The 125,089-nt window shown below is 43.5% G+C and overlaps 4 protein-coding genes across 9 annotated transcripts; 2 read left to right on the plus strand and 2 right to left on the minus strand.

Moving 5' to 3' along the window:
- The first annotated feature begins 21,307 nt into the window (after positions 1–21,307).
- Positions 21,308–33,105, plus strand: LOC139424701 (malate dehydrogenase, cytoplasmic-like). Of its 2 annotated transcripts, none has more exons than XM_071176782.1 (9): positions 21,308–21,764; positions 25,327–25,425; positions 25,667–25,763; positions 26,718–26,893; positions 28,813–28,935; positions 29,258–29,434; positions 30,126–30,239; positions 30,630–30,719; positions 32,658–33,105. In XM_071176782.1, the coding sequence occupies exons 1-9, from the start codon at positions 21,711–21,713 to the stop codon at positions 32,778–32,780; spliced, it is 1,053 nt and encodes a 350-aa protein (XP_071032883.1). In that variant the 5' UTR covers positions 21,308–21,710; the 3' UTR covers positions 32,781–33,105. The 2 variants fall into 2 exon arrangements, with proteins under 2 accessions (XP_071032883.1, XP_071032884.1); XM_071176783.1 differs by lacking the exon at positions 21,308–21,764 and adding an exon at positions 24,180–24,433.
- Positions 33,106–37,200: 4,095 nt separating this feature from the next.
- Positions 37,201–51,536, plus strand: LOC139424700 (UTP--glucose-1-phosphate uridylyltransferase). 4 transcript variants are annotated; one of them, XM_071176781.1, is made up of 10 exons: positions 37,201–37,472; positions 38,474–38,606; positions 41,158–41,254; positions 46,101–46,286; positions 46,883–47,016; positions 47,289–47,586; positions 47,900–48,097; positions 48,344–48,586; positions 48,725–48,829; positions 50,171–51,536. In XM_071176781.1, exons 1-10 carry the CDS (start codon positions 37,457–37,459, stop codon positions 50,276–50,278), a joined length of 1,518 nt encoding a protein of 505 aa, XP_071032882.1. In that variant the 5' UTR covers positions 37,201–37,456; the 3' UTR covers positions 50,279–51,536. The 4 variants fall into 4 exon arrangements, with proteins under 4 accessions (XP_071032882.1, XP_071032881.1, XP_071032878.1 ...); XM_071176780.1 differs by lacking the exon at positions 37,201–37,472 and having other exon boundaries at positions 38,577–38,595; positions 41,146–41,254; XM_071176777.1 differs by lacking the exons at positions 37,201–37,472; positions 38,474–38,606 and adding an exon at positions 38,861–39,184 and having other exon boundaries at positions 41,146–41,254.
- Positions 51,259–69,482, minus strand: LOC139424699 (vacuolar protein sorting-associated protein 54-like). Of its 2 annotated transcripts, XM_071176775.1 has the most exons (24): positions 69,289–69,482; positions 67,485–67,656; positions 66,813–67,057; positions 66,327–66,411; positions 66,124–66,158; positions 65,755–65,886; positions 65,259–65,644; positions 64,761–64,887; positions 64,552–64,599; positions 64,012–64,119; positions 63,717–63,772; positions 59,721–59,817; positions 58,840–59,201; positions 56,806–56,935; positions 56,403–56,584; positions 56,144–56,256; positions 55,270–55,333; positions 55,039–55,144; positions 54,827–54,914; positions 53,202–53,323; positions 53,007–53,087; positions 52,781–52,888; positions 52,471–52,565; positions 51,259–52,167 (listed from the first exon to the last, which is right to left on the minus strand). In XM_071176775.1, the coding sequence occupies exons 2-24, from the start codon at positions 67,624–67,626 to the stop codon at positions 52,062–52,064; spliced, it is 3,018 nt and encodes a 1,005-aa protein (XP_071032876.1). In that variant the 5' UTR covers positions 67,627–67,656; positions 69,289–69,482; the 3' UTR covers positions 51,259–52,061. The 2 variants fall into 2 exon arrangements, with proteins under 2 accessions (XP_071032876.1, XP_071032877.1); XM_071176776.1 differs by lacking the exon at positions 64,552–64,599 and having other exon boundaries at positions 69,289–69,481.
- A 1,989-nt stretch (positions 69,483–71,471) lies between these two features.
- Positions 71,472–115,279, minus strand: LOC139423860 (E3 ubiquitin-protein ligase pellino homolog 1-like). The gene is made up of 7 exons (XM_071175500.1): positions 115,039–115,279; positions 90,319–90,569; positions 75,891–76,020; positions 75,593–75,694; positions 74,950–75,165; positions 74,529–74,717; positions 71,472–73,347 (listed from the first exon to the last, which is right to left on the minus strand). The coding sequence occupies exons 2-7, from the start codon at positions 90,402–90,404 to the stop codon at positions 72,760–72,762; spliced, it is 1,311 nt and encodes a 436-aa protein (XP_071031601.1). The 5' UTR covers positions 90,405–90,569; positions 115,039–115,279; the 3' UTR covers positions 71,472–72,759.
- Between the last annotated feature and the right edge of the window lie 9,810 nt (positions 115,280–125,089).

Below are 125,089 nucleotides of genomic sequence, written 5' to 3' on the forward strand. Positions count from 1 at the left end.
AGGTATTCAAAATACTATCAATTATTATTTTGCTGAGACCTGTATTTGAATATCAAAGAAAATACACTACATGACCAAAAGTATATGGACACCTGCTCATTGAACATCTCATTCGGCAGGGAAGCCTAGTGGTTAGAGCACTGAACTAGTATCTGAAAGGTTGCAAGTTCAAATCCCCAAGGTACAAATCTGTCATTCTGCTCCTGAACAGGCAGTTAAACCCACTGTTCCTAGGCTGTCATTGAAAATTAGAACTTGTTCTTAACTGACTTGCCTGGTTAAATAAAGTTAAAAAATTAAATTCCAAAATGATGGGCTTTAATGTGGAGTTGGTCCCCCCTTTTCTGTTATAACAGTTTCCACTCTTCTGGGAAGACTTTCCACGAGATGTTGGAACATTGTGGCAGGGACTTGCTTTCATTCAGCCACAAGAGCATTAGTGTGGTTGGGCACTGATGTTGGACGATTAGGCCTCGCTCGCAGTTGGCGTTCCCCAAAGGTGTTTGATGGGGTTGAGGTTAGGGCTCTGTGCAGGCCAGTCAAGTTCTTCCACACCGATCTCGACAAACAATTTCTGAATGGACCTTGCTTTGTGCATGGGGGCATTGTTATGCTGAAACAGGAAAGGGCTTTCCCAAAACTGTTGCCACAAAGTTGGAAGGACAGAATTGTCTAAAATGTTATTGTATGTTGTAGCGTTAAGAATCCCCTTCACTCGCACAATTGGCCTAGCGTCGCCGGGGTTAGGGAGGGCTTGGTCGGTAGGGGTGTCCTTGTCTCATCGCGCACCAGCGACTCCTGTGGCGGGCTGGGCGCAGTGTACGCTAGCCAAGGTGGCCAGGTGCACGGTGTTTCCTCCGGCGCATTGGTGCGGCTGGCTTCCGGGTTGGATGTGCGCTGTGTTAAAGAAGCAGCGGCTTGGTTGGTTTTGTATCGGAGGACGCACGACTTTCAACCTTCGTCTCTCCCGAGCCCGTACGGGAGTTGTAGCGATGAGACAAGATAGTAGCTACTACAACAATTGGATACTACGAAATTGGGGAGAAAAAGGGGTAAAATTCAAAAAATAAAATAAATAAAATAAACAAAAAAAGAATCCCCTTCACTGGAACTAAGGGGCTTAGCCCGAACCATGAAAAACAGCCTGTTTTCTCCTCCGCCAAACTTGACAGTTGGCACTATGCATTCAGGCAGGTAGCGTTCTCCTGGCATACGCCAAACCCAGATTAATCCCTCGGACTGCCAGATGGTGAAGCTTGATTCATCACTCCAGAGAACGCGTTTCCACTGCTCCAAAGTCCAATGGCGGCGAGCTTTACACCGCTCCAGCCAACGCTTGGCATTGCGCACTGAGATCTAGTCTTGTGTGCGTCTGCTCATCCATGGAAACTCATTTCATGAAGCTACCGAAGAACAGTTCTTGTGCTGACGTTGCTTCCAGAGCAGTTTGGAACTTGGTAGTAAGTGTTGCAAACGAGGACAGACAATTTTTATGAGCTACGCCCTTCAGCAATCGACGGTCCCGTTCTGTGAGTTTGTGTGGCCTACCATTTTGCGGCTGAGCCGTTGTTGCTCCTAGACGTTTCCACTTCACAATAACAACACTTACAGTTTACCGGGGCAGTTCTACCAGAAATGTTATGAACTGACTTGTTGGAAAGGTGGCATTCTATGACGGTGCCACGTTGAAAGTCACTGAGCTCTTCAGTAAGGCCATTCTACTGCCAATGTTTGTCTATGGATATTGCATGGCTGTGTGCTCGATTTCAAACACCTGGAAGCAACGGGTGTGGCTGAAATAGACAAATCCACTCATTTGAAGGTGTACCACATACATTTGTATATACAGTTGAAGTCGGAAGTTTACATACACCTTAGCCAAATGCATTTAAACTCAGTATTTCACTATTCCTGACATTAAATCCTAGTACAAATTCCCTGTCTTAGATCAGTTAGGATCCCCACTTTATTTTAAGAATGTGAAATGTCAGAATAATAGTAGAGAGAATGATTTATTTCAGCTTTTATTTCTTTAATCACATTCCCAGTGGGTCAGAAGTTTACAAACACTCAATTAGTATTTGATAGCATTGCTTTTAAATTGCTTAACTTGGGTCAAACGTTTCATGTAGCCTTCCACAAGCTTCCCACAATAAGTTGGGTGAATTTTGTCCCATTCCTCCTGATAGAGCTGGTGTAACTGAGTCTAGTTTCTAGGCCTCCTTGCTCGCACACGCTTTTTCAGTTCTGCCCACAAATTTTCTATAGGATTGAGGTCAGGGCTTTGTGATGGCCACTCCAATACCTTGACTTTGTTGTCCTTAAGCTATTTTGCCTCATCTTATGGAATTATGCTTGAGGTCGTTGTTAATTTGGAAGACCCATTTGCTACCAAGCTTCAATATATCCACATCATTTCCCTTTCTCATGATGCCATCTATTTTGTGAAGTGCACCAGTCCCTCCTGCAGCAAAGTACCCCCACAACATGATGCTGCCACCCCCGTGCTTCACGGTTGGGATGGTATTCTTCGGCTTGCAAGCCTCCCCATTTTTTCCTCCAAACATAACGATGGTCATTATGGCCAAACAGTTCTATTTTTGTTTTATCAGACCAGAGGACATTTCCAAAAAGTATGATCTTTGTCCCCATGTGCAATTGCAAACCATAGTCTGGCTTTTTTATGGCGGTTTTGGAGCAGTGGCTTCTTCCTTGTTGAGCGGCCTTTCAGGTTATGTCGATATATGACTCGTTTGACTGTGGATATAGATACTGTTGTACCTGTTTCCTCCAGTATCTTCACAAGGTCCTTTGCTGTTGTTCTGGGATTGATTTGCACTTTTCACACCAAAGTACGTTCATCTCTAGGAGACAGAACGCGTCTCCATTCTGAGCGGTATAACGGCTGTGTGGTCCCATGGTGTTTATACTTGCATACTATTGTTTGTGCACATGAACATGGTACCTTCGGGCATTTGGAAATTGCTCCCAAGGATGAACCAGACTTGTGGAGGTCTGCAATTTTCTTGGCTGATTTCTTTTGATTTTCCCATGATGTCAAGCAAAGAGGCACTGAGTTTGAAGGTCGGCCATGAAATACATCCACAGGTTCACCTCCAATTGACTCAAATGATGTAAATTAGCCTAACAGAAGCTTCTAAAGACATGACATCATTTTCAACTTAGTGTATGTAAACTTCTGACCAATGAATACAGTGAATTAGAAGTGAAATAATCTGTCTGTAAACAATTGTTGGAAAAATGATTTGTGTCATGCACAAAGTAGATGTCCTAACCGACTTACCAAAACTATAGTTTGTTAACAAGACATTTGTGGAGTGGCTGAAAAACTAGTTTTAATGATTCCAACCTAAGTGTATTTAAACTTCCGACTTAAGTGTAGTTACCTTTTGTTGAGACTCTATATAAGCTATATTCGACTACCTTCAGTATTTGAAAAGTTCTTATTTAAAAAAAAAAACTGCAAAATGCAACTATTTTCTTCCCAGGTCTTCAAGAGACACATTGTACCAAACTGCCACTCTCTTCACAACACCGTTTTAATTACTGTCTCCATACATCCCCAGGCAGAGTATTCTCTCCAAGAACACAGCAGGCGAATATGTCGTGCAGGGAAGTCGACAGGTGACTAAACTCATTCAATTCAAAATGTTGACGTGTATGAGTGTCTGTGTATGTGCCCTTTGGTCTAGTTGGCCTTCACACCTAGCCCAGGTGGATAGGTTGATCGCTGTATCACTGTGTTCCTTAGAGTCTAATGCGTGCCTGTAGTTTCATCAACATAGGTGTTGATTGACGTGAAATAACTTACATGATCATTTAAATTGACAATGCCAGAGACAAAATGTGCTGCGCTTCGCAAAGCCGTGTGATATACTTTTGGTCTATGGCAAACTCTGCAGAAAAAGGGTTAATCGGCTGTCCCCATAGGAGAGCCCTTTTTGGTTCCATGTAGCCCTTTTTTTTCTAAGGGTGCAGAGGAAAAAGCTGGCATCTAACCCCAATTTGCGTCACACTAATTCCAAGTTTTCATACTTTCTTGTTCTCTCTCTCTCTCTCTCTCTCTCTCTCTCTCTCTCTCTCTCTCTCTCTCTCTCTCTCTCTCTCTCTCTCTCTCTCTCTCTCTCTCTCTCTCTCTCTCTCTCTCTCTCTCTCTCTCTCTCTCTCTCGTCGTAGCCCTCAGGGTAGCCGCTCATTGAGAGAGGAGAAGAAAGGCGACATAAAGGAGAGAAAGTAAAGGCTGAGGAGGAGCGGAGGGGACACGATGCTCTCCAGGGGAGACAGTCACACGCTCCCATTGAGGAGGGGACAGGGACAGAGTGGCGCCAGGGCTCAGGGCGGACACATTCATAATCACACATGGCAAGAGAGAGACAAAGAGAGATAGAAAGAGAAAGTGTGTGTGTGTGTGTTAGATTAAAGGTCACAAACTAAGGTGAGCTCAAAGCAATACATTACTGTGCACATGCTTGCATGCATTCCTGCATGTCTGTGATATGTCCTCAGATTCATCACATTGAATACAACAGAAACTAAGGTGAGGTTGATTGGTGTTGGTGTGCGTGAGAGTGTGTGCACGTGTGTCAGTCTGTCCTTCACTCACGCAGTCGGGCCCCAGTCTACTTCCAACATGGCCGCAGGGCTCTTCAACAGATGGGCATGAGGTGACATGATGGCGTAGACATGAGAGACCGCCAGCCATCTTCAAAGGTCACTGAGGACCAATCCTCCACCCCATCTGATTGCTGTTGTCCCTTAGGACAGGTCCAGAGTTGAAAAGTTCACCCAGGGAGAAAGGTGAGGAAGCCAGTCATGCAAATATGAGAAGGTGACATAGGAGAGGATTAGTGAGACCAGGTGACCGAGAAAGAAACCAAGACGAACACAAAACCCTGCCCTGGGATAAGTGGCTACAGAGTAACTCTAGATGTTTTATGTATTTTTTTGTGTGAAGCTTATTATAATTTGTGAACCAAGGTAATCAGAAGTGGAGTGTGGGTTGAGGGTCATTAAAGGCCAAATGCAGCCGTTTTATCTCAATTCAATCACAATCAAGTCATTTCTTGGTAACGTTTAAGTACCTTACTGTGATTGTTTTAAAACAATTTCTCTAGGACTGCTAGGAGAGTGGTCTGAGTGGGAAGGGTAAAACTGAAAACTAGCTGTTATCGGCAGAGAGGTTCGGGAACTATAGGTATATAAAATAATTAACTAACTAACTATTTAACTATTAACTAACTATAAACTAATTTATAAACTAATGAGTTCATGGGATCAATGTTATTTGGGGTAAAAGTAAACTAAAGCCTTCCATTGTGATTCATGCATAACTACCACTCAACTTGAAAAGCCTGGTGTTGTCACCAAGCGGGCCAAAACGCAGAAATTTCAGGTGATCTTTTCAAATAAGGGCATTACTATACTTTTGACAATTTAAACAGTATTATTCCAATGTCATAGTGTGGGAATATATGCAAAACACAGGAAAATCGCGTGTTTTACTGCACTGGGCCTTTAATTCTGTTTCTAGTTATTATAAGTCTAGTTATAGTTAGAGACTGTTAAATAATGCCTAAGGCCTGTAGTTAAAGTTATCTAATAGTTATGTGTTGGCTAAAAATATGTTTATTAATGCTGAGTTACAAACTTAGTAATGGTTTAAACATGTGTTATTACAGGCTGTTGGCTGAAAAAATGTTTATTAATGCTGAGTTACAAACTTAGTAATGGTTTAAACATGTGTTATTATAGACTGTTGGCTAAATAATGGTATTATTATTAGAATGGTAAGTAATTCACACCCATTGACTTCTTCCACAAATGGATTAAATTGAGATGTTGTGTGACTGGCCTACACACAATACCAAATCATGTTAAAGTGGAATTATGTTTTTAGAAATACTTAGAAATTAATACAAAATGAAAAGCTGAAAAAAATGAAAAGCTGTATTGTTTCTGTAGAGCACTTTTTGACACCTGCTGATGTAAAAAGTGCTTTATAAATACATTTGATTGATGATTGATGTCTTGAGTCACGCCCTGACCTTAGTTATCTTTGTATTCTTTATTATTTGGTTAGGTCAGGGTGTGACAAGGGTGGTGAGTGTAGTTTTTTTTTATTGTCTAGGGGTTTTTGTATGTTTATGTTTTTTTTCTAGTCTTGGTGTTTATATGTCTATGGTTGCCTAGATTGGTTCTCAATCAGAGGCAGCTGTTTATCGTTGTCTCTGATTGGGGACCATATTTAGGTAGCCATATTCATTGGGTATTGTGTGGGTTATGGTCTATGTTTAGTTGCCTGTCTGCACTACGCATATTAGCCCCACGGTTCGTTTGTGTTGTTTTGTTAGTTTTGTTCAGTGTTCTTTCTTCTATTAAATAAGTATGTTCGCTTACCACGCTGTGCCTTGGTCTCCTCTTTATGACGACCGTTACAGAATAACCCACCAATAAAGGACCAAGCAGCGTGCCAAAGAGGAGTGGACATCTTGGACCTGGGAGAAAGAGGAGTGGAGGACATCCTGGACCTGGGAGGAGGTAATGGCGGGGGACAAGACCCTACCATGGAAGCAGGTGGAGAAAGCACAGGAGGATAGTGGAAGATATGAGGGTACACGGCTATCACGGAACACAGAGAGGCAGCCCCAAGATTGTTTTTGGAGGGGAGGCACACGAGGAGATTGGCTGAGTCAGGTAGGAGACCTGAGCCAACTCCTGGTACTTACCGTGGGGAGCGTGTAACTGGTCAGGCACCGTGTTATGCAGAGATGCGCAAGGTGTCTCCAGAATGGGCATCCAGCCAGGACGTATTGAGCAAGCTCTATGTTCTGGATCTCCAATGCGTCTCCACGGTCCAGTGTATCCTGTGCCTCCTCCCCGCACTCGCCTTGAGGTGCGTGTCCCCAGCCCAGTACCCAGTCCATAGCGTCCGGCGACAGTACCCAGTCCAGAGCGTCCGGCTACAGTACCCAGTCCAGAGCGTCCGGCGACAGTACCCAGTCCAGAGCGTCCGGCGACGGTACCCAGTCCAGAGCGTCCGGCGACAGTACCCAGTCCAGAGCGTCCGGCGACAGTACCCAGTCCAGAGCGTCCGGCGACAGTACCCAGTCCAGAGCGTCCGGCGACGGTACCCAGTCCAGAGCGTCCGGCGACAGTACCCAGTCCAGAGCGTCCGGCGACAGTACCCAGTCCAGAGCGTCCGGCTACAGTACCCAGTCCAGAGCGTCCGGCTACAGTACCCAGTCCAGAGCGTCCGGCGACAGTACCCAGTCCAGAGCGTCCGGCGACAGTACCCAGTCCAGAGCGTCCGGCGATAGTACCCAGTCCAGAGCGTCCGGCGACAGTACCCAGTCCAGAGCGTCCGGCGACAGTACCCAGTCCAGAGCGTCCGGCGACAGTACCCAGTCCAGAGCGTCCGGCGACAGTACCCAGTCCAGAGCGTCCGGCGACAGTACCCAGTCCAGAGCGTCCGGCGACAGTACCCATTCCAGAGCGTCCGGCGACAGTACCCAGTCCAGAGCGTCCGGCGACAGTACCCAGTCCAGAGCGTCCGGCGACAGTACCCAGTCCAGAGCGTCCGGCGACAGTACCCAGTCCAGAGCGTCCGGCGACGGTACCCAGTCCAGAGCGTCCGGCGACAGTACCCAGTCCAGAGCGTCCGGCGACGGTACCCAGTCCAGAGCGTCCGGCGACAGTACCCAGTCCAGAGCGTCCTGCAACAGTACCCAGTCCAGAGCGTCCGGCGAGAGTACCCAGTCCAGAGCGTCCGGCGACAGTACCCAGTCCAGAGCGTCCGGCAAAAGTACCCAGTACCCAACCTCCAACGACGGGCCACAGTCCGAAGCCTCCAACGACGGGCCACAGTCCGGAGCCTCCAACGACGGGCCACAGTCCGGAGCCTCCAACGACGGGCCACAGTCCGGAGCCTCCAACGACGGGCCACAGTCCGGAGCCTCCAACGACGGGCCACAGTCTGGAGCCTCCAACGACGGGCCACAGTCCGGGGGGGGGGAGGGGCGGGGTACTGTCACGCCCTGAACATAGTTATCTTTGTTTTCTTTATTATTTAGTTAGGTCAGGGTGTGACAAGGGTGGTTTGTGTAGTTTTTGTATTGTCTAGGGTTTTTTGTATGTTTATGAGTTTTATCTAGTCTAGGTGTTTATATGTCTATGGTTGCCTAGATTGGTTCTCAATCAGAGGCAGCTGTTTATCGTTGTCTCTGATTGGGGACCATATTTAGGTAGCCATATTCATTGGGTATTTTGATGGTTATGGTCTATGTTTAGATGCCTGTCTGCACTACGCATATTACCTTCATGGTTTGTTTTGTTCAGTGTTCGTTCTTCTATTAAATAAGTATATTCGCTTCCCACGCTGCGCCTTGGTCTCCTCTTCATGACGATCGTGACAATTATCTGTAATGTCCCTCAGTCGAGCAGTGAATTTCAAAAACAGATTAAACCACAAAGACGAGGGAAGTTTTCCAATGCCTCGCAAAGAAGAGCACCTGTTGGTAGATGGGTAAACAATTTTAAAAAGCAGACATTGAATAAGATATTAATTACACTTTGGAAATTGTATCAATACACCCAGTCACTACAAAGATACAGGCGTCCTTCCTAACTCATTTGCCGGAGAGGAAGGAAGTCACTCAGGGATTTCACCATGAGGTCAATGGTGACTTTAAAACAGTTACAGAGTTTAATGGCTGTAATAGGAGAAAAATGAGGATGGATCAACAACATTGCAGTTACTCCATATAACTAACATAAATGACAGAGTTAAAAAGAAGGAAGCCTGTAGAGAATAAAACTATCCCAAAACATGCATCCTGTCTGCAATAAGGCACTAAAGTAAAACTGCAAAACATTTGGATAAGAAATTAACTTTATTTCCTTAGTACAAAACGTTATGTTTAGGGCAAATCGAAAATAACACATCACTGAGTACCGCTCTTATGGGTATGCTTTTCATCGGCAAGGACTAGGGAGGTTTTTAGGATGAAAAGAAACGGAATAGAGCTAAGTGCAGGCAAAATCCTAAAACCTAAACCAGGAAACCCTGGTTTAGTCTGCTTTCCAACAGACACTGGGAGATAAATTCACCTATCGGCTTGAAAATCGATGGCAAGACTTGGCTGTCTAGCAATTATCAACAACCAACTTGACAGAGCTTGAATAATGTTTCATGGAATATTGTGCAAATATTATGCACTGAACAAATTATAAACGCCATTGAACAAACATACAAACGCAACATGTAAAGTGTTGGTCCTATGTTTCATGAGCTGAAATTTCTAACATTTTGTGCACAAATTTGTTTACATCCCTGTTAGTGAGCATTTCTCCTTTGCCAAGATAATCCATACACGACAGGTGTGGCTGATTAAACAGCATGATTACACAGGTGCACCTTGTGCTGGGGACAAGAAAAGTCTACTCTAAAATGTGCAGTTTTGTCACACAACACAATGCCACAGATGTTTCAAGTTTTGAGGGAGAGTGCAATTGGCATGTTGACTGCAGGAATGTTCACCAGAGCTGTTGCCAGAGAATTGAACGTTAATTCCTCTACCATAAGTTGCCTCCAACATTGTTTTAGAGAATTTGGCAGTACGTCCAACCAGCCTCATAACTGCGGACCACGTGTAACCAACAACCACACAAGCCCAGGACTTCCACATCCGGCTTCTTCACCTGTGGGATCGTCTGAGACCAGCCACCCAGACAACTGATGAAACTGAAGAATTTCTGCACAAACTGTCAGAAACCAGCTCATATGCATGCTCATCGTCCTCACCAGGGTCTTGACATGACTGCAGTTCAGCATCATAACCGACTTCAGTGGGAAAATGCCCACCTTTGATGGCCACTGGCATGCTGGAGAAGCGTGCTCTTCACGGATGAATCCTAGTTTCAAATGTACCGGGCAGAGGGCCAACAGTGCATATGGTGTTGTGTGGGCGAGTAGTTTGCTGATGTTAACATTGTGAACAGAGTGCCCCATGGTGGCGGTGTGCTTATGGTTTGGGCAGGCATAAGCTACGGACAACGAACACAAATGCATTTTATCGATGTCCATTTTAATGCACATAGATACCGTGATGAGATCCTGAGGCCCATTGTCGTGTTTCAGCAGGACAATGCATGTCCCCATGTCGCAAGGATCTTTACACAATCCTTGGAAGCTGAAAATGACCCACTTCCTCCATGGCCTGCATACTCACCAGACATGTCACCCATTGAGCATGTTTGGGATGCTCTGGATCGGCCATTGAAGAGGAGTGGGACAACATTCCACAGGCCACAATCAACAGCCTGATCAACTCTATGGGAAGGAGATGTGTCGCGCCGCATGAGGCAAATGGTGGTCACACCAGATACTGACTGGTTCTCTGATACATGCCCCTACCTTTTTTTCAGATATCTGTGACCAACAGATGCATGTCTCTATTCCCAGTCATGTTAATTCATTTATTTCAATTGACTGATTTCCTTATACGAACTGTAACTCAGTAAAATCTTTGAAATTGTTGCATGTTGCTTTTATATTTTTGTTCAGTATACAATCCAAGTGTGCAAAGCTTTTAGAGATTTACCCAGAATGACTCAGTATTGACTCAGGGGTGTGAATACTTATGTAAATGAGATATTTATGTATTTCATTTTCAATAAATGTGCAAACATAAAATTTTAAAAAAAGAACGTTTTCACTTTGTCATTATGGGGTAATGACAAAGTGAGACGAAAAAATCTATGTAATCCATTTTGAATTCATGCTGTAACACAACAAAATGTGGAATACGTCAAGGGGTATGAATACTTTTTGAAGGCACTGTGTGTACATGCATAGCAATGCTTCACTACAATGAATCGATAGGACTCATTTGTTGTTCCAGTGTCTGATTGGTTGACTATTTGAAAAGCAATTTTCCATTGAGGATTCTGTGTTCCATCATGTGGCCATTTGAATCCATTCTCAAGGGTTAAAGCAGTGACCTTAACTGACTCACAGGTTTATCCAACGATCCTCACGCCCCAGCTAGCACGGCTAACTGATCAGGGCGGACAGAGCCCAAATTCTTCACATTGTTCCATTCATCTCAGGGAACATGGTTGTTTGTCAAAGATGCTCTCTGGAGAGAAAAGCCTTGGTTTAGAAGCTGGAATCTGCCTTTCTCCCAATCCCTTACACCAATCCCCCAAACCTTATAGCCATCATACGCTATAGACAACAACCACCTTGGCTGGGAACCAGCACTTAAGGGCACTTTCTATCAGCAGGGTTCCAGGCAGATGGGGAAATGAGTGTGATTGGCAGAGAGGGGAAGAGGAAGACGAGGCGACTGACTGAGAGAATACTGTTGCCAAGGAGGGGAGGATTGGGGTGGGGGGTTGTGGGGCGTGACCGCTCTTAATTATCCGATATGGTTGCCAAGCGCTGGCACGGTGACAGGTTCAGAAATCGAGTGACAGGTTGCCAGCTCTGTGGGAGAAGAGCCGATAGGTGCATTCTTTGGGTTTCGAATGACAAACAGCAAGTGACTAATGCTTTTGGAGCATCGGGTGGGGACCTATGCGCCAGCAAACACGTACCAATGGATCTCCCCACAGTCGTCAGTCATCATCACATGCAATACAAAACAGCAGTTGAGCAACAACACCCGTCCCAGACCCGACCGATGCCAAACGTATCTGTTTGGTTGTGAGGCTTCCCTATCAGTCTGATCTGAATGGCCCCACACTTTTAATCCTTGGTTAAGATTAGTTTCCCACTCCAATCCCTTAAATCCCTCTCGGAATGTTTTCTGTTCTGCATGTTACTCTCACCGAGATATGGATCGACTGTTAGAGCGATCGGCGATTGGTCATTGACTGCAGTCACCTCATTGGAATCAGTTTCAAAACAAAACAAATCCAGCCTCCATGTTGCATGAAAGATACTGCAGGTGTGGCGCGACTACCAGGGGAGGCACCGAAATGGCAGATCAGTGTTGGGTTCATAGGGGGCAAAGAAGAGGCAGCAGTAGACACTGGCTAACCTGTCCTTTTTGCCCGGCCTTCAGGAACTACTTTCTTTCAATCACTCAGGGATGGGGGATGGGGGATGGGATGGAGATAACACGGCCATAGCAGGTGAGATCACCGACTCTGGGTTCAACTGCATGTCAGGTGAAACTCCCACAATGCCCTCTGTTTTCACAGTCCACACAAATATGGAACTCAGATCCAATCGCCCCCCTCTTTTGTTGTCTTTCAAATCTTTTCTTGTATTGTTGTGGCGTTTTGAGGCCTGAAAATATTTATAATCCCCACATAGCAGACACACAAGACATAACAAACAACCGTCGAAAGACTGCACTTGACGCCAGTAGTGCCCTAAAAAGAGTCGTTGCTTGGATTGACTTGAAAAACGACAATGTTGAGTCCATATAAGTTCAACTGGCGAGCGATGAAAGCTAGGCTAATATCCAAGCTCACCGGTTGGTCAGAAAACGGCATTCCGTACATTCCTCTCCCTGTTCGGTCAGTTTAAGCTCGGCGCTGAGAGACTTTTTCACTAGTGCCGTAATTACTGTGGACGGAAGGCAACAGGAAATTGTTATTCGCAAAACGGCTTTTTCTCTCTCACTGTCGAAGTGTGCGGAGACGCAGCCGTGGTCGGTCAGTCATCCCCCTCCTCGGGCTTGTCTCTGTGACTGACAGGGGAAGCCAGGTTTGGGCTGGTAGACATTGTGTGGTCATGAGAGATGTGATAAACAAGCTAGGCTATGCCTCTATCGCCGCTACACAGCCAGGCATTAGGTGTCAGTCATCGGGAATGGCGCTTTGTTAGCACATCAACACTTGAGAAGGGGGCCAAGAGAGGAAAGCACGTCTTATTAAAAACTATTTGTGATTCATATTTCCATGTTGCTGCTGAGTGATTGGAGAAGTGTGTGTGCCCCTGTGTGTGTGTGTGTGCCAGTGCATAATGTGTTTGCGCATGTGTGTGTGTATGCACGCGTGTGTCTGTGCGTGACTGTGTGTGTGTGTGCTTGCGTCTGTGTTTGTGCATGTGTGTGTGGACGCATGTGTGTCTGCGCGTGATTGTGTGTTTATGTGTATGTGTGTGCGCCTGTTTCAATGCGGAATGTGTAACATATTACACACACACATACGCACACACATACAGTGACTGACTGAAGCATGGCAGGTTGAAACCCGCTGAGCAAACTACTCCAGGCTGCCTAATCATGCAGAGTCTGTTGTAGATGACTTTGGAGAGGAATGAAAAAAATTTGCCTCCCTGTCTAAAGAGTCACAGTCAGTGAGGCCTAGTGGATTCACTCAGACCCTACATGTAAAAGACAAGTTGACGAGGTCACGACGACCACAGCTCCTCTTCCCTGTATGACCATCAATATCATGCCTAGTTTGTCTTTAAAAGTCATAAACACCAGTAGAAGTATCTTCACTTTACTGTATCCCTTTTGATCTGCCTTCCAAGGAATCTGTGTTCGGTCAGGATCGGTCACAAATGGATGAAAAATTGAAATGTGAATTACACACGTCCCACTTCTGACTCCAATGCACTTCTGCCCAGTGTCAAGGCATTTACGCTTATGTACGTAGGATAGGACTTAAAATGTTCTATATTTACCAATGGTAAAGTTATTGTGAAAGACGAAGTAGTGGGAATAGCAGAACACTGGCCCTCACATCTGAGGAATGCATTGCATCCCCAGCTACAGTCTATCGGTTCTCTCATGCAAGTGGCGACCTCTGGTGGTATGAGAACGAAACATCAACTTGTTTAGCTTTCTTGAAACCAATACTCTCAACATTTTCTCACATTGCACCTTCCTGAATAGACCACTGGCGCCATTAAACCTTCTTTCATCTGTAACCACAGGAGGTTGGTGGCGCCTTAATTGGGGAGGACATACTCGTGGTAATGGCTAGAGCGGAATTAGTGGGATGGAATCAAATACATCAAACACGTGGCTTCCATGTGTTTGATGCCATTCCATTTGCTCCGTTCCGGCCATTATTGTGAGCCGTCCTCCCCTCAGCAGCCTCCACTGTGTTTCCCTCTTCATGTGCCGTTATCTGGGCCCCAGCCTGTATTTTAATGTTGAAGAAGAGTATGTCACTCACTATATTGTGCAGGTAGTTAATGACAAAATAAAGAGGCACCTTTATGTTAATCGAGAATGTAAACAATCAGTGGTGATTTTAGCATGTAAATCTTGATAAGGAGGGGAAAAAAGTGGGATGCATGCCAGCAAAGCCACTACACAACACAACACTAAACAATAGATAAATTGCACTATAACGGTGACAAACGGTGCCCACAAACTGTTAGAGCCTACATAAAGCTGTCCCAACAGCAGAGTCCCAACAGCAGCCCCAACACTTTACCACTCATTTTGTTTGTCAAGCCTACTAGTGGTTTTCCCCTTGCTACTGTCTGATTCTAGTTACTGTTTTCAACTTTTCCCTGTTTGGACCATTCTGCCTGCGCTGACCCTGAGCCTGCTTTTCTGTACCTTGTCACATCATACTGGATTATTGACCTCTGCCTGCCCTGACCCTGAGACTGCCTGCCGTTGGAGTCTGATCTGGATTTACAAGCCTCTGCCTGCCCTTGACATGTCGTTTTTCCTGCCCCCTGTTCTGGTAATAAACTTAAGTTACTTTGACACTGTCTGCATCTGGGTCTTCCCTAAAATGTGATAATATAACTATGTACAGAGACAGAATTCAGACTTCAGAACATGGGCCGTTCTTACAGTATTCCCCCTGTACACCAAGTCAGAACCGTATGATAAATAAAAGGGACATATAAGCAGACAATGAAAGCTCTTACAATATTCAATGATTACATTTCTCAAAAACAGGTTATAGGCTACATGTGCACCACCAAGTCAGAACAGTAGGCAAAATTAAGAGGTGAAAATAACATTCACAACATACACTTAGTATTACTTTCTTAGCTACAGTATACATATCTCCCTGGCATATTACATAATTTATGCAGCAGCATACAAGACATTTTTGGACTCACCTTGTTGTGCTGTGCTCACTTGACAAAGTTTGATGACAAACTTCCTGTTCATCAAAGTCTGGCATTCTCTGGATTTATGGTGCTTTCAAAACAACTGGGAACTCTAAGAAAAACAAGTTGAATCATGATGACTTCAGTAATCTTCAGGTCGTAGCTCTAGAAAGAGGCCTGAGTTCCCGATTTACAATTCCGAGTTGGATGAAAGTTTTTTTTTTTAAGTAAAAAAAATATTTTCCCAGTCGTAGCTCATTTTACCCGAGTTCCTAGTTGTCTTGAACTCACTAAAGTCAGATTTTGCATTTCCGGGTTAACAGTTGTTTAGAGCGCGTCACAAATCATGCTTCATTGACAGTATGGCTAATGTTGAATATTTATAATTTTAAACTAGGAATAGAGACCCTTGTTCTTAGACTTGGGACCACACAGACACTCCACTGAATAGCAGGCTAATGAGTGCTTTGCAATGCTTGCAGTTAGCCACTGACTCTTTCCAAACCACTTATTGTTGAATTTTCAATTTCCAACTCGTGTAATGTTTTTGGCCGATGAGCACCTTTACGTTTTATCTATAATTTCAATTAATTATTTCTCTTCATATGACAAGGATTAAAAAGGATTTGCCAGTAGATTGTCGACTTGATTCATGATGATGACTGCTAGCTAAGATTCTGAATGTATGATGCTGACATGATCAGTCCAATCAAAGCTACTGTTGATATAACGTGATTTGATGTCATTTTATCTGTGGCCAATGATCTTGAGCCTTCTTGGATGGGCACTTCTAATGTAATTTTTATTTTTATTTTTTTATTTAACCTTTTATATATCTAGGCTAACTAGGTAACTCTATTGCAGCACCCAAGAGGCTTGAATTGTCAAGCTCTACCCTTAGACTTGGCGGTGACGTAGTGTCCCCATGAGTGACAGAACATTGAGCCAATCACGGCGCAACGCTCTGTATTTTCTGCTGGTTTGCCCCACCACCACAGAAAGCACTGAGCTAGGCTGAAAAACCTGCATTTTGGAGCTCACTTACTCAAGAAAACAAAGAAGAGACCATGTTTGTATGCGGCTTTCTTAACTCAATTGTTGTTTTTTTTTACATTGTTTGCAAACTGATATGTGACACATATTAATACCAAAATAACATGCAAAACAGGCAAGACCCATTTTTGGCTAAGAATGTGGGGCTCTAAACAGGTGGGGCTCTGCATTATTATTTAATGCAATTACATGAATTGTTATGATTGAAACACGTGCAATATAATGTGCAATTTATGCATCATACATGCAATATAGCCTACAGACCAGTAGATGCATAGGCTAGCATATACAGCATAGCAGCAGCAAAAATGCATACTCCTGCTGTATACAGTTGAAGTCGGAAGTTTACATCCACTTAGGTTGGAGTCATTAAAACTAATTTTTCAACCACTCCACAAATTTCTTGTTAACAAACTATAGTTTGGCAAGTCGGTTAGGACGTCTACTTTGTACATGACAAGTAATTTCCCAACAATTGTTTAGAGACAGATTATTTCACTTATAGTTCACTGTATCACAATTCCAGTGGGTCAGAAGTGTACATACACTAAGTTGGCTGTGCCTTTAAACAGCTTGGAAAATTCCAGAAAACTATGTCATGGCTTTAGAAGCTTCTGATATGCTAATTGACATCATTTGAGTCAATTGGAGGTGTACCTGTGGATGTATTTCAAGGCCTACCTTCAAACTCAGTGCCTCTTTGCTTGACATCATGGGAAAATACAAAGATATCAGCCAAAGCCTCAAAAAAGATGTGTAGACCTCCACAAGTCTGGTTCATCCTTGGGAGCAATTTCCAAACGCCTGAAGGTACCACGTTCATCTGTACAAACAATAGTACGCAAGTAATAATGCCAATGGGACCACACCGCCGTCACACCACTCAGGAAAGAGACACGTTCTGTCTCCTAGAGACGAACGTACTTTGGTGCGAAAAGTGCAAATCAATCCCAGAACAAAAGCAAAGGACCTTGTGAAGATGCTGGAGGAAACTGGTACAAAAGTATTTACAGTGCCTTGCGAAATTATTCGGCCCCCTTGAACTTTGCGACCTTTTGCCACATTTCAGGCTTCAAACATAAAGATATAAAACTGTATTTTTTTGTGAAGAATCAACAACAAGTGGGACACAATCATGAAGTGGAACGACATTTATTGGATATTTCAAACTTTTTTAACAAATCAAAAACTGAAAAATTGGGCGTGCAAAATTATTCAGCCCCTTTACTTTCAGTGCAGCAAACTCTCTCCAGAAGTTCAGTGAGGATCTCTGAATGATCCAATGTTGACCTAAATGACTAATGATGATAAATACAATCCACCTGTGTGTAATCAAGTCTCCGTATAAATGCACCTGCACTGTGATAGTCTCAGAGGTCCGTTAAAAGCGCAGAGAGCATCATGAAGAACAAGGAACACACCAGGAAGGTCCGAGATACTGTTGTGAAGAAGTTTAAAGCCGGATTTGGATACAAAAAGATTTCCCAAGCTTTAAACATCCCAAGGAGCACTGTGCAAGCGATAATATTGAAATGGAAGGAGTATCAGACCACTGCAAATCTACCAAGACCTGGCCGTCCCTCTAAACTTTCAGCTCATACAAGGAGAAGACTGATCAGAGATGCAGCCAAGAGGCCCATGATCACTCTGGATGAACTGCAGAGATCTACAGCTGAGGTGGGAGACTCTGTCCATAGGACAACAATCAGTTGTATATTGCACAAATCTGGCCTTTATGGAAGAGTGGCAAGAAGAAAGCCATTTCTTAAAGATATCCATAAAAAGTGTTGTTTAAAGTTTGCCACAAGCCACCTGGGAGACACACCAAACATGTGGAAGAAGGTGCTCTGGTCAGATGAAACCAAAATGTAACTTTTTGGCAACAATGCAAAACGTTATGTTTGGCGTAAAAGCAACACAGCTGAACACACCATCCCCACTGTCAAACATGGTGGTGGCAGCATCATGGTTTGGGCCTGCTTTTCTTCAGCAGGGACAGGGAAGATGGTTAAAATTGATGGGAAGATGGATGGAGCCAAATACAGGACCATTCTGGAAGAAAACCTGATGGAGTCTGCAAAAGACCTGAGACTGGGATGGAGATTTGTCTTCCAACAAGACAATGATCCAAAACATAAAGCAAAATCTACAATGGAATGGTTCAAAAATAAACATATCCAGGTGTTAGAATGGCCAAGTCAAAGTCCAGACCTGAATCCAATCGAGAATCTGTGGAAAGAACTGAAAACTGCTCTTCACAAATGCTCTCCATCCAACCTCACTGAGCTCGAGCTGTTTTGCAAGGAGGAATGGGAAAAAATTTCAGTCTCTCGATGTGCAAAACTGATAGAGACATACCCCAAGCGACTTACAGCTGTAATCACAGCAAAAGGTGGCGCTACAAAGTATTAACTTAAGGGGGCTGAATAATTTTGCACGCCCAATTTTTCAGTTTTTGATTTGTTAAAAAAGTTTGAAATATCCAATAAATGTCGTTCCACTTCATGATTGTGTCCCACTTGTTGTTGATTCTTCACAAAAAAATACAGTTTTATATCTTTATGTTTGAAGCCTGAAATGTGGCAAAAGGTCGCAACGTTCAAGGGGGCCGAATACTTTCGCAAGGCACTGTATATTCACAGTTAAATAAGTCCTATATTGACACAGCCTGGAAGGCCACTCAGCAAGGAAAAAGCCACTGCTCCAAAACCGCACTAAAAAAGTCAGACTACGACTTGCACATGGGGACAAAGATTGTACTTTTTGGAGAAATGTCCTCTGTTCTGATGAAACAAAACTATAACTGTGTGGCCATAATGGCCATCGATCGTTATGTTTGGAGGACAAATCGGGAGGCTTGCAAGCCGAAGAATACCATCCAAACCTTAAAGCACGGGGGTGGTAGCATCATGTTGTGGGGGTGCTTTGCTGCAGGAGGGAATGGTGCACTTCACAAAATAGATGACATCATGAGAAAGGAAAATTATGTGGATATATTGAAGCAACATCTCAAGACATCAGTCAGGAAGTTAAAGCTTGGTCGCAAATGGGTCTTCCAAATTGATAATGACCCCAAGCATACTTCCAAAGTTGTGTCAAAATTGCTTAAGGACAACAAAGTCAAGGTATTGGAGTGGCCATCACAAAGCCCTGACCTCAATCCTATAGAAAATTTGTGAGCAGAACTGAAAAAACGTGTGCGAGCAAGGAGGGCTACAAACCTGACTCAGTTACACCAGCTCTGTCAGGAGGAATGGGCCAAAATTCCCCCAACTTATTGTGGGAAGCTTGTGGAAGGCTCTCCGAAATGTTTGACCCAAGTTAAATCATTTAAAGGCAATGCTACCAAATACTAATTGAATGTATGTAAACGTCTGACCCAGTGAGAATGTGATGAATGAAATAAAAGCTGAAATAAATCACTCTCTACTATTATTCTGACATTTCACATTCTTAAAATAAAGTGGTGATCCTACCTGACCTGAGAAAGGGAATCCTTTTTACTAGGATTAAATGTCAGGAATTGTGAAAAACTGAGTTTAAATGTATTTGGCTAAGGTGTATGTAAAGTTTCGACTATATACAGTACCAGTCAAAAGTTTCGGACACATCTACTAATTTCAAGGTTTTTATTTATTTGTACTGTTTTCTACATTGTAGAATAATATTGAAGACGTCAAAACTATGAAATAACACCTATGGAATCATGTAGTAACCATAAAAGTGTTAATCAAATCAAATATATTTATATTTGAGATTCTTCAAAGTACAGCTTTGCACACTCTTGGCATTCTCTCAACCAGCTTCATGAGGTAGTCACCTTGAATGCATTTAAATTAATATGTGTGCCTTGTTAATTTGTGGAATTTCTTTATTTCTTAATGTGTTTGAGCCAATCAGTTGTAATGTGACAAGGTAGGGATGGTATACAGAAGATAGCCCTATTTGGAAAAAGACCAGATCCATATTAAGGCAAGAACAGCTCAAATAAGAAAAGAGAAGTGACAGTCCATTATTACTTTAAGATATGAAAGTCAGTCATATCAAAGTCAGTCAAATGTCAAGAACTTTGACATTTTCTTCAAGTGCAGTCGCAAAAACCATCACGCGCTATTATGAAACCGGCTCTCATGAGAACCGCCACAGGAAAGGAAGGCCCACAGTGACCTCTGCTGCAGAGGATAAGTTCAGTAGAGTTAACTGCACCTTGGATTGCAGCCCAAATAAATGCTTCACAGAGTTCAAGTAACAGACACATCTCAACATCAACTGTTCAGAGGAGTCTGCGTGAATCAGGCCTTCATGGTCTAATTGCTGCAAAGAAACAACTACTTAAGGACACCAATAAGAAGAAGAGACTTGGGCCAAGAAACATGAGCAATGGACAATAAACCGGTGGAAATCTGTCCTTTGGTCTGAGTCCAAATTTTAGATTTTAGATTCCAACCGCCGTGTCTTTGTGAGACGCAGAGTAGGTGAATGGATGATCTCCGCATGTGTGGTTCCCACCGTGAAGCATGGAGGAGGAGGAGGTGTGATGGTGTGGGAGTGCTTTGCTGGTGACACTGTCAGTGATTTATTTAGAATTCAAGGCACACTTAACCAGCATGGCTACCACAGCCTTCTGTAGCAATACGCCATCCCATCTGGTTTGCACTTAGTGGGACTATCATTTGTTTTTAACAGGACAATGACCTTACACACCTACAGGCTGTGTAAGAGCTATTTGACCAAGGAGAGTGATGGAGTGCTGCATCAGATGACCTGGCCTCCACAATCACCTGACCTCAACCTAATTATGATGGTGTGGGATGAGTCGTACCGCAGAGTGAAAAACAGCCAACAAGTGCTCAGCATATGTGGGAACTTCTTCAAGACTGTTGGAAAAGCATTCCAGGTGAAGCTGGTTGAGAGAATGTCAAGAGTGTGCAAAGCTGTCGTCAAGGCAAAGGGTGGCTACTTTGAATAATCTCAAATATAAAATAGATTTTGATTTGTTTAACACTTTTTTGGTTAAGATATCATTCCATATGTTTTATTTCTTAGTTTTGATGTCTTCACTATTATTCTACAATGTAGTAAATAGTAAAACATAAACAAAAACCTTTGCATGAGTAGGTGTGTCCAAACTTTTGACTGATACTGTACATTATGGCGTCCTTATGTGACCCCCTCAAAACACACCACACCTCTGCGGTTCTCAATTGTAGGCTAGTGATGTCATCAACCAAACCCCCGTCTCACACCAGACTTGATTATTAGGATAGACTACACTTTATGCAACAGTACTCATTATTAATGGGCAAAAGATTACGGCGCAGTCAATCTATTTTAGTCTACTAAAGCTTATTAGCGGACTAGACTGTAGTGCAAGAGAGTGGGGGTGACTCCTGGGTGAGACTGATAGATAGCGGATCCGAGTTAACTGCATAGCGGAGCGCGTTTCTGTCCTAAGGGCTCGCGTTTCCCCGAGGTTGTTGCACCGCTCTCTAGGTCCTTCTCTCCCCGACTATCTCGCCCTAAACTCTTTTCGCCTGGACTCGCAAAGACAGACGGGTGGACATACTGTAGCGAGGGGGACGGATCCGGGTTCACCATGTTGACTTTGTTGACAGCGATGTACATAGTGGTGCGGGCGGCATCGTCGGAGGTAAGACTCTTGTCCTTGACCGCACCAGCCACCAGCATACCAGAGGGGCTCTCAAACGAAATATTAAGGCTTCCTTTGAATTAACTACAGTTGCCAATTCGACATTGACTCTCCTCCCTATAGCCTATGTCTTGTTGAATTACCGTGATAAGCTCTTACAAACCTAATCCTATAGGGTAGCCTGGTGAAATATTGGTTTATTCGGGTCCCCGTTAGTTTTTGCCGAAGCTTCATCTATTCTTTCTGGGTAGTAGACACTGTCGACTAGAAAATGATAGGCCCATAAGCTACTATTTGGGGGTACCTATCCTCAGTCGACAAGACATTCGAATTGAGTAGACTACTGTGAGGCCTACTCATTCACAATAGCCTACAGACTTGAACAAAGTGTCTGTGGCTCGACCGTCCTGTCTGTGTGACCACATCATCATTAATTAATTGACTGCCTCCCCTCGGCAGCTTTGGTGAAGAACGCGAGCGGGTATTCATTGCACCATGGATAGCTCCATGCCACTCGGTGCGTCAGACAGGCGCTGCTTCCATAGGGAAGCCAACTATTTTCACCGGGCGATTATGTAACATTAATGCCCCACTTCCCACAATCCTAATGAAACGGATCTAATTAAGCAATAAAGCACGAGGGATGTGCTATATGGCCATATACCACGGCTAACGGTTGTTCTTGTGCAAGGACGACGCAACGCGGAGTGCCTGGATACAGCCTTCAGCCGTGGTATATTGGTCATATACCACAAACCCCTGAGGTGCCTTATTGCTATTATAAACTGCTTACCAACGTAATTAGAGCAGTAAAAATACATGTTTTGTCATACCCTTGGTATAGGTCTGATACATCACGGCAGTTAGCCAATCAGCATTCAGGGCTCTAACCACCCAATTTATAATTTGTTTTTATATCTGTTTGCATAACAATAATCTAAATGTTTAGCCATGTAGCGTTTCGTTAGATGGTGTATACCGTGTACATCCTGTATATACGACTAATACAACTTAAATCATTGTAAATAATAACTAAGTGACATGTTAAATCTGCTGTGGCAAATACTAGGCTGCATGTCTGTGTTAGGTCCTGGTTGCTTCTTGTAATAGAGTGGACACGAATTATAGATAAAAAAGTCAACAGGCTTTTTGAAACAAGTTATTTTGAAACCTCTGAATGCATCCACAGAGGGACATGCCAGAAACGATGGGATTATGGTGCATCCAAACTAAATTGCATTCACTAAACCTAACCTTGTTCTTACCCCCGCCCTAGAAAAAAAAGCTCATATGCCTGCTCATCAGTTGTGAAGATAATGCCACTTTAGTCTGTTCTATTGCTAAGCATCTTGTGACTAGTCTACCAGAGCCACATCACTGCACTTGACTTCAAATTACCCCGCTCGTGCCCCAGTGGAGGCTACAGACAGACATCTTCTTCCAATAGTCTTCTGTTAGAAAAAGTTAGGTGGACGTTATACTTACTACGCGAGGATGAATCGTATTTTGTGTTTGAATTAGGCTACCAGTTGGCCTATGACCTATTTGATTGTACCCACCTACTAAATAAAGATGCAGATAGCAAGGCTGGGAGAGGACAGTGGTTTTCAAGTTAAACCAAAATGGACAAATCTTGCCCAGCACTTTCACTTATCAGTGATCATGAAACAATGAGGCCATGAAAGAGAAGTGTCTCCATCTTACAGACAATGGCCATTAATAGTTGCTTAGTAGTAAGTCACAGAACCAACCTTTGACTCCGTCTAATCAGGCTTTTGTTGGGTTGTTGAATTAATCATTGCTTGAAATATTGTTAATGTCTTAGTCTTATTAACTTGAATTGTGAGCCATTAATAGATAATTTACAAAGCATGTTTTTGATTGGCTAAACATTTATCCTGTCGCCGGGCTCAATCTTTATAGGAAAATGCTGTGTGATGTAATGTAGGCCTGATGCATTTGTAAAAGCAAACATAGATTGATATCAGGCAAGGGGAATATAGGCAAGGGGTTGAATTCATTGACTGAATTCAACTTGGCACAGGCTACCAAAAATACACTAACAACATCCCAACACAACTCTAATGTATGTCTCTGATTAATGAAGTGTATATAGATTCAAATGTGTGTTTTTTTAAACATAGATTTAAAAAAAAAGCTTGGCCAACTGTTAATACTATGCTATCCTCCTTCATTCATTAGGCCACAGTAAGAACTGCAAATGACTGTGTTCAGAAAATCCCTAGGATACTGTCTATCTAGTCCTTCTAGAGGAGTGATGAACGTCTGCTAATTTATTAAAAAGTTATAAAAAACAAAATGTGTGGCTGAAAGACGCAAAGAAGCAAGGTATTTGTAAAAGGAGATATATGAACGCGGCCCACACTCAGTTTTTGTGTGTGGTCCATATAAGGTCATGTGGGCGTGGCCTTCGAGAACAACGAGCTGGCGCTGCAGCGGTTCTTTATGGGGAATGTGTTCCTTTTCGTGATTTGAGCGGGTAAAAAGACCAGCATCAGTGAATATTCAACTACAGATCCCTGGACAGGAATCCAGTGCGCCACCGTCCTACATTTCAATACAAGCGCAGAGGTGACCCTTCTGTCTAGTCCTAGCGAGAGAAACAGTGTTTGCAGGCTTAAGGAGATCCTCTATCTCAAGTGAATATGGTAAGATGTATGTTTATTTTGTTGCCGTCAAGTTATAAGCTAACTGTTATATGAATGATGCATCGAAAGTGTTTGCCAGGTAGGAAAACAGATGCTTGTCATTGTTGATGAGCAACTTGGGGTTTGTGTCCACTTGTCATTGAAGCCGGGAGCTAGCATCAGCGGTTAATCTCATGTTTGATCAAAGATTAGTCTGTTGTTTCAGCAAAGATTTCTGTCTAACGTTCACCATCTCTTTCTGAAGTCGTTCGCTAACGTTAGTCAGAAAGATGGCCAACCAGCCATCTTGTGCGGTAACCCCTGTATTAAAGCCTCGCTATTTCTAATTTACTGCCGCTCTTTAATTAGTTGTAACTTTTATTTCTTATTTTCTTTTAGGTATTGTTTTGTAGGTATTTTTTCTTACCTGCATTGTTGGTTAAGGGCCTGTAAGTAAGCATTTCACTGTAAGGTGAATAACAAATAACATTTGATTTTAAGAAATGAGGATGCTGGATTTTTTAAAATAGTCTCTAGACTACAATTCCGAAATGAAGAAGATAACGTAAAGTGCCTGGTTCGGAAATTGTTTCCGCTTTTTCACGCTAGCAACAATGTAGCCGCGGTGTCTTCGAGAGCGGTGTTGTCAGCATGTAAAGACTTTTGCGCGTGGCATTAGTCGAAAATTGCATCTTCTTCATCATCATCATCTTTATTTCATTCAGTTCCTCTTCCAGCTAATGCAAAGTGCGTTTTCATCTGTCGACACGGAGTTTTGTCATTTTAATCAACATAGCAGTCAGATGCGATTACTGCCGCATCATTTGCGTATCCCTGATATGTAGGTCATTACTGCTGTGTTGGAAGATTGCACAGAATGAGTATGGGGGGTGTGTGTGTGTGTTGTTTTACAGGCCGACCCAATCCGTGTGCTGGTGACTGGTGCTGCTGGACAGATCGCCTACTCCCTGCTGTACAGCATCGCCAAGGGAGATGTCTTCGGCAAGGACCAGGTAACACGGCCAAGGCCTACTTCTATCTGCACACTCTCTCTTTCAAATCAGCTTTGTCCTCGAGCACAGGAGGCAGACGGATGTTGTAACATGTAGGCTATAAAGATATCGTTACATAAGCGCCTGTGAATTATGCATGGGATGTGAATTTTTGGCATGAGGTCGGGAGGGGCCAAGCTCTTATTTTTGGCAGCTGCTTGAAGAAGAAAAAAATCTCTCTTTGCAATCGTTTCTGTTCTAGCCCATCATCTTGGTCCTGTTGGACATCCCTCCCATGTTGCCAGTTCTGGATGGGGTTGTGATGGAGCTGCAGGACTGTGCTCTCCCACTCCTGAGGGGTGAGCAATGCTTTTCTATTTCTGCCTGGGCTGGTTGTGAGAACATATGCACCCATTATACATAGGCATGCTTTTTGGCATGGTTTACATTGTGTCCTCCCCCATCTGAAACACATTTAAAATGGATTGGGTGTGGACTGTATGTGTGCCTCCCTGTTGCTGCGGTACTTTTCCAATAGCCCTAATTTCACAGCAGCAGGGATGGTCCACAACAGACTGCTGTGGGAAGGAGTGTCAGAAAGGAGGCCTACTATTCGTCGGTTCCCAAGGGCCTATAGGACATTCCAACCAATCCTGGGAGTGGTGGGGCAACAATAGGGGAGGTGGGGAACAAGACATCTCGTGCACCAATGAGCCCTGATTGAAGTTCATCCTGATAAAACAGGGAAAGCGTTTTTCATTAGTTGCCACAGAGCAAACATTATCTACGAAATCAGCACATTTGGCAGTGTTTCAAGAAACAAGACAATTTATCTGCAAGGTGGAGCCACTGAGTGCTAGACTATCGGTTTGGAAATAACCTGGTGTGTTTGTGTGCACAATTACCTAAGGGCATTTCCCACACAGAGACTGTTTGTCCTTCCCTAATCTTGCATTCATGTACAGCCAGATGAGCCTGAAATGGCAGTATAATTACTGTAGATGAAAAAGGTAATTAAAACGTTCAGCTACCACCACAAACAGAAACTGCCAAAACACCTACTACTTTACTGACTTTAGCAGACATTTTATGCTTAATTTGTCTTATAGAAATAGTTTTTTTTTAACGCATCTTAAAACCATGATTGTGTTGCTTTTATGTCAAATCTGAATTTTTATGTTAATTGCAGAATCCAGTAAAACCATACATCTCTACAAATGGGGCAGTAACACAACGTTGACAACTACATCCACTCTATCCAACACAATATCCATCGTAACTAACCGTCACCCCACCCCCATCTTCATCCACAGAGGTCATCCCCACTGACAAGGTGGAGCTGGGCTTCAAAGATCTGGACGCCGCCATCTTGGTGGGCTCTATGCCCAGGAAGGAGGGCATGGAGAGGAAGGACCTCCTGAAGGCCAACGTGGCCATCTTTAAGACCCAGGGGGCCGCCCTGGAGAAGTACGCCAAGAAGTCCGTCAGGGTAACTGTCCCTCTGTGTGTCTATGACTCGGCATGTTTCGGGCCACTGCCGCAGAGCAGCAGCAGCCTGGCTAGAGAGAGGGAGAGACACACACACACACACACACACACACACACACACACACCCCGCACCAAACAGATAGCTCTCATTGCTAACGATAATCAAGGGACATGAAGGCACAACAGTACTGCAAAGGCCAGGTTGTGGGGTGTTGAATGATGTTAAAGGGTGTTTTGGGGAAAGGTTAATCTCCTTTTACAGATGTAACATTTTGGTGAGATACATTTTTGATTCCTGTTAAAAGACTTGACGCAATACCTCTAGTTCTATGACATTTGACATGAACCAGATTGTAGAACTTTCCTTCCTTTTAAAAGTCACACAAACCTTTTTGACAAATCAGACTATAGTTTGACCTTTTTCACATTTAAAACGGGCCAGTTTCTTTTGAACAGCCTTATACTTTTATGGCATCGGCGCAAGTTCACATCTTACAGGCTATTCATCCGGTGTGGAGTGGGCTGTGTTCCAAAACCAGGGATGAAAACTACTCCACACTGTGTTGTGTGTACACACTGCAATCACTGGTGTCACAAGGGGGGCCTTTGGCCACTGCGGGTTTGCAGCAACAACTAGACGTCGGTGTGACGAACAAAGCCCCACCTCTTCTAATGGCCAAGGTCAACGACTTCTGATCCAGGAATGTGTGTGAATTTGAGTGGTCAGGTTTCTACACGATCTATGTAGCTACATAAGAACTGGATGCCCGTCCTCTAAAGTAGGTGTGTTTTTAGAAGAAGAGTACTTTATTGATCCATACCAGACGGAAATGTGGATTCTACTTTACCCAATCCCTCCTATATACGCACACACAAGTACCCACATTAGCCAGAAACAGTACAGCGACCCGGTGAGTAGTTTAGGGGTTGAGTGCCTTGCTCAGGGGCCATAATGGCGGGAGATGTTATCTTTCTAGGGTTGGCGCTGGCTGCCATAACACTCATGTACACACAGTGATCCCTTTAAATCGAGCTAATCCTCGACCTTCATTTAAAGGGGATGTAGTTCTGTGCGTGACATCAATCTTATATTGATTTTTTTGGGCCATTTAGAAAGTGTCAGCATTTCCCTTAGTCGTGACTCATGTTTCTCAGTTGCACTGCTACTCTTTTTTTATATAAATTATTTTATATATATTTGCATTTTTTAAATATATATTCATTTCATTATATCCAATTGGTAGTTACAGTTGTGTCCCATCGCTGCAACTCCCGTACGGACTCGGGAGAGGCGAAGGTCAAGAGCCATGCGTCCTCAGAAACACAACCCTGTCAAGCCGTGCTGCTTCTTGAAACACTGCTCACTTAACCCAGAAACCAGCCACACCAATGTGTCGGAGGAAACACCGTACATCTGGCGACCGTGTCGGCGTGCATGCGCCTGGCCCGCCACAGAGGTGACAAGGACATTCCGGCCGTCCAAACCCCACTGCAGTGCCTTAGACCGCTGCGCCACTCGGGAGGTCTCTGCTACTCTCTCTGCTTTGCATAAAACCATGCGTATGCTTTTAGATGTATAAATAGTCACATACAATGGCACTAATGAAGATGAGGACTTAAAATAGGACTTATCCTGGCAACCTTGGTTAGCGCGCACTGCGCCCGGCCTGCCACAGGAGTCGCTGGTGCGCGATAAGACAAGGATTTCCCTACCGGCCAAACCCTCCCTAACCCGGACGACGCTAGGCCAATTGTGCGTCGCCCCATGGACCTCCCGGTTGCGGCCGGTTACGACAGAGCCTGGGCGCGAACCCAGAGTCTCTGGTGGCACAGCTGGCGCTGCAGTACAGCGCCCTTAACCACTGCACCACCCGGGAGGCTCTTTGATGTTTCTAACCTCTCTCTCTCTCTTTCTCTCAGGTCTTGGTGGTGGGAAACCCTGCTAACACCAACTGTCTGATTGCCTCCAAGTCCGCCCCCTCCATCCCCAAGGAGAACTTCTCCTGCCTGACCCGTCTAGACCACAACAGGGCCCGTTCCCAGGTAGGCCAAAGCCAAAAGGCTCCGTCTGGAAAAAGACACTAGTTCCTAGCCTCGAGGCACTTGATGTAATGTCCAATCCCAAATGGATCCCTCTATACCCTATGTACTTCTGGATATCTGAGAGGATTAAGTGTGAGCAATATGATTGGCTAGTTGGACATTTTACCATATTGCTTAAACCTAGTCAATCATCTTATCTCTACAAGTGCATAAGGTGTAGGGGCTGTAAGTCCATTTGGAATTCGATCTAAAACAATTGAATGGGTATTCCAATATGGTCAAAAATCCCATGAATGACATCATAGCCTGTGTCTGCCTCAAGGTGGCGATGCGTTGCGGCGTGCCCGCCGATGCAGTCAAGAACGTCATCATCTGGGGCAACCACTCATCCACCCAGTACCCCGACGTGCACCACGCCATGGTCAACGTGCATGGCAAAGAGGTGGAGGCGTACAGCGCCGTGAAGGACGACAGCTGGCTCAAGGGAGACTTCATCTCTGTAAGCGAACTCTAGTTTTGGCTCTTCTGACCTAACCCATTTTGACATAATTTCCCATAAAAATGTACTATAGGGCATTCTAACAATTTGCTTCAAAGGGCATTATTCTGCCTGTTTTTTTTTATGGCGTCGTTTTTATGAAAATGTTCATGGCCTCAAACTGTACAAATGTACCAAGTTTCATGCCTTATGGAAAAAGTAAACAATTCGACCCAAATCTGCACACGTTGCTTGGACTACTGCTCATAATCAAATCAAATTTGATTTGTCACATGCGCCGAATTCAACAGGTAGACCCTTACAGTGAAATGCTTACTTACAAGCCCTGAACCAACAATGCAGTTTTAAGAAAAATGTGTTAAGTAAAAAATATATAAACAAATAATGCTTTATGAATGTAGTTATACATATTAATGGTCAGCTATTTGTACCTATGTTGCGTATGCATAGCTCATAGATATTATAAATGTGCGATCCTTACCTGAATGAATCCCTATTCATGGAAAAGTGAGTGTGGGTTGTGGGTGTCATCTGGACCCCATATCTCATCTTTCAATAATCTCTTATCTGAATACAAGCATTTTCACTGAATCTATTAGTCTCTTTAGTCCCGTGTTGTAATGAAGCCGTCCTAAACCCCCCCCCCCCCCCCCCCCCCGCTCTCTCTTCCTCTCCTCTCTGTCTCCTGCAGACAGTGCAGCTGCGTGGTGCTGCCGTCATCAAGGCCAGGAAGCTCTCCAGTGCCATGTCTGCCGCCAAGGCCATCTGTGACCACATGAGGGACTGGTGGTTCGGCACTCTCGATGTAAGCCGTGTGTTTGTGAGGTGGGGTGGAATGACGTCAAGGGTCTGCAGTGACCCCCCCCCCCCCCCCCCAAACACCATTAAAACACTAACATTTAATGCTAAACAACTAACATTGTTCAAATGTTTATATATTGAAAAGTGGTATCTTGGAACAGAGCACCATGACTCCCATTTTATTTTCAATCTGGAAGAATCCACAAACATGCAAAGCGTTTTGTTTGGATGTCCCAGACACATTCATTTTAATTTGGCAGTACTCTTAAGTGGGAAGATAATATCATGGGGTTGCATAATTCTGCTAACTTTCTGCTAACATTTTGTTACCAAAATGTTGTGTTTTGTGAAGCTGAGTCCCTGGCCTGACTGTTTGTCCTGTTGTTATTTTCAGGGTGAGTTCATGTCTATGGGTGTTTACGCTGGTGGAAACTCCTACGGAATCCCTGAAGACCTAATTTACTCATTCCCTGTTCATATCAAGGTAAGGCATAACCATAGAGATGGATAGAGGGCTCTTGTGCCACAGTTTATTTATGAATTGCCAAAACTTGTCACTCAAACTTGTCACTCATAGCCCTCAATGGCACTGCTCATTTTGTCACAGAAAAGGCCACTGTATACATAGCATCTCTATGGACATAACTAAATCAACCCTGGCAAGGTGTATTAATAGAACATATAAACTCAGCAAAAAAAGAAACGTCCCTCTTTTAGGACCGTCTTTCAAAGATAATTTGCAAACATCTAAATAACTTCACAGATCTTCATTGTAAAGGGTTTAAACACTGTTTCCCATGCTTGTTCAATGAATAAACAATTAATGAACATGCACCTGTGGAACCGGTGGATAAGACACTAACGGATTACAGACGGTAGGCAATTAAGGTCACAGTTAGGAAAACTTAAGGACACTAAAGAGGACTTTCTACTGACTCTGAAAAACACCAAATGAAAGATGCCCAGGGTCCCTGCTCATCTGCGTGAACGTGACTTAGGCATGCTGCAAGGAGGCATGAGGACTGCAAATGTGGCCAGGGCAATAACTTGTAATGTCCGTTACTGTGAGACGTCTAAGACAGCGCTAGAGGGAGACAGGACGGACAGCTGATCGTCCTCGCAGTGGCAGAACACGTGTAACAACACCTGCACAGGATCGGTACATCCGAACATCACACCTGCGGGACAGGTACAGGATGGCAACAACAACTGCCCGAGTTACACCAGGAACGCACTATCCCTCCATCAGTGCTCAGACTGTCTGCAATAGGCTGAGAGAGACTGGACTGAGGGCATGTAGGCCTGTTGTAAAGGCAGGTCGCAGGACCAGACAGGACTAGCAGTAATTGCTCTTCAATGACAAGTCGCGGTTTTGTCTCACCAGGGGTGATAGTCGGATTCACGTTTATTGTCAAAGGAATGAGGGTTACACCGAGGCCTGTACTCCGGAGCGGGATCGAGGTGGAGGGTCCGTTGTGGTCTGGTGCGGTTTGTCACAGCATCATCGGACTGAGCTTGTTGTCATTGCAGGCAGTCTCAACGCTGTGCGTTTACAGGGAAGACATCCTCCTCCCTCATGTGGTACCCTTCTTGCAGGCTCATCCTGACATGACCCTCTAGCATGACAATGCCACCAGCCATACTGCTCGTTCTGTGTGTGATTTCCTGCAAAACAGGAATGTCAGTGTTCTGCCATGGCCAGCGAATAGCCCGGATCTCAATCCCATTGAGCACGTCTGGGACCTGTTGGATCGGAGGGTGAGGGCTAGGGCTAGGGCTAGGGCTAGGGCTAGGGCCACCCCCCCCCCCCCCCCCCCAGAAATGTCCGGGAACTTGCAGGTGCCTTAGTGGAAGAGCGAGGTAACATCTCACAGCAAGAACTGGCAAATCTGGTGCAGTCCATGAGGAGGAGATGCACTGCAATACTTTATGCAGCTGGTGGCCACACCAGATACTGACTGTTACTTTTGATTTTGACCCCCCCCCCTTTGTTCAGGGACACATTATTACATTTCTGTTAGTCTCATGTCTGTGGAACTTGTTCAGTTTATGTCTCAGTTGTTGAATCTTATGTTCATACAAATATTTACATGTTACGTTTGCTGAAAATAAACGCAGTTGACAGTGAGAGGATGTTTCTTTTTTTGCTGAGTTTAAATATCATTTACCGATGGGTGGTTATTGAAAGTCATTGTTACCCAACATCTGCTTATCAGAGTTTAGGTTATACCAACATCGGCCTACTATTGCAAGCCAGCAGTTTACAGACTTTTGCCGCATTAATTTGCAATTGGAAAATCGTGACACAACTGTGTTACTCAGAGCATTGTGGGTACTGTAGTCATGTACTGCAGTTGTGATCCTGGACTAGATGTGTGCTAAAGAGCCCTCTGTTTGATCCTCATCCATATTCTCCCCACAGAACAAGTCGTGGAATATCCATGACGGTCTGCCTATCAACGACTTCTCCCGCGCCAAGATGGACGCCACAGCCGCCGAGCTGGTGGAGGAGCGAGACACGGCCCTGTCCTTCCTGAGCCAGTGACTCGCAGTGCCACCTACTGGCACACCGCCACAACAGCATCACTTAGGAGACCCCCGGAACCCTCCTGACTCACGTCTGTGACCAATAGCCCCACTCGAGTCCCCTGCGCAATTGGCGTGTGTGTGTGTGTACCTCTCTGTATGTGTGTGTGTGTTTAAGGTCACGGTTATTAATAATAAACCTGTAATAAAAAAATGCTATCTAAACGTTGGCCTTTGTCGGAAGACACAGGAGGATTGTCCTTCGGGTAGATGGTAACACACAATAGTTCTACTGTACTTGTACGTGTTATCTAACAATAAAAACAGATACAACTGAAGACCCATTCTGTGGATTGGGGTTGGTTATTTGACTAAATATCTTTCAAGCTAGGGTTTTCTGTTATTTTTCCAGTTTATAGAAATATGATAGTTGTATTTCTATCAATATGGTAGTTATGACTAGTGAAATGTTGAGTAATAATTGTTCTACCCCCTCTTTCCGTTGAGCCTTCAAACATGTTGAACTCAAAGTATTGTGATCAAAGAGGGTATTTCTGAAGCTAATTATCTTGTCAGTCAGAAAGAGACAGACAATCATTACATGTTGGATGTTGGTGATGTCATAGAATTTTGCAATGAAACGTTTGACCACATGGTGGCAGTGTTGACAACGTTTTACTACTCAGGGACCCTTTCAAATCGATCAAATGGTAGTTCAACCATATTAACAAGACTCAAGTAGTGAAAAGCCTAAGATTTGTGGGGGATTTTAATCTCCCTGTTACCCAATAATTTCTAAACCAAGTGATCAATGTTTCTAAAATACAAGTTGCATGCATGTAAGGTTCTCGGATGGTTGTAAAAAAATTACTTATCATGAAACAGGAATCAATCATTTAATCAACCATCCTGGACTGCCCGGGGGAAGGCACTCTTTGCCCATTTTGCAGTGCCTGACAAACTGCACAGCGGCCAGGGGCTGAACTTTAAGTCTACTGTTTGGTGAGCTGTGCTATGCAGGCAGAGGGTGGTCCGGAATACCCATACACCCCACTCCAGAGAAATCCGAGTAAGGAATCCTAGTAAATGACATATGAATTGTTTTAAACATGTTATACTATTTTCTCAATTGCTGGAATTAATGTGTTCCTTTACCGACACAGCGCGTACGGCTGTCACTGGTGTCTGGTCTCTCTCAAGTCGTTGACGTCCATCTTTCATTGAATGTCCAATATTTGCTATCAAATTACAGAAGGCGATCAAAGACTATATCGGCTAGGCTTTTGGGAACTATTTGAAGAGATCACATAGAGATCTTAGTTTATAGTATTTGATCAGTTTCTGGAATATATTTTCAGGCTTTTGGTCCCTCATCAGCTGACCACCAGAACCAGGGAGTCTGGTGGGCCAAAAAGGCATGGTACTGGGCCCAAAAACAGAAGGCTTCCACTGAGGTTTGGGGTGTATTTGGGGATTATTTGAAGGGGTGGATTAAGCCTCAAAGATATTTGGGAAGAAAGGCTATTAAAAGGGAAAAAAAGACTATCTGAGAAGAAAGTGATTTAGGCAATCTACTGAATAAACTCATTCTTGACTACTATTAGTCAGCATAGTTGCCATCTGGAAGGCAGACCACCATAGTCCCTGTGCCCATGGAAGTGAAGGTAACCTGCCTAAATGATTACCGCCCTGTAGCACTCACGTCGGTAGCCATGAAGTGCTTTGAAAGACTGATCATGGCTCACATCAACACCATCCTCCCGGACACCCTAGACCCACTCCAATTCGCATACCGCCCCAACAGATCCACAGATGACGCAATCTCAATCACACTCCACACTGCCCTTTCCCACCTGGACAAAAGGAACACCTATGTGAGAATGCTGTTAATTGACTACAGCTCAGCGTTCAACACCATAGTTGCCCACTCATCACTAAGCTAAGGACCCTGGGACTAAACACCTCCCTTTGCAACTGGATCCTGGAATTCCTGATGGGCGACCCCCAGGTGGTAAGGGTAGGCAACAACATGTCTGCCACGCTGATCCTCCACTCTGGGGCCCCTCAGGGGTGTGTACTTAGTCCCCACCTGTACTCCCTGTTCACCCACGACTCTGTGGCCAAACACGACTCCAACATCATTAAGTTTGCCGACGAGGCAACAATAGTAGGCCTGATCACCGACAATGATGAGACAGCCTATAAGGAGGAGGTCAGAGAACTGACAGTGTGGTGCCAGGACAACAACCTCTTCCTCAACATGAGCAAGACAAAGGGGCTGATCATGGACTACAGGAAAAGACGGGCCGAACAGGCCCCCATTCAACATAGACAGGGCTGTAGTGGAGCAGATCCTCAAAAAGTTTGATAGCTACACCATCGAGAGCATCCTGACTGGTTGAATCACTGCTTGGTATGTCAACTGCATCTAAACGTAAGGCGCAACAGAGGATAGTGCATACGGCCCAGTACATCACTGGGGCCAAGTTTCCTGCCATCCAGAACCTATATAATAGGCGGTGCCAGACTCCAGTCACCCAAATCATAGACTGTTTTCTCTGCTACCGCACGGCAAGCAGTACCAGTGCCGGAGCTTTTGGTCTAGGACCAAAAGGCTCCTTAACAGCTTCTACCCCCAAGCCACCCCCCTGCAGAACAATTAATCAAATGGCCACTGGACTATTTACATTGACACCCCCACTTCCCCTCCATTTGTTTTATACACTGCTGCTACTGCTGTTTATTATCTGTGCATAGTCACATCACCCCTACCTATGTACAAATTACTTCAACTAACCTGTACCCCTGCACACTGACTCGGTACTGGTACTCCCTGTATATAGCCTCGTTATTTTATTGTGTTACTTTTTATTATTTTTTACTTTGGTTTATTTAGTAAATATTTTCTTAACTCTTCTTGAACTGCACTGTTGGGCTTGTAAGTAAGCATTTAACCGTAAGGTCTACACTTGTGACAAATATGTGACAAATAAAGTTTGATTTGATTTGATTAGGTCATTTGTCAATCATTTCATTTAAGAGTCATGCTTTTTATTTTGATGGCGAGCCTTTGTTAGAATTTTTTTTTTTTACAGATGAACAAACTGTAGAGACAAATATGCAGTCAGCGAGAAAGAGTCGGAAGAGCTCAGGTCCGCCCTCGTGAACAAGATTCTGATTGGGGTAAGTGGATTTTCGCATGCTTTGATTGGCCACTGACTCACCAATCGTTTGCCCTCATTGACAGGCCTTCATTTGGCATCGCGTGGTGCAAGAAACCTGTCCAAAATAAATATACTCCTCAGGACGGTGACAATGTACATTTTAAAGTGTTAATTTTTCACTTGTTTCACAGGCCGAAACCCAGCTCGCTAAAGTAGCCAAGCACCTTGGAGTTCTTTGGTGGATTGATATCAAAATAATTATCATCAGGTGGGTAGCCAATGCAATGAATGACGTTTGAAACATTATGCTTGAAAACGTGGTGCTTGTGATGTAAAATGCACTACTAGAGCCTTTTAAACAAAAACATTGGCTGCTGGCATGGATATCTTAGTTGCTTACGCTGATGCAGAATGGCTAGTTTGCCCCTGCCACTTCGTCTCCCAAGTTTACCGGGGCATGTAGCCAAGATAGCGAATCGTGTGGCTAAAGTCAATCCAGGGGCAAATTAATCAATACAAATAATGTATACGCCAGCGTGCCAAACAGCCGCCTGTTAACGGCGGGGTAGGACCAACCATGCTATAGAAGGGCTATGATGCTATTCAAGAAACTGCGTTATGGGGAAATGTGGACGAATCATGTATTTGCCTCTAACGTAACATATTTGGCAACGAGTATGTGCGTATGGATCTGACCAGAGATGCGTGTTCCATAATAAATTAACTAAATATTATTTAATTCCTAGCTCTCTCGGCTGCCTGCTGTGCTATAGGGCTACATGTCGGTACTGTAGCCCACATAAAAACATCGGACATATCAGCTGGCAAGCACTTGTCAAATAACGTCAGGCGGTCTAATGCACTGCATCTCAGTGCTAGAGGTGTCACTACAGACCCGGTTCGAATCCAGGTTGTATCACAGCCGGCCGTGATTGGGAGTCCCATAGGGCGGCGCACAATTCCCCCAGCATCGTCTGGGTTTGGCCGGGGTAGGCCGTCATTGTAAATAAGAATTTGTTCTTAATTGACTTCCCTAGTTAAATAAAATATAGTGAGATATTTTGCGATTGTTTCCTGCTAAAGAGGGGTCGTCACTAGCTATCCACCAAGTCTTAAACTCCGCCTATTCCTACAATTGTTCTTCTAAAAAATATATTTTTAAAACCTAACCTTAACCACACTGCTAACCTTGTGCCAAACCTTAAATTAACACAAAAAAGCAATATTTTTTTTCCAGAAATTTTGACGATGTAGCCTATTTGTGTGGCTGTGCTATCTAGTGGAAACCCAAAAGAGGTGGGCGAACTGAGAATGGGTGGTGTCGGGTTTACTGATGGATTGATACATTGTTTATTGGGACTGCAGTTCATTTTCTCAAGCGCGAGTGGCTGTCACTGGTGTCTGGTGTCAAGCCATTGATGTTTATATTTTATTGAACGATGTCTAATATTTGCTCGAAGACTATAGGCTAGGCTTTTGGAATCTTATTTGGAGAAATTTTCTTGGCACATATTTTGTCATACGTCCAAAGATGTCTGTTTTGGATGGTAAGTTTTCTGTACCTGTCGGTAATGAGTCAGATAGCTACTTTCCCATTGCTATTGATTGCTCTTGACAGTTCTTATCTTTTCCATGACTATAAGTCACTTCTTGACTTCTCTTTTTAGTGTTTAATGATTTCATCTTTTTAGAAGTCAGTGCGTTCTTTTTACTTATCTATATTTCTGATGTGTTGAATTTAGGCTACTGAGAATATAGATTTCACCACATCGGTATTATGCAATACTGGGAATTGCCAAATTAGGCTACCAATCTCTTAGTGTTTTCATCTTGAGTGATTTGCATGTCAATTGTACCCAGAGCTTGGTTGCTGCTATGTCTATATTTTCTTAACATAATAAATCCTGTATTGAACACAGGGTGAACTAATCACAATTGACTGGTTCAATAATGGAGGGGCAGGTAGCCCTAGAGGTTACCGAAAGGTCGCTGGTTCGAATCTCAGAGCGGACTAGGTGAAAAATATCTGTGCCCTTGAGCAAGGCACTTAAACCCTAATTGCCCCTAATAAGTCCCTCTGGACAAGTACATCTGCTAAATGACTTTAAAAAAAGATATATGATAATATTGACCCAATAGGCTTGACTTGGTCATGGCATAATGGATATAGGAAGAACATTCTAGATGTCCATTAAAATAGATCCAATAAGCATTATGTGGGTAGACATTTTCATGGCATCATATGTAACAATGTTCCATTTCACCTATTGTAAAATAATGTGCTTGCTTGCTTAATGACTACAAGCTGCCTCACTCATTAGAACACAGGCATGCAGTGGTGTCAAGAAGGCTTTATGACAGAACGTCTTTAAACTGACCTTATCCTCTGTCTGATAGTTTTGAATGGTTCCAGCAGAATGAACAAACTTAGCCTTTTCCCTCTCCCTTTCATTCTCTCCTTTGGCCTCATTTGATTGTTTCGACTGGTTCAAGCGGACTGAATGATGTAATACCTCTGTCGCTTTCTTTCTCTCCTTTCTCCCGGCAGATATCAGCAAAGCCGGGATGGCAGAGTTTCAGGAGAAGCTGCGGCTACGGCTGCAGCATGAGGCCACCATGCACAAAGAGCTGGAGAAGCTGCTGACCACAGCCAAGGGGGCTGAGCAGGAGGTGGGCCTGGGGTTTGGAGCGAGAGTACCTGGTGCATGTTTGTGGATCCAGGGTGGTTGTTTTGGAGGAGTGAGGACATTTCTTGGCATGCTGGACTGAGTTCTGAGAGGGTAACCGGATGGTGAATGACCCGTGTGTCTCTCGATGGGTCAAACACAGATGCACACACTACACGATTTCACAACATGGATTCACTCTTTGTACCTCTTTCTGCTCCTCTCCCCATTTTCTTCACCTCCCCACTCTTTGCCCCCCCCCCCCCCCCCACTCTTTGTCCCCCCCCCCCTGTTTACTTTAAGCCCCAGCAGGCTTGATGTTAAACCCTTTCTCTATATATGATGTAGGCCATACATTCCCACAGAAATCATTGTCACTTTTCCTCACCACTGAGCCCTCACCTTACAAAGCATCAGCTATTACCATGCTATCCAACAAGCACAGCGCACAACCCATTAAAAACAACCCATTTGCCCAGAAACTGGAAAGACAATACTCCCTGCTTAGCAAACCATTTGTATGCAGTTAGCATTGCTACTGCTAACTTTGGCATGATGGCAAAAGCTTACAAGATAAGCATTCACTCTTTAGAGTAAGTGGTTCCTTTTTTACACTCCTCCTGGTTTCACTTCAAACGCATCACATTAAAGTTAGATTGCGGAGGGGGGGGGGGGGGGGAACGCAATTAAAACCCACTAAGGAGCCCGGAGGGTTGAGGAATGAACAGTGAGATGGGCTAGGTGGGAGTTCTAATGATTATCCCAATGGGGGCATTTAGAACACACTGAACTGAAACGGACATGAAAGCCATTAAGCAAAGGTCAGAAAGGAGGGTTGCGGGCAGAATGCTTTGATTATAGGGAGTGGGCAGGAAAGGATGAAAGTCTACGCGTCACCAAACAGACTGCATCAACAGACTAGAGCAATAATGATGCATATCATTTGGAATAGAACTATTGAGTTCAGGATGTAGCTTATATATAGGTTTGGTCAGGCCAGCATTTTCTCGAATAACCTCCACCAGCTCCATTTTTATTTGGTCTATAGAGCCCCACAGTGGAGGTGTCAAAACACCCATAAAACCATGGACATGGTTCCAATTGTATTTCTATTCATTTTTAGAAGCACTTAAAATAAGGGATGTTTCATGTAGTCTTACACTGGCGTGATGCTTTTGATAACAATGTAAATCTCTCTTGGACATTAGCATCAAAGTAGACATCATGCAAAACTACAAATCCCTGGAAGCTCCTACACGTCACCGCTAGCTGACACCTTTGTAAACAGGTATTATGTCAATTTTAAAACTTGCACAAGATAGTTCACAGAATTGTCCATTTAAAGAAATGTAGCCAATTTATTAATTACTACATTTTAGCTAACATTAGAAAGCTAATCCACAGATTCTTACCTTTGCCTCAATTCAGCAGTCTCGTCCAGATCATGTCATTTGTAGTTCTTTATGACAGCCACTTTGGCAGCTAATTAGCGGTAGATTTTTCTTTTTTGGGGGGGGTAAATACAGGTGAATATATTGATAAAAATCACTTGAAGCCGACTGGAGGTGTGGCGCAAGGAACTCTTCTGTGCCCTCATCTTCCTTTCAGTAATAAACAGCGCAGCCCTGGATGTCGAAAGTAGGTGGAAATTGGTTGACAATCTAAATCTGGTCCCGTGCCCTCTCCGGATTGAGCGCCAGGAGATCAAAGTGTGTGATTGTGTGAAGATTTTAGGGGTAATGGTACAGAAAGACGTACAATGGGGCGAGCAGGTTGCTACTATGGTAACCAGGAGCAACAGAGAACTCTTTTGTCCTTCGCCGCTTTATAAGGTTCCATGTGCCACAGGAAGACCTGGTTAGCATTTACACCGACTACAGACGCCCCACCCTGGTATATGCCGCTCCTGCTCGACACAGCTCACTGACCCAGGCCCAGTCTGGTGACCTGGAGCGTATTCAGAAGAGGGTATGCAGCACCATCCTAGGCGGATACTCCAGCTATACTGAGGCCCTTCAGATACTGTCCCTAACCCTAACCCGCTGTCAGCCTCCTAAAATCTCAATTCTTAGACTGGCTAACTGAAACACAGTGACAGGCAGGAACACCTGCAGCCAAAACAAACTTGACTATACCAAAGTCTAGTTTACCAATCCCATATTTCTGCTCATTGGTTAATTATTCTCTTTAAGACCACAGGATGTTATTGGTTAAGATTTTTGTTTTAAAAAATATATAAATGAATGTTACTCATATCCATTAATATTTTGTATGCTCATGGATTTGTACTGACTGCTATATGAGTGTAATAAAATAAAAAAATAGTTGAATCAGGTGTGCTGGTTCTGGAATACATCAAATAAATGGAGATGGCTGAAGTTACTAGAGGTTTGGGAGACACCGTTTTAGGCTTTAGTAATGTTATGATTTCAATAGTGTGTCTTTTATCAAGCTATGTTTTGCGTGTGAATTGGATGCGATTTATGAATAAACAATGTGGATTTTGATCATTTGCGTCCATTCAAAGTCTGAGCCTTGGCACTTTCTGTTTCAGATTTCCAAAAAGGACTTTTGAGGGTTTTAAGAACCTCTTCCACAGATTCCTCCAGGTAAAAGGACCCTCTGTGAAATGGGACAAGATCCACAAGCCCCCAGAGGATCTGGTGAGTAGTTAGATTTTAACCCTGGTTGTCTACACGCCACAAGCTGAAAGCTCAGGCATTCGTTAATTTGCATAAGAAATGACAAGACATTGTCATACAGATCAGCCTATGTCTGAAAATGGTTCCTTTCCTTACCATTGGAAATCCATTGTTCTGCAGGTGCAGACCTATTAATCAACTTTGTTGCATATTTAGTGCTAGTCCACAAACTCTCAGAAACACTGTTTTGAGTGTAGCATCTCTCTGTGTATGTTGGATGAGATTGGATCTCTAGGCCAAAGCCCTCTTCTACAATGAGCATCCACACCCCCATCTGAACAGATAGATGCCAACGCGGCCCCTTTCGACTGAGCATGAGAGCTGTGGATTTAGTGGCTGTCAAGTGTCACTGGCTCTATGGGGGCAGAATGCTGTGGTCCTGTCGTCCTGCAGCAGAGAGTCCCCCCCCCTTGGCCCACCCACTTGGTAGCCAGGACCTGCCAATCAGAACGAGTTTCCCTCCACAAAAGGGCTTTATTACAGACAGAAATACTCCTCAGTTTCATCAGCTGTCCAGATGGCTGGTCTCAGACGATCCCGCAGGTGAAGAAGTCGGATGAGGTCCTGGGCTGACATGCTTATGTGGTCTGCAGTCGTGAGGCCAGTCGGACGTAATGCCAAGTTCTCTAAAACAACGTTGGAGGTGGCTTATGGTAGAGAAATTAACATTAATTTCCCTGGCAACAGCTCTGGTGGACAAGCCTGCAGTCAGCATGCCAATTTTACACTCCCTCGACTTGAGACATCTGTGGCATTGTTGTGTGACAAAACTGCACATTTTAGAGTGGCCTAGCAAAAGGTTCACGTGTGTAATGATCATGCTGTTTAATCAGATTCTTGATATGCCACACCTGTCAGGATGGATTAGCTTGGCAATGGAGAAATTCGCACTAACAGGAATATAAACAAATTTATCCACAATTAAGAGAAATAAGCTTTTAGTGCATATGGAAAATGTCTGGAAGGTTTTATTTTAGCTCATTAAACATGGGACCAACACATGTTCCGTTTATTTTTGTTCAGAAGGATTTGGACTTGTGGTTTTACTTGATTCTCCGTACTGGCCAATGATTATAACGGCAATTCTGATCGAACCATAAATTCATACATTGTACCCCTGTGCTCGATTTTTATACACCTGTTAGCAACGGGTGTGGCTGAAATAGACGAATCCACTAATTTGAAGGGGTGTCCACGTACTTTTGTATGTATAGTGTATCACGGTCGCAAGGCGCATGAACAAACAGGTTATAGAGCAAACAAGGCAAATATCAGAAAACAGGTTGTAATATGGCATTTATTTTCTGGCTTGGCTTCCCTAGTGATTTTACTATGCTACTGATTGGACCGGCCCAAATCTTGACGTGACTTTTTGACACGAGAGAGTTGTGAGGTCTTGGGCCAGTCTTTGCTAATGTCAAATGGGGACTAACATGAAGCCTAAATGTTGTTTGTTAAATCCTTTATTGAAGATTATTATAGCCTGTATGTCTTGAGGGGAGGATAATTGTAGAATGACACGGCTCTCCAGACTCCTATTCATTTAAAAGGGGGCTATGGTTGTGGTGATAGTTAGCCTCATAGTAGTTGAGCTATAAAAGTGTTTTGAAACTTCTGCCTAACAACAACTCACGTGAGGTTGTAGCTTCTGGCAATGGACCAATACGTGTCTTTTAGTTGTATCTTAAGGAGTTCCCCATTCCCGTGTCTTACACGTTGCTTTGTGTATTTTCCAATAGTCCATACACACTGAATACAGTACACACTGTAAAACAATACATTGGGTTTGTTGGGAGAGTGTGTACAGTCTGCCTCTGTAACCTATAGGGCCGGTTTCCCAGACAGTAGGCCTAGTCATATACTATTTATTTTATTTAACTAGGCTAGTCCGTTAAGAACAAATTATTATTTACAATGACGGCCTGCCCCGGCCAGACGCTGAGCCAATTGTGCGCCGCCCTTGGGGACTCCCAATCACGAACGGTTGTGATACAGCCTGTAATTGAACCAGGGTCTGTAGGGACGCCTCTAGCACTGAGATGCAGTGCCTTAGACTGCTGCGCCCCTCAGGAGTGACTAGTAAGAAGTAGCCCACCACTTTCAATGGTGAGCCTCCATTGAACATGTTTTTTAGTGCAGGACTAGGCTTTCTCCTAATATGTCTGGTCCTGGAGAACACTGCCCATAGCATTGGGAAATCAGATTTATAAGCTAGATTTGAAATGGCCTATCTGTGGGAAGATATTGTCAAGATACTGCGATGCAGTTTGAGTTCCTTCATGGTCGCACTCTCATCTCGATGGTTCGTCTCATGAAGGTGAGCGGTAAGGAAGAGGCCTGGCTGCCTGTTACCATGCCAACTCTGAAACTGTAGCCTCCCTCTGACGGTGCAGGAAGTGTGTGTGTGTGTAAAGGTAGTGCAGGAGGTATCATCGTACACTCCCATCATACTCTCCTGCGTCTGTCTATGCATTTGACCATGATGGGAGGGAGGTAAAGTTAGGTGTGTATATAAGTTGAGAGTTGAAGGCAGAGTGTAACGGATTGTGTAAAAGTTAAGGTCTTGAGTGTGACACACACACAGTCTATAATTACTCCCTGTCCTTTTTGTCCTCTTGTGTTGTACATCTGTCCTCTTTCCATTTGCCAACAGCAGGGCCAGTAAATGCCAGAGGGCAGGTTCCTTCTCCCTGGGAATTATTCTAAATGACTGGAAGTACAGGAAAGGAAATTAAAATGGAAGTGAATTATACCCACCGTCTGACTATACCACATCTGGCTTACCCTGTATTCAGTTCACAGTAAAACATACCATATTAACAGTGTGCCTTTTTTCAATTATGCAGGCTACCGCTGTACCTTGATGTAGGCCTACAAGAATGAACTATAGTGGGCCTATTGTTTTTTCCTATTGGACAAATCTATTTCTGGACCCATGTTTTTAATTTGGCATGAAGATACACTATGCAATATTGATACACAAATAAAACGCTGACCAGATACATAGTTAACACCAGCGTCATCCTTTACCTCTAACACTTTGCTACAGCCTTTGTGGCTGTCCCTCCTATGTCAGGGGTGATATTTTCTGTAGGGGTGTTTTGTTCTCCCCTCAGTCCCTGTGTGAGGATGTACTTTATCCCCACCACTCTGGGTTTTGCTGTCATGGCTTCACTGAACAGCACTGTTACATAATGGGAGTCTGGAGTGATGCCAGCTCCCCCTTCTCCACCCCTCCTACGCTCCAAAACAAAGCACACACCCCCCCCCTCCCTGCCTTGAGCAACCCCAATACTGCCCCCCAGCTGTCAAATGCTGAACTGAAGATCCAACTTTCACAGGGATTGATATAGCAGTCGGCAGGTTGAGTCTTCTCTGTGGTTACCCCATTGGTCAGGTTAATTATTTTATTTATTGTATTATTTTATAGCTTCTTGATATGCCACACCTGTCAGGTGGATCTTCCATACAACTCTCCTTCTGTGGCCTCCAACTGCTCTTAAATACAAGTAAAACTAAATGCCTGCTCTTCAACCGATCGCTGCCCGCACCTGCCTGCTCGTCCAACATCACTACTCTGGACGGTTCTGACTTAGAATATGTGGACAACTACAAATACCTAGGTGTCTGGTTAGACTAAACTCTCCTTCCAGACTCACATTAAACATCTCCAATCCAAAGTTAAATCTAGAATTGGCTTCCTATTTCGCAACAAAGCATCCCACACTCATGCTGCCAAACATACCCTTGTAAAACTAACCATCTTACCAATCCTCGACTTTGGCGATGTCATTTACAAAATAGCCTCCAACACCCTACTCAACAAATTGGATGCAGTCTATCATAGTGCCATCCGTTTTGTCACCAAAGCCTCATATACTACCCACCACTGCGACCTGTACGCTCTCTTTGGCTGGCCCTCGCTTCATACTCGTGGCCAAACCCACTGGATACAGGTTATCTACAAGACGCTGCTAGGTAAAGTCCCACCTTATCTCTGCTCGCTGCACCCACCCGCACCCACCCGCATATACCAGCAGGTATATCTCACTTGTCACCCCCAAAGCCAATTCCTCCTTTGGCTGCCTCTCCAGTTCTCTGCTGCCAATGGCTGGAACGAACTACAAAAACAAAAAAAGCTTGAAGCACTAGCTGTCAGAGCAGCTCACAGATCACTGCACCTGTACATAGCCCATCTATAAATAGCCCAAACAACTACCTCTTCCCCTACTGTATTTATTTATTTATTTTGCTCCTTTGCACGCCATTATTTCTACTATGCACACTCATCTACTGTCAAATCTACCATTCCAGTGTTTTAATTGCTATATTGTATTTACTTCGCCACCATGGCCTTTATTTTGCCTTTGCTTCCCTTATCTCACCTAATTTGCTCACATTGTATATAGACTGTATTATTGACTGTGTTTGTTTTACTCCATGTGTAACTTATGTGTCGAACTGCTTTGCTTTATCTTGGCCAGGTGGCAGTTGTAAATGAGAACTTGTTCTCAACTTGCCTACCTGGTTAAACCATTTTTGTTGTAGTTGAAAACAACCAAACTGCAAAGCATTGCTGTATCCTAAACAGATTTCTGGATCCTCCCCATTTGTTTAATTGAAAATCTGCCAAATTGTCATTTCTGTGTAACTTACTTACTACTTTGTTAATTGAGGAACGTAGGGCCTGCACTGAAGCATTCTAACATTGCCAGTATGTGTAAACATCTACATTTTTGGGCAAGTGATCATAATCTTCAGGCTACTCCCAGTATCTGACCTGCACCGCTTTCCCTCCCTGTTGCAGATCCACCCCTATGACAAGATCAAGGCCCAGGCGCTGCCGGACAGCGTGGCGGCCAGCCTCAACAAGCTGGTGGTGGTCAAGCTCAACGGAGGCCTGGGCACCAGCATGGGCTGCAAAGGCCCCAAGAGTGTCATCAGTGTCCGCAATGAGAATACCTTCCTGGACCTCACCGTCCATCAGATAGAGGTAGAGGATATTATACTGTATGTAGTATACTATTTTTGGTCCGAGAGAACATAACACTTAAACATTTTTTTTTTTAAGATATACAAATATTCAGTATGAGACAATGTTAACTAGAGCTAGTTATTGTAGTACTAGATTTCCATTTCTACATTCAACATAATTTGGAGGAAATTACAGTATGATAAAAAAAACTATTTGGGAGCCAAACTCCAGTCATAAAAATGTCTCCTGAGTGGTCTAAAGCACTGCAATGCTAGCTGCGTTACTACAGATCCTGGGGCGACGCACAATTTGGCCCAGGGTCGTCCGGGTTAGGGGAGGGTTTGGCTGGCCGGGATGTCCTTGTCCCATCGCGCTCTAGCGACTTCCTCCGACACATTGGTGCTTCCGAGTTAAGCGTACATTGTGTCAAGAAGCAGTGCGGCTAGGCGGGGTTGTGTTTCGGAGGAAGCGCGGGTCTCGACATTCGCCTCTCCCGAGTCCATACGGGTGTTGCAGCGATGGGAAAGGACTAACTTACTACTAATTGGATATGACAAAATTGGGGAGAAAAAGGGGTTACAAATAATTTAAAAAATAAATGCCTTCCCTCTCAGCACTTAAACAAGACATTCAACGTGGATGTGCCTCTTGTTCTCATGAACTCCTTCAACACAGACGAGGACACCAAGAAAATCCTGCAGAAGTACACACACCACCGGGTGCACATCCACACTTTCAACCAGAGCAGGTAACACACGCACACAGATGTCCGCACCTACAGAATGTTTCGAAAACATTTTCTCTGTACTGGAAATGATCCTGTTCTATTACGATCCTCCTTAACTCTTTCCTGAACATCCTCTCCCTCTTTTTACACTCATCCATCTCTCCATTTCATTCTCTTCTCACCTCTACCTCACTTGACAGGTTGTCATTGTAAATAAGAATCAGTTCTCATTGACTTACCTGTGTAGATAAAGGTAAATGAACATTATTAAAACTCTCCTCCTGCCCCTCTAGATACCCGAGGATCAACAAGGAGTCCCTGCTGCCCGTGGCAAAGGACCTGGGAATGCACGGCGACCACGCCGACGCCTGGTACCCGCCCGGCCACGGAGACATCTACGCCAGTTTCTACAACTCCGGCCTGCTGGACCAGCTGATCGCCGCGGGCAAGGAGTACATCTTCGTGTCCAACATAGACAACCTGGGGGCCACCGTGGACCTGTTCATCCTCAACCACCTGATGACGCAGCCCAAAGACAAGCGCTGCGAGTTCATCATGGAGGTGACGGACAAGACCCGTGCAGACGTCAAGGTGAGCAGAGGTTTGTGTGCTAGCTAGAAGCAGGCAAGGGTTACTGCTGGTTTTCCTTTCTCCTTGGTGGTTCATTGAATTGTTAATGTCGCTGACGGTCAGAGTCCACCCACCTCGGCACAAAAGATGTAAGACCATTAAAAAGAGTGCTAAAGCGACAATGGTAGAGGATAAAATGGAATTCCCTACAATTGTATGATCCATTTTGCGATGTATTATACCTCGGTGTAAAATGGCATACAGCATAGCATTTTTTTTTTTTTACATTTCCTGACTGCTCATGGTTCTGCCACGCCTCTCAATCTCTCCGCAGGGTGGCACGCTGATCCAGTACGACGACAAGCTGCGTCTGCTGGAGATTGCCCAGGTGCCCAAAGCCCACGTGGACGAGTTCAAATCCGTCACCAAGTTCAAGATCTTCAACACCAACAACCTTTGGATCTCACTGGCCGCCATTAAGAGGCTGCACGAGCAGAACACCATGGACATGGAGATCATCGTCAACCCCAAGGTGAGAGGACAGGGGAAAGGGGAGTCTTTAAATTAAAACTGGTATCTGTTTAATTCATAGCCATGTGTTTTAGGGTTTCCTTTGATGTTTTTACTCTTAACCATCCCATTTTATATGAATTAATACTTTTCGGAAGGCTGTCACCCATGGCAACTCACCTACGATTAGATTTGCATAACAATTAAATAGCTGCCACAAGCTCACTGAACGTTAGAGCCAATTACCCCTCAACTACCTCCTCCCCAGACGCTGGACGGTGGTCTGAACGTGATCCAGCTGGAAACAGCGGTGGGCGCCGCTATCAAGGCCTTCGACAACGCCCTGGGCGTCAACGTGCCCCGTAGCCGCTTCCTGCCCGTCAAGACCTCGTCGGACCTGCTGCTGGTCATGTCCAACCTCTACAGCCTGGACGCCGGCTCGCTCACCATGAGCAAGAAGAGGGAGTTCCCCTCCACGCCACACGTCAAGCTGGGCAGCTCTTTCACCAAGGTAATGGAACCAAAATGTAGATGAATGCATTTTGTTGAGTCATTATGGCAGACATTTTGATTTTCATTGGAGGTAGTCATTCTTCTTATTTTATGGTTTGAATTGTTAGTATAGGTTCTTGACCTGTTATGGTTGCAGGTGCATGACTTTCTGATGAGGTTTGAGAGCATCCCAGACATGCTAGAACTGGATCACCTCACAGTGTCGGGAGACGTCACCTTCGGAAAGAACGTCTCTCTCAAGGTAAAGGCTTCATACCCAAAATGGTAACTCATTCCTATTGCATGGTATCTACTTGGAATTAGAGGTCGACCGATTAATCAGGGCCGATTTCAAGTGTTCATAACAATCGGAAATCGGTATTTTTGGGCGCCGATTTGCCGTTTTAATTTACCTTTATTTAACACATTCTTATTTTCAATGACTGCCTAGGAACGGTGGGTTAACTGCCTTGTTCAGGGGCAGAACGACAGACTCACATTGTCAGCTCGGGGGATCCAATCTTGCAAACTTAGTTTCCTAGTCCAACGCAATAACGACCTGCCTCTCTCTCGTTGCACTCCACAAGGAGACTGCCTGTTACGCGAATGCAAGTTGCTAGCTAGCATTAAACTTATCTTATAAAAACAATCAATCATAATCACTAGTTAACTACACATGGTTGATGATATTACTAGTTTATCTAGCGTGTCCTGCGTTGCATATAATACAAGTATCTGACTGAGCGGTGGTAGGTAGAAGCAGGCACGTAAACATGAATTCAAACAGCACTTTCGTGTGTTTTGCCTGCAGCTCTTCATTGTGCGTCAAGCATTGCGCTGTTTATGACTTCAAGCCTATCAACTCCCGAGATGAGGCTGGTGTAACCGAAGTGAAATGGCTAGCTAGTTAGCACACGCTAATAGCGTTTCAAACGTCACTCGCTCTGAGCCTGTGTTTTTTTCCCCCTTGTTCTGCATGGGTAACGCTGCTTCGATGGTGGCTGTTGTCGTTGTGTTGCTGGTTCGAGCCCAGGGACGGAAGCTATACTGTTACACTGGCAATACTAAAGTGCCTATAAGAACATCCAATAGTCAAAGGTTAATGAAATACAAATGGTATAGAGGGAAATAGTCCTATAATTTCTATAATAACTACAACCTAAAACCTCTTACCTTGGAATATTGAAGACTCATGTTAAAAGGAACCACCAGCTTTCATGTTCTCATGTTCTGAGCAAGGAACTTAAACCTTAGCTTTTTTACATGACACATATTGCACTTTTACTTTCTTCTCCAACACTTTGTTTTTGCATTATTTAAACCAAATTGAACATGTTTCATTATTTACTTGATGTATTATATTAAGTTCATTCAGTATTGTTGTAATTGTCATTATTACAATATTATTACAATTACAAATACATTTCTAAAAGAATTGGCCGATTAATCGGTATCGGCTTTTTTGGTCCTCCAATAATCGGTGTCGACCTCTACTTGGAATACAGAAAAATTATATTGGGCTACCTTTGCTTGACATTTCTCTCCAACTGTAGGTATTTTGTGTGTTACATTTGTCCACGTCCCCTCACTATCCATTCCACAGGGAACTGTCATCATTATTGCCAATCACGGAGATAGGATTGATATTCCTGCCGGAGCAGTGCTGGAAAACAAGATTGTATCTGGCAACCTGCGCATCCTCGACCACTAAGGCCTTCAGGACAAGACAGTTGCACAGACAAGACTCAAGGACAAACTACACCTAGGACTGTTTTAGAGCAAGGTTTCACTGTGATCCACCATTTCAGATAATTTATCTGCAGCTTACAAAGAAAGACTTGACCACAGTCAGGGTCATTTTAATCAGTTTTAAATGGGTGGGATGGTCCTCCTAATGAGCGTTGTGGTTCAGCACACAAGGCTTCTAAGGCTGTGTTTACACAAGCAGCCCAATTCTGACAAAAGAGCTGAGCTAATTGGTGACAAGGCATATTAGTGGAAAAAGATCAGAATCGGTCTGGCTGCCTGTGTAAACAGCCTCTGTTGCCAACTCTGACCTGAATAAAGTGTAAAATGGATTCAACTTGTCTTGATTTTAAAACTAGAATAGTTTAGTGGCAAATCAAAGGTGTGGCCTCTGATGAAGAGCCCATCTCAACACTCCAACCCTGTTCCTGGAGGTGTTTGCTCCAACCCTAAACTAGCAATTATCTGGATGGAGCATATCTCTCCAGGAACAGGGTTGGAGAACCCTGGTGTAATGGTTCTTGTCTGGATGATTCCATCTCAATCAAGGGCAGCAGATGGACAGAGAGAAAAGGCCAAAGTAGAAATGCTTCCATATTGTCCCGTGTTTTATTCAGTTTCCTGGGATTCAAGACAGGCATGCGGTCAGATTTTCAGTTTGCCACACTTTCTTACCCAGAGTGCCCAACAGTCATACGCTCACAGGCACTCAAACAGTATGCTATTTATCAAAAGTAGGCCACTTTACTGGATGGTGCTTTTTGTTATATACACCAGTAGATCCTCACAGTGTAAGACAGGCAGTGAATAGAACTGGGAAACAAGACTTTTGGTTGGAGCTTAACTACTTTAAAAAAGACAAACCAATCAGAGGCTAATGTTCGTTCATGCTTCCAAGAGATAATAATGCTTTAAATAGAATTACTTAGCTCGGGCATAAAGTCGCTCAAAGTGGCATTGTGTTGAAATGGCTCACTCTTACTGTACAGACAGCACAGTAAAGGTTTAATTTAGGGCCATGGAAGGGAACACTAACAATTGAGGATTGGAAGGAATTTGTTTGCAGATGTATTCAGTGCAAATTATGCTCCATTTAGCTTAAACATGGGTCTGAATCTATGAGTGTGTCGAAGTGGCCTTGTTATTCCTTACTTCGTTGACCGACGCAAGAAATACTATGCTTTCAACCTGAAAATAAATAAATAAAATCAGTTCTCCAGTAAGTGACATGTTCTGAACCATGTCAGCATTTTAGTCCAATCATTCATCTGTTTTTAATAAGTCATCTATAGTTGAATTACAGTGTGATGAGGTAACGGGCAGCAGTTGCATCCTAAAGGTGTCTCGTATCTCATTGTAGCCCCCCCAGAGAGGTGCTCTTTAAAAAAAGTCAGTGTCTGAAATGGCACCCTATTCCCTAGATCATGCACTAGTGGTACACTGTATAGGGAATAGGGTGCCATGTTATGTAGCCTGTCCTACACAATGGCCGCTTCAGTGTTTGGTCCCACACCGGTGCTGCCTGGGGGAGTTTCTCCCTTGAAGAAGCACCACTACCAGACCTCCTCCACTCTCTTTCTGTACACAGACAGCGTGGGCTTCAGTGAGATCCCTGGGCAGGCTGGCTGCTGGAGGTGCAGTCTCTTTACAACAAGAATCTGATGAGTTAGTTTCTCCCCTCCCTCCGGGGTGGGTTAACAAGGCGTTACACACTGTGTAGGTAGGTAGGACGACTACTACCCCCATCATCACCTCTTCTGCTCCCAGATCTCAGCCATGTTCAAGTCTAGCTTCTCAAGTGTCCTCAGTGATTGAACATTCTCAGTGTAAAACGCGACATCCACCGTCACCAGCCTGGAGCGGGGGGGGAAATCAGAGAAGTGCTTTCAAGTCATCAACAAGTCCATTGAAATGGTCTTTTAGCTTTAGTGACAAGAAGCTGTTTTATCAGACACATTAAGCCTAGTTCTGGACAAATGACTTTCATTAGAGATTCTCCGTTGAGCATGCTTTTTAGTCCAGGAGTAGATTTAATCTGTGTGTTTTATTACTATTTTTGGTATGGTCAAGCAAAGAACTGTAGGACACATTTTTGGGGCAATATTACAGAAATGTTCTCTCTCAACCCCCACAGAATCCGAGGTGAGAAACACTCACCCATGTTGAGGTCCACCGTCGTGGTGCACCCCGAGACGGGCCAGCTGCCTTTTAAGGTGCATTTTAAGGCTGGCATTGATCCTCAGAAACAACATCTAGGCCCAGAGAAAAAACAAACACACAACGTTACCCTCAAAACATCTAGTCAGCTGCGAATGCAATGAAGACCACCTGGACCGTGCCCAGTATGTTGAGAATAGCAGTAGAAGTAACTAGTGTTGTCACGTAGTACATTGTATTATTAATTATTACGCATTTGAATAATTAGACGTTATTGAATAGGATCTCTGTGGTATTATTGGCATATTACCTGTGCCTGTTCCTCAGGTAGCAGCTCGTAGAGGGCTTCATGCATTTTGGCCATTTGTTTACAGACGTTGCGAAAGCAGGCCGACGGCATGGGGGCCTTGACTTCATACTGGCGGGAGACGAGATAGATATGTTGACACACTGACATTGCTGTAGCCAATCTTATAAAGTGGTATAGTAGGTTAGACGGGGAGAGTTTGAGAGTGGTTTGGACCTGTAGAACTCACCTTAGACAGCACCTTCTCAAACATGCTGTCCATGATCGACACCAGTTTAGCGGAGATCTCCGCTATGTGATCGTTGTAGTCCTGCCCCCCCCCCACCAAAAAAAGAAAAACGTTTCTTAAAACTCAAAAGTCCTACACGTCGTGTCACTCACAGTGTACAAGTGAATCTCCGAACTAGAGTAGGCCAGTGCTCACCTTAGTGATGTGGTCAAAGTGCCTGAGGACGCTGTACTGCTTGGGCGTCAGCTTGGTCTCAAAGTGGGCCCTGATGACGGGAATGTAGTGAACCACCAGCTGAAGACAGCGAGAGGCCAGGGCTGAGGAAAGACACACACTATGGTTATTTCTACACGGACATCACAGACAGGAACACACGGCTAATACGAATGTGGAGGTTACCCTGTAGTGGGGCAAAACCTACGGTTCATAGCAAAGCACTGGGTTGTGTTCAGTAGGACACACTCCATAGCGAGACAATTTTAAAATGTTTTGAAATGGAAAATGAAATTGTTCGTCTTATTGGACACGCCCAAGTAGTACATAGCAGAGTATGTGAGTGGAGTTGAGCAGGATTTTTTTCATGGAGCAGTGCCAACTCCTAACCGCTCCACTAAAAACTCACTCCATTCAACAAACACCCGTTGATTTGTGAGACTACCGGGACCTACCATTTGGTTCTGAAGACTTGAACACAAACCATATGATTGGAATAAAAATGAAAAAGGTGAATGTAAAAAGCGCACATTTCAAATAGCATATAAACACTAAATAGGACAGGGAGCCTAAGAAGGAACCAAAATGAATGATTTATATTAGTTCAAGGCTATAGCCTACAAAGAAATACATTGAAGCATTTGCGAGTGCGACACAATTGGCTGGTAGGGACATAAAGCCCTCAGCATTAAATCATTATAGTCTATAAATTGCGCAGGCTGTGACGTATTTAGAATTCAATACAAATTAAACAAAAATGTACTTATTAGTGCTTTTGAATTAATTTTTTAGAAGCACACGTTTGGCCAGTCTGTGGCGTCAGGAGAGCCGGCCGGCAGCAGAGAATATAGCCACTGGGGATGTTAAACACCATTTTGCCCACTTACCAGGCTGGGCAGAGATGCAGTTTTTTTTTTCCTTCTATAGGTAGGCCTAAAGGTTTTTAGGTAATATAACCCAACAGAAAGCTTATTGAATAGATAAAAAAAAATTAAATTCATTTTTGTTCTGACCCTTTATTTAACTAGGCAAGTCAGTTAAGAACAAATTCTTATTTACAATGATGGCCTAGGAACAGTGGGTTAACTGCCCGTTCAGGGGCAGAACGACAGATTTTTACCTTGTCAGCTCTGGGACTCGATCCAGCAACCTTTCGGTTACTGGCCCAACGCTCTAACCACTAGGCAGGTAGTGGTTAGAGCGAATCCCCGAGCTGACAGATCTGATTTTTAGTTTGAAAATCCTTTGCTACAATGACACATTTAGTTATCTACCCACATCGTTCCTTTCTTTAAGCATGTGCATGTAGTAAGTCATGCTTTAGGGATACGTATCTTTTCCGATTCCACAATGATTCTTTAGTTGTGGACATCACCGCACTCCCTCTCTTACTCTTTAAGTCACCTTGATTCAGCATGTGTGTTTTCTCACTTTCTTTAATAAAATATGTACAGAATTAAAGCAAGGGGCTCTAGATAGCATCGCACAAGTAGGCTACAAATGCATGCTGGGCCGGGCATGACGTGAGCGCTACTGACGCGCCAGCCTCTGGGAATCTCACGCCTCACTCCAGTCAAATTGGGCACGCTCCAGCTCCATGTACATACCCAGGTTTTTAGTGGTGATGGTCTTGAGTCCCACCACTTGTAGTGCTCCTGCCCCCAGGACCAGCTGGCAGCACCGCGAGTTGAAGTGCTGTCAGAGAGAGAGAGGGTCAGGGACCATTCAATACAACATGGCAGTTTGTTAATGGGATGCTTGCCAGGTAAATGTAGCCAACTCTCAGACCATCCTACCACAGGGGGTGGTGTGTTGTTACCTTGAGTAGGTCTGAGAGGCGGGTGAGCATGTCTGTGGAGATGGAAGGGATGTCGTTGACACACTGACAGTACTCCAGGAAGATCCGGATTAGTAGTAACACCGTGCTGATGAGGAGGAACACAGAGGTCACCAGTCAATATGGGTCGCAATCATTTTTCCCTACATGCCTTCTGTTTTGAATGTGGGAGTGGAAAGGCGCATTAATCGTAGTTAGTAAATCAAAACTCACCCGACAACAGCATATTTCTGGCCATCAATGTGCAAATAATCACTTGGTTTCCTTTCTTCTGTGCCTGGTGTTGAGAAGACAGAAAATAAACTCAGTCAGTCTGGGGACAGACAAATATTCTGGGGGGACTGACAGTTGTGCAGAGCGTGGGTCAGTGACAGACTATGGTAAACATGGTATACAAGAGCCTAAAATTCACTTTGTGGTCTACCAGCCAAAATATTTTTGCCATAATTACATAAAACATTTGTTGTTAAAAAATAACGATGATCATGCTTTATGTTTCTAAAAACAAGAAATGTATTAGTACGAAGTAATGTGGTATATTGCTGAATTTCATTTCATGTGACCTGAGTCCAAAATATCAGAGACAAAATGTTCAGCTGCCCCTTTAAGTGTCTCTGAGATTTGGGATCTCTCCCTTTGCTATCGGTTGAAGCAGCAGACGCAATCCAACGTCGAAAAACAACCACGCAATGTAAGTAACCCAAAAAAACGAGGACAAAGTTTCACTTTTTAAACTTGAGTAAATTAGACCAACTTTCACAGCGCCTCTAAAAATGAATCTATCAGCACTTAATTCAGTGTGCACAGCTCACCTGCCAGGCAGTGTTACAGCGAGAGGTGGGATATAGGATTCCTATTTATTTGAGCGATTAGCAGTTATTAAACGGAACAGCAGAAATACTTTACATAAACAGCTATTGCAAAATTTTTCGTGCTCATACTTGACTTTTGACAATGTAATGCTTACACTGTAGATCCCTGCAAATGGACCACCCGCCAACATGGCTGGTGGAATACACTTACCTGCCAATATCTAAATCTACACGTGGGTGGCGGGTGCCAATTTTATGCTCAAATGGTATATTACCTTGGGGTTTGCGTTCGGGTAGTGTGATCCTGCCATCTGCTATGGAGTTAACCAGGTCCTGGAATTCTGCAGGGACCTCTGCCTGTTTCCACCGCTCATTGTCCAGCAGCAGACTGGAGATGAACCCACACACACACAGTTAAAATAGACGGTTTTCAAGTTCCTGAAGTATTGCACATCTATTCCCTAGTAATGTGTGTGTGTGTGTGTGTGTGTGTGTGTGTGTGTGTGTGTGTGTATATACTCTCCAGTCTAGTACCTGAGCTTGGTCTTGCGCTCCTCGTGGAAGCGGTGGACAAAGCGGTTGGCCTGGCTCTGTAGCGCCCCCCTTAGGGACACACTGCGCCTGCAGCACAGCTCCTCTGTGTCCCTCACAAAGCCTTCCACCGCCTGGGACAGAAACACAAACTCGGCCGAGCTCAGACGCTCCAGGGAGCCATCCTGGCGGAAAGAGAGAGAGAGAAAGTGATTATTCAAGGTTACAAAACAGGAAACACTACCAGGCAGGGTTTCGAGTTATTCCCATTTTACATGGTCAATTCAGAGCACCAATGGAAATTCGAACCCTGCCTGTACAGTCTCACACAAAGCCAGCTGAGAGTGCATTGGTCGTGCTGCGTGTTGTTCTTCCTGTCATGACATGCGTTAAGCTAGCTAGCTACCTTGGCTCTGGCCATGAGGACTTTGACACAGCGGTCGTGGCTGACGTCTGAGGCGGTGTAGAGCAGCTCCTGGATGTTATTGGCCACGCGGCCCAGCTCCAGGTCACTGGGCATCATGTCCTCACTGGACCTGCAGCCGGACAGACAACACAGAAATACAATTACTAGAAAGACACTTTTTTTAGACATTCTATTTCCATTATACAGATGGCGCACCATTTTTTTTTGTCTACTACAGAGTATAAAAAGGTCCCAGCCGGTCCCAACCTTTAAACATATATACACTCATTGGGCAGTTTATTCGGTACAGCCATCTAGTACCAGCCCCCCCCCCCCCAGCCTGAATTCCTCGGGGCATGGAAATGATGCTCAATTGGTATCAAGGGACTTAACGTGTGCCTCACACCATTACACCTGTACCGTTGACACCAGACAGGATGGATCCATCCTGGCTTAAACCAAATCCTGACTGTCATCAGCATGACACAATAGAAACCGGGATTTGTTGGGAGCACGCAATGTTTTTCCACTCCACAATTGTCCAGTGCTGGTCATCGTGTGCCCGCTGGAGCCGCTTCTTGTTTTTAGCTGATAGGAGTGGAACCCGGTGTGGTGGTCTGCTGCAATAGCCCATCCGTGACAAGGACCGACTAGTTGTGAGTTCCGAGATGCTGTTCTGCACACCACTGTTGTACTGCGCCGTTATTTGGCCGTTATTTGGCCTGTTACCTTCCACGATTCTTGCCGTTCTCTTTCGACCTCTCTCGTCAACGAGCTGTTTTTCGCCCACAGGACTGCCGCTCAAAGTCGCTTAGGTCACTCGTTTTGCCCATTATAACGTTCAATGGAACAGTAACAGAATGCCACGATGCATGTCTGCCTGCTTTATACAGCAAGCCACGGCCACGCCACTCACTGTCTGTAGGTCCAGTTTTGTGTATGGGGTGGTGTATCTAAAAAAAAAAAAAAAAAAAAAATGTCCAGCAAGTGTATACTTCCATCATTTGTTCGAACTGGTACTGGGCTACCTTGAGACGAGTCTTGTGAGGTGTCATAGAGAGACTCACCTTTCCACAGAGGGGTGTGTAGCCCAAACTGTTTGGATGCTACAGACAGAAGTTGGCAGATCGGCAGTAGCGACTTTAGACGAGTCCCGTGACGCTTTGTGGGGGTCGTAGGGAAAAATGGTGTTTGTGAGTCTTTATATAAAAAGGGGTCATGTAGGCCAAACTGTTCGGACGCTACAGACGTTTGTGAGAAGAACGATTTTCGGGATGTCTCCTGGTCTAACAAACACTGCTGTAGCTTGGCCAGCTTCCGCCGCAGAAGGCTGACATCGGAGGTGTATCTCTATCGCTTAAACAGGGGGATTGTTTTATTATGTCAACTTGATTTCCAAAGGGGAGCGGATATCGACTCTAGGGTTAACCATGGCAAAATGCATAGAATCGCCGGAAACTTGCTTTAAAACGGCTAAATGTTCTCTCAGCTCCATGGAAGAATGTAGAATTGCAGAAGATTAGCTATAAAAAACACATTTCACACAGTCAATTAAGAAATGTGTAGAATTTCAGGAAATTAGTTTAACTTAAATGTCTTTACACCACCAAAATGGGGGCCTCAAATGTTCTCAAAAATGTTGCCTGGCCAACGGACCGACTGCCCAACCCACCACCTAAGCCCCTTTTTGATCCAGAATAACCCTGTATTCTCTGGTTGGGGTACGCTCACACCATTCAAACACAGAAAAGCTGCTTTTAAACATACTTCCTTAAAACATTTTGGAATGAAAACTATTTCACGTATATTGTAATTAATTACAGGTCATATTTGAGATATATCTGGAAACACTGGACAGTTACTTTGATTTCCTGAGTCAATACATGCTGCACAGCTGAATACAATCTTTTTCACACTGCCTTGCCAACCCAAACTTTACTTTGGTGGAAAAATAACCAGGCCAGCACAGTATAGCCTGACTCAGTAGTGTTAACAGTGCGTGTTTGTGGTTGGTGAAGGTGGTGAGTGACTCACGAGATGCCGGCGGCTCCTCCTGGCTGGAGAGCGTGTTCCCTGCTGGAGGACGACTCGGTGGTCCCTGAGGCGGAGTCACTACCACAACCATCCAAACGTGACAGGGCCTGCCTGGGCCCCACCGTGGAGCTCGGCTCCTGGCCCCCGCCTGCCCCCAGGTTCAGCTGGGCATCATTTAGAGCGTCGCTGATGAACAGGCCCTCGTGGGTGAGGTAGGCCAGTTCTGCTTCCCCCTGATTGAGAGGGGTCCCTGGGGCCTCAGCCAGGCCCCCCGCTGCAGCCGCAGCCCGCTCCAGTAGACGGCTCTTCTGGTTGCTGTCCAGCGCCTCCAGCACCACATTCCTCACCACACTGAGCGTTGCCTGGATGAGGACATATGGTTAACTTAGAGGGCAGAGGAACCAACTACCAGGGTTGGGGTCACTTCTATTTAAATTCCAGTCAATTCAGAAAGTAAACAATACCAATTAGAAATGTCCCTCATTGAAAAGCATTGAAGAGAATTGGTATTTCAGTGTACTTCTTGAATTTAAAATGGAATTGACCCCAACCTTGCTAACTACACCAGATAAATAAAAAGGCACAGATCCTCAACTTCCGAGTCCTACAACGGGCCAGTAAAGTAATGCACTTTAAAACAGCTGGTTTGCGCGTCAACCAAAGAGAAATGTGTAGACACTGCCAAAATAACAAATGCTAAAGTGTTGTTCTATTCTTCTATGCCAATTTATATAGCAAGACATCTAACTACCTTCCATTTTCTTTACCTCTTAATACACCTTTTTCAAGTATTCTATTCAGCAAAAGGACAATTCCATAAATCCCATTTTGATTCAATCTAACCAACCGGGATTGTATTTTTAATAAAGTATGATCCTCACCTTGATCCTCTTCAGGAAGAGAATGAAGTTCTCAAAGACGGACTTCAGCAGCTCAAACCACTGGGGGAAGGTCATCAGACGCATCTGGTCTGCCAGCCTGACCAACCAGAAGCAGAGAGAAGGGTCTTATTCATTAGTGCAAACCATAGCAAAATGTTTTGCAACAGAAAGAGGTTCTTCAATCCTTTAAAATGGTCTCTTGAAAAACACCTAGAAAAAAAATGTCACCTTAAATTCCTATTACTAACAGCTCAAACAAGGTCTTTTTCTTTTCCAGCTTGATGTTTATTTTGAATATAACAGAGCTCTACCAGGAGAGTCATACCAGCAATGCCATATCAGAATGGTAATTTGCATAGCATTTTTATTCATGTGAACAATATATTTTTTTTACTTTAGATCTGCTTCAATGGCTTTCATAGGTAGGTAAGCATTGTTAAATGAGGACTGATGTCAAATGATGGTAATTTTGTATGTCCAAAACATTCATATTCAATTACATTCAAATGAATGCGTTTCAAGTTTTGTATAGTGCCAAGTCCCTCAAAATGGTTATTACATTTCTAAACGATCCAGGTTTTTCCACATGTTCAGACTACATTGAGAAAATATGACAAAGTGCAGTTTTTATTATTATTATAATAATATACACAACTTTAAGTCTGAATATTGATGAATTGACCCCATGGGTCATGAAATGTGGTTTAACCAATTTGTTGCCCAGTAGTGTTGTCAATTGAAATCATATTTTTTCACCAAAATAAGTTTTTTTTTTATTTAAAAAAAATAAATGTACCCTATTCTTAGTCCAAAGTGCTTAAGTAAAGCCCTCACTGTCAATCAGAAACATTTTCCAGGGTCAGCCTGCCAGCTGAAAATATCTGCCTGTGTGTGTAGGCTACATGCACGCACACACACAATGTCTTCAATAAAAAAATGTAGAAGTACAACTGTTTGTGTCCAATTATTATGACTTAGATGAATTCAGACCACATTTCATGAGTAATCAATGCAGAAATCCAGGTAATTCCAAAGGGTTCAAACATTTTCTTGCAACTGTATATACGTACGCACGCATGCACAGGAAAATCCTGTTTGGCTTTAAATGATGCAGGAGGGCTGGGGAGTTGAACAATCAAGTTTAATTCAAATGTTTTGTTCATATCCACTTCTAAATCCATTGTCAAAACATGCTCTAGAAGCCCGTTGAGAATAGGGTTATATCCATTGTCAAAACATGCTCTAGCAGCCCGTTGAGAATAGGGTTATATCCATTGTCAAAACATGCTCTAGCAGCCCGTTGAGAATAGGGTTATATCCATTGTCAAAACATGCTCTAGCAGCCCGTTGAGAATAGGGTTATATCCATTGTCAAAACATGCTCTAGCAGCCCGTTGAGAATAGGGTTATATCCATTGTCAAAACATGCTCTAGCAGCCCGTTGAGAATAGGGTTATATCCATTGTCAAAACATGCTCTAGCAGCCCGTTGAGAATAGGGTTATATCCATTGTCAAAACATGCTCTAGCAGCCCGTTGAGAATAGGGTTATATCCATTGTCAAAACATGCTCTAGCAGCCCATTGAGAATAGGGTTATATCCATTGTCAAAACATGCTCTAGCAGCCCGTTGAGAATAGGGTTATATCCATTGTCAAAACATGCTCTAGCAGCCCATTGAGAATAGGGTTATATCCATTGTCAAAACATGCTCTAGCAGCCCATTGAGAATAGGGTTATATCCATTGTCAAAACATGCTCTAGCAGCCCATTGAGAATAGGGTTAATCGGTTATTGGACATATTCAGGTTCTTCCAGTTGGTGTCTAGTGAATACGACCCAGGGGTATTGTGATGATAAACTTTAACAACATAGCAGATAGAAAAGTACAAAAATAAAAACGGACCAAATTCAAAGATTTAATTTCAAACCTGGATTATATTGGGATACGATCAAGTGCATTCGGAAAGTATTCAAACCTCTGACTTTTTCCACGTATTTTTATGTCACATCCTTATTCTAAAATTGATTGTTTTTTCCCCCTCATCAATTTACACACAATAAAAAAAAACTAGTTTAGACATTTTTACAAATGTATTAAAAATAAACTGAAATATCACATTTACATAAGTATTCAGACCCTTTACTCAGTACTTTGTTGAAGAGCTTTGGCAGCGATTACAGCCTCAAGTCTTCTTGCGTATGATACTACAAGCTTGGTACACCTGTATTTGGGGAGTTTCTCAAATTTTCTGCAGATCCTCAAGCACTTTCAGGTTGGCTAGGGAGCATTGCTGCACAGCTATTTTCAGGTCTCTCCAGAGATGTTTGATCGGTTACAAGTTCGGGCTCTGGCTGGGCCACTCAAGGACATTCAGAGACTTTTCCTGAAGCTTCTCCTGCATTGTCTTGGCTGTGTGCTTAAGGTTGTTATCCTGTTAGAAGGTGAACATTCGCCCCATTCTCAGGTCCTGTGTGCTCTGGAACAGGTTTTCATCAAGGATCTCTCTGTACTTTGCTCCTTTCATCTTTCCCTTTATCATGACTAGTCTCCCTGTCGCTGAAAAACATCCCCACAGCATGATGCTGCCACCACCATGCTTCACCATAGGGATGGTGCCAGGTTTCCTCCAGGCGTGACGCTTGGCATTCAGGCGTGAATCTTGGTTTCATCAGACCAGAGAATTTTGGCATTCAGGCCAAAGAGTTGAATCTTGTTTTCATCAGACCAGATAATCTTGTTTCTCATGGTCAGAGTCTTTAGGTGCCTTTTGGCAAACTCCAAGCAGGCTGTCATGTACCTTTTCCTAGGGAGAGGCTTCCGTCTGGCCACTCTACCATAAAGACCTGATTGGTGGAATGCTGAAAGATGGTTGTCATTCTAAAAGGTTCTCCCATCTCCACAGAGGAACTCTAGAGCTCTGTCAGAGTGACCATCAGGTTCTTGGTCACCTCCCAGACCAAGGCTCTTCTCTCCCGATTGCTCAGTTTGGCCGGGCAGCCAGCTCTACGATGAGTCTTGTTGGTTCCAAACTTCTTCCATTTAAGAATGATGGAGGCCACTGTGTTCTTGGGAACCTTTAATGCCGCAGACATTTTTTGGTACCCTTCCCCAGATCTGTGCCTCGACACAATCTTGTCTCAGAGCTCTACGGACGATTCCTTTGACCTCATGGCTTGGTTTGTGCTCTGACATGCACTGTCAAATATGGGACCTTTATATAGTCAAGTGTCTGCCTTTCCAAATCATGTCCACCCTACTGAATTTACCACAGGTGGACTCCAATCAAGTTGTAGAAACATATCAAGGATGATGAATGGAAACAGGATGCACCTGAGCACAATTTCGAGTCTCAGAACAAAGGGTCTGATACCTTATTTACAAGTTGTTTTTTAAAATGTTTTATTACATTAGCAAAAACTTCTAAAAACCTGTTTGCTTTGTCATTATGGGGTATTGTGTGTAGATTGCTGAGGTTCTGTATTTATTGAATCCATTTTTTAATAAGGCTGTAACAAAATGTGGAAAAAGTCGAGGGGTCTGAATACTTTCTGAAGGCACGGTCTGTCTCTCTATTTATGCAACAATGAAAATTCAAGAACACAAAAAGAAAACTTGCGGGGCCAAATCAAATGATCTGAAGGCAGAATTTGGCCAGACTGTTGAAGAGCCCTGTCCTAAACAATACGTTTATCTGACAATCTAACGTACGCCCTCATAACTAGATTTCCACACCCAGATTGGTTTCATAGCCCTCGCGTCATATTCCAAGCGCTCCTTTCAATGACAGATTAACGCGGTCTAACTCATTGTTGTTGTTGTTAAGACAACCATAACCAACTGGTTTAGCTTCCTTTCCTTTGTTGAGGAAGGATTCTCAGAACACCAGGCCATATTTTGACAACACCTCCAGTGCATTCGGTAGATATTACCAGCAGCTCAATGTGCTCAAGCAATTACAAACACATTCAATGTATAGCTAGCTGTACTACTCACTTTGTGACGATGTCAGTGTCGATTTCTTCAATCTGTGACACCGAGTCGACAACAGACTGTGGGATAAGAGTATGTTACTTTCCATATCTGTTTTACCAACTCAAAATGTATTTCTCGTTTGATAAAGGTATGCTAGTTCAGGAATAGACCAAAAAGTGGAACTCTGAGAGGGTGCTGGAGGAGAGGTTTGGGAAATACCCTTAACATGTCAAAACCCTTTTCCCAATTTCACCATAAATGTTTATGATCATGAAGTATAAGTCTATTCTCTCATACTTTGTGTCTGGTCTTTTACCTGTGTGACAATGCTTTTGGCTGCTAGGATCATCTCGTCGCTGTAGATGTCCAGAAAATCCAGCTTCCGCTGCCTGAGCAAGCCAAACACCAAAGACTCCAGCCTGTCCTGTATCCCCCGACACACACACACACACACACACACACACACACACAGTGAGCAATACTATAAAGCCAAATAACTCCAATCAGAGTAATTCTTCACTTCAAGAGATCAATTATGATAAGAACAATTCATCAAATCAATTACAATAAACTAATAAACAAAGAGATTCATATTTCAAACCAATTAAGACAATGATTTCCGCATAACGAAGATAATTAAAATCCCCTTCAGAGTCATTCAAAGTTACCATACCCATAATAACAAAAAGGCAATTGCCAATTGTGCTACTGAAATGTAAATTAGGTTGACGATTGAAGAGATCAACACATTGATGTTTTCCTCTGATCTGAACAAACTATACAGGAGTACCCAACATGTGCCATTTTTATTCACTTGATTCCAAGTAGCAAACTTGTTCGGAAGAGTCAGACCCACCTTTATTGAGACTGAACGTTTGTATTGCATCTGTGAGAACAGTGACCACTGTGACAAAACACAACCTCAGTTTGGTGCTCCAACCACACCTACACATTCTCAACATTTTCCATTTATGGTTGAACTCAAGCTATAGGGTTCAAACCACAACTTCATTCAGATGTAAACATTGTTTATATATTTATTTTTTTTATCTCAATGGTACAGACCTTCTCCATGACCTGTCCGTCGTCCTCCAGACTCCTGCTGAGGTCACTCCTGGAGTACATGCTAAAGTCCTCCACCATCATCTTGTCTATCAGCTTCTCCATCTCACACAGCTGCGAGCCCAGGTGTCTGCAGGGGGAGACAGGAGACGTCACAGGGTCCAAAGGCCACACTCTGAATACACAGAGTATTTCACGATGGGACTCGTGTTTAAAATGACTTATATTGACATGAAACTCTGAAAAGTATTCTGACTAGAAGTGGTGTGTATTTTAAACTTTCAGCATGATACCGTTCTGCAACCACGCTGTATTTGTGCTTCAAGCTTACTCACAATAAATAGTTGGCGTGGACTGCTGCTTACTCTGATTTGATGTATGTTGTTTGTCTCATATGAGTGTCAGCGCATTTAATCAGACAAGTGTCACCACTGTGTGCGTCGATAGATCTGAGTATGTAACAACAAACATGCTACACACACACACCCCCCCCCCCCCCACCTGAAGCTGTGTATCCCCTGCAGCTCCTGCTGCAGCACCTCCTTGGTGGTGGCGATGAGCTCCAGGGCCCCAACGAACTCCGAGGTGGAGAGCAGCAGCTGCACAGTGGGCTGGCTCTGATGCACCGCCGCCATCAGCTTCAGCTTGTTGTGCAGCCGCGCGCAGTTGGAGCGCGTCAGCGCCTGCCGCAGTGCCCGCAGCGGACCTTCGCACATGATGCGTTCGATGGCGGCCGTGCGGCCCCGGAGGACTGCCACGGCGCGGGCGGTTTCGGTGAGCCGGTCCTGGAGCTCGTGCTGGGAGGACATGGCGTGGAAGAAGGCCTCGGAGCGCAGGGAGATCTGGCGCGCGATGCTCACCTCCACCACGTCGAGGTAGTGGCTCAGCTGAAGAAAGAGAGGGATGGAGAGAGGGAGAAGCCAACAACAGGAAACATGACGGTGAAGCAATGAAACAACGCAGGACATGACAATTGTTCAAGTTTTCGCCGTCTTACCTTTTCCTGTAGTAACCGTGACGATGCCATGTCCCTGCTGCTCTTCCGCCCAGCGCTGTTGAAGTGGGACCATGGTAGGACCGCGTTAAAGGTCGTTGGGTCGTCTAGTGCAAAGTCAGGCTTCATGAAGATCTGTTTAAGCCAGACATTAGATAGATATTCATTTTGGAATCCAGAACAAAATATGTGTGCTGCTCTGTCTAGACAATACAATTAAAAATATATTATATTAAAAAGTTTACGGTATTAATGACAGTTTGAGGATCATGAAACCATACAGTCAAATCAAGGGGACGAGACGGTTCAATAGGGCTCTAGAAATCCCCACAACTCACACGGATACAACCCAAAACAAGAGGAAGTAATTACCTTGGGAACCTGCTCCAACTCTGTTCTTGATTTGTCTACGAAGAAGAGAAAGTGAAAGAGCATATTAGTTGAATCAACTCACTTCAACACTGAAAGGAAATTTGATATTTGACCAAACAAATAAGATTGATCTGTCCGTATGGTCCAAAATAGATACGGTAGGCCCCAGTCATTATGGTGCAGAGCTGTTTAATATTGCATACCGTGGTTGTTTGTGATGCTGGAGACCGCATCCAGCTCATCCTTGTTGGGACAGATATTCTTGCATCGCTCATGGATTTTCTCCCTCTACAGAGAAACACAGACACAATTTAGTTTAGGCCTAATAGCTTATACAGTTGAATTATAGTGGATACATTTTCTTAGTGCTATTTCGACCATGAGTAAAGGGAAGAGGACAAAGTCTTAGAAATAGCTTAAAAAGCCATGTTCATTACATTCAAACATTAGAAAGAGGATTTGACACCTGGACTGTGTTCATCAGACACCAAACAGTCAAACTGGAAGGGACTATCTGGACTTGCCCAATAAGAAATGCACATTTTTTTTTTTCATTGCAATGTGTTTTTAAATGTTTTCTGTTGCATGCCCTAATGAACACAACCCAGGCCAGACAGTGGCCTCTACTTCTGTCCAATCTACTGAATAATTCAAACTGAATGACAGGGGCAGCAGAGTGCGTTGGTTACCTGAGCTGTTTCCTGCAGGTAGGGGCCAAAGTGTTCCTTTGTGATGTTGGGGAGGTAGAAGGAGGGCATGACTTCTGTCTCGGCAAAGTCCAGGCCCCAGGATTTGGTGAAGAAGTCAGACTCCCTCTTGGCCAGCCGTGGGTCGTTCAGCGCGGCTGGAAGGTTCACCTTGGAGTTGTACACCGTCCACCTGTGCTGGTCGGCCACCACCGACGGGCCCTCGCACAGCCCCCGGGCTGCCTCGCCTGCAAGGGCACGTGGGAAATGTAGTCAATAGAAACCTTCAGCAGTATTAAAACATTTAATGTATCTTGAGATGCATTCCATGGTTGCGCTCCAATTCTCTAGCCTGACCCACCATCCTCACCGATGCGCTCTTACTGAGGCTACCAATTCTCTACTACCCTTCACCAAGGAGTGTGCACTATTTCACTTCCGCTAATGCATTTAAAAGCTTTGGATTGGTGCGAGAATGGCTGGAGGGAGTGCCTTACACCAGTCCATTCCTTTTAAATCCATGAGGGAGAGTGTACAAGTGCAAACTTTGGGAGAGGGGTAGAAAATAGGACTGCAGTCAGCATATGGTTGATCAACAGTGACACAAGATTAACCTTTATAGATAATAATCTTGTAAGACTGCTGGCCAACCATAAATGTAGGCTAGTTCTTTACCCGTGGGCTCCTTGGGGCAGACGTCGGGCAGGGAGTGGACGGGCCTGTAGTGTCGTGAGGAAGGGTCCCTGTCCTTCCGGAAGATCCCCTCGCTGCCACCACTGCTGGGATGAGGCACTGGGGAGGAGCTGTGGGAGGCCATGGCATCGGTGCACCTCTCCACGGAGGCTAGCTGAGTTAGCAAAAATTGCTCTGAGTCAGAGAGTATCAATACAAAACAAAGACATAGCCTAAACATTAATGTTTGCGGTAACAAAATAACAAAACACTAAACCGGAACATCTGCAGAGTTCTTAGTCCAATGGCATTGAAAATAGGGACATAGAAAACTTGTGTCAGTAGTCAATCAATTCAGTCAATCCATTCAAAAGTCAGCCCATTTCTCTGTGCACGGCAATGACCTTCAGCCATTGTCACAAGTCACTAGTGTGAAGCAGAAGTGAAAGTGCAGCTGTAGTGTCACTCAGACAATTGTGGCTCAGAGGTGCAGTTGAGCAGACGTTAGGCTATAATCTGAACAGTGAGGAAAGCAATGCCTTTTGACTCACTTCCACTGTGTACTGATTCAGTTATTGCTTTGTCTGCATAACTAGCCCAGTCTACCTAAACCGAATGATCAAATTCAAAGTAATTCATCATTGGTGATTAGAGGGTAGAGGGTGCCTAGAACAGAGCCTATGTTAACCAATATAATCAGACTAGAAGACAGTGTTGTGTCAGCAACTGAGACTATGTTTAACTGCCTACAGGAGCGAAGATCCTTTGTTGTCTAATCTGTCTGTTGAAAAGATTAGGGTGAAAGGTGGGCAGATATCATCTACCTATAGGCTACAATCAGCTCCTGTCAATATGGATGTGTTGTCAGTTTCAGTAACATACATTGTCGAATGCAGGGTGAAATTAGAAAACAAATGATTTACACCAGACGTATAGTTCGTCTGTCATATGACTGACTTACACCAACGTCACGTGCATCACGTTAAATAAAGGTGAAATGAAAATAAAATAAACACATCACAAGACACTGAACAGGTCATTGGGAAATGACATCGTAGCTGCCTATATCAATAACGTCATGTTAACGCATGTAGCTTGCTAACTAACTGGACAGCTACAGTCAGCCTAAATTCGCTAGCTTATTCCCTCGCTAGCTTGGATCAAAACTGTACTATGCAAAATGTCAAGAAAATATAGTCAGCTATTTCTGCGATTCAGATAATGTTCCAACTCCACCAGGGATGATGTGGTCAATTAACTAACGTTAGCTGGGTAACTTATCTGATCAGATGACAGTTTTAACTTACATTAATCTAGTTAGCTAGTTAACGTTATTTCACTTTTTAAATAGCTAGATAACTGAGTAGAGAGGTGCTTCCCTCACCACACTGCTAGACAACTGCAGCGCCTTAACTATCTCAGGAGGGGAACAAGGTAGCACGATAACTCTAGTTAGCTAAGTAGGTAACGTTAGCCAGTTACCTACTAACGTTATAGCTAAATATGAAACACCGCCGTTCACATTCGCATTTCCCCGTCATGCGGCAACATTAACCGTCATTGACCATTTTTCTAATTACTCTTTACAGACGAGATACGATTAACTCTCCGAGCATCGATATTCGAGTAGCTATCCACGACCGCAGCGGCCTGAAGAGACCAGCTGGTTACACGTCGACTGATAATCGAAGCTAGCAGAACGCTAGCCCGACAGCCAAACAGAAACGGAAGCAGTCCACACAAATAGATGACCGCTGAGCTGTTGTTGTTGTTGAAGAGCAGACAAAAAAAAGAAGGTGTCTGGTACCTGTTGTTAGAAACACATTAGCTCCTGATTCTTCTTTCCACCATCACATTAGACGAACCAGGAGAAAACATCAAGCAAACCACCGCCGCCGGTACCGTAACCAGAATGCACTGCGCAAACAATCTTCTTCGAGTTCTTACGTGCATAACGATGCAGTCACAGCACACTGCCACAACATACTTTACTGCAGGGATAGGCGTGGGGGGCATGAGGGGCGGCAGTTGTTCGTGGCGTGGGGGTGCATGAGGGGCTGCAGTGGTTCGTGGCGTGGGGGGCCATGAGGGGCTGCAGTGGTTCGTGGCGTGGGGGGCCATGAGGGGCTGCTGTGGTTCTTGGCGTGGGGGGCCATGAGGGGCTGCAGTGGCTCTTGGCGCGGGGGGGGGGGGGGGGGGGGGGGGCATGCGGGAGAAAATGTTGTAGTTTTAAAGCAAGTTTGCTGCAATTCGACACATTTAGCCATGGGGCAGAGAACATTTTGCAATTGTACGACTCATTTCATGAAGTTCTACTCATTTTGCCATGGGGTGGAGAGAAAAGTGTGCAGTTTTACAGCTTATTTCCTGCAGTTCTACACACTTCAAACTTTATTTGTCACATGTTTTTATTTAACTAGGCAAGTCAGTTAAGAACAATTTCTTTATTTACAATGACAGTGGGTTAAATGCCTTGTTCAGGAGCAGAATGACAGGGGTTTACCTTGTCAGCTAGGGGATTCGATCTAGCAAACCTCTCGGTTAACCACTAGGCTACCTGCCGCCCAACTAGCAACCTCTCGGTTACTGTCTCTAACCACTAGGCTACCTGCCGCCCCCACATGCACTGAATACAACATGCCCTTAACCAACAGTGCAGTTCAAGAAAGAGTCAAGAAAATATTTACCAAATAAACGAAAGTAAAAAATTATAAAAAGTAACACAAAAAAGTATCAATAACAAGGCTATATACAGGGGGTACCGGTAACAAGTCAATGTGCGGGGGTACAGGGGGGGGGGGGGTGTCAATGTAAATTATCCGGTGGCCATTTGGTTAATTGTTCAGCAGTCTTATGGCTTGGGGGTAGAAGCTGTTATGGAGCCTTTTGGTACTAGACTTGACGCTGCGGTACCGCTTGCCGTACGGTAGAAGAGAAAACATTCTATGACTTTGGTGATTGGAGTCTTTGACAATTCTTTGGCCTTTCCTTTGACACCATCTAGTATATAGGTCCTCCTGGATGGTAGGAGGCTTGGTCTCAGTGATGTACTGGGCCGTAAGCACTACCCTCTGTATCGCCTTACGTTCAGATGTCGAGCAGTTACTATACCTGGCGTTGATGCAACCGGTCAGGATGCTCTCGATGGTGCAGCTGTATAACTTTTTGAGGATCTGTGGACCCATGCCAAATCTTTTCAGTCTCATGAGGGGGAAAAGGTGCTGTCGTGCCCTCTTCACAACTGTCTTAGTGTGTTTGGACCATGATGTGATGGACACCAAGTGATGGACACCAAGGAACTTGAAACTCCCGATCCGCCTGTTCGGCCCCCACCTTTTCCTGTAGTCCACGATCAGCTCCTTTGTCTTGCTCACATTGAGGGAGAGGTTGTTGTCCTGGCACCACACTGCCAGGTCTCTGACCTCCTCCCTATAGGCTGTCTCGTCGTTGTCGGTGATCAGGCCTACCACTGTTGTGTCATTTTGCCATAGGATGAAGGCAAATGTTTGCAGTTTTTAATATGATAACTGATGATCAATGGGCCCCACCCCGGTTGGTAATTCCCCCATGCTTACTACAATTTTAGATAGTTGGCCACTAGACTGACTTACCAAAAAAAACGTTTAGCTGACTTGGGCTATTTGAGTGACTGCTGATGCGCAACCAAATTGCACCTTGTGTTTTCTATTATTAAGTAAGTTGAGACCCCGACTGAGTTCCTAAAGAAAAATACAAATATAGTTGCCCAATCTCCTACCTACTGCTTATAACTGACAATTTTCACATTCTCATATGTGGCAAAAGTCTTTTTTATGTGAACTAGCTAGTACTGTCAATCCAAATGAATCCCGTGTAATAATAGGGCGAATGTCATTGCATATGTTATTTATTTCAGCTAAGTAAACCAAATATCTAGTATACAGTGTGGATTTGATGATCTTGGATTCCAACAGTGGACGGGAAAAAGAGCGAGGACTCACACAAATGTGAACAATTTCAAAGCTTTTCACTTTTATTGTTTGCAGTTGGTAAAAAATAAATGTGTTGTCTGCAACAGCAACCCTCTTTGCAGAAATAATACTCAACGTCCTGAATGAAGGCATCAGGCGACCAAGAGGATATAAAGCAGAACAAACTGGTAAAACATGAATGGAAGTTGGTTGAACGGTAAAGAACATAAGCTCTCGCACATTACTCAAATTGGGGTACCAATCACTGCGTAAATTAAGATCAGAAGGCGATACACGGGTAAATTAACATACACACAAACATAAACATTATATACACACTGAATGCAGGTACACATGGAAGATGAGAGGGGAAAACTTTCATACCATCTGAAAAGTCTATGTGTTTTAGGGCCACACTTCAATTGAAAGAACACAGTCTGGACATTCAGATATGTGTCATTGTCAACAAGTTTCCATCAGTCAATTCATAGATCTGTTTCTCCAGTCCTTGTTCAGAAAGGCAGAAGGGTACACAGAGAGAAAAGTGATATTATTTTGTATTATGTAATTCTTCCACTTTCACCTTATACCTACCTACGTGTTGATGTGGTGATTGATAACATTAAGATAGAGAACATGTTGGGTTTCATAGTAAAAAAAAGGTACACGGCCATAAGCACTTTTTTTTTATGCAATCGCCAAATAATGACTTAATAGACCTAGTTTAACAACATGGGTCTTCGTGTCTAAGAAAAAAGAGGTCATTCCAAAACAGTAGCTAGCATTACAAAGTATGCTTGTTTCTGCTACAATTACCTCGTAAGTTTCAGATAGAAAAAGAAATGACTATAAACGCCAAGCCACACACACACAGCCTCACAATGGATTTTGCATCGGAACATTACAAATCTGCACCTGTGGAAGAGTTTTCTGTGTTAGCATATACTGTAGCGCTTTTTCATTGTTAACATAAAAATAGAATTATAGTATCGAAAACAGCACTGCTAGAAAAAAGGACACTTGGAAAAAAAGTATTCTGTAGCTCTCCAAAATATTTAAGTTAAGAAATGTTTAACAGTCCTTTAAGCTGTATTTCCACCATTCACTTGGTTATTGAATGGCCCTTGGGTTATGTTCATTAGCCACCAAACAAAAGAAAACTGTCTGAAACAGTGAGGGACTACCTGGATTTGTCCAATAAGAAACTAACATTTTCATTTTCTGTTGCAAAACATTTGAAAATGTTTTCGGTTGTGTGCCCTAATGATCACAACCCTGGTAGTTGTTAAGTGTCAGTTGAGGTTTGGAAGGAGATCGCTGCCCATTATCTAGTCCAGGGGCCCTTGGAAGATGAGTCTGAGGTAGCCGCTCTCGCCGGCCAGCTGCTGCACGCAGAACGGACACGCGGCGTGGAAAGTGTGCGTGCCGTGTGGCAGCGGGATCTGGCTCCAGAACGCCGCCGTCTTCTCCGAGCACACATGACCGCACGGACTAAAGGCATGTGTGGGCGGTGCCGCGTCCAAATAAAACCCCGCCTCACACCCCAGCCATAACGGTACATATGGCCCCCTGGTTCGGCACATGGGGCACTCCCTCTCACGGCCCACCTCCACCACCTCATCCTCGGGCTCCCGTCCTTGGCCTCCCCAGGCGTGGTAGCCGTGCACATGGCCGCATCGGAGGTAGGCCCAGGGCTGTTTCTCATCCAGGATCTCCTTACGGCGGAGGCTGGGGAAGGCCAGGGTGTTGAAACCCACGGGGCACTGGGGCCGCCCGGCATTCAGCTCCTGCCTCAGGGCCTCCAGGTGCTTCACGGTGGGAGTGCGTGAGAGGCCCTCGGCCGTGCGCCACAGGAGGGTGGCGCCGCACAGGTCGATCAGCGAGCCATCCACCAGTTCCTGGCTCTCGCTCTCCACCTGCAATGGGAGAGAGGTTCAGGACAAGAGACACAGAAATATTAGAAAAGAGATGGCAAGATATTAACAGACACAATACAAACACATGCTCCACATGGAGTTACTTTGCAATGTGTCAACGGTCCAGTAGACGGCTGCCACATTTAATAGCTGTGAGGTGAAGGTGGGATCCTGGGTTCTCCATTAAGGCACTTAATGTAGTGCTTTTCATTTGTTTGGAGTGAGAAGAGATACTGTGAGTATATTATTTTGAGCATTGTCCTGTATTATTGGCCTTCAGTATGTACCTCAATAATACATCAAAGAATTCTTGGTTTTGTTTCCGACAGAGTGCAGACCTGCTGTGACTAAACCCATTGAACCAGCATCCCTTCCTCTCATCAGCTCTCTGGATCCCCCCCCCCCCCTTCCCTGGCCATTCTCGTGCCTCAGTTTTAAAGTTTAAAGGCTAAACCACATCATGATCATAATAACAGCATGTCTCAGACTCAGTCATTCCTCCCAAAATGACGGTGAGGAAGGGGGGTGGGTATTCCTATGAGAATTACTCTGACACACTGAAATCCTCCAAACTGACTGTGTGGTCTCTGGGAGGAAGGGATGGAACTTAAAAGTCGAGACTCAGGGTTTTCCAGGGGAGGTTATCATCGGTGACATAACAGACCTACTGTATCACATAATAAATCAGAGGCCAATTTCTGTGCTTGAGAAACAGAGACCTCAAACAGCTGGAGCCCATCCAACCAGACTATTCTGTACAACTGAGATAACTAATTAATTAGTTAAGATGTCCCATCTGCTCATATCACAGAGCTGTTGTCCAATGGCTTAATGAAGTTACACAAAAATAAAATTTTGGAGAACGGTGGAGTCGATGTTCTGAAAAATGGTTCCAGAGATACATTTTTTCCAAGTTAGTGTGAGAATTGGGGACATTAGCTGGTGGCTTCCATTCAGTTAGTGCAGTATTAAGGCTTCAGAAACAGCTTCTTAAAACAATGTCCCTGCAAAATACTGTCAAAGCACGGCTGACAGGGAGGAGAATCACTCAATGCGACTGCACAGGAGTGTGTGAACATCTACACATGTTAGTGCTTGTTACTTCATGTGTGCACACGGCATCTGTGTGTGTGTACATGTGTGCATGCTTGGGTCTGTGTATGTATCTAATAGCTACCCACCATCTTGCCCCGCTGCTGGGCGGAGCGGGTCTCTCTGAGGGTGAAGACGTTGCCACAGACAGAGATCTCTCTCCACACGCCCGGCTTGGAGTCTTGCGTGAAGCCGTGGCGAGGGTGCATCACCAGCACGCCATTAGTGGTCAGCCCGTCCATCTGTCCTTCCTGTGTCCTCCACTTGGCTGCCTTCTCCTGGGGGAAAGAAGGGATAGAAAGTAGAAAAGGAGAGTTTCAGAAATATGTGTGCAACACTTTTGGTTCTAATAGTTCATAGTTATTTCAAGGTGATATTATGACTTCTAAACATCATTGCCTCACGCATGCCAGTTGCAAATGCTTACAGAGAAACAGTATATCACATTAGTAGTATTTCTACCCTAATTATATGGCAGCTATTTTGTTTTCATCCCAATCCCCAACCCACCCCCAGGAAGATGTTCTTGGAGGAGTCGAAGCCAGCGGCGTAGATGTGAGCGGTGTACGGCGGGCTCCGCTGGCAGATGATGCGGCAGGCGAAGCGCGAGATGGTGCTCTGGATAGACTGGGTCTGGGTCTGGCCCTCCCCCCCGTGGCTCTGCTGGCTGCCAGGCACCGTGTCCATCACCACAAAGTCTATGGGGCTCTCTGTGGAACGCCCAATCTGGGATAGAAGGGAAGAGGTATATGAATTATCAGTGTATACTCTTTTTTAGCTTTAGTAATATTCTTGCAAAATTTTTTTTAGAGAGGAATATATAGTAACTAAACTGATTCAGTTCTTTATTTAGATTAGCTTTCGGAATCCCATATGTGTATTCTATGTCTCAGTACTCAAATGGCTTCCTTTCCTTGTCTCCTTTTTATGTGGTCTCTCAACCATTAGTGCTTTCACTAAGATTGTTGCCTGTTAGCCAAGTCTTCTATCGTTTTCATGCCATTTATTAGTTAAGAGTTCTATAAGGTCTTACTCACATCGGCTACGGAGAGCGTGATCACACAGTCGACCATATAAGTTGGCAAGACACAGCACAACAGATCTGGGACCAGGCTTGACTTGAGCAGTGAGGACACGCTGAGGACACACTCACCTGGAACATGTCTGTATTGCCGTCATGGGTGTACTCCACCACCACCGTCTGGGCCCGGGACAGAGTGTAGGAGATACTGTGCTGGTCCTTGTTGCTGATGGCCTGCAGGTGGTGAGGGAAAAGTTTGATGTTAGGAGTAGCCGGATGATGTCATTGCCAATTACATTTACTTCAGGCGCCCTCGTTCTGCGTGGAGATAAAATGCCTCTTATAGCTTGTGTTTTTATCAAGCACACACTACATTATATAAGAGCGTTTCTACGATTACAGAAATAAGTCTTAAATTCCTAGCTCCTACCTTGGCTGCCTGAGGTGTACACGCCACGTGCACTGTACTGGGTTTCACCCCGCTGGCCTTGGGTCTCCGGCACAGTGCAAAGCGGCTTTTCCGCCTCCCCCTGTCTCCGTTGGGGAGGGAGCCATTGTACCTGTGTAGACAAGAACACGCCCCATATAAATTAACAATTTGAATCAAGACATCCTGGCAGTGGGATCCTAGACTGGTGTTCCAGTCTGTTTCGTGCTTTAGCAAACTCCTCTCCGTATTCATTTGGTGTCATACCAGTATGAGACCAGGCTAGGGGGAACCCTCAAAAGTTACAGTACAAACGAAGCTGTTGATTGTTTGTTTCATCATATAGGATATATACAGTGCATTCGGAACATATTCAGACCCTTTGACCTTTTCCACATTTTGTTACATTATTGCCTTATTCTAAAAAACATGTTTTATTTTTATTTGAGCATACCCCTTATTTATTGTTTATTGATCAGTATTGTTTACATTGATCATCCTGTTTCTACCTTGTTTCTGCAACTTTATTGGAGTCCACCTGTGGTAAATTCACTTGATTGGACGTGATTTGGAAAGGTACACACACCTGTGGTAAATTCACTTGATTGGACATGATTTGGTAAGGTACACACCTGTCTATCTAAGGTCCCACAGTTGACAGTGCATGTCAATGCAAAAACTAAGCCACAAGGTCAAAGGAATTGTCAGTAGAGCTCCAAGACAGGATTGTGTCGAAGCACAGATCTGGGGAAGGGTAACAAAAAAATGTCTGCAGTATTGAAGGTCCCCAAGACCACAGTGGCCCCTTGAAACCACCAAGACTCTTCCTAGAGCTGGCCACCCGGCCAAACTGAGAAATCGAGGGAGAAGGGCCTTGGTCAGGGAGGTGACCGAGAAACCGACTGTCACTCTGACATGGCTCCAGAGTTCCTCTGTGTAGTTGGGAGAATCTTCCAGAAGGAAAACTGTCTCTGCAGCACTCCACCAATCAGGCCTTTATGGTAGAGTGGCCAGATGAAAAAAAGGCACATGACAGCCCTCTTGGAGTTTGCCAAAAGGCACCGAAAGACTCTCAGACAATGAGAAACAAGATTCTCTGGTCTGATGAAACCAAGATTGAACTCTTTGACCTGAATGCCAAGTGTCATGTGTGTCTGGAGGAAACCTGGCGCCATCCCTATGGTGAAACGTGATGGTGGCAGCATCATGCTGTGGGGATGTTTTTCAGTGGCAAGGACTGGGAGACTAGTCAGGATTGAGGGAAAGATGAACGGAGCAAAGTACAGAGAGATCCTTGATGAAAACCTGCTGCAGAGCACTCAGGACCTCAAGACTGGGGCGAAGGTTCACCTTCCAACAGGACAACAACCCTAGTCTCTGAATGTTCTTGAGTGGCCCAGCCAGACCCTGGACTTGAACCCGATCAAACATCTCTGGAGAGACCTGAAAATAGCTATACACCTTTGGGATGAATTGGAATGCCAACTGCGAGCCAGGCCTAATCGCCCAACATCAGTGCCCGACCTCACTAATGCTCTTGTGGCTGAATGGAACCATGTCCCCGCAGCAATGTTCCAACATCTAGTGGAAGCCTTTCCAGAAGAGTGGATGCTGTTATTGCAGCAAATGGGGGACCAACTCGACATTAATGCCCATGATTTTGGAACAAGATGGAGCAGGTGTCCACATACTTTTGGCCACAGTGTACATTTGTATTTCAATATTTTTTTTATATGTGAAAATAAGACTATGTTAACTAAGACTCTTAACATAACTAAAACAAATAGTTTAACCACTGTAAACCCATTTAAAAGGAAAATGAATGAGAACTGTTGATGTGCCCTTGAGCAAGGCACTTAACCCTAATTGCTCCTGTAAATCGCTCTGGATTAAAGCGTCTGCTAAATTACTAAAATGTAAATGTAATGAAGTCATTCGATCCACTTCTAAAATAAAGTGACAATTGAGAGGGGACGTCTACTTTACTGTAACTCCTTGGTGGAATAGGGTCACACTCGCCGCCAGCTTTGGGTTTGTTGCAGTCAGATCTCCATTAAAACAATCCTCTTTCGTCCAATCAGAGGAGCTAAGCTAGGAGGTTATCTTTTGGTCGCTTACCCCTGCCAGCATCTGCCGTGTAAACATTCGACTTTCAGACAGTATGAGTGCAAAGATTTCATTGGGAAATGAGGTCTTTCCTGTTACTTCATCGAACGTAAGCAGCTGCCTACTTGTCCTGGACAAGCTGAAGTGTAAAGAGTGCATTCACTAATTTCACATCTTGATTAGTAGCATTAAATCATGTGCTAACTGTGGCAAGCAATGCATTTGTTAACTATTTGGAACTGAGAAAAGAAAGTCGTCTATGAACACTTAATTGTCAGTTGAACGTTGTTTTCTTTTCAGTTGAATTCTACTGCTGAATACAATGTGAACGTGAGAGAGAACTTTCGAAAGCCACAACCTTCCAACAACTCAGCTCACATCCTCCCTCTCTCTGCGCCACATAGGCTACATTCTCCTTTGTCCGAAAAAACGTCCTACACTCAGGAAGCCAGCAGCGTTCTTTGTTTACCCTCACGGTGGCTGAGTTGCAGTGTGCATTTAACTGGATTTAGATAGAACCACCCTGCTTCCCCTTTTTTTTAGAAGAAACAAAACTGCCCAGTTCAAATATTGTAATTTAACATGTACCATTGTGTCTGTTGGAAGTTGGAACAATGTGGTTCACATTTAGAGCATAAGGGCTGACTGGCATTTATTTCAAAGAACCTCCACGTAGCACAGTTGTAGCATACTAGAGCTGCCAATAATTTAACATATACAGTGCCTTCAGAAAGTATTTAAATCCCTTGACTTTTTCCACATTTTGTTGTGTTACACCCTGATTTTTTTGATTACTGGTGTACACACAATACCCCATAATGTGAAAGTGGAATTGTTTTACAAATTAATTTTAAAAAATTAAAAGCTGAAATGTCTTGTGTCAATAATTACTTAAACTCTTTTTTTTTATGGCAAGCCTAAATAAATTCAGAAGTAAGAAATTGGCCAACAAGTCACATAATAATAGAAATTGGTTAACACATAACTCTGTGTGCAAAAATAGAGTTTAACATGATTTTTGAATGACTACCTCATCTCTGTACACACATATAATTAATTATCTGTAAGGTCCATCAGTCAAGCAGTGAATTTCAAACACATATTAGTCACAAAGACCAGGGAGGTTTTCCAACGCCTCGCAAAGAAGGGCACATATTGGTAGGGATTTCACCATGAGGCCAATGCTGACTTTACAACAGTAACAGAGTTGAATTGCAGTGATAGGAGAAAACTGCGGATGGATCAATAACATTGTAGTTACTCCACAACTAACCTAAATGACAGAGTGAAAAGAAGGAAGCCGTGTCACGTTCTGACCTTAGTTCTTTTGTTATGTCTTTGTTTTAGTATGGTCAGGGCGTGTGTTGGGTGGGTAGTCTATGTTCTTTTTTCTAAGTTGTGGTTTTGTGTTTGGCCTGGTATGGTTCTCAATCAGAGGCAGGTGTCGTTCGTTGTCTCTGATTGAGAATCATACTTAGGTAGCCTTTTCCCACCTGTGTTTTGTGGGTGATTGTTTTCTGTTTTGTGTATTCACCGTACAGGACTATTTCGTGTCATTCTCTTTGTTATTTTTGTTTAGTGTTCTGAGTTTAATAAATATCATCATGAACACGTACCACGCTGCGCATTGGTCCTCCGATCCTTCATACTCCTCAGACGAGGATGACGAACGTTACAAAATCACCCACCAACCAAGGACCAAGCAGCGTGGTATCGGGCAGCAGCAGAAATCTCTGGATTCATGGACATGGGAGGAGATTCTGGACGGAGAAGGACCCTGGGCACAGGCGGGGGAATATCGCCGCCCCAAGGCAGAGCTGGAGGCAGCGAAAGCTGAGCGGCGGGGGTATGAGGAATCAGCACGGCAGCGCGGCTGGGACGAGAGGCAGCCCCAAAATTCTATTGGGGGGGGCACACGGGGAGTGTGGCTAAGTCAGGTAGGAGACCTGAGCCAACTCCCCGTGCTTACCATGGAGAGAGGTGGACCGGGTAGGCACCGTGTTATGCCGTGAGGCGCACGGTGTCCCCGGTGCACAGGCATAGCCCGGTGCGTTACATCGCAGCGCCTCGTGTCGGCCGGGCTAGAGTGGGCATCGAGCCAGGTGCCATGAAGCCGGCTCAGCACATCTGGTCTCCAGTGCGTCTCCTCGGCCCGGGGTACATGGCACCAGCCCTACGCACGGTGTCCCCGGTTCGCCAGCACAGCCCAGTGCGGTCTGTTCCATCTCGCCGCACAGGCCTGGCTACGAGGAGTATCCAGCCAGGTAGGGTTGTGCATGCTCGGTGCTCGAGACCTCCAGTGCGCCACCACGGTCCGGTCTATCCGGTGCCTCCTCCACGCACCAGGCCTCCGGTGGCAGCCCCACGCACCAGGCTGTCTCTCCGTCTCCTTCCTCCAGGTGCTCCCGCCTGTCCAGCACTGCCAGAGTCTCACTCCTGTCCAGCGCTGCCAGAGCCGCCAGTCTCTCCTGAGCTGCCAGAGCCGCCCGTCTGTCCTGAGCTGCCAGAGCCGCCCGTTTGTCCTGAGCTGCCAGAGCCGCCCGTCTGTCCTGAGCTGCCAGAGCCGCCCGTCTGTCCTGAGCTGCCAGAGCAGCCACCGCGGACAGACGCACACCCAGGCGGGCGGCTCCCCTATAGGTTCAGGTTTTGCGGCCGGAGTCCGCACCTTTGGAGGGGGGGTACTGTCACGTTCTGACCTCAGTTCTTTTGTTCTATCTTTGTTTTAGTATGGTCAGGGCGTGAGTTGGGTGGGTAGTCTCTGATTGAGAATCATACAGTTAGCCTTTTCCCACCTGTGTTTTGTGGGCAATTGTTTTCTGTTTTGTGTATTCACCGTACAGGACTATTTCGTGTCATTCTCTTTGTTATTTTTGTTTAGTGTTCTGAGTTTAATGAACACGTACCACGCTGCGCATTGGTCCTCCGATCCTTCATAATCCTCAGACGAGGACGACGAATGTTACAAGCCTGTACAGAATAAAAATATTCCAAAACATGCATCCTGTTGCAACAAGGCACTAAGTAAGTAACAACTAACAAGGCACTGTAAAAAATGTGACAAAGCAATTCACCTTTTGTCCTGAATACAAAGTGTTATGTTTGGGGAAAATCCAATACAACACATTACTGAGAACCACTCTCCATATTTTCAAGAATAGTGGTGACTGCATCATGTTATGGGTATGCTTGTAATTGTTAAGGACGGGGGAGTTTTTCAGGATAAAAAAATAAGCGCAATTGAGCTAAGCACAGGCAACATCTTAGAGGAAAGCTTGGTTTAATCTGTTTTCCATCAGACACTGGGAGATTAATTCACCTTTCAGCAGGACAATAACCTAAAACACAAGGCCCAATCTACACTGGAGTTACTTACCAAGAAGACAGTGAATGTTCCTGAGTGGCCGGGTTACAGTTTTGACTTAAATCTGCTTGAAAATTTATGGAAAGACCTGAAAATGGTTGTCTAGCAATGATCAACAACCAATTTGACAAAGCTTGAAAAGAATAATGGGCAAACGTGGCACAATCCAGGTGTGGAAAGCTCTTTCAGACTTACCCAGAAAGACTCACAGCTGTAATCGCTGCCAAAAGTGATTCTAACATGTATTGGCTCAGGCGGTTGAATACTTATCTAATCAAGATATATTAGTGTTTTATTTTTAATGCATTTTTGACACATTTTAGATTGTTCTTCCACTTTGACATAACAAAGTATTTTGTGTAGATCGTTGACAAAAAAATGCATATTAAATACATTTTAATCGCACTTTGTAACACAAAAAATGTGGAATAAGGGGTGTGAATACTTTCGGAAGGCACTGCATGTTGCTACGCATTGAACAAGACTGTTTCAAACCTCAAAAAAATTATTGCACCACATGACTATTGACTATTGACTTATTTCATCGTGAAGTGCTTTGAAAGGCTAGTTAAGGGCCATATCACCTCCACCTTACCCGACAACCTAGACCCCATACAATTTACATACCGCCCCAACAGATCCACGGACGAAGCATTCACCATTTTACTGCACACGGCCCTATCCCACCTGCACAAGATAAATATTTATTTGAGAATGCTGTTCATCGACAACAGCTCTGCCTTCGACACCATAGTGCCGTCCAAGCTCATCACTAAGCTCAAGGCCCTGGGTCTGAACCCATCCCTGTGCAACTCCAGACTGGCGGACCCCAAGCAGTGAAAGTAAACAACAACACCACAGGGGTGTGTGCTCAGCCCTCTCATGTACTGAAATGGTCCCTTCACACAGACAGTGTGGTGAAGAAGGAGCTACAGTGCTTCTTCAACCTCAGGAGGCTGAGGAGATTCAACTTGGGCCCCTAGGATCCTCACAAACGTCTACATATGCACCATTACTGTATCCCTCGCCTGGTACGGCAATTGCACTGTCCACAACGGCAGGGCTCTCCAGAGGGTGGTGTGGTGTGGTCGGCCCAACGCATCATCAGGGGCACACTGCCTGACATCAAGGATGTCTACAGCACCCGGTGTCACAGGAAGGCCAAGACAATCATGAAGGATCTCAGCCACCCGAGCCACGGCCCGTTCACCCCGCTACCATCTAGAAGGAGGAGACAGTACAGGTGCATCAAAGCTGGGAGCGAGACACTGTTAATTAAACAGCTTCTATCTCCAGGCCATCAGAATGTTAAACTAGCCGGCCCTGAACCTTAGTCACTGTTACTAGCTAGCTACCGCCAGGTACTCTACCCTGCATCTTAGAGACTGCTTTGCCCTATGCACATAGAGTCATTGAACACTGGTTACTTTAATAATGTTTACATGGTCTGTCAGTGATAAAGAGATGCTCTGCTTTTTTGACACCAAACTCCTGCAGAGTCTAGTTTTATCTTATCTTGATTATTGCCCCGTCATATGGTCAGGTGCTGCAAAGAAGGACCTAGAAAACAACAGCTGGCCCATAGAGCAGCACGTCTTGCTCTTCACTATAATCAGAGGGCTAATATCAATACTATGCATGCCAGTTTCTCTTAGCTAAAAGTAGAGGAGAGACCGACTGCATCACTTCTTCTTTTCATAAGAAAATTCCAAATGGTTTGCATAGTCAACTTACACACAGCTCTGACACACACACTTACCCCACCAGACATGTTACCAGGTTTTCTTTCACAGTCCCCAAATCCAGAACAAATTCAAGAAAAAGTACAGTATATTACATAGAGCCATGATTGCATGGAACTCCCTTCCATATCAGATTACTCAAATGAACAGAAAACCTGCTTTAAAAAAAACAGAAAAGGCAACACATTACGGCACAATGCCTCTCCCCTTTTTGACCTAGATATTTTGTGTGTATGTACTGAAATGTAGACTATGTGTGATGTTTTAAACATATGAAGTTCTGTCCTTGAGCTGTTCCTGTCTATTCATATTGTGTATTATGTAATGTTTCGTGTTCTGTGTGTGGACCCCAGGAAGAGTACCTGCTGCCTTCGCAATGACTAATGGGGATCCTAATAAAATACCCGAAATACATACTGTTTTAACAACTTTATATGTATATACTGTATTCTAGTCATGATTCATCCTATATAACTACTGCTGTACACACCTTTTCTATTCATACACTACCCATACTCTCTCTCTCTCTCTCTATATATATATATATATATATATATATAGTACCAGTCAAAAGTTTGGACACACCTACTCATTCAACAGTTTTTCATCATTTTTTTGCAAATTTCTACATTGTAGAATAATAGTGAAAACCTCAAAACTATGAAATAACACATATGGAATCATGTGGTAGCTAAAAGTGTTAAACAAATCAAAATATATTTTATATTTGTGAGTCTTCAAAGTAGTCACCCTTTGCCTTGATGACAACTTTGCACACTCTTGGCATTCTCTCAACCAGCTTCATGAGGTAATCACCTGGACTGCATTTCAATTAACAGGTGTGCCTTATTAAAAGTTCAGTTGTGGAATTTCTTTCTTTCTTATTAATGAGTTTGAGCCAATCAGTTGTGTTGTGACAAGGTATGGGTATTATACAGAAGATATACCTATTTGGTAAAATACCAAGTCCATATTATGGCAAGAACAGCTCAAATAAGCAAAGAGAAATGACAGTCCATCATTACTTTAAGACATGAAAAAGAAATCTGAAAGTTTCTTCAAGTGCAGTCGCAAAAACCATCAATGATGAAACTGTCTCTCATGAGGACCGCCACAGGAAAGGAAGACCCAGAGTTAGCTCTGCTGCAGAGGATCAGTTCATTAGAGTCAACTGAACCTCAGATTGCAGCCCAAATAAATGCTTTGCAGAGTTCAAGTAACAGACACATCTCAACATCAACTGTTCAGAGGAGACTACGTGAATCAGGCCTTCATGGTCTAATTGCTGCAAAGAAATCGCTACCAAAGAACACCAATAATAAGAAGAGACTTGCTTGGGCCAAGAAACACGAGCAATGGACATTAGACCGGTGGAAATCTGTTCTTTGGTCTGATAAGTCCCAAATTTGAGATTTTTGTTTCCAACCATTGTGTCTTTGTGAGAGGCAGAGTAGGTGAACGGATGATCTCTGCATGTGTGGTTCCCACCATGAAACATGGAGGAGTGATGGTGTGGGGTGCTTTGCTGGTGACATGGTCTGTGATTTATTTAGAACTCAAGGCACACTTAACCAGCTTGGCTACCACGGCATCCTGCAGTGATACGCCATCCCATCTGGTTTGCGCATAGTGGAACTATCATTTGTTTTTCAACAGGACGATGACCCAAAACACACCTCGAGGCTGTGTAAGGGCTATTTGACCAATGAGAGTGATGGAGTGTTGCATCAGATGACCTGGCGTCTACAATCACCCGACCTCAAACCAATTGAGTTGGTTTGGGATGAGTTGAACCGCAGAGTGATAGAAAAGCAGCTAACATGTGCTCAGCATATGATTCAGCCTTGATTCTATCTTCTGTAGCAAATTGTGTTTTTACATTTGATAAAAGTAGGGACTCAGAGCTACAAAATGGTATATCATACACTGCATTTGAGGAACAATGGGAAAGTAATTCTGCTTTGAAAATGGATAAACTTGTAACTCCACTTTTTGAGAAAATGGCCCTAGAATATTTTGGTTCACCTACTGGAGAACTATTTTGTCTACACCCATTCAGCATTGTTCACACCCTCTTTAGCCTTAGCCCCACCCATCTCTTTAAGGATTCACATGTGAGGTCATGTGCTAAAGGTCATGTGTGATAAAGATTAAGACTAAAAGTGGTAGAAGTAGTATTCCAGGCAAACAGAACGTGTCCAGATAAAAGTATTTTATAAATATTAGTTGACGCTTACCCAGACACACTTGTCTAAATTGATGGGTCATGTGAAAGAAATGCTATAACCACCAGCCACATCTTGCTAAGTGGATGGGTCTCTACAGAAGGTGTAAACAGTACAGCTAAATGGTTACTTGCATAGTAGCAATATCAAAAATAGATAGTGTCAATATAAAGAAAAAAATAACAAGTGTCAATGCCAGTAGAGAAAGAACAAAATAAGATACAGTATGTACAATAACAATATTAATAACAATATCAGTGATACTGGTGATAGATGGGGTAGTTATATGCATACAGTGAGGGGTAAAGTGGCTGAGCAGCAGGATACAAAAATAGATAGTAGCAGCAACATATGGCGTATGTGTTAGGAGAAAGTGATGTGAATGTCTATAGAGGCACTGCAGATAGCGCTGATGACTGGGAACTCTCACCCAGTGATGAACTGGTCCGTCCGAACCACGAATGAACAAAGGAATCTATATTCGGAGATCCCGTTGATGTCCTGCCCTTGCCTTTAGTGCAGGGCATGTGATGTACATAGTCTCTTAGTCACAAAACTCCCTGATCTTCTCAAAAAGATGAGTTTGTCTAGCTGTGTCCAGTCTAGGTGGTGCTTGTACAAGCCGACCATCTATGAGAGGGAGGATGTCAGAGTTGTGCAGCAGCTGAAACCTGGTCCCGACTGAGTCCGAACGCTCCTTGGCGACAACAACACCAGGATCAGAGCATCGAAGATGTAAAACAGGAAATAACAAAAAACATTGAGAAGACATTACAACCTTGCATAACATCAATTCACCTCCCAAGTTTAGATAAGAAGAATAACATCATACAATGCAATGAAAATGATATTCACCTGAAGTGCTGGTACTGCTTGATCTGTGGCAGCGGCCTGAAGTACAGAGCCAGGTGTTGTTGCCAGCCATAGCTTTCCACCAGCACCGTACCATCCTCCAGTCCAACCAGCTGTGGGATGTTGACCACTGTCACAGCACTGTCCTTCACAACACCAGCAATCTCAGACAAAGTGTTCACTCTGGTCTTGAGATGGCAGCAACTTTCCACCAAAGTATTTGTGTACTGGGTGGATTCCTGGTAATGCTATTGCATTATCCTCTGCGTAGTTGTTGATGAAGTTCACATCTCGCTGCAAGTCCTCATGCTTCAGGTGAAACCTGTTCTTGCTTGGGACAGCTCTCTTTTTGATGGGAGGCATTCTCCTTGTATGACTGGTGGAGGAGAGTAAGACGTGTTCTACTGATGCGGAAATGACAAATTCCAGAAACAAATATGTTAGCATTGTTATACAGTAGATAGCCAGGTGTGTCTGATGGTGATTACGGCTAACTTGATGGGTCATATCTGGCGAAGTGGATACTTTTGTTTAGACATGTAGCTAGCTAGCTAGCTAAACAATTAACCATAATCCCAATCCATAGAGTACTAGCAATACAAACCGCTTGTCATAGCTAACTAAAGGTAACCAAATAGGTTCAATGTTAGCTAGTTAGCTAGCTAACATTAGACTATAACTAGCAAAGCAAATGGCTTGCTGAGATAATATTACTTACACAGATCATACACGTAATGTTAGCTTGCGAGCCAGCCAGCTAACGTCAGCTAGCTAGCTAACAGTACATTTTAACTGTAACGTTAGCTAGCTAAACAATTAACCATACTAGCAATACAAACCGATTATCATAGCTAGCACAAGTAAACCAAATAGGTTCAATGTTAGCTGGCTAACATTAGGCTATAACTAGCAATGCAAATGGATTTCTGAGACAATATTACTACACAGATCATACACTAGCTAACAGTAAGCTTTGAATTGCAATGAAAACAACTTTCTGACAAAATTAGAAATGTATAATATCTGAAACTGTATCTGGACTCTTACCTGTATACATGGATGAACACTTCACGCCAGACTGCAACCCCTTTCATTAAATAAGACGTCCTGTGTCGTTTCCGTTTTGTTTGTACAGCTTGCTTGGCCTGTTGTGTCAAGTCACTCTGGTTCACACTGACCGTGTGCAATGCCATAAGAATCATCAAATCTTTCTCCCTCTCTGTCACGGATGCCATGGTTTCCCTTAGTTTGAAGATGTCATCCGGAGGCAGGTGTTTTATACAACAGCAACCTGTGTTCTCTTTTCGACTCCCTCGACATTTTCAATCAAACGACAGAATTATAGTCATCTCCTTATCATACTCTGCTTCTACCAGACATTCCACTGATTTCAAAACTTGGTCAACTTCTTCCGTGACAACAAAAATGTTGATCGCCGTTTCTTCCCCCATCACTGTCATCAGAAGACTCTACAATGTCTTCTTCAATGAAAATGTTTCTACCTAAATCAGGGATATCCTCAACGTCTGATTCATTTTCAGAGTCAGAGAGTCATCATGGTACTATCGTCCTCCTGAAAGTAGTCCATTACAACTTTTTCCCACTGACCTTTGTCGATAGCGCCTGATAAATTCAAGGCAGCAATGTTATTGAGAGCATTAGCAACACATTTGCAGTTCTCCATGGCTATTGTTATATCTTTTGAAAAAAACTGCAGTAGAAGGATTATCTACACGTAACGAGCAGCTCATTTTATAGACATAAGATTCTACACGGCAGACCAATCCGAAACTCATCTCTCTGCATGTACAGCCCATTCATTATCTCAGCCAATCATGGCTAGTGGGAAGGTTCCTGACTTTTTCTGTGGCTAAACCAACTAGGCACGTAATTTAACAACTTTATTTGTATTTACAGATGGCATACAATTTTGTTTTAAGGCACATGAAAGTTAAAATGTTCCAGAAGGCATTTCTGCCAAAAAATGAATTTTGATTAAAAATATAAATAAACGTTCAAATCTCCTGTGAAGTCGTGACTTGCGACATACTCCTAGTTTCCTGAAACACCAAGTTTCCTGAAACAAGTCACATATGTGGGAACTCCTTCAAGGCTGTTGGAAAAGTATTCCTCATGAAGGTGGTTGAGAGAAGGGTACCGTCTTGGGTACCGTCAATGCTGGGTACCGTCAATGCTGCATACATTTTCTGTCTCGAACCTCTAAAGACAATTCCTTCGACCTCTTGGCTTGGTTTTTGCTCTGACATGCACTGTCAACTGTGGGACCTTATGTAGACAGCCTTTCCAAATCATATCCAATCAACTGAATTTACTACAGGTGGACTCAAATCAAGTTGTAGAAACATTTCAAGGATGATCAATGGAAACAGGATGCGCCTGAGCTCTAATAGCAAAGGGTCTGAATACTTATGTAAATAAGGTATTTATGTGTGTCGATTGATGAGAAATTGTTAAAAAAAATCTAATCTATTTTAGAATAAGGCTGTAACGTAACAAAATGTGGAAAAAGGGAAGGGGTCTGTATACTTTCCGAATGTACATATATAGTATATATAGAGTGGGGCAAAAAAGTATTTAGTCAGCCACCAATTGTGCAAGTTCTCCCACTTAAAAAGATGAGAGAGGCCTGTAATTTTCATCATAGGTACACTTCAACTATGACAGACAAAATGAGAAAAAAAATCCAGAAAATCACATTGTAGGATTCTTTATGAATTTATTTGCAAATTATGGTGGAAAATAAGTATTTGGTCAATAACAAAAGTTTATCTCAATACTTTGTTATATACCCTTTGTTGGCAATGACAGAGGTCAAATGTTTTCTGTAAGTCTTCACAAGGTTTTCACACACTGTTGCTGGTATTTTGGCCCATTCCTCCATGCAGATCTCCTCTAGAGCAGTGATGTTTTGGGGCTGTTGCTGGGCAACACGGACTTTCAACTCCCTCCAAAGATTTTCTATGGGGTTAAGATCTGGAGACTGGCTAGGCCACTCCAGGACCTTGAAATGCTTCTTACGAAGCCACTGTCCTTTGACAGCTCTTTGGTCTTGGCCATAGTGGAGTTTGAAGTGTGACTGTTTGAGGTTGTGGACAGGTGTCTTTTATACTGATAACAAGTTCAAACAAGTGCCATTAATACAGGTAACGAGTGGAGGACAGAGGAGCCTCTTAAAGAAGAAGTTACAGGTCTGTGAGAGCCAGAAATCTTGCTTGTTTGTAGGTGACCAAAATTCATTAAAAATCCCACAATGTGATTTTCTGGATTTTTTTTCTTCTCATTTTGTCTGTCATAGTTGAAGTGTACCTATGATGAAAATTACAAGCCTCTCTCATCTTTTTAAGTCGGAGAACTTGCACAATTGGTGGCTGACTAAATACTTTTTTGCCCCACTGTATGTATGTATGTCTGTATGTCTGTATGTCTGTATGTCTGTATGTCTGTATGTATATATGTATATGGAATCAATGGAATGGTATCAAACACATCACACATATGGAAACCATGTTTGACTCCGTTCCATTAATTCCATTAAAGCCATTACAATGAGCCCGTCCTCCTATAGCTCCTCCCACCAACCTCCACTGATATATTTTTATTCCGGACTCTGACATTCTGATATTTCTTAATTTCTTAATTTTTTACTTTTGGAATGTGCGTATTGTTTTGCATAGATTTCTAGGTATTAGTACTTCACTGTGCTTGCGATACAAAACCATGGTACTTGCCATCGGAGCAGCAAGAGGAACTGCCCCTCTCTACCTTCAGGCTATGCTCATACCCTACACCCCAACCGAGCACTCTGTTCTGCCACCTTTGGTCTCTTGGCCCAGTCCAGGCTCTATTCTGTCCTGGTACCCCAATGGTGGAACCAGCTTCCCCCTGAAGCTAGGACAGCAGAGTCCCTGCACATCTTCCGAAAGCACCTGAAATCCTACCTCTTCAAAGAGTATCTTAAATAATCCCCCTCCTCATCTCAACCCCCACCATAATTTAAAATAATAAATACATTCCTGAACCAACACTTGCTCTTGCCCGCCCACGCCCTCACTAATATCATATTGGGATAACCCTGGCCTATGTACTGTACATAAGCAACAAAATGCAATTAAACCCCCTCTTACCCCAGAACAATGAGCTCTCCGTATTTGACTGGCACTTTGGTGGAGGCTGGGGTGGTGGAGATGTTTTCCTGGTCGGGAGAGAACATTGGTGCAGCTGTCAGGGGGGGAGAGGGGAGGGGGGGGGGGGGGGGGTAGAGTGATGAAGAGCTCTCCCACGGTGAACACTCACTCCTCTGTCTCCTTTTTCCTCAGAGTCTGCTCCTTTTTCCTCAGAGACGGGTCATCCTGTCGCTCACAACGCCACACTCAACCTGCAGGAAAAAAAAGAAAAAAAACAGCAGACGAGAACTTTTGTCAGGGTCAAACAGCCACGCAGAGCAGACACAACAGACATAACAGGGGCGTCTAGAACAGTATACTAACCAATAAGAGACTGTGAGCGAGACTTAACAAACCACAGACACAACAACTGAGATTGCTGTGTCTCCAAAGCACGTGATACAACACATCGATTACTCACACTCACGTTGAGATTATCGAACCGCGTGCTAAAGGTACCATAGGCGGATATTAGTCAGTAAGAGAGAGAGATAGACTAAACAAACAAAGACACAACAACCAAGATTGATGGGTCTCCAAAGAGCACATGACAAACCACATTGATTACTCACTCTGTGACCTGTGGCGCCTATCGAACGCGACAGCTAAACCGCTATCCTAGCTTTGCTTGCCAGCCATACACTGTAACTTTCTTAATAAGACTTGCACCTGAAGAAACAAGACTAATACAATAATAGTAATACTGTAGAACGCATGTTAGCTTCGGTGACATAGTGCAGCAGGACGCTAAAGTGACCGGTCACACAAATCCATCAGGCGGAGAGTAAAAATCTTGACTCTCCACGGCTAGACAGGCTCGGCACTAATCTGCAGCTTTGCTGCTTACTGCAGGGAGAGTTCAGAGAGCAGGCTCTTAGCATCGCAACGACAGGGGACTTGGTGGGGCGCAAACAAAGCTAATTAGACCAGACATATGTCACACCCTTCCATTTTCAGTCGACTACCGCGGGCCATAGTTATCAATGGCGACCTTGGCTGGCTCTCTTTATGCTGTGTGCACGGCATAGCCTGAGCGTATCTTATAAGCGTCTTATAAGCAAGAATGGAGTCACACAATTTGTTTATACGTCTGATGGCCAACAAATCCAAGAACTTTAACTGAAAATGAACTCACAAATTCTAAATGGAAAATTAAATTGTGTCATCTTGCACTACAGTCGACTCCTGATAAGTGCACTTTAGATACACTGTTCAAAAAGTGCAATATGGCTCCTCGTCCCAATTCAATTACATCATTTGTCATTGCCTCTGATAACTAACTGCATGTTCCGATTTAGTGCAAACTGTCACAACTGTCCCAAGCCATTGCATTTATCAGTAATCAGAGTTGACTGTAGTAAACTGGGAAATGTCCCTGCCCTCACTTATGTTAGTTGACTTATGTTAGTTCAACCTTTGGTAACCTTTTGTACATGAGGCTGGGTGCTTCCACCCTACAGGAGGAGGGGTGTATGGATAGAGGGTGGGTCAGTGTCAGCTTCAGGGACTGATCTGAGCTTGACTGCTCCCCCCGATAGTCTTCTGACCCTTACTCCACACGCTGACCTTGACCATACACTCACACAGCCCCCAAATCCAATCCACTCAGCTCTCAGTAGCGGTGCACCACAGGGACAGATACCCACACAAACACACATAATCACTCCACAGCTTAAACACACTAGTACTCATTACTACAATGTTACTACAATAGAGCCTGGGGCTGGCTTAGCGCACAAAAAAACACATTTGGTGTGTTTGTCCGATTTGACAAGTATTCGATGCATGATTGGAACTGTCTATGATAGAGGGGAGAGACACACATTGTAGCGCTGTGTGGTTGATAATGCTACTGAGTGAGAGATGATGAGAAAGGAATTAAAGGAGGTTTTAGGACAGTAGGGCCCAATAGAATCTCCGTTGTGGAAAACACATACGGAGTCACAGAATCCAGACATTAAAACGGAATTCAACAATATTCTAAAATGTATTGAACTTATTTGAAAATTATTTAATTTGCCCAATATTAGGGTAGAGTGGCATAAATTAAGCTAAAGAGGTAAGTTGAGCCACACTTGTTTCTAGGAAACCATACACAAAATTAATAATTTGACCAAATATTTAGGAAGAGCTCATCATTTCACATGGAAATAGTGGTAAGCAAGTTAGGTCCTAAAAACAGATTTTCACCAAGTCAAATGATTGTATTGTGTTAGAGGTTTCATGATTCTTGTATCTAAACCAAAGTAGATACTTTTACGATTGTTCTAAGCATCTGTTGGGATCTCTATAAGCTTCAATATGAGGTCCTGTACCTAGCATGAAAGAGCATCCCTGTAGCTGTGTGGCCTAATATAGTCAAAATGTTTGAGCCAATGGCCATGGGGTAAGCTGAGCCAATGGTTGAGCCAGTGGAAAGTTGAGCAAATTGAAGTGTTTTCTTCCCAGGCATAACGCAATGCCTTATCGCTGAGAAATGAGGTAACAATAGGGCCTGTCCTATGTTAAAAGTGTTTAAAAAAAACACAAAGGTGTTAAGCCTGTGTTAAAAGACAATAAAGTGATTGTGTTGAATTGTGTTTGGGAAATAAAGATATAAACTAAAAAAATAAACTTCCCTTTTTCAGGACCCTGTCTTCCAAAGAAAATTTGCAAAAATCCAAATAACTTCACAGATCTTCATTGTAAAGGGTTTAAACACTGTTTCCCATGCTTGTTCAATGAACCATAAACAATTAATGAACATGCACCTGTGGAACGGTCGTTAACACACTAACAGCTTACAGGCGTTAGGCAATTAAGGCCAAATTATGAAAACTTAAGACACTAAAGAGGGCTTTCTACTGACTCTGAAAAATACCAAAAGAGAGATGCCCAGTCCCTGCTCATCTGCGTGAACGTGCCTTAGGCATGCTGCAAGAAGGCATGAGGACTGCAGATGTGGCCAGGGCAAGAAATTGCAATGTCCGTACTGTGAGACGCCTAAGACAGCGCTACAGGGAGACAGGACGGACAGCTGATCGTCCTCGCAGTGGCAGACCACGTGTCACAACACCTGCACAGGATCGGTACATCCGAACATCACACCTGTGGGACAGGTACAGGATGGCAACAACAACTGCCCGAGTTACACGAGGAACGCACAATGCCTCCATCAGTGCTCAGACTGTCCGCAATAGGCTGAGAGAGGCTGGACTGAGGGCTTATAGGCCTTTTGTAAGGCAGGTCCTCAGCAGACATCACTGGCAACAACGTCGCCTATGGGCACAAACCCACCCTTGCTGGACCAGACAGGACTGGCAAAAAGTGCTCTCCACTGATAAGTCACAGTTTTGACTCACCAGGGGTGATGGTCAGATTCGCGTTTATCGTTGAAGGAATGACAGTTACACCGAGGCCTGTACTCTGGAGCGGGATTGATTTGGAGGTGTAGGGTCCGTCATGGTCTGTGGCGGTGTGTCACAGCATCATCGTACTGAGCTTGTCGTCATTGCAGCCAATCTCAATGCTGTGCGTTACAGGGAAGACATCCTCCTCCCTCATGTGGTACCCTTCCTGCAGGCTCATCCTGACATGCGTGACAATGCCACCAGCCATACTGCTCGTACGGTGCGTGATTTCCTGCAAAACAGGAATGTCCGTGTTCTGCCATGGCCAGCGAAGAGCCCGCATCTCAATCCCATTGAGCACGTCTGGGACCTGTTGGATCGGAGGGTGAGGGCTAGAGCCCTTCTCCCCAGAAATGTCCGGGAACTTGCAGGTGCCTTGGTGGAAGAGTGGGGTAACATCTCACAGCAAGCACTGCAAGAACTGATTGTTACGCAACTGTGCGTTTAAACCGCGCTGACCTCAAACCAAGGCACGCAGCCTGTTTTTATTTATAGGCTGTTTTCAACTTGTCAATTTCAAATTATTTTCTAACAAGTTTTTTATTTTCTAAGAACAGTTTGAATTGAGGTGTGTTCCGCCTCATTCATTCACATAAAAGTAGTCATTTTTACTTTTGCGGACCAATTAATTTTTTTGACATTTCTGACCCGGACAAAATTCCCCAAACACTTCCCAATTGTTTGTGCAGTTCAATTCTGCAGACATTTTGCTCATCTCCCGTCCTGCACACACGTGTTCACATTTTCCATCTGTTGCCTGCATCACAGTCATAGTTGTTTTCGTTACCAATAATAACTTTGGAAACGTGTGCGTTTCTATCAAAGTAAGTGCCTTATTACGTTATAATAGTTTCTGCATGTCGTGTTATGTCGTTTCTACTGTAGCATAATATTTTTGTGTATATTCCTTATAATCGCGGACAAGCGAGGTAACGTTACTCATTTCATAAACTTTATGGCGTTATACTCAATGCTTAGGTAGCTAGCTACATTTTTCTATTAGCTCTGGAAAACAATGCTAATTACGTCAGAGGAGTATTAGCATGTGTTGTATTTTGAAACTTTTGACTCCCAAGTAGCGCAGCTGTCTAAGGCACAGCGTCTCAGGCGTCACTACAGACACCCAGGTTCAAATCCAGACTGCGTTTCTAGCAAAGTAAGTACCTTATTACGTTATAATAGTTTCTGTATGTTGTGTTATACCGTTTCTACTGTAGCTCACTGTGTGTATGGAGCATAAAATATTTGTGTATATTCCTTATAACCGTGGACACGCGAGGTAGCGTTACCCATGTCATAACCTTTATGGTGTTATATTCAATCGTGCTTATGTAGCTAGTTACATTCTTATATTAGCTCTTTAAAACAATGCTAATTGTGTCAGAGAAGTGTTGGCTTGTTGTATTTTGAAGCAACCTTGGAAAAATGTTAAAATATCTTCTTATACCACTTGGTCGTTTTCGGAGTGCATTCCACAAAGCTGTTTATCATGTCCGCCTTATCCACGGACCCCATTTTGAGGTTATAGCCAAACACTGGTTTGATTTTTCACTCTCCCGTCAGGTGGTCCACCTTCCCTGTGGCCGACATGGTTGCTGTATGGACAGTGGAGAGGACATGGATGTCTCGTTTGTCATGCCACTTTACTGCCAGCTGTTGACATTTCTTATTTTGTATCATTTAGGTAATTTAGGATGGCAGTAGCATTGTTGATGAAATGCAGTAATCGCAGCAGAGCTAGGAAGCAGTCTTGGGAAAAGAGGGTGACAAAGAAGGGAGTTGCAAACATAGGATCTGTGCTCCAGTATTCTCTTAGGGAGTTCTTCTTTACTATCCCCATGAGAAGGACATTCACCAGGAAGGTATACATTTCACTAATTGTGATTGACCCCCCACTCCTGTAGCTCCAAGGCATAGCGATTGGTCTCTGCTATGTCTCCCACCAGCTCCTCTGTCAGAAACAACTTGAAGCACTCTGCCTCAGATGGAAATGGCAAGGGGTGTTGCCCTCCAGACTGGGACTCATCAAAGCAAACAGCAGGGCCAGGAGGGGTGAAATGGCTGGCAGCCTTCCAGCTACCACAGAACTCCTGTACTTCATCCATTGTCGGTCTGCCTCCATCACCACCAGCATCTTCAAAGGGAACTGGGACTTTGTCAGTGGACAACGGGTCCTCAGATTCAGGGTTCTCAATGGCTGGGGGGCAGCTCCTCACTGTCAGAATCTGATTCCTGACTTTCAGACTCATTGTCAGAATTTTTAAAAAATCTTCAGAATTTCCGCATTTGTGAGTTGTCTCCTTTTGAAAGACATTGTTAATGCTACAGCTTAGCTCACTAGCTACATACATAAACAACAACACTGAATGGCTCAGAGTGGGAGTGAGAGGTTACGTGATTGACTGCCTGCACACACCATTTGTATCAATAAATCACTATTAGAAAATGTTTTGTGTGGTAATGATTGATATATTTACTGTTTTATTCACATGTTTTTCAAGTACCGGTGATAAATCATGCATTCCGATTCTTGCATAGATTGTAATGGGCACATAGTATGTGTGTAAAATACTTTTTTGAAGGTTATACTGATTATGATGAGCTAAGCTAATTCCAGCTATGTGTGGAGCCTGAATTCTGGGTTTCGCGTAATTGTCTGTCGGACCAAAAATGCTATTACAAAATTAGGTGAGTAAGGGTTCACTCGTTTTTTGAGAACTTCAGGAAGTGAATGGTGGGATGTGAACGATGGTAGATGACACACCCCTTCAACATGCATACTATAAACAGACCAAACTCATCTTGTCTTCTCTTATTATCTTTGGTTTCTGTGAGGAAAAAAAGCATGGCTGCACGCTGAAACTAATCATCGTCGGATTACTTTCGATTTCTAGAAAGTGTTTTACTTTAATTATTTTGATCAATGGTGAGCTCACCCGTGATGTGATTCATTATAAATAGTAATTGCTATTAGCTAATTAATATTGTAGTTTACGTCAGCCGAGAGTTCGAAAATATGACCGCTTGTTTTGCGTCAATCTTTCCTCAGTTAGCACTAGGACAAATGTAGCCTACATTTTTCCGGTTTAGATGATTTAGAGGATTGTGTTATGCTATAGATACTTCTGTGAATATCTGAACATTGCATCCAAAAAATAAACTGCTCACATTCTGGACATAACTTTTTAAGGACTGTGTTTGTGTAAATAGTTTCTGAAAAGACTGTTGCGTCATTCGAAACTTGCCGTTCTAAATAAGCGTTCTAATCACAAGGGTGTGATCGTAGGCTTCAGGGACCACTGTAGAACGATCACACCCTTGTGATGGTACATGTGAAAGGGTAAATTGTCAGCCATTGTTACCATTAATGCTAGTTAGTGCTAGTTTGACCACCAGAGGGCATCTTTGAGAAGCATTTGATAACCTTCAATATTGGCTGTACTAGAGAATTTAAAATATTTTTTGTAAGAACATAGTATATGGGATTGATTTTAAGAAATGTTGCTTAATTAATTTGATTAATATTATATTGTTTCTATTCCAAGAAAAATGAAAAACGAAACATTCAGGGTTTCCGTTAGGAAAATATGGCGCTGTATAACGTGACGGTCGGGAGTAGGCTACAGTACTAAGAGCATAACATTTCCACACTCTAATTGTAGTCTAACCAATACCCAAACGGAGATTCAGTGAAAATAAAAATCTCATTGATTTATCAAGACCAGTCCCTCATGCTTGTCTCAGAGCAGTGCGAAACGATGCTGAAATAGTTGACCACAGCGGGTAGGCTATTGCTTCAAATCCAATTGCTTCTAACTTCAATATGCTTTTTAAATAAATAAGACCTACACCACTTTTAACAGCACATTACTCAACAATAGTGAGACTCATGTTGCCTACGATAGGCCTACAGTATATCGGGAAAAAATATATTCTCTGATGTGACTCTGCCAATAATTCGATTTAGAGGGTTGGAGGATTCTAAATGAATATCTAAGGGGCATTTTTCGTTAGGATCAGTGAGAATATCTATTAAGCTTTTATATAATTCTAAATGAATTAATAATAATAATTGCGTTGTTTAAACCAATAACGATATTTTGGAGATTTTGTTTTCAAATATCCTAAAGTGAGTGAGAAAAAGGCCATTCTTGAACATGGAGTGAGACATTATTACTCATTTGTAAATAAAGCCAGTTTGTTATTTAGAATGATTTATTTCTGTTTTTAGAGGTAGAGAAACCAAAAGCCCACCGTCGCCTCATAGGTTGCGGCCAGCACGGGTATCGAACCAGCATCTGTAGCAACGCAGTTTGCACTGCGATGCAGTGTCTTAGACCGCTGCGCCACTCGGGAGGCCCCACCCACAAAGTTTTCAATGCTGATCAATTGCCTTGCACAAAGTATCAAAATACAGAGAGGTGTTGGCAAGAGTCTATTGTCCTGCTAATAGCCCATTACGGGCTATTATAATAGATGGTGTCCAGGTCAGGATAACCAAAACATTTCTTTATTAAAGACTATCAGAAAGAATGTTGGTACTTATTTATTTTGATCCAAAGCCATGAATGAGTGAGCCACTCAGCTCTATGTAGGTACCGGGGCTATATGACTGTGCCATCAACTTGATTATTTAGCAGACATCACTTGCTTATCAACACATATATCTTAAGAATATCACAGAATATAATTCAACATTTTAGTTTCTCTTAGAATAAAACATCTTAGTGTAACAACAGTTTTAGAAAGTATTACTGATGAGTAGAAACAAAAAAACAAGTGTATTTTTCAGGGTGTGCGCATGCAGGACAGAGGAATAGCAATTCTTACACTATTGTTCTAAATTCAATCACCCTCTTCATCCTCATCATTCAGTTAATTGAAATTAAATGTTGTAGTCGTGCACAATTATCAGTTTCTATTTGGTTTATGTTGCCCATTCATTGTCAGTTAGAGACACATTAGCGCCTTGGGACCCAAAAGCATAATCAGTGCTCTAACTCCCGCTTGCATTGGTCTGGAGCAATGAAGCAGTGACGAAGGGTACAGTCCTAAACCATAAATTACATTCGGTAAGTCCAGCAGCATAATCGCAAAACTTTTAGTTGAGAAAACACTGTACGAGGTATTTGAGGTAGACACTGTATGTGCAAGAAGGCAGTGTAAAGTGACTAAGCATCAGGATAGATAAGTCAAATAAAGAACAGAGCAGCAGCAAATGATGAGTGTAAAAGTGTGTGTGTGAGTGTGTGTGTAATGTGTATGTATGAGTGTTTGGGTTGTGGCGGTCTGCGTGTGTGTCTGTGTGTGTGTGTATATGTAGTATACAGTATGTGAATGTGTGTTGGTTTTGTGTGGGAGTGTCAATGTAGTGTTTGTGAGTGTGTATGTATATGGTTTGTAAATACAGTCTAGTGAGTGTGCGTAGGGTCAGTGCAAGATTGAGTCAGTGCAGGTAGTTTGGGTACTCTTAATTTACTATTTAGCAGTCTGGCTATTTAGCAGTGTTATGGCTTGCGGGTAGAAGCTGTCTCTGAGCCTGTTGGTCTGAGAGCCGATGCTTTGGTGCAGCTGATGGTGCAGCTGTAGAACCTGTTAAGGATCCGAGGGCCCATGCCAAATCTTTTCAGCCTGCTGAGGGGGAAGCGGCAATGCCATGCCCTCTTCACAACTGTGCGGGTGTGTGAGGACCATGTTAGGTCCTTAGTGATGTGGACTTCAAGGAACTTGAAGTTAAGAAACTTGACTCATGAATGTCGGTGATCATGCCTACCAACTTCGTGTCGTCAGCAAACTTGATGATGGTGTTGGAGTATGGCCATGCAGTCGTGGGTGAAAAGGAAGTACAGGAGGGGACTAAGTACACACCTCAGAGGGGCCCTCGTATTAAGGGTCAGTGTGGCGGAGGTGTTGTTGCATACCCTCACCATCTGGGGCCGGCGCGTCAGGAAGTCCAGGATCCAGTTGCAGAGGGAGGGGTTCAGTCCCAGGGTTCCCAGCTTGGTGATGAGCTTGGAGGGGACTATGGTGTTGAATACTGAGCTGTAGTCTATGAACAGCATTCTCACATAGTTATTTCCCCTCTTGTCCAGGCGGGAGAGGGCAGTGTGAAGTGCACTTAAGATTGCGTCACCTGAGGATCTGTTGGTGCGGTATGCGAATTGGGCCATAAAAGGCATTTAACACGTTTGGGGGTTGTGCATCGCTGGGCAATTCATGGCTGGGTTTCCCTTTGTAATCCATTATCGCCTGCAACCCCTGTCACATACAATGGACATCGGCACCAATGTAATAGGATTCCAACTTCCTCCCATATTGTCCTTTTGCATGTTTGATGTCTCGTCGAAGGTCGTAGTGGGCTTTCTTGTATGCGTACGTCCTTGTCTATGTCCCGTTCCTTGTAAGCAGAAGCTCTAGCCTTTAGCCCTGCGTGGATTTTGCTTGTAATCCGTGGTTTTTGGATTGGATACGTTCTTATAGTCACTGTGGAGACAACATCATCTTTGAAACGCTGCCTCTGGGTGAGTGGTTTCTTGTTTGTCAGGGAGAATTCAAAATTTCTAAACAATTAATTTAGCGGTATAGATTTCGTTGTAAATGCAGCCGCGCCGACTGGCCAACCGTACCCGCTGCCACTCCCCTTGCCACGCCCACTACCTAAACCCTTTAGATCCAGAAAAAAACCCTGTAAAGTATTAAGTGTTTGAAGACCCAACACCCGGGGCAAACACAGAGTATGTTCTTTGAACAGCAGTGAAATCTGATGAATGATTTAAGCTTCCATGGGGAAACAACAAGAATAGAGAAAAAGATGAGCACAAGATTTTAAAAAACCTGACCTGTCCCAATTATAAGTCATAAGCCACCTATCCTCCTGTGCCCACAATTAGCTATCTCTCAATTTCATCAAAAAAATCGGGCTGGCTTTTTTTCTCATCATTCCGTTCTCACAGATCACTCTTCAAAGGCCTGTCTGTCTGTTTGATTGAAATCAGAAGCAGTCCGATCTCATCCGAGGAAAGGTAACATACTTTTTCTGTTCCTTACTAGTGTGAGAACGGAAAAACTCACAGTACTTTCTTACATACTTCATAACAGTAATAGCGCTTGATTTAGAAATCAGTCTAGGACCACAATTAAATAGCTGTCCCTGGATGGCAGTGATGTGCGGTGAGGTCTGAGGCTGACTATTGAGCCCCACAGCGGACATGTCATAATACCCATAAAACCTAGCAAGTCAAACACGGAAATGGTTCCAATCTTTTTCCCATAGGAGATTTTAGAAACATTTCAAATTAATTGAGTTGACGGCGGTGGATGAATGACATGACAATAGGCCTCGGGATCTCGTCACGGTATCTCTGTGCATTCAAATTGTCCTCGATAAAATGTAATTGTGTTCATTGTCCGTAGCTTATGCTTAACCATACCATAACCCCACGCCACCATAGGGCATTCTGTTCACAACGTTGACCACAGAAAACCGCTCGCCCACATGACGCCATACACGTGATCTGTGGTTGTAAGGCTGGTTGGACGTACTGCCAAATTCTCTAAAACAACGTTGGAGGCGGCTTATGGTAGAAATGAACATTTAATTATCTGGCAGCAGCTCTGTTAGACATTCCTGCACTCAGCATGCCAATTGGACGATCCCTCAAAACTTGAGACATCTGTGGCATTGTGTTGTGTGACAAAACGGCACATTTTAGAGTGGCCTTTAATTGTCCCCAGCACAAATAGAACATGAACATTGATATTGTCCAGTATGTTGAAGTAGATTTGCCCCCCCTCTCTATTCTGATCGGCTGTTTGGGCTACTATGAGTTTTGCTTTCTGCCAGACTCGGTTCATTGCATTTCTGCTCAAATCGCTCATAGAAACTATCACTAAGTCTTGTTGCTGCTGTTCCAGTGCTTTCATTGTTGTCCCTGATACAGATACGGTAGACACCCATATCCATCACTTTCTGCTGCAGAACACGGAAGAGCACGTCAGTCCTGATCAGCTTACTTTAACTCGCCGTAAAACGAACAGAACCGCCAGAAAGGCAACATATGACGTGTGACGTCCATAGGCAGGAGCGACTTGTGCCAGATCACAGCAAATTTGGGAAGTATTAGTTCAGAAAAATCGATTTTATCATGCAGAAAAAAAAATCATGAAGATGAGAAAATTATTATTGATAAAATGTATATTTATTTCTTGCTGCCTGCCTCTTTATTGTGGTCTGCCTGTTTATTGTGGTCTGCCTGTTTACAGTCAATTTATCTGCACGTCACTGCTGGATGGCATCAGTAAGGTGGGGCCACATCCTGGCCCTTAGCCTGGTTCTTCTGGCATCTGATGTACTTCTCTTCCATCTCATAGTCCCCCACAGGGAGAGACAGTGTTCTGGCTCATGGAGGAAGTGGAGGACAAAGACATATATTTACATAAACGGCTCTCCTGGAGGAAGCTGCTCCTCTCCTCTGGGGTGGGAGTCTGCAGCTCAGGGCTAGATGAACGGGCCGTCTCCATATCTCTCCACATGCTGGAGGCTCTCCTCTGCACAGGGGGTGAAGGAGGCACGATCTGCCACGGGAAGTAAGGCCAGGATATCTCTGCTGAGTACGCCTGCATCTCATCGATGGACATCCATGGTTTCTTGGGGTAGTAGGGTTGAGAATTCCAAGAGACAACAGGATCAGTGGTCAGGTCATCTTTGCGACTATCCATGGACAAGGTGGACATTGACACCCTCAGGTTCACCAGTCCAAGGAGGTTGTCCATTGGTCCATCGCCAAAAGACTTGTAATCTGATCTGGCTTCTTCTTTAGTCTGTCTCGCATAGCTGATATTGTCAAAATGTTGTACATGGTCTGGTTTTGGGTGGGTGGTCTTCTTTCTTTTGCTGTAAAGGTGGGTAAAATCCACAATGTCTGTAGAGCCACCACACATGAAAACGCCGAAGAACCACCACAAACCTTTGCTCACACCTTTTCTCTTCATGATAAAATGTTTTAAATGAGGTTCTTGTCTTCAGAATCCAGGAATTTGAATTGTGTTGCCTGGGAAACTGACCACAACAATGTTTAATGACATGTTTGGAACGCCAGTAATATCATTCATTGTTATGATGCAATGAAATCATACTGTTCTAAATTAGAATGTTCAATGCAATGGCCTTCTGTGGGCCCTGCAATGGATAGGATTGACATCTCAAAAGTGTTCAATATTCTAACCAATTCAATATTTATTGACTGTTTGATCTGTTTGGGAGCTCCACTATTAATGACCAGTGCAACAATTGATCTTCTGATTCCACTGACTGGATCTTAATTTTATCACTCTTTTGTTGCTGAGTGTATTTGTAGTGTATTTGAGTTATATTTCTCGTGTGAGTTCCAAATATCTCTAACCATCGCCCCTGCGTGAGTTTTTTCATGCTTGTGATGTCAGAATGCTCTCAACAGGACAGTTACCCACACTGCCCTCAAACCAAGGCACGCTGCCTGTTAATAATCAATAGGCTATGTTTCAACTTGTCAATTTCAAATTATTTTCAAACAAGTTTTATTTTCTAACAACAGTTTGAATTGAGGTGTGTTCTGCCTCCTCGTTCATTTGTATAAGTAGTAGCCCATTTCACTCTTGCAGACAATTTATGTTTGAGGCTTTACTGAGCGGACAAACTTCTCTCTTCAACTTCAACGTGAGCCCAAGTACTTCCTGAGTGTTTCCCCAGCTCAAGGATGAAGACATTGCGCATCTCTAGTCAGAACAGGCAAAACAACAAACGTTTTCCCCCAAAACATTTTCTGGCTGGCGCCCGCATTGCCTTCATGGTTCTTTGTCTTGCAAATTGGGCATGTGTGCATTCCTATCAAAGTAAGTGGCTTATTTTCTGTATATCGTGTTGTCGTTTCTGCTGTAGCACACCACATGTACAGTTGAAGTCGGAAGTTTACATACACCTTAGCCAAATACATTTAAACTCAGTTTTTCACAATTTCTGACATTTAATCCAAGAAAAAATTCCCTGTCAGTTCAAATTCCCTGTAGGATCACCACTTTATTTTAAGAATGCGAAATGTCAGAAAAATAGTAGAGAGAATGATTTATTTCAGAATTTCTTTCTTTCATCATATTCCCAGTGGGTCAGAAGTTTATATACGCTCAATTAATATTTGGTAGCATTGCCTTTAAATTGTTTAACTTGGATCACCCTCCAAGGGTGGCGCAGTGGTTAAGGGCGCTGTACTGCAGCGCCAGCTGTGCCATCAGAGTCCCTGGGTTCGCGCCCAGGCTTTGTCGTAACCGGCCGTGACCGGGAGGTCCGTGGGGCGACGCACAATTGGCCTAGCGTCGCCCGGGTTAGGGAGGGCTTGGTCGGTAGGGGTGTCCTTGTCTCATCGCGCACCAGCGACTCCTGTGGCGGGCTGGGCGCAGTGTGCGCTAACCAAGGTGGCCAGGTGCACGGTGTTTCCTCCGGTGCATTGGTGCGGCTGGCTTCCGGGTTGGCTGCGTGCTGTGTTAAGAAGCAGTGTGGCTTGGTTGGGTTGTGTATCGGAGGACGCATGACTTTCAACCTTCGTCTCTCCCGAGCCCGTACGGGAGTTGTAGCGATGAGACAAGATAGTAGCTACTACAACAATTGGATACCATGAAAAAGGGGTAAAATTCATTAAAGAAAATAAAATAAAATAAATAAAAAATGTGACTGGGGTCATTGTCCATTTGGAAGACCCATTTGCGACCAAGCTTTACTTCCTGACTGATGTCTTGAGATGTTGCTTCAAAATATCCACATAATTTCCCTCCCTCATAATGCCATCTATTTTGTGAAGTACACCAGTCGCTCCTGCAGCAAAGCCCCCCCACAACATGATGCTGCCACCCCCGTGCTTCATGGTTGGGATCGTGTTCTTCGGCTTGCAAGCCTCCCCCTTTTTCCTCCAAACATAATGATGGTCATGATGGCCAAACAGTTCTATTTTTGTTTCATCAGACGATCTTTGTCCCCATGTGCATTTGCAAACCGTAGTCTGGCTTTTTTATGGTGGTTTTGGAGCAGTGGCTTCTTCCTTGCTGTGCAGCCTTTCAGGTTATGTCAATATAGGACTCGTTTTACTGTGGATACAGATACTTTTGTACCTGTTTCCTTCAGCATCTTCACAAGGTCCTTTGCTGTTTTTCTAAGATTGATTTGCACTTTCGCACCAAAGTACGTTCATCTCTAGGAGACAGAACATGTCTACAACCTGAGCGGTATGACGGCTGCGTGTTCCCATGGTGTTTATACTTGCGTACTATTGTTTGTACAGATGAACGTGGTACCTTCAGGTGTTTGGAAATTGCTCCCAAGGATGAACCAGACTTGTGGAGGTCTACAATTTTTTTTCTGAGGTCTTGGCTGATTTCTTTAGATTTTCCCATGATGTCAAGCAAAGAGGCACTGAGTTTGAAGGTAAGCCTTGAAATACATCCACAGGTACACCTCCAATTGACTCAAATGATGTCAATTAGCCTATCAAACGCTTCTAAAGCCATTACATAATTTTCTGGAATTTTCCAAGCTGTTTAAAGGCACAGTCAACTTAGTGTATGTAAACTTCTGACCCACTGGAATTGTGATACAGTGAATTATAAGTGAAATAATCTGTCTGTAAACAATTGTTGGAAAAATGTTTTGTGTCATGCACAAAATAGATGTCCTAACCGACTTGCCAAAACTATAGTTTATTAACAAGAAATTTGTGGAGTGGTTGAAAAACAAGTTTTAATGACTCCAACCTAAGTGTATGTAAACTTCCGACTGGATGGATCATAATGTATTTACTGTTTTATTAACATGTTTTCAAGTACTGGTGACAAATCATGCATTCCGAATCTTGCATAGATTGTAATGGACACATATGATGTGTGTAAAATACTTGAATGTTGTACTGATTATGATGAGCTAATGCTAAGCTATTTGCTGGCTACAGTTGAAGTCGTAAACAAACATGGCTGCCATCATATACAAGTTAGCTGCTGTTAGCTTAGCTGACATATATTTATTTTCTAAACAGCATTACATTAGTCTCTTGTGCTCACCAGAGATGTGATACATTGTAAACTAGTCTAGCTGTTAGGTCACTGACTTATGTTTTGTTTTTTTGTCAGAGCAACCTGTTATTTAGACTTGTTTATGGAATCTGGCTGTGGATGTGAGTTTGGCTGTGGAAGTGTTCCGTGTGATGCTTGGATGATGTTCGCATTTATCTTTTACAATAAAAGGTCAAATTGAGGAATAAAGTTTAAGACCTTTATTTTCCATCAGTAGAAAAAAAAAACATTTTAGATGCTGTTCAGACAACAATGGTGTTTCGACGCGTTTGTTGCGTCATACATTCTGTTGCTACTATTCCAATCACAATCACATATTTGAGATCGTACACTGCAGGGACCACTCAAAAATGATCACAAATACGGGATTGTAGCATCAAAGGGTTAAAGAGGCTTCTAAAGTTTGTAATTTCCATACAGAAATTTCAGACTTGATTTGCCCTAACAAAAATATTATCAACCCTAACAAAAATGTCCATTAATTATCATCCACATAATAATTCACATTTCCTGTTGCTGCAGAATTATTTTCCTTCTGTAGTAAACTGGCTCAAATTAAGATCCTACATCTGTACCTGTACTCCACTGTGTGCAGAAAGGAACACAATAAACCAAACATACCTACAGTAGACATGTCCCAGGTCACAACAACTCATTCAGTTTCCCTTCTATTTATTTCAAGCCCAAAACAAGTGACCCACCCAGTCATCATTGACAAAGGAAACCCAGGTATTTAAACATGGGCCACTAACTTCTCCCCTGGTCTTCTCTGTCTGACCCTGGCCAGAATTGGAGAGGCCAAAGTCACTGGCCTTTCCATGTCGCTCTCCCGCTAAGTCGGCCATTAGATCAATAAATAATGAGAGTCTGATGACGCCGTGCCTGCCCGTGGCTGCCGGGCAGAGCTGGCACAGAGCTGGCACCCACTGAATGCCACTCTGTGTGCCAATGGGGACAGACGACACCTCAAAGGGCCAGATAATACCACCATTGTTGTGGGGGTGCCATGTCCACAGCTCCACCCCTTCGGTGCCAGTGCCAGAATCACATTGGCAGTGAGTGGAGATAATATAAACATGTCAAGGGGAGGTTCTGAGAAGAGAAGAAGAGTGGGAATGACATACATCAACATATTTGGTAATTTTATTTAGACAACAACAGAGGACCACCAGAACAACAGAGTACACAGGTACAGTACCATCAGAAAGTATTCATACCCCTTGACTTACTACACATTTTGTTTTCTCACAGCCTAAATTCAAATTGGATTAAAAAAAAAAAAATCTCAACCATCTACACACAATACCCCAAAATGACAAAGTGAAAACATGTTTTTAGAATTTTTAGCACTTTTATTGAAAATTAAATACAGAAATGTCACATTTACATAAGTATTTACACACTTGAGTCAATACATGTTGGAATCATCTTTGACAGCGATTACAGCTGTGAGTCTTTCTGGTTAAGTCCAAGAGTTTCGTACACCTGGATTGTACAAAATGTGCACATTATTCTTTTAAAAAAATGTCAGGCTGTATCAAGTTGGTTGTTGATCATTGCTAGATAGTAATTTTCAAGTCTTGCCATAGATTTTCATGCCGATTTAAGTCAAAAATGTAACTAGGCCTCTCAGGAACATTCAACGTCGTCTTGGTAAGCAGCTCCAGTGTATATTGGGCCTTGTGTTTCAGGTTATTGTCCTGCTGAAAGGTATATCTGTCTCCCATTTGCCTCAATTATAAGGCTTTGTATTCAGTACATAAAGTTCATTTCTTTGCCAAATGTTTTTCAGTTTTCCTTTAGTGCCTTTACAGGATGCATGTTTTGGAATATTTTTTATTCTCTACAGGCTTCCTTCTTTTCACTCTGTCATTTATGTTAGTTTTGTGGAGTAACTACAATGTTGTTGATCCATCCTTAGTTATCTCCTATCACAGCCAGTAAACTCTTAACTGTTTTAAAGTCACCATTGGCCTCATGATGAAATCCCTTAGCGGTTTCCTTCCTCTCCGGCAACTGAGTTAGGGTGGATGCCTGTATCTTTGTAGTGACTGGGTGTATTGATACTGTCACTTGAGTGGACGCTGTAGAGACGAAGCAGGTACGGGGAGGAAAACATTTAATAAATAACGGACGAGGAACGAGACAGGAACAGTGTCAGCAAACACGTAACACAAACAAAAGACAATTCATGCAGCCGCGGGGGAACAGAGCAAGGGAACTGACAAATATAGGGATATGCAATATCTGCTTTTTTTTAAATTTTTTACCCATCTACCAATAAGTGCCCTTCTTTGCGAGGCATTGGAAAACCTCCCTGGTCTTTGTGGTTTAATCTGTGTTAGAAATTCACTGCTCATCTGAGGGACCTTACAGATAATTGTATGTGTGGGGTACAGAGATGAGGTAGTCATTCCATGCACAGAGTGAGTCCATGCAACTTATGTGACTTGTTAAGCAAATGTTTACTCCTTGAACTCATTTATGCATGCCCTAACAAAGGGGTTATATCGTAATTGACTCAAGACATTTCAGGTTTTTATTTGTAATTCATTTGTAAAATATTATTTGACATTGTGGTGTATTGTTTATGTAGACCAGTGACACAAAATCTAAATGTAATGCATTTAAATGCGGGCTGTAACACAACAAAATGTGGAATAAGTCAAGGGGTATGAATACTTTCTGAAGGTACTGTACCTGTGTACTCTGTTGTTCTGGTGGTCCTCTGTTGTTGTCTAAATAAAATAACAAAATATGTCGATGTGAGAATGCTGTTCATCGACTACAGCTCAGCATTTAACACCATAGTACCCTCCAAACCCTGGGTCTCGACCCCGCCCTGTGCAACTGCTTACAGGACATCTTCACGGACCGCCCCCCAGGTGGTGAGGGTAGGTAACAACATCTCCACCCCGCTGATCCTCAACACTGGGGCCCCACAAGGGTGCGTTCTGAGCCCTCCCCTGTACTCCCTGTTCACCCACGACTGCGTGGCCATGCACGCCTCCAACTCAATCATCAGGTTTGCGGACAACACTATAATGGTAGGCTTGATTACCAACAACGACGAGACGGCCTACAGGGAGGAGGTGAGGGCCCTCGGAGTGTGGTGTCAGGAAAATAACCTCACACTCAACGTCAACAAAACAAAGGAGATGATTGTGGACTTCAGGAAACAGCAGAGGGAGCACCCCCCTATCCACATCGATGGGACAGTAGTGGAGAGGGTAGTAAGTTTTAAGTTCCTCGGCGTACACATCACGGACAAACTGAATTGGTCCACCCACACAGACAGCGTCGTGAAGAAGGCGCAGCAGCGCCTCTTCAACCTCAGGAGGCTGAAGAAATTCGGCTTGTCACCAAGAGCACTCACAAACTTCTACAGATGCACAATCGAGAGCATCCTGTCGGGCTGTATCACCGCCTGGTACGCAACTGATCCACCCACAACCGTAAGGCTCTCCAGAGGATAGTGAGGTCTGCACAACGCATCACCGGGGGCAAACTACTTGCCCTCCAGGACACCTACACCACCCGATGTCACAGGAAGGCCATAAAGATTATCAAGGACAACAACCACCCGAGCCACTGCCTGTTCACCCTGCTATCATCCAGAAGGCGAGGTCAGTACAGGTGCATCAAAGCAGGGACCGAGAGACTGAAAAACAGCTTCTATCTCAAGGCCATCAGACTGTTAAACAGCCACCACTAACATTGAGTGGCTGCTGCCAACACACTGACCCAACTCCAGCCACTTTAATAATGGGAATTGATGGAAATTGATGTAAAATATATCACTAGCCACTTTAAACAATGCTACTTAATATAATGTTTACATACCCTACATTACTCATCTTATATGTATATGAATATACTGTACTCTATATCATCTACTGCATCTTTATGTAATACATGTATCACTAGCCACTTTAAACTATGCCACTTTGTTTACATACCCTACATTACTCATCTCATATGTATATACTGTACTCTATACCGCCTACTGCATCTTGCCTATGCCGTTCTCTACCATCCTTCATTCATATATCTTTATGTACATATTCTTTATCCCTTTACACTTGTGTGTATAAGGTAGTAGTTTTGGAATTGTTAGGTTAGATTACTCGTTGGTTATTACTGCATTGTCGGAACTAGAAGCACAAGCATTTCGCTACACTCGCATTAACATCTGCTAACCATGTGTGTGTGACAAATAAATTTGATTTGATTTGTGTGATTCCCACTCATCTTCTCTTCTCAGAACCTCCCCTTGACATGTTTATATTATCTCCACTCACTGCCAATGTGATTCTGGCACTGGCACCGAAAGGGGTGGAGCTGTGGACATGGCACCCCCACAACAATGGTGGTATTATCTGGCCCTTTGAGGTGTCGGCTGTTCCCATTGTGGAGTTATACCTAGGCTAAATATAAGCCTTCCACAACCACAAGACCCACAAATCATTTAATTATTGACGATCCTGGGGATCAGGAGCAGACCGGTCACCTCTGCTGAGGCGTGGGAAACATGTCAGTCATGTCAAATAGCGAGTTGAAACCGGTTGTCAGAGAGGAAGATGTGATCTCTCAACTTTGTTGTCGTGAGAGGCAGGGGGAGGGGCTTGGTGTGTGCGTAAACCATAGAGGAAGAGGCGAAGCAAGAGGTTTCACTCTCGCTAAAATCTGTCCAAAATAACGCCAATGCTTATTTTGGACCTACTAAGCTTGCCTTTGGGCCAACAACTCTTATTTTTAGGGCGGAGACGTGCATCTCGTCATTATATACAGGTCTCAGCCGGAACTGGGAACAATCACACATACACCGTTGCACCCTACAAAGACTCCCTTAGAGTAGGCTCTCAACATCATTTCGAAAGACAGAGAACACACGCATCTCTGACAATATGTGTTTTTAAGGTCCCAACAGGTTAGCAGATAAAATAGAGCAGAGGCCAAGTCTTCTTGAAAAGAAACACCCTGCAATTCAGTCACATTTCTATATTCCCTGGCCATGAATAAAGCCAGTTCACTGCAGAGGACAGAGGCCCATTCACTAGCCTGTTACTGGATAATGGAGGAGCTTTGCAGCTACAGCACAGAGACCCACCCTCTCCCAAGACAAGGAGGGCGACTTCTAAAGTGACTTCACTCCTCCGCAGCAACAAGGGCACTGTTGTTGCACCCCTTTCGTTCCACTCGTGACAAACGTAACAGCCTCCGGTCTGACTGGGTGGTGAATCGTTTTTAACCGCACGACAGGGAGTCGGGGGAGGGGAGGGGGCGCGCGATTTGGTGTCAGACGAGCATCACACAGAGAAAACACGACACAGCTTCTGTGCTTGGTGGTAGTACAGAGAGAGAGACATTGTACGTGTGACATGTCATGGCAATAAAGAACACTAACTGCACATCAACAAGTATTGTAGCTAATTTTGCGAAGCCTTGATGAGCTTTGAGAAACCTAATTATGTAATCAGTACTGTATTGTGCTTTCCACCCAGGAGAAGCTGGGAGATTAAAGGAGGAAAGACAGGAGTTCAAACCCCAGCTAACGTTAGAGCTGGCGCAATTATTGTGTAATCGTGTAACCAACAATTATGGACAATAACAGTGAACTATAATCGTCGTAACGCATTCATTTTTAGGAGAAGGGCGATTCAACTTTATATTCAAGTAGATATAGTTCACCCAATAGCATTTTCTTTAACATGACGTGGGCAAAGTTGGTAGTCATTTTACGAGCAGAACAGCAGGGGGAGAAACTTCACTTCCACGTGGTGAAAACCATTCCTTTTTGAGACAAGGCTGTCACCAGCACTGTGTTGGTATGTCGTAGCTCCTTTCCAAATATGCATTATTACATTTAATGCATTTTGTACTATTTTTGTCATTGTTATGATGGTTATTTACAAAATACCCAGTACATACTGTGTAAGCCTAACAAGGCTCTTAGGACTTCTACTGTAATCCTGTTCACAGAAGTCATAGGTGCCAATAAAGTGGGTTGCTATTGGCTGTAGGTGGCCATTTCATAGGCACCCAGTCTCTATAAAGAGATTATCAAGGGAGGGACAAAGTCTGATCCAAACACAGCACCTCATAAAAAGGGTTAGACTGCAGGCTAATAAGCTTATGGCGGTCTTTGAGCGAGAGAAAGAGAGAGACTGAGACAGAAAGAGAGAGAGAGAGATACTGACTTTCCAGATAATTTAATACAGTCAAAGTTTATTCTTCTTTATTAACGTCATGAACAATGGGGGTTAGGGGAGATGTCATCATGTCAGTTTTAAAATGGAGTCCAACGGTGACATAACCTCAGCAGTCTGACTTTTGAGGTAGCAGATGGAGGGTGGCAGTTTACATGTCAAACCCTTTGAATTATTCATTGAGGTAGAACACAGACTACCCTGAAAGGCAAATAAATAATTGTTTTTAGAAAAAAAGTGTACTATGTTCTGCCTAGTGGCGCAGCAGTTTAGGGCACTGCATCTCAGTGCTAGAGGCGTCACTACAGACCATGGTTTGATTCCAGGGTGTATCACAACCGGCCGTGATTAGGAGTCCCATAGGGCGGCGCACAATTGGATCAGCATCGTCCGTGTTAGGGTTTGGCCGGGGAAGGCCATCATAAATAAGAATTTGTTCTTAAATGACTTGCCTAGTTAAACAAAGGTTAAATACAACAACACAAAAATTAATTATGAATCTCCCTCAGAGAGTGAAGATGGTCTTCTGAAATGAAAACTAAAAAAGATAGGTTACATCTGTCAACTACTGGTGTCATCCTCATACAAGGCACCGATTTAGCTATAAGTAAGGATAACGTCCATTTGCTTATGAGCAGCAATGTCACAGAGAACACATCTCATTATACTATCATACAAATTCAGGACAGAAAGATACCACTTTTATTTGTTTTTCCACACTCTCCAATCATCAGTCAGAAGAACGGTGAAAAGCTGGGAGGTAACCATGGGCAAAACAAAGTTCCCAAGCAAATGTGTTCCCCCCTATAGCGTTGAAGCGAAATCGGCCAGGTAGACAACCTCCCCATTTTCCAAGTTCAGGGAGAACAAGAAAATTAGGTTGCGTCCTATTTACTATGTAGGCTACTACTTTTGACCTGAACCCTATGGGCCCCGGTCAAAAGTAGTGCACTACATAGGGAATAGGGTGCCATTTGGGACGTAACCCGAGAGAGATAAGAGGCGGTGGCTTGTAGGTGCCCACGACTGGACCTTTCCAACACATCAAGTCGACCTTGATAACAATGAAGGAGTGGGGTAAAGCAGAGGAAGGAATGTGGAGAGGAGAGGAGTGGAGTGGACCAATTCAAATAGCCTTTGTATCTTTCTGTCCAGTGGGGAAAAAGGGAAAAAAAAGGGATCTTTCCAGGAATGACTTTCATTAATTGACTTTACCACAGAAGCAGATCTCCAAGTCAGACAGATGTACAGCATTCGCTGACTCAGAGCTATGACAGACATCAAGTTGAACAGACATTAAGTTGAACAGACATCAAGTTGAACAGACATCAAGTTGAACAGACAAAGGTTCAGGCTAGGTGACGTGTTGTTTAATGAATGCTTTGTCTGCTCATTCACTCTGTTCAAAAGAGATGTGTCACACAAGTTATAATCTAAACATGAACCAAAGTCATGAGAATGGTGAGCATGTAAAGGGCCCTTGACAGGGAATGTAGGCTAAAATACAGTTATAAGCGGTGCATGCACAACACTACACAAACATAGGCCTAAATGTGGGTCATCATGGCACACCCAATGTTGCTGTTGTTAACATGATATGGCCTATGAATTACTTAGTAACTTGTAGTAGGCTATGTGTAATACACCATAGGCTACATGCTTTCAGTATGTGCCCCAGGGGTTGATGTTAACTAATTGTGTTTGCTACCCTTTTGCGACTGCCGAGCCACAGAATCCTAACGGGATCCTCACAAATGGCAGTCTCTGAAGAGCTCCATTCATGTTCAGCCTCAGCAGCCTTCGGTGACCCCACGTTTGTTTTTATTCCCTAATCAAGGCATGAAACAGACACCCATCCTGAGGGCTTTTCGCCCCAAACAAATGGACTTGCATAACCGATCCCCGCACAACCCGTCGACATACCAGGGGTGTGTCGGTAAGAGCATCTCATCTGGGGAGGTTGGAGTCCTGGAGACCAGCCTGATTTAATAAAGGAAACTGATCCAGCCCATTTCAGGAATGGAAACTCTGGTGAGAGTGATATGATGGTGTTATTTTTAAACTCTCCCAAGCATCCGCAGAGGATGTCGTCCACTACTGAGGAGTGTAGTCAGATGACAGTATGATGATGCAAAGCCAGTGTTCTCTGACAGCACAATCGTGCTTATAATAGACTAGAGGAGGAAAGGGAATTTCAAAGGATACACAGTAGGCTACCAACAGGCCTACCATACTCAGATGACAGTTTGAATCGAAGCCAGTTTCTCTTCAAATAGGCCTAACCCTACATTGAGAAGGGTCAAAGGGTATTTCAAAGTAAAGACAGGCACAAACACAGCTCTACTATAATAGCGACAGAAATGAATATGACTGGACAGTTGAGCAAATGAGCCGAATTTGGAGGAAACAAAAGAGGGACTGACGAGGCCAGATGCTCAAGCGAGATGATGCATGCAAATCAGTTTATGTTGTGGGAACAATAGCCCCCAGCTGGGCTTTCTCCGTGCGGGCCAAACCGGCTTGTCAACCACACAAGGGAAATAGAGACCCTTCATTGTGCACAACCAGTAACGTCATATATATTCTTCAAAAAGTGCCATAGGCACATTTCAAGTCCACATACTTACCTCTCTCTTAATAGTTAAATAGGTAGGTAAGTTACTTGGTTTCAATGTGTGAATGATGACAATGGGCAATAAAAACCAACCTCAGTTTAGGTATTTCTTACCGCTGGAAAACGTTGTCATTGTTTGGTTTCTGTGCCATGAAAAGGCTAACTTGAAAGTGGAAAGTCATACATTGTAGGCTAGGCCTACTATGGGTAATAGTCGACAACAACAAAAAGTGTAAAGGTGTGCAACAATTAGGCTACAATTTTATATTTGACTGATGATGACAATAACTTCCCCCTTGGTAGCCAAGCAAATTGCCGTAAAATAACACTTTAGCTACATCAAATAAAGCACATTGTATGCGTTTCAAACTCGCCTTACCTAATGACAATCCGACAGCATCATCTGGACTTTCACGATATTCGCTCGAAATCCAATTTGAATGCTCCAGCTGAGAAAAACGCACACCGAAGATTGAAAGGAAAGCAAATCTGTCCGTGCTGACCTAAACACCGAATTGTCGAGTTATTTTTTTACATTCACCTGCTAAGATGTGTTTATGACGTTGTTATATGCTGTCCAACTATTTTCGCTCTAATGTACTGGTAAACGGACTCAGTGTAGGACAATACTAGAGTGAGTAATCTTTACAATCGGGTCTCTGCTCCAGTCTGCTTGTGCTCACATGAAGTTACGTCATGAGACGCGTCGAAACGTACCATGGGCCTTGTAGTTGTAGCTCAGTCTACTGGAAATAACACACACACACACACACACACACGCACACGCACACGCACACGCACACACACACACACACACACACAGAGTCTGTACAACTAACCTTGTGGAGACACAATTCTGTCCCATTCAAAATCCAATTTTCCCTAACCCCTAACACTAACCCGTACCTTTACACTTTTAAAAATATATATTTTTATTAATTTAAGCGTTATTTTACCAGGTAAGTTGACTGAGAACACATTCTCATCTACAGCAATGACCTGGGGAATAGTTACAGGGGAGAGGAGGGGGATGAATGAGCCAATTGTAAACTGGGGAATATCAGGTGACTGTGATGGTTTGAGGGCCAGATTGGAAATTTAGCCAGGACACCGGGGTTAACACCCCTGCTCTTACGATAAGTGCCATGGGATCTTTAATGACCTCAGAGAGTCAGGACACCTATTTAACGTCCCATACCGTGACTTTTGAATAACCTCTTAGTTCACAATTTTTTGGTTTGCCTCTGCATTTGATTGGAAAAAATGGTATTCTTCAATCTTGCTTGCTTGTCTTTGCACAGACATAATGCATGTTTTCCTGCTTCAATATCTGCCATTTGTCCCACACTTTCAAAGAGCGCTTCACACCATACTGCCAAAAACCTGAGGGACATTTTTTTCCTCCAGCAATGAAACACACATCAACATAGCAACAGCGCTGCATTTGGTTCTTAAGAGTTCAGTAGGAGCATAGGGTGCAGCGAATGCTGTGCTAATACTAGCAAATATTACGTTTCCAAACCACTAAGCGCTTGTACGGCTGACCTGTAAGCTGTTGTCATGCAGTCATGGAGACTGTAACCATGAACACTGATATGTTTACGTAGTGTTTCAAATACCACAAACTTGGAAGACGCAGAAGTTCTTCTTCTCTGGATTCTTATGTGTGTGTATGGGGGGAGGATGCATTTATGTGTGTGTGTGTGTGTGTGTGTGTGTGTGTGTGTGTATGTGTGTGTGTGTGTGTGTGTGTGTGTGTGTGTGTGTGTGTGTGTGTGTGTGTGTGTGCATGTGCGTGTGCTTGCATTTGAGAGAGAGAGAGAGTGAAAGAAAGAAAGAGAGAGAAACCAGGATAAATACATTATCCTTGTGCTTGAGCACATAGGTAATAGCAGTACATGTATATAATAACAGAATATGTAAAATGAGGTGAAATAAGTGAATTCACCACTGCAGTCCATTCTAAAATAAAACAGTTGAGTGAATAGGGGTGGGAGATGACAAGCTGAGACAATACATAAGCGCGAGCGTCTGTTTCTGCATTGTCATTGCCAATGAATCAATGCCTGCCCTCTCAATAACCTCTTCATCAGGGTGTGTGTGTGTGTGTGTGTGTGTGTGTTGGTTGGAGCTTTAATATGTAGGTGATGATAGCTGAGTCATGGTTGGCTGTGGTGTGTGAATAAGTCTCTGTATCGTACTTGAGCTGAATGACACTTAGGTTTCATAATCTGTTCCTGATGTCCAATACCTTTTGTTTTTCCCTCTAACACTCACTTCATTGTTGGGTAGGGAGGTTACAATAATGTTCCCAATACTCAATTTTACCAGACAAGAACAAGGCAGTCTGTAGGCATTTGCCTTAGGAAATGTGTCAAACAGTGTAGTAAATACAATACACTGTATTCCTATTACCTAGCAATAACAGTAAAAACATCACAACCTATAACAGTAATATCATCACTACATGTACAATGATAGTGTTTACAGAATTTCTCAGAAAATTCATTCCATTTTATTTGACAAAGAACCAAAGGGCTATATAGGCCATATAAGGTAAAATGCTGGGAATATCTCAATAACATCCCTTTTCATCCAGATGTTTTTGCACAGCTCTCTTATTCTTAAAAAATATATATCTTATTCTGTTCTACATCCCTCCTCTTTCTCCTTATCCTTCCATCTCTCTCTCTCTACCAGCCAGGTGCTAGTGTAATCAGATACATTCTCCGAGCATGGTAACGATGACATGGCTGGTTCAAGGTCACTATGGGACCAGAGGTCATGGACAATGTGATGTGAGGAGAAAAAGGGTGGGTGCGGGTACTGTAGCAGTTGTAGTGGTGGTGTGTCAAATAAGATCCTTACAAGAGCAAATAGTGGAGAGTGCAGATTAGAGATTTGGCTGTTTGTCTATTGTGTCCATATATCTGTGCAATGCCTGAATGGTGTGCTTTTTCATTAGAGACCAACCCTTAACCCCAAAAGTTTTGTCACATGGCGTGGTCGCATTTCCTGGACTGAACAGGATCTATTGAAATGCAAAGAAATACACATACAGTAAGTATATGATTCATGGGCTCCATGGGTGAACCCAGATGGCAGACCCACACTGAGTAAGTTGTGCCATCTAGTGTTCATTTTGTAAATACATGGGACATACGTTGGGTATATACACTGAGGGTACAAAATATTAGGAACACCTGCTCTTTCCATGACATTTACTGACATGGTGAATCCAGGTGAAAGCTATGATCCCTTATTGATGTCACTTTTAAAGTCAGTCAATTAAAATTAAAACTTCAATCAGTGTAGATGAAGGTGAGGAGGCAGGTTAAAGAAGGGTTTTTAAGCCTTGAGACAATTGAGACATGGATTGTGAATTTGTGCCATTCAGAGGGTGAATGGGAAAAACAAAAGATTTAAGTGCCTTTGAACAGGGTATGGTAGTAGTTGCCAGGTGCACCGGTTTGAGTGTGTCAGGTTTTTCAAGCTCATCAGTTTCACGTGTGTATCAAGAATGGTCCACCACCTAAAGGACATCTAGACAACTTGACACAACTGTGGGAAGCATTGAGGTCCATATGGGCCAGCATCCTTGTTGAACGAGGTTGGAACTCAATATTAGGAAGGTGTTCCGAATGTTTTGTACAATCAGTGTATAGAGTACATGATGACATTTGAAACAGACTGTGCCTATAAATTATTCAGATAAAGATGCATCATACCAAGAAACAAAAGACAGTCCTTGTATTTCTATATTAGAATATTATTGCTATGGTACTGTACTTTGAAGTTCTGTGATAGAGGAAACTTTTAAAACGTGAAATGTTCATTGAGCATTTTATTTTAGGCAGTGGTGGAAAAAATACCCAATTGTCATAGTTTTTACTAAACGTAAAGATACCTTAATAGAAAATGACTCAAGTAAAAGTGAAAGTCACCCAGTAAAAATATTACTTGTGTAAAAGCCCAAAATTATTTGGTTTTAAATACACAGTATACTGAACAAAAATATAAACACAACATGTAAAGTGTTGGTCCCATATTTCATGAGCTGAAAAAAACGATCCCAGAAAAATCCATACGCACAAAAGCTTATTTGTCTCAAATTCTGTGCAAAAATGTGTTTACATCCCTGTTAGTGAGTATTTCTGCTTTGCCAAGATAATCCATCCACCTGACAGACAGCATACCTTGCTGAGGAATATTTCTGTCTGTAATAAAGCCCTTTTGTGGGGAAAAACTCATTCTGATTAGCTGGGCCTGACTCCCCAGTGCCAAGTGGGTGGGCCTATGCCCTCTCAGGCCCACCCATGGCTGCGCCCCTGCCCAGTCATGTGAAATCCATAGATTAGGGCCTCATTTATTTATTTAAATTGACTGATTTTCTTATATGAACTGTAACTCAGTAAAATCATTGAAATTATTACATGTTGCATATATATTTTTGTTCAGTATACTTAAGTATCAAAAGTAAAAGTATAAATCATTTCAAATTCTTTATATTAAGCAAACCAGATAGCCTCATTCTTGTTCTTTTTATTTGCAGATAGCCAGGGGCACACTCCAACACGCAGACATTACTTACAAACAAAGCATGTGTGTTTAGTGAGTCTGCCAGATCAGAGGCAGTAGAGATGACCAGGATGTTCTCTTGATAAATGCGTGAATTGGATAATTTTCCTGTCCTGCTACGCATTCAAAATGTTACGAGTACTTTTGGGTGTCAGGGAAAACGTATGGAGTAAAAATAACATTATTTTCTTTTGGAATGTAGTGAAGTAAAAGTTGTCAAAAATATAAATAGTAAAGTAAAGTACAGGTACCCACAACAACTACTTAAGTAGTACTTTAAAGTATTTTTTACTTAAGTACTTTACACCACTGAATTAAGGACAGTATAATTTGACATTATCTCAACAACATACGACATCGCTGGAGTTCCGATGATGTCATAAAGCAATGTATCCCAGGAAACATAATTCAAATTCACATTTTCAGAATACAAGAAACTCATATCAAAATTTGATCATGAAGTGGAAAGGTTGGTGGCTTTTATACCATTTTTTAATATAGTAGCTCCCTGGACATTTTGGATTCTACACACATTTAAAGCAAAAGAAACAAAACCACCAACGTAAAGCCTGACCATGTCAAAGATTTTGAGAATATCAGCTATTTCAGTCAGACTAAAGAAGCCAAATCAGACTACAGCTCTTTTGGCGATGGACCAACGCACAACCTCCTTGGACTGGTCAACCTGAGGTTGTGAATGTCTACCTTGTCCACGGATATTTTCAGAGATGACCTGATCATTGATTCTGTTGACTCTTGGAAGCCTCAACCCTACTACCCCCAGAAACCATGGATGTCCTTCGATGAGATATAGGTATGACGCTCACCAGGTGTCTCCAAATAACCATGTACAATAGATTAACTAACTGGTTTTTCAAATTTGGTGAAACTCACAATAAACCAAAGGATGCATTTCTATCAGAGCCCTGGTCAAAAGTTGTGCACTATAAAGGGAAAAGGTTTCCATTTGGGAGGTTGAGCATGACTATGCTTTATCAGCAGTGGCGACCCGTCATTCAGGGCAGGTGGGGCAGAACCCCACCTGTTTTGAGCCCCACAGTTTTAGCAATAAATAAATAAAATACAATTTCAGGCTTGCCTGTTTTGCATGTTATTTTGGCATTAAAACGTGTCACATATCAGTTTGCAAGCAATGGAAAAAATCTATACATAATTCAGTTAATAAATCTGCATACACACATGTTCTCTTTTTTGTTTTCTTGAGCTCCAAAATTCAGGTGTTTCAGCCTAGCTCAGTCATTTCTGGGGTGGTGGTGCGAGCCAGCAGAAAATAGGAGTATTGCACCATGATTGGCTCAGTGTTCTGTCACTCATGGGGACAGTAAGTCATCGCCGAGTTTGAGTGCTTAGTAAGGGTAAACATTCAAAATTTCAGCCCTTTGGGTCCTGCCATATAGTTATATTACAAATGCCCTTCCAAAAAGGCTTAAGGTCGTTATATGTAAAGTAGCTTTGATTGGACTGATCATATCAACATCCTACTTTCAAAGTCTTAGTTAGCAGTCATCATCATGAATCAAGTTGACAATCTACTGGCAAATCCTTTTTAATCCTTGTCATATGAAGAGAAATTATGGATCAAACGTATCGGTGCTCATCGGCCATTGGACATAAAGATTACACAACAAGTTGGAAATCGCAAATTCAACAACGAGTCGTTTGGAAGTAATCAGTGGCTAACTGCAAGCATTGCAAAGCAACTACTAACGTTAGCCTGCTAATTCAATTGAGTGGCTGTGTTTTTTCTTTCCAGAGTTCTCACCATAAATCCAGCGAATGCCAGACTTTGATGACAAAGTTTGACCACAAAGGACCGCTTTGCCACCTTCCCAAGGTGAGTCCAAAAATGTCTTGTATGCTGCTGCATACAGTAAATTATATAATATGCAAGGGAGATATGTATACTGTAGCTAAGAAAGTAATACTAAGTGTATTTTGTGTAGTAAGCTGCTAGTAGCCCATGTCCCTCTCCCTAATAATTTGGTCTATTTTAACCAACGCAGTATTGTAAACACATCGTTCGTGGCCTAGTGTCAAGTCCTGACCTTAGTTCCTTTTTTATGTCTCCGTTTTAGTTTGGTCAGGGCGTGAGTTGGGGTGGGCATTCTATGTTTTGTGTTCTATGTTTTCCATTTCTATGTGTTTGGCCTGGTATGGTTCCCAATCAGAGGCAGCTGGCAATCGTTGTCTCTGATTGAGAACCATACTTAGGCAGCCTGTTTTTCCCACTTGAGTTGTGGGTAGTTGTTTTCTGTCTCTCTACCAGACAGGACTGTTTCGGTTGTTCTTTTGTTTACGTTGTGTTTCAGTGTTCAGTTATCGAATAAATCTAACATGGACACTTACCATCTTGGTCCTCTCCTTCAGCCAGCCGTTACACCTGGTGTGTGCTTGTTTGACAACTTTTTTTGTATAGCTGTGACAGTGCTACTGATAGTAGTGGTGGTGCTTAGCTTGCACATGCAAATTCAGCACACACAAAATTCTATAATAGAATTGTGTTATTTAACGCGTCAAATAGTGTTATTTGACGTGTATCTTTTTTGACACGCAAAGTCCCAAACAGCATTCAATGTGCCTCACTCTAATAATTTTGTATATTTTCACCTATTATTTACACCTATTGTGCTAACTTGGTGGTGCACGTGTTGCCTATAACCTGTTTTAGAGAAATGTAATCATCGTGCTGATTGTTACAAATAGTTATATGGACTAGGTCTGTCGTTGAGCGTTCATTAATGTCTTAATCGAAATTACGGATTGCCTCTTTTCCGCTTGTCTTTCCTTTATTCCATAGTTTATACACCTCAATTGTCAGTAGAAACCACATTTGTTTAAACAAGCCATATCAGCTACAGTGCCTTGCAAAAGTATTCATCCCCCTTGGTGTTTTTCCTATTTTGTTGCATTACAAGCTGTAACTTAAATGGATTTTTATTTGAATTTCATGTAATGGACATACACAAAATAGTCCAAATTGGTGAAGTGAAATGAAAAAAATGACTTGTTTAAAAAAATACAAAAATGGAAAAGTGGTGCGTGCATATGTATTCACCCCCTTTGCTATGAAGCCCCTAAATAAGATCTGGTGCAACCAATTACCTTCAGAAGTCACACAATTAGTTAGATTGCACACAGGTGGACTTTATTTAAGTGTCACATGATCTGTCACATGATCTCAGTATATATACACCTGTTCTGAAAGGCCTCAGAGTCTGCAACACCACTACGCAAGGGGCACCACCAAGCAAGCGGCACCACCAAGCAAGCGGCACCATGAAGGCCAAGGAGCTCTCCAAACAGGTCAGGGACGAAGTTGTGGAGAAGTACAGTTCAGATTAGGGTTATAAAACAGATTAGGGTTTCCATGGAGCACCATTAAATCCATTATTTAAAATTGGAAAGAATATGGCACCACAACAAATCTGCCAAGAGAGGGCCGCCCACCAAAACTCACAGACCAAGCAAGGAGGGCATTAATCAGAGAGGCAACAAAGAGACCAAAGATAACCCTGAAGGAGCTGCAAAGCGCCACAGCGGAGATTGGAGTATCTGTCCATAGGACCACTTTAAGCCGTACACTCCACAGAGCTGGGCTTTACGGAAAAGTGGACAGAAAAAAAGCCATTGTTTAAAGAGAGAAATAAGTAAACACGTTTGGTGTACGCCAAAAGACATGTGGGAGACTCCCCAAACATATGGAAGAAGGTACTCAGGTCAGATGAGACTCAAATTTAGCTTTTTGGCCATCAAGGAAAATGCTATGTCTGGCGCAAACCCAACACCTCTCATCACCCCGAGAACACCATCAGGGACTGGGAAACTGGCCAGAATTGAAGGAATGATGGATGGTGCAAAATACAGGGAAATTCTTGAGGGAAACCTGTTTGTCTTCCAGAGATTTGAGACTTGGACAGAGGTTCACCTTCCAGCAGGACAATGACCCTAAGAATACTGCTAAAGCAACACTTGAGTGGTTTAAGGGGAACATTTAAATGTCTTGGAATGGCCTAGTCAAAGCCCAGACCTCAATCCAATTGAGAATCTGTGGTATGACTTAAAGATTTCTGTACACCGGCGGAACCCATCCAACTTGAAGGAGCTGGAGCAGTTTTGCCTTGAAGAATGGGCAAAAATCCCAGTGGCTAGATGTGCCAAGCTTATAGAGACATACCCCAAGAGACTTGCAGCTGTAATTGCTGCAAAAGGTGGCTCTACAAAGTATTAACTTTGGGGGGGGGGGGGGGGGTTGAATAGTTATGCATGCTCAAATTCTGTTTTTTTGTCTTCTGGTTTGTTTCACAATAAAAAATATTTTGCATCTTCAAAGTGGTAGGCATGTTGTGTAAATCAAATGATACAAACCCCCCAAAAATCTATTTTAATTCCAGGTTGTAAGGCAACAAAATAGGAAAAATGCCAAGGGGGTGAATACTTTCAAAAGCCACTGTATGTTTTTTTTTTAAAAGGCAGCAAATGAGGCTGAATGAACTGTTTCGCTGCCAGACAAGGCTCCTCCTGAAAGCCAGGTGTAGCAGTGGTAATGTGTTGGGACAGCTTTATGTAGGCCCTAACAGTTTGTGTCACCGTTATAGTGCAATTAATGTATTGTTTAGTGTTGTGTTGTGTAGTGACTTTGCTGGTATGCATCCCACATTTTGGGGGGGTTTCCCTACCAAGATTTACATGCTAAAATCAGCACTGCTTATTAGATACCAGTTAGCTCAGCTACAAATAATATTATCTTGATGTACCTTAGAAAAAACCTGCTCTAAGTTGTATTGGAATTCCATTGCCATGTGGAGTGGGAAAATGAGTTGGGAGGATGGAAGTGTCAATGTCCACTTTGTACAAGGTCAGTAAGTATTATAGATGTAAACAATTAAACAAATTACATAAGACTAACTACCCTTTCTAAGACACTTACCTTGGCTACCCAGCTTTGACATCAGTCTGGCCTGTGGGTGTGGCACAGTGGAGGAGGCTCCTCCCACTGACGTGGCACTGGAGCTCTGTGCCAAGTTCGAGGACTGCCAGTTCCTACGCAAGGGCCTTGTGTTTCAGGCACCTGGGGCTACGCTGAGAAGCCTATCCCTACTTCCCCTTCATCGAGGATCAACCTTTCCTGGTATGTGGAGGATCTTCATTTATTTTTCAGTGGCTCATCTTTGTACTCCACCCTTGATAGTGCCACTGAATCCTGCAATTTATAGCAGAGGGTTGTGATTATAATGTACAGTAGGTTATAATGTAGCATAGGGTTAGGTTTACATAAGAATAAACAGAAACATTTAATATTGTTTCATAGGATTAAGCACGTTTTGAGAACACTGAAATAAAGTGTCAGGTGTCGTTCAGGTTCAAGAAGGTAACACATGATTTAATACTCACAATACAACAATATGGCTGAACTTCCTCCCCTCTCGTTGTTTCTTCCCCAGATGGCATTCCATTGTGAACTACTGCGTTTCTTAGCCTCTTTGATCCTTAGCTGACAAAATTGATTGCGCAGCAATGTTCTGTCTTCTGATTTTCTATAAAATATAGCCTACCTATTTCTGTTAGTTGTGATTTTATTTATTTTTTCATGGTATTGAGTGCTGTTGGTTTGAGAAGGTCATGAAATAAAAAGGCTTCCAGTATCACGTTTTAGGGAAGACCCAGATGCAGACAGTGTTGAAGTAACAAAAGTTTATTACTAGAACAGGGGGCAGGCAAAACAAAAGGTCAACCAGAGGTCAGTAATCCAGATTAGAGTCCAAAAGGTACCGAATGGCAGGCAGTATCAGGGTAGGCAGAGGTCAAATAATCCAGTGCGGTAGGACAAGGAA

The sequence above is a fragment of the Oncorhynchus clarkii genome, chromosome 13 (genome assembly GCF_045791955.1).
Source record: "Oncorhynchus clarkii lewisi isolate Uvic-CL-2024 chromosome 13, UVic_Ocla_1.0, whole genome shotgun sequence".
NCBI lineage: Eukaryota > Metazoa > Chordata > Actinopteri > Salmoniformes > Salmonidae > Oncorhynchus > Oncorhynchus clarkii.

Coding starts and splice junctions, on each gene's coding strand:
- LOC139424700 (XM_071176781.1), top strand. Junction 47,587..47,899: donor AGACCCGTGCAGACGTCAAG/GTGAGCAGAGGT, acceptor ATCTCTCCGCAG/GGTGGCACGCTGATCCAGTA. Junction 48,830..50,170: donor GAAAGAACGTCTCTCTCAAG/GTAAAGGCTTCA, acceptor TCCATTCCACAG/GGAACTGTCATCATTATTGC.
- LOC139424699 (XM_071176775.1), bottom strand. CDS start 67,626: ATGGCCTCCCACAGCTCCTCCCCAGTGCCTCATCCCAGCAGTGGTGGC. Junction 65,887..66,123: donor AGTTGGAGCAGGTTCCCAAG/GTAATTACTTCC, acceptor TGGCTTAAACAG/ATCTTCATGAAGCCTGACTT. Junction 53,088..53,201: donor ACTTTGACCACATCACTAAG/GTGAGCACTGGC, acceptor GGGGGGGGGCAG/GACTACAACGATCACATAGC.
- LOC139424701 (XM_071176782.1), top strand. CDS start 21,711: ATGTTGACTTTGTTGACAGCGATGTACATAGTGGTGCGGGCGGCATCG. Junction 25,764..26,717: donor TGCTCTCCCACTCCTGAGGG/GTGAGCAATGCT, acceptor CTTCATCCACAG/AGGTCATCCCCACTGACAAG. Junction 29,435..30,125: donor TCAAGGGAGACTTCATCTCT/GTAAGCGAACTC, acceptor TGTCTCCTGCAG/ACAGTGCAGCTGCGTGGTGC.
- LOC139423860 (XM_071175500.1), bottom strand. CDS start 90,404: ATGTTCTCTCCCGACCAGGAAAACATCTCCACCACCCCAGCCTCCACC. Junction 76,021..90,318: donor GGAGAGCTCATTGTTCTGGG/GTAAGAGGGGGT, acceptor TTGTCTACACAG/GTACAATGGCTCCCTCCCCA. Junction 73,348..74,528: donor CCCAGCAGCGGGGCAAGATG/GTGGGTAGCTAT, acceptor CTCCCATTGCAG/GTGGAGAGCGAGAGCCAGGA.